At 38.2% G+C, this 144,179-nt stretch overlaps 1 pseudogene across 1 annotated transcript; it reads right to left on the minus strand.

Moving 5' to 3' along the window:
• Window positions 1-6,389: 6,389 nt before the first annotated feature.
• LOC308550957 (vascular endothelial growth factor receptor kdr-like) lies at window positions 6,390-111,326 on the minus strand (annotated as a pseudogene). Its single transcript has 7 exons — window positions 111,267-111,326; window positions 57,628-57,785; window positions 56,725-56,861; window positions 56,186-56,363; window positions 53,072-53,189; window positions 44,183-44,362; window positions 6,390-6,522 (listed from the first exon to the last, which is right to left on the minus strand). The product of its transcript is annotated as a vascular endothelial growth factor receptor kdr-like (transcript).
• Between the last annotated feature and the right edge of the window lie 32,853 nt (window positions 111,327-144,179).

Raw genomic sequence — 144,179 nt, forward strand, 5'->3', positions numbered from 1 at the left:
ACATTCCCACCAGTAGTAAATGAGGGCTCCCTTTTTTCCATAACCTCTCCAACACTTGTTATTGCTTGTCTTGTTGATAATAGCCACTCTAATAGGTGTGAGGTGATATCTCATTGTAGTTTTGATTTGCATTTCCATAATTGCCAGTGAGGTTGAATATCTTTTCATTTATCTATTGGCTGTTTGCATGTCTTCTTGGGAGAGGTGTCTGTTCAGGTCCTCTGCCCAGGTTTTGATTGGGTTGTTTGTTTGTTTGGTGTTGAGTTTTTTTGTTGTTTTTTTTTTGTTTTTTCATGAGCTTCAGGTGAAGAGTTTCTTTTTTTTATTATTTTTTTTAAATAATTTTTATTTTTGTTTAAAGTATTACAGATGTCCCTTTTTCTCCCCAATGACCCTTTCCCCCCTGTTCCTTCCCCCTTCCCAGTCCCTTAAGAGTTCTTTATGTATTTTGGAAACTAAACCTTTGTCAGAGCTACTGTTTGCAAATATCATCTCCCATGTAGTTGGCTTCCTCTTTGTTTTGTTGTCAGTTTCTCTTGCTGTGCAGAAGCTTTTTAGTTTGACATAGTCCCATTCATTTATTTTTGCCTTTACTTCCCTTGCCTTTGGGGTCAAGTTCATAAAATGTTTTCTATGACCGAAGTCCATCAATTTGGTACCTATGTTTTCTTCTATGTAACTTATTGCTTCAGGTCTCACATTTAGGTCTTGGATCCATTTTGAGTTAATTTTTGCTCATGGGGACAAACTGTAATCCAGTTTCATTCTTTTACATGTGGCTTTCCAGTTTTCCCAGCACCATTTATTGAAGAGACTATCTTTACTCCATTGTGTGCTTCTGGCTCCTTTGAAAAAAGCTTCTTGGTCTTGATTCCATCAGAGAGCCCATTAGGTCGTAGTTTAGCTAACTAGTCAATTTAAGTCAATGACTAATTAGAACTGTTTTGCCAAAGGTCTGGTAAATAGGAATAAGTTCTCTTATCGTCAAGCTTTTAGGTTTTTATATCATAAGAATTCTACTCAGAAAGAAAAATACAGAGAAATTAATCTTTTAAACACTCCAAGTCCTCCTCCTAGAGGGTCTAAGCTGCAGAAGTGCCCTTAAGCAGGCTGCAGAAGAGACATGGGCCACTCCCCTCATTGTAAAGGAAAAAAATAGTACTTTTACACTAAAGCCGCTGGAGGACCGGGGGAAGGGGGTTGTTGCTGCAGTCCTGGGAAGAAGACACAGGACCTGACATCACTCCTCTCACTCTGCCTTTTCTCCAGGCCCCTAAGATTTGTCAAGGTTATGTTATCTTTGCTATGCCTCTTAAAAACACATTGAGAGATCTCAGAGGGAAGGAGGGAGGGAAGCTGGAGGAGATTAACCAAAGAATTTATATGCATATATGCATAACCTATGGACACAGACCATAGTATGGTGAAAGCCTGGGGGGCCAGATGTGGGGTAGACAAAAGGGGGACATCTGTAATCCTTTCGAGAATAAAGATAAATTTAAAAGAAAGGAAAAAATTTAAGTATATTTTCCAATGGCAAAAATCCTGTTTCTGGAAGTTATAAAATGTATTTGCTTATCTGAGGAATGTTAATTACTTACTTGTCACTAAAAAAACCAAAATCAAGCCTGGCCGAACGTGGCTCAGCGGTTGATCATTGACCTAGGATCCAGGAGATTGAGGTTCGATTCGCATTCAGGGCACAGCTGATCAATGACTCTCTCATCACTGATGTTTCTATCTCTTTCTCCCTCTCCCTTCCTCTCTCTGAAATCAATAAAGATATGTTTAAAAGAAAAATCAAAATCAAGGTTTCTGAGAGTTAAAAATTATAATTAAGTTGAAAAAAATTGTATGATTTTAGTAAGATAGAATTATATTAAAATGGATGTTCTAGAGATTAAATAAAAATCCCCTAGGGTTTATAAATTTTTATATACTTTCATTTATGACTCTTATTTTTATTCTAGAATGTTATTATGTCTTGCAGAAAGGACAAGGTTTCACGTCAATTGCATTGTAATCAGACTTATAACCATGTCATTTTAAAGTGTGTTTTTTTGTCATTCACAGACAGTCACTGTTTTTGTCTGATGCATTTGCAAAAAATTTCATCTTAAAGGTCCATGGAAAGGTCTGTGACTTATTCTAAAATAGAGTTTTCTGAGAATAAATTTTCAGATCATGCTTTCAAACTGGAATTATGGAAATACTGACAGATGAGTTTATTTTTATATATCGCATAAGAAAATGGTCCAATTTTATATTTTGCATGTATCTCTTCAGTTTTCCCTGCAACACTTATTGAAGAATCTGTCTTTACCTCACTGAATATCCTTGCCTCATTTGTAGATTAAATGACCACATAAATGAAGATTTATTTCTGGGCTCTCTATTCTATTTTGTTAATCTATATATCTCTATATATTTTTATGTAAGTACCATCTGTTTTGATTATTGTAACTTGTAATACAGCTTGAAATAGGGGAGTGTGATACCTACAACTTTTTTGTGTCAAGGATGCATTGGCTATTTGGGGTCTTTTGTAATTCTATATAAATTTTATGATTTGTTCTAATTCTGAAAAAAAATATCATTGATATTTTAATAGAGATTGCATTGAATCTGTATATTGCTTTAGGTAGCAGGGGCATTTTAATAATATTAATTCTTCCAATCCATGAGCATGGTCTATCCTGCCCTTTATTTGTATCCTCTTCAATTTCCTTCTTTAATGTGTTATAGTTTTCAGAATATAGGTCTTTCTACTCTTTTTAAATTTATTACTAGTTAATTTATGTTTTTTGCTGCTATTGTAAATGTGATTGTTATTTTAATTTCTCCTTGTGATCATTCTTTATTAGTGTATAGAAATACAAGTCTTTGAATATTTATTTGATATTCTGCAATTTTACTGAATTTATTTATTAGTCTATTAATTTATTAATACCTTTCTGGTAGAGTTTTTAAGTTTTTTTATATCATCTACAAATAGTAAGAGTTTTATTTCTTTTTCAGTCTGGATGCCTTTTTCTCCCTTGTTTGACATCTGTGGCTAGGACATCCAATGTTATGTTAAATATAAATGGTGAGAGTGAGCTTTCTTTTCTTTTTACTCATCTTAGAGGGAATGCTTTCAGGTTTTCACCATTTAGCATGATATTATCTGTGTGTTTGTCATGTACATGCTTTATCATGTTGAATAATGATCTTTCTCTAAACACTTTGTTGAAAATATTAATAAAAGGATGTTGAGTTTGTCAAATGCTTTTTCTGCATATATTGAGAAGATAGTTTGGTACTATCCTTTATTTTGTTAATGTGATACATCCCATTGTTTGATTTATAGATGCTGTACCTTCCCTTCCTCCCTGAATCATGGTACATAATAATTTTACTGTGCTGTTGAATCTGGTTTATTATGAATTTGTTGAGAAATTGTGCATGCATGTTCATGAAGGATATTGACCACTAATTTTTATTTTTTGGCTTTTTTCTCTAAAATTTTTTAAATGTTCAGATTTATTTCATACAAAATAGTAAGTACAATGAACACCCATATACCCCTCACTTTCTTTGTTTGTAATGTCTTTGTCTGGTTTTGGTATCAGGGTAATTCTGACCTTGTAGAATGAGATTAGAAGCATTCCTTCTTCTTCAGTTATTTGACATATTAAGAAATATGGGCATGAGGTCTTCTTTATATGCTAAAATTCACCTCTATAGATCAATGGTCTTTGACTTTTATTTGTTAGAATTTTTGAAAAATATTACTGCCACAATATCATTGGTAATAAATGAGATGTTTAGATTTTCTATTTCTTCCTGGTTCAGTCTTGGAAGGTTATATGCCTCTAGAATTTATCATTTCTTCTAGATTGCCAATGTTTTTGCCATATAACCTTTAATAGTAATCTTCAACAATTGTTTGCATTTTTATGGTGTTGGTTATAGCTTCTAATTTATTGATGATTTTATTTATTTTGGCTTTTTCTTTATGAGTTTGGTTAAAGGCTTGTCAATTTTATCTTTTCTTTTTTTGAAAATCAAGATCTTTCCTTGTATATTATTCATTTATTTTTATTTTTAATTTATTGTTGACACTATGAGAGATATCCCTATTTCCTCCCCCTTTGCCCCTTCCACTCAGCCCCTGTACCCTGCCACTTTCACCACAACATTGTCTGTGTCCATGAGCTATGCATATATGCATATAAGTTCTGTGGTTCATCTCTGCCAGTTCCCATTACCCTCTTCCCCTCTGAGATCTGTCAGTGTGCTCCATGTATCCATGCCTCTGTTCCTATTTTCTTCCTCAATTGATTTTCTTCATTAGATTCCACATGTGAGTGAGATCATATTATATTTGTCTTTCCCTGACTGGCTTATTTCACTTAGCATAATAATCTCCAGGTCCATCCATGCTGTCAAAAAGGGTAAGAGATCCTTATTTTTTACACCAATGTAGTATTCCATTGTGTAAATGCACCATATATTTCTTATCCACTCATCTATTGATGTGCACTTGGACTGTTTTCAGATCTTGTCTCTTTAAAATAACACTGCTATAAACATTAAGGGTGCATCTATTCTTTCTGATTGGTGTTTCGGAATTCTTAGGATATATTCCTAGAAGTATGATTACTGGGTAAAATGACAGTTCCACATTTAATTTTTTGAGAAAATTCCATACTGTTTTCGATAGTGGCTGCACCAGTCTGCATTCCCACCACCAGTGCACTAGGGTTCCCTTTTTTCCACATCCTCCCCAGCACTTGTTGTTTGTTGTTTTACTGATGGTAGCCATTCTGGTAGGTGTAAGGTGATATCTTATTGTAGTTTTAATTTGCATCTCTCTGATGATAAGTATGTGAATACCAGAGAGAAAAGGGGGGCAAGGGCTGGATGGAGGTAGGCAAATGGGGGTGGGGTGGGGAATGGGAGCATCTCTAATAGTGTAAACAATAAAAATAAAGTTAAAAAATAAAATAACAAGAGGAAGACAATTCAATCAAAAATGGGCAAAGAACCTGATTAGACACTTCTCCAAAGAGGACATACAGATGGCCAAGAGACATATGAAAAAGTTATCAATGTCCTTAATCATCAGAGAGATGAAAACTAAAACCACAATGAGATATCACTTCACACCTGTCAGAATGGCTGCCATCAACAAATCAACAATTGACATGTGCTGGAAAGGATGCAGAGAAAGGGGAACCCTGGTACACCGCTGGTGAGAATGCAGAATGGTACAGCCATCGTGGAAAACAGTATGCAGGTTCCTCAAAAAATTAAAAATAGAACTGCCTTTGACCCAGTGATCCCACTTCTAGGGATATATCTTAAGAATCCTGAAACACTAATCAGAAAGAATATATGCACCTCTATGTTCATAACAATTTACAATAGCTAAGATCTGGAAACAGCCCAAGTGCCCATCAGTAGATGAGTGGATAAAAAATCTGTGGGGCATTTATACTATGCATGCAGCTGTATACTATGCAGCTGTAAAGAAGAAAGATCTCCTGCTTTTTGGGACAGTATGGGTAGACCTGGAGAATATTATGCTAAGCTAAATAAGCCAGGCAGAGAAAGAGAAACATCACATGATCTCATTTATATGTGGAATCTAAAGAACTTAATAAACTCATGAACAAAATAGATTAAGTGACATGGAAGGATGGAACAAAATGATGAATCTCAGAGGGAAAGTGGGAGTGAGTGAGTGGGTGGGGAAAGATTAGCCAAAGAATTTATATGCATATATGTATAACCCAAGGACACAGGCAATAATGTGGTGAGGGACTGGGCAGGGGGGTGAGGAGGGCGTAGAAAGAGCCAATGGGAAGAAAAAGGGACATCTGTAATATTTTGAACAATAATAAATAAATTTATAAATTAATAATTAAATAAAACAGAAATAAATTCATAGATACAGAGAACAAACTGATGAGAGGGGTGTTGGATGGCTGGGTGAAAAATGTGAAGGGATTAAGAAGTATAAATTGGTAGTTACAAAATAGTCACAGTGATGTAAAGTGCAGCACAAAGATATAGTCAATAATATTCTAATAACTATGTACAGTTCCAAGTGGGTACTAAATTTATCGGGAGTATCACTTCATAAATTATATAAATGTCTAACCATTATGCTGCACACCTGAAACTAATATAAAATAATATTGAATGTCAACAGTAATTGAAAATTTTTTAAAATTATATTAAGAAAAGAAAACAACATCATGACTAAAGCTTGGTTTTTATAATCAATAGTCTTCAACCCTAGATCTCAAGGCATTCCTAAAATTTAACATCAAGTGTATGACTAGCAGCCCCACTCATATATAGCTTGTGAGGTTACCACACAACTCTTACCACAGCAACTCTCAGAGGTCTACCTTTGTATTTTCTCCATTTGTCACTGCCATCTCCTCAATGGACAGGATTCTACTGCTTATACGGAGATTATTTTTCAGAATCTCATTGGAAAGCTGGATCCGCTGGCCTTGTTCCATACACCTGGGAAAGAATGAGACTGCATTTACAGTATAGTCAATAGAAAGGATATAAAACATAACTAAGTACTATAGATAGTGTATCTTCTAGTCTAGGAAGATATGTCACCCAGAGAATTCTGGATAAGAAGTTACAAAATTTAGAAGGCAAAATGATCATGGAAGGCCTCTCTAAGGAGGTTACATTTGAACAGAATCCTAAAAGAAGTCAAATGTGAGCCAGAAAAATTTCTGGGGAAGACAATTACAGATGGAGGAAAGAGCAAATGCAAAGGTCCTGTGCAAGGAACATGCCTGACATATTAAATGAGCAAGGAGTCCTGTGTGGCTGGAAGTCCACAAGCATAAAAGTATTATTCGTATAGTCCATACCGATTTTTCTAGGCTGATACAGAATATGAAGTCTTATAAGATTCTCCTTCACTGGTATCTCTTCCTGAATGAGCTTTCTTACTCTGAACCTTAAGCAAAGAGAAGGGGCTCGTGAGAGTAATTCTAGGGAGCTGTTGATCAGCCACGATATACAGAAAAGCAGATTACTCAAGGGAATGAATGATAAGGTACTAGACTTGTACTCAACAAAACTGCAATTCAACCCAAGCATTGCTAGCTTGCATGGTTTTTGATAGCTCAGTTTCCCTTTTCTGAGACTCAGTTTCCCCAACTGTTATATGGAGCTAATATTAGTTATGTTGTGGGCTTACTTGGAGATCTTAATAAGTACTTGAAATGTTCTGTAAGTACAGACTGTACACAAAGTTTCAAAGGCAATATGAAAAAAGACTGAAAATATCTCATTAATATTTTATATTAATTGCTTATGAAGTGACAACATTGAGACATATCCTGTTAAATATATTATTTAGATTAATTTTACTTTTTTACTTTGTATAATGCGGCTCCTAGAAAATTCAAAATTACATATGTGGCTTAGACAGGTGTCTTGCATTATATTTCTGTTGCATAACTGTTTGCATGGCTGCCTCCTATTCTTTAAGTCTGACGTTAAATATTTATTCCTCATAAAGTTTTTATTTTCCAAAATATGTCTTTTTTTATCCAAAGTAAATCATACCCCCATTATACTCTTTTTTTGTTCTTTATGTACAATCAAGATTTGAATCTCTAAACAAGCTCATGATATGGCAAATATTTGATTCATTCAACTTTCAGATAAATGTGAGAGATATGGACTAGTATGGTTTCTAAAACAGAGTAGGTATTCAATAACTGTTTGCTTAATGAACTTTGCTATGAGAAGCACTTAGAAAAGGCATTTTTTTCAGAGAAAGCCTCCATTTTTCTTCCAAATAGAAAGGTGCAAAAAAATGTAACTGGTTTTACTGCATCTCAGCTGAGTGAGAACATTGGAAGTGACTTGGGAATTACAGAATGTCAGAGTAAGGAAAGGAGGCAGGGCAGAACCAAAGTAAGTAAGTGGATAGGACCACAGATATTCACTCCTTCCAAAAATCTATCCTGGTGCCTCCTGAGATGAAATAAGTATGCTTCTGAAGTACCTATGTGTAGGCAGGAAGCAATTGAGTGAAGCTGACTTATAAGAGCTGGCTGGGAAGTACCTGTGAGACATAGACTGCCAGCCCCTTCTATTTGAAGATCTAGATCTTGGTCTGATAACTATATCCTCTTCATTTTCCTCCAAACAAAGGCTATATCCTAAAGTTTTGGGTCTTCCAAATGAGATTTCTTAGACATTCCCATTCAGAGTTTAACTATCTCCTAGTGATACCCTCTCATTCATTACCATGTCCTTAAAACTCAACCTTCAGCACAGTGCAGCAGTGAGTTAATAAGATGAACTTATCTGGTCAGCTAACATGTCATCCTTCAGACAACAATGGAAACCTGACTGAACAGTCCTCTGCACACTTTAAGAGTTATGGCAAACCAGAGAGTTTGTCATATGTGTCAAGCCTGTAGGGAGGTTTTATAGTAGGAGACCGATGAGCATTGATGAAATATTCTTTTTATTATTATTATTATTGTTTAAAATATTACAAATGTCCCTTTTTCTCCCCAATGACCCATTCCACCCCATTCCTTCCCCCTCCCCAGTCCCTCTCCCCACCATTGTCCATGTCCTTGGGTTGTGTATATATGCACATAAATTCTTTGGTTACTCTCTCCCCCTCCACCCCCCAGCCCTCCTCCATCCCTCTGACATTCATCAATCTCATCTATGCTTCTATGTCATTGAATCTATTCTGTTCATCAGTTTATTAAGTTCTTTAGATTCCACGTATAAGTGAGATCATGTGATATTTGTCTCCTAAGAATCCTGAAACATTCATCAGAAAGGATATATGTACCCCGATGTTCATAGCAGCACAGTTTACAATAGCTAAGATCTGGAAACAGCCCAAGTGCCCATCAGTAGATGAGTGGATAAAAAAGCTGTGGGACATTTACACCATGGAATACTACGCAACTGCAAAGAAGAAGAATCCTCGTACCCTTTGGGACAGTATGGATGGACCTGGAGAATATTATGCTAAGTGAAATAAGCCAGGCAGTGAAAGACACATGCTTTTATTTTCTATTTTTTTCAACATGGTGCTCTTCTTGGTGCAGGTGGTGACGTCTGACAGATTCTAGGAAAGCGGTAAGGACTCTATAAGAGGGGCCATCCCTAGAGGGGTCCCTGCCCTCTGGGCCTGTGGGGAGCATAGCTCCACCCCTTCAGTGGCTGCTGGTGGCGGGCACGCTTCCAGCCCTTGGAAGGCTCAGGGCACTTTTCTTCTTCCTCACTCTTTCCAGAAACCCCCGTGTTTTCTTTGGCCACCTTTCCACCCTCCCGACTGAGGAAGAAGGCTCCCTAGAGTTCCTTTGGCCATGAATTTATTTTCTCCTAAGATCCTTAGAGCTCCGTCTTTCTGGGATTCTCTTTCCCTGCTCCTAAAGCATCGGCAGCTTTGTCATATTTATGTTGCCTTTGAAGCGAACCTTTCTCCTAATTAATTTTAATGTCTTTTCTCCTAGTTATTTATGGCAGAAACAATGCCTATCACAAGCTATTTCATTATAGTCAGAAGAGGAAATCTGCTTCCACTTATTTTTTTTTGCTACTTTCCTTAAATTGAAACAAATTTGTTTTAAAAATATTTCAGAGATATATTGACCTGCAATTTGTTTTTATTACAGTGGCAAGTAACTCTGTCTCCTGATGATTGTGCTAAAGTATATTTGCTAAAATGTTAAGTTCTATTCAATCTCAAAAAGATAATTTGCAGAATCAGAATGTGGTGATTTTTTTTTTTTTTTTAGGCAAACAACTGGACTGAATACAACAGGCAGTGTCTTTTTATAGTGCATAGTTTTTTGTTTTTTTTTTCCCCTTGGGTTGTTACTACTTCCACCCATGAGTAGAACTATTATGTGTTTTGAATAATTAAAAAAAAAAGAAGAAAAAAAAAAGATCTGTTGCTTGTTGATTTGGGATTTGTTTGCCTGAATTAAATATTCAGTTAGTGAATGACATATGGCATTGCTTCACTGAAACATGGCAAATATGGCTTTTTCTTGGAGCACAGACCTTGTTTTCTACCAATTTTATAGGCTGTGCAAGATAAGTGAATTCCAGGTAGATTGTTCAAGATTTATAAATCACATATATTCAATGATTGTCTTCTGCCACAAAGTAAATATATATTCGTGGATAATAAATATTTATGAAAATGAAAACCTTTTTCAAATTCTAAATTTAGAAGCCATATGGCGGCTGTCTCTTTGTAACTTTCTTCTATCTCTGTCAGTTTGGTATTGTTCAGTTTACAACGTTTTTCATGGCTCCTCACAACTTAATTTTAAATGGGTACCACTGTGATATTCAACAAAGTATTAACCAGTTCAATCCAATAAAGTACAGTGATATATGGTGACGAGAGAAGATACACCTGGGTGGTGGGCACACGGGGTGATACATGGACCTTGTAACAAAAAAACACACACCTGAAACTTATATGCTCATATTAACCATTGTCACCCCAATAAATTTAATAAAGTGTTAAAAAATACTACATCTACATGTTAAATAAATAAGATTTTGTGTTTTAGTCCTAGTCTTAGAGAATTTAGCTAGAAATTTTATCTTGTATCACTTGGGCATTTCCCCATATTTAAGCACCTCGATAATAAAAATTTAAAAAATAAAAATAAAAATAAGTAGAAGGAAAAAAACAATAGAAACATATTAAATGTCATTTTATGTAAATAGGTAGAAACTGGTTAAGAGTGGTAATAATTAACTTTGTTTTCTATTTTTTATATATTTCCACCGGGTAACCATGGGAAATCCTAGAACATAAGAATAGCCGTAACTGAGAGCCAGTAAAGATAAATGTGTTTTCAGTGCTCTTATGGGAAGTATTCTTAAATATTGCCTACTCTGTGATTTGGGGCAATTCACTTTGCCTCTCTAAATTTTCCTTTAATTTTTTCTAATGCTTTTTAAAATTATCTATTTATTGGTTTGTTTAGAGAGAGAGAGGAAGAGAGACAGACAGAGAGAAACCGATTTGTTGTTCCACTTAGTTGTACATTCATTGGTTGCTTATTGTATGTGCCCTGGCAAGATCAAACCCGCAACCTTGGCCTATCGGAACAACACTCTAACCAGCTGAGTTACCTCGGCCATGATATTTTTTTCTAATTCTTATAGGGGCCACATGTGACTCATTGTTCCAGAGGTGACTGAGCAGACACTTTGAAATAGAGCTTATTGCCACAGAGCAAAAATCAAAGTATCTAATATGTCCCAGGCATATAGTAGGGCTTCAATAGATGGAAGCTCTTAAGAGGCAAGAGTCAGGATGCCAGGCTCTCATTGTGATATCTCTATTGACTTCTGTGTTCTGTAAAGTGAGCCATTTATCTCCTATACCCTCCCTGTCCTACCTTCTACACTAGATTCACAGGAAGCTAAATAACTGTGCTGTAATCTAAAAATGCTATTTGTTGGGTTTTAAAGATGGCTGCAGTCTAACAATAGGCGGAGTCCCCTTGCTCCCAGCCATGGATCCAATTTAGTTAAAATACTGGGTAGCTGGCTCAGAAAAACAAAAGAAATATAGCTGATTGGACGTATTTTGAATAAGGAGCACTGAAGAAACATCGTAGAGACTGGTAAGAGAGGGAGAGGCATGGAAAGGGGGAATCCCCCCTGAAGCTTATTCTAGGCAGTGAGGCCCAAGGGTTGGAGGTTGCTAATCTTTCTCCCCTGGGAGTGCAGACTGACACTCAAAAGCAGGGATCTCAAACTCTGAGCAGTGAAGAAGGGAAGGAGAACCTGTGCATGTAGGACAGAGGGAGCCAGGGAAACAGTTTGTCTTTCCTAGAATAGAAAGGGGCCAGCAGTGACCTAAAAGGACTCTCTGTTTTCTTGTAGGGCACTGTACAGGAAATGAGAGCATTTGAACTGTGTAGAGCGGAGAAGAGGAAGGAACCCTTCCTTCTGCCAAAGAGAGACCAGAGCTGCCAGTATGGAAGATCGGGGACTCTCTCTGCCAGAGAGAGGGACTGGAGCTGCCAGTGAGATAATTCAGGGACTCCCTCCGAGAGAGAGAGAGATTAAAGCTGCTGTATGGGCAGAGAAGGTGTTTTTGACCTGCTCTAAAGAGAGCCAGGATAGAGACCCAAGGTGAGAATCATGACCCCAGCCCTGCTGAGTTCAGTTGTGCAGAAGATCTGCACAGGGCAGACTTTGTAACCCCTCCTGCTTCTACTGGAAACACAAGGATGCCAGATTTTCACAAAGCAGGTTTTCTTCCTGTGTTTTACTTTATAGGTTTTTGATTATTGGATGGCACCCCACAGCATCCACCTTCCGAGCTTACATTGGGGAGACAGACCAGCAAAAGCTGAGTATTGTGTCTGCATTGAGGAGAGTTTGAACCAAGCACCCTGTGAGATCAGATGACCGGACTAGGAAAAGAGGGGCAGAAAGTGCCTACCTCTCCTGCAGGCTAAGAGTACCACCTCTAACAGGAAAGTGGCTGGTTCAGCTCACTGAAGCCCCAGATATCCCCCGCTAGGCACAGTTTGGTGGGGGAAGAACAACTCATAGGAAGACATTACAAAAGTAAAACTCTCAGGGACTATTATTTGGGAACCAGAGGAAATGCTCAAAACAACTTCTGGAGGCTGGGCAGGCAAAGTGTGCATACCATAGTCTCTATTGATCAATCACACTGAACTCAGGCCAGCTGGAACTGCCCATACAGAAAAGGCAAGACTGAATTATATCTTCCCAGATGAACTTCACTTGGCTGGTTTTTAAAAAGAATTTTTTTTTAAATTTGTTTTGTTTTGCTTTGCTTCTTTTTCTTGTTGTTGTTTTTTGTTTTGTTTTGTCTTTGGTGTTTTTAATCAAGATTTTCTTGATATTCTCCACTTTATTGCTTGGGTATTATTATTTTTATCAAGTTTATTGCTTTTCTGTATTGTTTCTACCATATCATTTATTGGTTTCCTTCCTTACACTTGCTTTACGTCTCTCTCTCTCTTCTTGTTCCCTTGTCATAACTATTTTTCCCTTTCTTTCTTTGCCTTCCTGTCTTTTTTAACCATTTTCTTATTCCTACTCTCTACCCTTATTCCTACTCTCTACCCTTACTCTCCCTTCTTTTCTTTCAGAATCTTTACTCTGCCTCTATTACCTGCCAGTAGCTTCTTTAATTTTTACTATTTTACTACTAGCAATAATATCCTTTTCTCTCTTTCTTTTTGCCTTAGTAGTTGTGTCCTCTCTTTGTTTTCCTAGTTCTACTTTCTTTTTGGTTGTTTTCATTGTGATTGTTAAGATATTTTGTAAATTCCTTGTTTGTTTCCTGTTGGTTTCATTGTTTTGTTTTGCCCTGTCAGAAAACATACAACAGCTCACATAATGTTGTTGTGGCTGAGCCTCAGAGCTGGCCAACCTGAGAGGGAAGTCCTCCCATGAACAGAACAACAGGAATCTAGGCTCAGTAACAACAGGAGGGCCCAAATATCCCAAAAAAGGGACATGCCTAAAGCTTATAGCTCAGAAGTATAAGGAAAACACAACTCTGAGTCGAACAGGAAATCCACTACCAAAGCTAACCCCACAAGACTGGGAGACAGCAAATATATTGAATACACAGATACAAACACACAGAGAAAACTAATATAGGGAGACAAAGAACCTCCAAACTGAAGAAACAGAAAATCACCAGAAAAAAGACCTTGATGAGATGGAGGTAAGCAAGTTATCAGAAACAGACTTCAGAGTAATGATTATAAAGATGCTCAAGGAACAAGACACCTAATGGGAAGTTGCAGGAACTTAGTGAAAGCTACATCAGCATGAAAAAAAGATATAGATATTGTAAATAAGAACCAGGTAGAAAAGAAGAATACTATATCTGATATCAAGAATATGCTGGAAGGAGTTAAAAACAAAATCAATGAAGCAGAGGATAGAAAAAGTGACTTAAAAGGTAGAAAAAAAATCAAAGAAGCAAAAAGAAAAAACACTTAAAAAGCATGAGGACAGTTTAAGGGAATTTTGGGACATAAAGCGAAACAACATTCACATCATAGAGGTTCCAGAGAGGGAGAAAAGTGAGCAAGGAGTAGACAATCTGGTGGAAGAAATAATGACAGAAAACTTCCCTAAACTGGTAAAGGAGAAAGCCACACAAGTGCAGGAAACAGGGAAGGTACCAAACAAGAGGAACGAAAGAGACCCCTTCCAAGACACATCATAATTAAGATGGCAAATGTTAAGGACAAAGAAATAATATTAAGGGCCACAAGGGAGAGACAAGTAGTGACCTACAAGGGAACCCCATAAGCCTGCCATCAGATTTCTCAACAGAAACACTTTAGGCCAGAAGGGAGTGGCATGAAGTGCTCAAAGTAATGAAAAGCAAGAACCTGCATCCAATACCTCTTTACCCAGCAAGGCTATCTTTTAAAATTGAAGGTGAAATAAAGAGTTTCCCAGACAAATGAAGGCTAAAGGAGTTCAGTACCACCAAACCAGCATTGCAAGAAATGCTAGAAGGACTGCTTTAAGAAGAAGAAGAAATATGGAGAGAAAGATACATGGGCATAAAGGGAAATTATGGTGTTAAATAAATATATGTCAATAATAACCTTAAATGTAAAAATGCTCCAATCAAAAGACATAGGGAAGCTGAATGTATAAGAAAACATGACCCATATATATGCTGTCTGGAAGAGACCCGCCTCAGAGCAAAAGATTGACACAGACTGAAAGTGAAAGGATGGAAAAAAATATTCCATACAAATGGAAATTTAAAAAAAAAAAAAAAAGCTGGAATAGAAATACTTATTTCTGAGAAAACAGACTTCAAAATAAAGACCATAACAAGAGACAAAGAAGGTCACTACATAAAACTAAAGGGATACATCTAACAAGAGGAAATAACCCTTGTAAACATATATGCACCCAATATAAGAGCACACAAATGTATATAAAATTTCTTGGTGGATTTTAAGGGAGATATTGAGAGCAATACAATCATAGTGGGTGACTTTAACACTCCACTGTCATCATTGGACAGAACAAGATAAAAAATCAACATGAAAATAGAAAACTTGGATGACACAATAAATCTAATGGATTTAATTGACATATACAGAGCATTTCATCTCAGAGCAGCAGAATACACATTGTTTTCAAGGGCACGTGAAAAGTTCTCAAAAATAGACCACATGTTAGGGCAACAAACAAGTCTCTACAAGCTCAAGAAAATTGAAATCATATCAAGTATTTTCTAAGATCACAATGCCATGAAACTGAAAATCAACCACTCTAAAAAAATTCAAAAATATTCAAATACATGGAGGCTAAATAGCATGTTATTGTATAATGAACTGGTTTAAAACAAGATCAAGGAAGAAATAAAAAACTTCCTGAAAACAAATGACAACCCAAAATCTATAGGACACAGCAAAAGCAGTCCTGAGAGGAAAGTTCATAGCATTACACAAAAAGCCCTAATAAACTGTCTAAAACAACAACTAAAAGAATTAGAAAGAGAGCACCAAGAAAAGCCCAGCAGAAGTAGAGGGAGGGAAATAATAAAGATCATAGCAGAAATAAATGACATACAGATAAAAAAACAACAATACAAAAGAACACTGAAACAAAGAGTTGGTTCTTTGAAAAGATAAATAATATTGAAGCAACTTTAGCCAGACTCACCAAGAAACAGAGTGAGGACCCAAAAAATAAAATCAGAAATGAAAAAGGCAATATAACAACTGACAACATAGAAATAAAGAATCCTAAGAAAATACTAAAAGCAACTATAGGCCAAAAACTGGACAACCTGGCTGAAATGGACAAATTCCTAGAAACATACAATCTTACAAAACTCAATCAGGAAGAATCATAAAACTGAAATAGGCCAATAGACAAGTGATGAAATTGAAGGAGTGATAAAAAACAAACAAACAAACAAACAACCTCCCAGCAAACAAAAGTCTGGGACCAGATGGATTTGTAGGCGAGTTTTACCAAACAATCACAGAAGAACAAACCAATTCTCCTCAAACTTCTCCAGAAAATTCAAGAGGAAGGAAGACTCCCAAGCTCTTTTTATGAGGCGAGAATTATCCTAATTCCCCAAAACAGGTAAAGACACTACAAAGAAAGAAAATTACAAACCAATATCCCTGATGAACATAGATGCTAAAATCCTTAACAAAATATTAGCAAATCGGATCCAGCAATATATTGTAATCATCAGACACCATGACCAAGTGGGATTTATTCCAGGGATGCAAGGTTGGTTGAACATTCTTAAAACAATAAATGTGATACATCACATAAAAAAAAAGACAGGCAAAAATCATATGATTATATCAATAGACTCAGAAAAAGCATTTGAAAAAATCCATAACCCATTTTTGATAAAAACTCTCAGCTAAGTGGGAATAGAGGGATCATACCTCAACATAATAAATGCCATATATGACAAACCTAGAGCCAATATCATACTCAAAGTTCAAAAACTAAAACCATTTCCCTTAAAAACAAGAGCAAGACAGGGTTGTCCACTTTCACCACTATTACTCAACATAGTACCGGAAGTCCTTGCCACAGCAATCAGACAAACATTAAAAATAAAAGGCATCCAAATTTGGAAGGAAGAAGTAAACTTGTCATTGTTCACAGATAACAAGACATTGTGCATAGAAAACCCTAAAGACTCAATCAAAGTTCTACTAGATTTAATAAATGAATTAGGCAAGGTAGCAGGATGCAAAATTAACACCTGGAAATCGATGGCATTTTTATACACCAATAATGTACTCTCTGAAAGAGAATCTAAAAAAATTTCCACTCACCATTACAACTTAAAAATAAGATTCCTAGGAATAAACTTAACCGCAAATGTAAGAGGCCTGTACTTGGAAAACTACAGGACAATGAAAAAAGAAATAGAGGAAGATATAAACAAGTGGAAGAATATATCATGTCCATGGATTGGAAGAATTAATATCATTAAAATGTCCATACTACCCAAAGAAATCTGTAGATTCAATGAAACTCTTATAAAAGTACCAATAGCATATTTCACAGAACTAGGACAAATATTCCAAAAATTTATATGGAACCAAAAAAGACCCCAAATAGCTGCAGCCTTCTTGAGAAAGAAGAACAGAATTGGAGGGATCACAGTAACAGATATCAAACTATACTACAAGGCCACTGTAATCAAAGCAGCCTGGTCCTGGTACAAAAACAGGCATATAAATCAATGTAACAGAGTAGAGATCCCTGAAATTGATCCACACCGTTACAGTCAATTAATATTTGACAAAGTAGGCAAGAGCATACGATGGAGCAAAGATAGTCTCTTCAATAAATGGTGCTGGGAAAATTGCACAGGTACATGCAAAAAAATGAAACTAGACCACCAACTTGCTCCATAAACAAGTATAAATTCAAAATGTATAAAAGGCTTAAATGTAAGACATGAAACCATAAAAATCCTAGACGAAAACATAGGCAATAAAATCACAGACATCTCATGTAGCGGAATATTCATCAATATATATCCTAAGGCAGGAGAAACAAAGGCAAAAATAAACAAATGGGACTATATCAAACTAAAAATCTTCTCCACAGCAAAAGAAAACATCCTCCAAATACAAAGGGATCCCACCGCATGGGAGAATATATTGGCCAAGGGTACATCTGATAAGGGGTTAATTCCTGAAATATACAATGTACACATACAACTCAACAAGAGAAAGGCAAAAAATCCAATTGAAAATGGGCAAAAGACCTGAATAGACACTTCTCCAAAGAGGCCATATAGATGTTCAGGAGATATATGAAAAAATACTCAACATCACTAATCATCAGAAAGATGCAAATTAATACCACAGTGAGGTATCACTTCACACCTGTAAGGATGGCTACCATCAACAAATCAACAAATGACAAGTGCTGGTGAGGATGTTGAGAAAGGGAAGCCTAGTATACTGCTCATGAGAATGCAGAATGGTGCAGCCACTATGGAAAACAGTATGGAGATTCCTCAAAAAATTTAAAAAATGGAACTGCCTTTTGACTCAGTGGTCCCACTTTTAGGAATATATCCTAAAAATCCCAAAACACCAATAAGAAAGAATATATACACCCCTATGTTCATAGCAGGGCAATTTACAATAGCTAAGATCTGGAAACAGCCCAAGTGCCCATCGGTAAATGATTGGATAAAAAATCTGTGGGACATTTACACTATGGAATAGTATGCAGCTGTAAAAAAGAAGGATATCTTACCCTTTTGGACAGCATGGATGGGCCTGGAAAGTATAATGCTAAATGAAATAAGCCAGTCAGAGAAAGACAAGTGCCATATGATCTCACTCATATGTGAAATCTATGGAACAGAATAGATTGACAAACAAGATAGGGTCACAGACATGGAAGCATGGAACAGTCCGGCAGATCTCAGAGAGGAGGCAGGAAGGACGACAGGAAGAGATTAACCAAAGAACTTATAAGCATATATGTACAGCCCATGGATACAGTCAATGGACAGCCAGAGGCCTGGGGAGGGATGGGAGGTGCGTGGAGGGGGGTAAGGGGAGGAAATGGGGGACATGTGTAATACTCTCAATAAAAAAATTAAAGCATAAAAATAATAAAAATAATAATAAAAATGATATTTGCTGACAGATTTTCCCATTGTGGGGTTACTATTTCAGTCAGTCTTATGTAAATAGTTCTCAAACCAATGAAACATGCCCTCTTTCCAAGCCCAATACTGATTTTTTTCCCATGTAATGACAATATTTGGAAATACTTGCAAACCTGCCCTACTCTGTTTCTCTCCCACTTAAATCTTCAATCACAATCTAAATCTAAATTTCCCAGGCCTGTGAACCATAACAATTGCTTCTACCTTTAATTTGAAGCTGTAACTTTGAAGGAACTGGCCAAAACCTGGAGTTTGGCAGCTGTTGGAGTACTGCTTCTTCTTTTAGTTTCCCAGACCCCATTACAAGACCACTGACAGCACCTGTCATATCATACAGAGAGAAAATCTCCCAGTAAGATCTTTAGACTGCCAGTTTCTCGTGCCAGTAACAGTAAACCCGAGAGTCTAGACCATGGAGGGTCCTTTGGCATGCAAGTCACTTAAGCTCATCTTTCTGGCCACAGGGCTCCCAGGCCCACATGAAGGAGGGCACAGACAGGCCACTTGTTGTCCAACGAAGGATATTCTCACTGCCTAAGAGTATTGGCTGAATGAACTTCAAATCTGTATCTTTCTCATAGATCTTAGGTTTTCCTGGACAAGAGGAGAAAATGGCAGAGATTAAGGTCACATACCATGGCTGATATTTTAGCTGTACTATCAGTACAGGAATCCAAATGGTTAGAATATTTAAATATTTCTACATCAGTTTATAAATACCTGCTGCCCCCAGCTTTCTAAGTGCCTTCTCCTCACTATCACCATCCTGGTCCCTCCTCATGAATAAGTCCTTCCATGTCATCCCCATGACCCAGCAACTCAAGGGTTAATATCTGACCCAAGAGAGACATCTAATGCTCCATGCTTGCACTAAAGCATGACCAGATTGATAAATATCTGTGCCCTACTTGTGAATATTTTAAATATTTCACCACTAATAAGCACAATAGAGCTCTGTCGAAGAGAAGTAAATCCAAGGCCCTGAATGGCAGAAGGTGTTTATTTCAAAATAATCTTTTGGATTGGAATCTTACTAAAGGCAGGACTGACATCAGGTTCACCTATGAACCCTGGGCACAAAGTCAGTGCCTAAGAATTATATGTTGAACTTAATTACAAAAGTTACCAGTAGGTGTTGTGTGTTTTTTCAGTAACATTTATTGTTTGTATTTGGATTTAAGCAAACCAAATAACAATAATAGGCTTCTACACGACTTGCAGGAATCTCATTTCTGAGTTCCCTACTTATATATCCAACTGCTTGCTCTACTTCTCTCATTGAATGATAATACTAATAACATCAATGCTACTAATACTAATAAATAGTTAATTGATCTAGGTGCAAAATACTGTTCTAAGCACTTTGTGCACTTTGTACAAATGAACTCATTTAATCCTCACCCTGTGAGGATGATATTGTGTTTATCCCTATTTACAGATAGAGATTGAAATGTTAAGTAGCTTTCAGAAAGTCACACAGCTAGTAAGTGGAAGAGCTTGGTTATGAACTTTGGTAGTCTAGCTCTAAAGCACTCTCTGTCTCATAAACATCACAAACTCAACATTTCCAATAATAATAATAATATCAAACATATATACACTTACCAAGTCTCTGGAACTGTTTTTAACTGCTTTTTATAGATAGTACCTCATTTAACTTCATAACATCCCACTAGGAATGCACTTCCTTTAGCTCTGTTTTACAGATGAATAAACTGAGATGCAGAGAGATGAAGTAACTGGCCCAAAGTTGATAAAGTGGTAAAGTGAGGAATTAAACCTAAACATGACTCAAGCACTCAGGTTTATAACCAATGCACTGTGCCTCCATTCAAAAATAAAGCCCCTTATTCCCCCTCCTCCCCTATTCATCTTCACTTCAGTAATCTGTTCAGTCACCTTAGCCAGAAACTCATGGATCATACTGAAACTCTCATTCTCCCTTACTTCCACATTCCACCAATTGCTACAAGAACAGAAGCTCAGTAACGGATGAAACTCCTATCAGTGTTGTTCCTTACTGTACCTCCAGAGCTTAGTACAGTCAATGCCAGGTGCACTGTAAGTGCTCAATAAATTCATGTTTGAAAATGTTAGTCCAGTGTCCTGTCATGTAACAGAGCAGAATTCCACTCTGCTTTCCAATGTTGCTGTCTCTAATGCTGCTGCAAGATCCTCAGATCTTATAAAAAGTAGGGATGTGGTTTGGTAGTTTGAGCATTCTTATTTAAAACTAACCTGAGTTGTATTTCTTCACAGAAAATGTAAGAGTTAACTGACAGGCCTTTACTAAATTCACAACAAAATTTTCTTAATATGATGGGTTGGAGGGCAGACTAACCAGGCTTCTTTCATCCTTGACTAATGCTTTTTTTCTGGGGATTATAAACACAAACTGTTGCCCACTGATTCTCCCTTGGCAATCTGCCTTCAATTTCTTTCCCGCTCTCTCCTACTTTTCCCCTCCCAGGCCAGACCAACTTTAGCTTCTAGCCCAAGATCAACAATATTTTTCTTTTCCTGCTTCTTATGGCTGTCATACCAAATTCTAAAAGGGTTCTCACCTTCTCTAGGGTCAACACATATCTCTAGATGAGAGTGGAAGTGTTGGGGGCAGAGATGCTGATCATGTTCTGTTAACCATGATTGTGAAAGGGGAGAAGGCACCTAACAGGAATAAAACCATAGTTGTTTAATGATTATTCACCTTAATAACTATAGATATGAAGTTTTTTTTACAGACCTTGGGAAACTGGAGGATGTGCTGCAAGAAGAAAAACAGAACTGTAAAAAGATGAGACACCTCGGGGCCTGGATGGGTTCATTGCTCAAAAAACAAAATGCATTTTGAGAACAGACAAAGCACAGGATGCACTTTGATTTGGTTGCTGTGCCTGGAGCCAGACCCCGCTTCAGGAGTTTACTTCAGGAATGCTGACTATTCTCAGGTCCTAGGAACGGAGGGAACTGGGTTTTAACACCACTGAAAATTAACTACCTTGTTATCGGACTTCCAAGATCCTGGGAGGAGACACACGGACCACAGATCCTGCAGCTATCCTCACCATCCCCCCCTTCTCCCTTTCATGCAGCCCTGTATAACCAGCCAGGTAATAAAGGAAGGGCAGAGCAGATTTTATGTGGACAAATCCCACTGCTCTCCCATTTGCTGGCAAAAATGGAATAAATGTTCATATTTGATTCAACCTTGTCTCTGCTTAATTAGCTGAAGTAGCGACAGGCAACCCGGACCCACTGTGTCCAGTTTCAGAAGGACTGGAAAGTTGGCTCTTTCAGCCTGTAAAACACCAAATTATAGGAAAAGAATAGCTAATATAAATGTGTGTCTCTGTCTGAGAGCAGTACTGCCCTTGAAACTGTGGTCCTCACAATGACTACCTCTAGCAATAAAATGTCTATTCCTGGCTCCATCTGGAGTCAAGTGTCACCTCCTCTTCACACAATTTCCTTGCCTTACTCCCTTTCCTTTGTCTGAAGCAAGTAAAATAAGGACAGTCACTGGATTACCTCTGGTAAATGAATTTTAAGATCAACATGTATTGTCCCCATTTTCCATAATCTCAGATATTTTTTTTTTCTTCATTGGGAGCAATCTTCACTCCAGTATTAAAGACTTGGGAATGAAGGGACATATGACTCACCTGTCAAAAACAGAGTTAGAGTCTTTGTCTTTCAATGCTGGATGGGATAATGGACCTGTTCCCTTTCAAAAGGATTGTAGGAATAATTAAGAATATTTACTTTTGCTTGGTTTTTCATTAAGAATAAATACACATGAGAATGAGCGGATGAGTGGATAGATGAAATAAAAAATCAAGCTGGGCCCAAAGAGTGCAGGTGGAGAATTAAGTCTAGCAGAGCTAGTGTCACCCTTTAAGGCTCTGGAACATTTAGATTCATATAAGCACTGACTGAAAAATCTTAAGGCAAGGGATATCTTCTCCCAATCATATTTCTATGTCCCTTTACTATTAACACATCTGGAGTTGCAGGCATACATGTCTTGGAACAGGACAGGTATGTTTAGGTCACTGTGACCTTGAGTCAGTCTCTTCCCCTCTTGGACCTCAGTTACCCAATCTGCCTGACTGGGAATAGATTTTGTTTAAATAATTATTGTTATTCCTTTGGCACTGATTTTTGTGGCTGTTTGAGTCTACAGGATTCTTAATACATTCAAAAAGTATTTCTTTAGTGCCTCTTGGGTGCTATTTACCATGCCAGGTAATGAATAAGGCACTGCTTGTATAAGAATATTGGTACAAAGGTCTCTTTATTCCTGGGAGTTCTTGGATTTCCTGAGAATGTCTTCTAGAGCTCCAGGCAGACAGTGGAAGCTCAGGACCATATACGTACTCTTTTCAGAGCCATAGGATCCATTGTTTTAAACGCACTCACAGCCACATGAGAGTGACAACTGTCCCATTTCCCATCATTGTTTTTTGATTCCCCTGAATCACAAACATTTCAAGAAGGCCCCAAATCAATCAAAAGGCTAGTTCATACATAATTATTCCAAATAGACATCATATTTAATTTTTTCCTTCATATTTGGTTGGGTAAACTAATCATCAACATGGTAGGCACTTGGTAGCCCAGAAAGCCATCACTGATTACTTAAGCTAATTCTGGCTACAGTTTCTTTTGGAATTAAACATAACTGAGTTGGAGCAAGTTTTCTCAAGGTTCCACATATCTGAGAACTTGAAGAAAGCCCATCCATTTTCTTTAGTCATTTTCAAATAGTGACATAACCAAGTGAGCCTAGAATGGCAATAAATATGATTTGAGTGTAAAAAGAACCATGGAAAAGACTCCAACAGCAATTCTTTATGCAAGCCTGAACACCATGATTCCAATAAAGAAGTCAGCTAGTTGTGTGTTATTATGTGTATTGCAGGGCTAAGTGAAAAGAGTTGTTAAAAAAGTGTATTTGAAAAGCTTTCTCTTTAGATCTGAAAAAAAATTAAGATAGAGCAGGAGTCGAATGGCAGACAAGCTGAACTATCTGACTGGCCAGAATTGCCTTCTTCTGAAGAGAGAAGCTACATTTACTGGATGCCAGCCTGTAATGTACTAAACATTTTGTTCATAGTAAAAGAGGTTGCTGCTTATTTAGGGCTTACTCTATGCCGAGTATTTTTACTTTTTAATTTGTATTGCGTTCAGAGAGAGGAATGGAGAGGGAGAGAGAGATAAAGACAATGATGAGAGTCACTGATCAGTTGCTTCCTGCATGCCCCCCACTAGGGATTGAGCCCACAACCCTGACTGGGAATCAAACCATGATCTTCTGGTTCCTAGGTCGATGCTCAACCACTGAGCCATGCCTATACCAAGTATTTTTATTTCAGTAACTCATTCAATCCTCATAGCAACCCTTAGAAATAAGTATTGTTTTCTTTATTTCAAAGAAAAGGAAACCTGGCACAGTTAAAAGACATGCCCAAAGTGACACGGCTATGAACCAGTGAAGCAGAATTCTGTCAGGCTTTAAAATTGCATGAAGCTCCATGTATTGTGCCATGCTTTCATTCTCAGAGACCAGAGAGATTTCTGGTGCAATTACTATGTGCCAGGGCCCTGTGATAAAGTTTTAACATTTGTCATCTTGTTTAATCCTTATAATTCCATTCAGCAGTTAGTTGTATGAACATTTAAGACAAGCTCAGAGATATCATTGGATTGACAAGGCCATATGGCTAGTGATGGAGCTAGGATTTGGACTCAGAGTTGTGTAACTCCAAGGCCAGGACCCTGTCCTATGGTAACTGTGGTTTAATTCCCCCACATTCTCTTAGCTATGGCAGGAGCTTCTCCACTTAAATTATCTTTTCTTCTGGAGCCTGTGGCAGGTCTTCTGACACACTCCAAGTTTATATAAAATTCATCAGAAAGGCTTGGAAAGTGGACTGAGATGCCCTAGAATGGGCTCACCAAATAAATCAAGTCTCCCCAGATCTAAGACAGTGTTGGAAAGTGTTTCTTTTCTAAACTCATCAAGGCACTTCTGGGGCCCAGTGGAAAGACAGGGGTTTCCAGAAAAGCCACTGGAAAGAGCCTCATAGGTCAAGCTACCCACTGGAGTTTTCCATGTTTGAAAAACTCCCCATTGGAGTTCCATGTTTAAGAAAATTCCCATTGGAGCTTTCCATGTTTGAGAACATGGCCTTTGGAAACTTTGCATAAGTTAAAATCTTAGCTCTGCCACTTGCCTGCTGTGAGACCTTGTGCCAGTGCCTTTACCTCTCTGTGCCTCAATCTCCACATCTTTAAAGCAAGATAACAATAGTTCCTATATCACAGGTTTTTTATGAAGAACAGGGATAAAAATCATATTTCATAATAGTCATGAGGATGAAATGAAACTGCATGCCCAAAAGTGCTTTACAGGTTGGTCTGGAAGCTGGGGATGGGGGTGATACCTTTCACCTTGTGTAGTGAAGAGACACTGCTAAGATTCATGATGCTACTCAGGTTCAGATCCCTAAGAAGAGAGACTGTGTTGCTCTTGCTTCACATGTCTAGGGAGGCAATTATTGAAACCAATTTTAGAACTTCAAGCTGATAGGAGTAGCTGGGATTTTCTTAAAATTACAGGGGCCCCAACAAAAGGGTTCAGGGTTAATCATCTCAAATAGTGTGTAATTGAGAAAAAAGAAATGACCTTTCTCTTAATTGAAAATAAAACACCCTCTCTGCCACTAGTAATCTGTGTTCTGCATCTAACCATTTTAAGCAGTCATCTGCCTCAAGTACATAGATGAATGTGAAATTACAACACTCCTAAAATCCTTGTAATTTCCTAAGTGATAAAAGAACCAGGAACATCTTTTGCTTTAATATTTGGTCTTTGGGCCTGGTTCCTGATATGAAGCTGAATCTCCTAAATCCCTTGGAAATTTCTAGGTGAGAGAAGTGTTTTGTTTTAATTCAGAAACTCTGGGTGGGCTCCTGGATTGCTCATGGATAGGGACTGATCAACAGAAAGATCAACCCATAATTAGAAACTTGGAATTTTCAGCCTCAATCTCCATCCTCCAGAGAGGGGTGAGGGGCTGAAAATGGAGATAATTGATCATGCCTACATAAAAGTCTCAATAGTATTGGGTTCAAAGAACTTCTAAGATTCAACATCCACATGCAGGGAGGGTGATGCATCCCAACTTCACAGGTACCCTCTCACACCTCTCCCTATGTATCTTTTAATCTTGCCATTTATTTGAATCCTTTATCATATCCTTTAATAAACTGGCAAATGCAAGTAAGGGTTTTCCTGACTTCTGTGAGCCATTCTAGAAAATTAATGAAATCCAAGGAAGGGTTCATGTGAAACTCCAATTTGTAGCCCAGTCAGACAGAACTTGTGGGTAATTTGGAGACTTGTGATTGACACTTGGTGGGGGCTGCTTTATGAGACTGAGCTCTTAACCTGTGGGATCTGATGTTATTTCTAGGTGGATAGTGTCAGATGGTGGGAAACTGTAGGACATTCAGCTGGTGTCACACAGAATTTCTTCCTGGGGGAAAAATACCAACACATCTGGTGTCAGAAGTGTTGTGAAACTATCAGTAGTGTGAGAGTCAAGGAGACACACAGGAGGGGAAACTGAGTTTTCCCAATTCAACCAACTAGGTTGGTTTGGGCTTATAAGACATGGACTATAAGAAACATATTTCTAAATTGGTGAGGCAGCTATTCATAACTGGAACACATGAGTCTTGGCTCTGTCTGGGTTCTTCCATTAGCTAACTGAGTAACTTGGCCAGTTTCTTCATCATTCCCAACTTTAACATAAGGCCGTTGGAAACAGAAACAGAGTCATAGATACAGAGAACAAACTGATGCTTGCCATAAAGGTGGAGGATGATGGTATGGGTAAAAAAAAAAAGTGAAAGGGAATAAGAGGTACAAATTCTAGTGATAAAATAAATAAGTCACAGGAATGTAATGTACATTACAGGGAATACAGTCAATAATATTATAATTTGCACAGTGACAAATGGTTACTAGACTTATCATGGTGATCACATCATCAGGTGTATAAATGTGAAATCACTATGTTGTACACCTGAAACTAATATAATACTCCATATTAACTTAAGTAAATAAATAAATAAATAATAAAAATAAGGCTGTTGGGTCAGGTGACCTCAGAGGAAAGACTGTCCTGGTTTACTGGTAACAGTTTAAAGCTTTATATTTTATGGTGAAGGAGTGAAAAATTAATAAGGGAAATACCCAAAGACTAACTATATAATTATACCTCTCCCACATGGTGCCATTAACTTTTTTTTCTTCAACTGATGTCTGTCTTTCTGCCTACTTGTCTCTGTAAGAACATTAATTTAAACTGATTTACCTACTTAAGGAGTAGACCAATAAAAAGATTCAGAAGTAAATAGGTATATAAAAGGACACCCCTTTCCATTGCTTTCTATTTATCCATAATACTTTTAAGTGCTATACAACCTGACATATTGCATAATTATTGGTTTTATTTTCCTATATACACCTTTTTATAATATAAGTTTCATGAGGGCCAGAAATTTTACCTATTTCCTACAACAACCCTGGTGTCTAGGATAGTACCTGGAAAATGGTAGGTAGATCTATAATCCTTTGATTAATTGATTTTTAAAAATTTAAATTACAGTTGAAATTAAATATTATTTATATTAGTTTCAGGTGTACAAGATAGTGGTTAGACAATTTTATAATTTATAACATGATCTCCCTGAAAATTCTAGTACTCACCTGGCACCATACATAGATATTACAATATTATCAACTGTATTCTCTTTGCTGTAATTTACATCCCCATAACTATTTTGTAACTACCAATTTGTACTTCTTAATTCTTTCGCCTTTTATACTCAAGCCCCCGGCACCCCTATCATCAGGCAACATTCAGTTTATTCTCTGTATCTATGAATTTGTTTCTATTTTGTTTGTTCATTTATTTTGTTCTTTAGATTCCACATATAAATAAAATCATATGTTATTTGTCTTTCTCTGTCTGACTTATTTCACTTACCATAATACATTCTAGGTCCATCCATGTCACAAATGGTAAGATTTCATTCTTTTTTATTACTGAGTAATATTCTATTATATATATATATATATATGTAACACATCTTAGTAATATTATTTTCTGATATAGATCCTCAAGCAAGAGAGACAAAAGAAAAAATAAACAAACGGGACTACAAGAGAGACAAAAGAAAAAATAAACAAATGGGACTACATCAAACTAAAATGTTTTTGCACAGCAATGAAAACAATCAAAGTAAATAGACAAGTTACTTAAGGGGAGAAGATATTCACCAATGCTACATCCAAAACGGGATTAATATCCAAAATTTATAAAGAACTTATACAACTCAACACCAAAACAACAAACAATCCAATTTAAAAATGGGCAGAAGACCTGAGTAGACACTTCTCTAGAGAGAGCATACAGATGGTTAATAGACATATGAAAAGGTGCTCAATGTCACAAATCATCAGAGAAATGCAAATTAAAATCACAATGAGATATCACTTCACACTTGTCAGAATGGCTATCTACAATAACTCAAAAGAAAAAAGTATTAGCGAGGATGTGGAGAAAAGGGAACCCTCATGCACTGTTGATGGGACAGCAAATTGGTGCAGCCATAATGGAAAACAGTATGGAGGTTCCACAAAAAACTTAAAAATAGAGGATCCTGAAGATGGCGGCACTGTGAGAAGCAGCAGAGTGCCCCCGCTCCCAGCTACGGACTCGATTTACTCCTAAAATCCTACATAACCAGCTTGAAAAAACCAGAGAAACACACCTGAGTGGACGGACTGCAAGTGGGGAGCACTGAAGACACATCAGGGAGTCCGGTAAGAGAGGGGGGGCATAGGAAGGGGGAGACCCCCCTAAAGCCTGGTCTGGGCTCTGAGCCCAGAGGCTTGGAGGCTACAAAGCTCCCTCCCCTCAAGAGTGTGGACGGCATCCAAAAGCGGGGATCCCACACCCAGAGTGACTAGAGGGGAAGGAGGGCCCGCGCACAGGGCAGAGGGTCCCAGGGGAGCAGTGAGTCCCAAAGGGAACAGCTCCTTCCCAGGAAACAAAGCCTCTAGTGGTGCTTGCGACCAGCGTCTGGAGCTCGGGGTGCCAACCATAGGAAAGGCTGTCCCAAGGTCTGTGGCACCCAAGTGGTAACGGACCAGAGGACTGCTCTGAGCAGCCGCACACGGGCACCCTCTGCCTCCCTGTGGGGCATTGTGTTGAGCCCCAGAAAGCACTGAATCTGTGTGGCTTGGGGGAGGGGAGGAGCCCTCCCTGCCTTGAGCTCCGGGTGCAGAGAGGCTAGAATAAGTGACCCGCCCTGAGGGGCGCTGTGGTGGCCCATGAAGCCACTCAGGCTTTGCTAAGACCAGCGGTGCGGGGAGCTGTGAGGAGCTGACTTTGGGTCCCCTCCCTCTAGGTGCCTTGGAGCGAGGGTGGCAGGACCTTGCAGGGCGAACTTTCTACCTGTGTGTTGCTTTGTAAGATTGCAAGTTTGGTCCCAGACTTGGTTTTCACCTTCCTGGCGGGCACGGGGTGATAGACCAGCGGAGCCTGGGATTGGGGTCTGCACAGTAGACGGCCTGAGGGGCAGGCCTGGTGCAACCAGGAAACCAGAGCTGAGCAGGGAGAAGCGGAGCCTGCCGGCCTCTCCTGCAGCCCAGAGCACCACCCCCAACAGCAAAAGGGAGGGTCCTGCTCACTGAAGCCCCAGACACACCCACAGGGCACAGTCCTGAGGGGGAAGGGAGAGCAGCTCACAGGAGGATATTACAAGAATAAGACTCTTAGGGACTGTTGTTTGGGAACTGGAGGCAACACTGAAACCCCCTGCTGGGGGTGCCAGGCAGGCAAATGGCTCACCAGAATGTGTTCTTAATCAAACCCACTGAGCCCAGGCTGCCAAAACAGCCCGTACAGAAAAGGCAACAGGCTGAAATCAATCTGAAGCTGCAGCAGGACAGAGCATGGGGAACTAGAATCAGAGGACAGGGTAGGGACTGAGGAGCTGGCTGTGGAGCCGCAACTAACCCCCCACAGAGTGAGCGCCTGACAGCGACACCTCTAAGGGGAGTGATACCCTAAGCTACACTAACCACCCTGCACCCTAAAGACTCTACAGAAAGACTGGAGTAAAACCAGGCAACTACAAGGTTGCAAAATAGCTGACAAGAGGAGGTGGTCCACGGAGAACCTCAGATCAACCATCTACCTAAGAACACCAGAGCCAAACCTAGACGGCCCCTCACATTGGGTGATAAACAAGCACCTCGCAGGAGAGCTGAAATCAACACATAAAACAGTGACCCAGAAAAAACTCACCTGATTGACTACCTTTTTTTCCTGCTGTTTTTTTGTTTTGTTTTGTTTTGTTGTTCTTTTGGTTTTTGGGTTTATTTGTTTGTTTTTTGTTTGTGGGCTTGTTTATTTTTTCTCTTTATTCCTTAAGAAGAAGAGAAAAGGGAGAAAATTTGTTTTTTGTAATTTTTTAAATTTTATAATAAATTTTTTAACATTTTTTTAACTAATTTTTTCTTTCTTTCTCCTTTTTATAAAAGAATTTTGTCTTGCTTTGCTTGTTTTCAGTTTTGTTTTTGATATTCAATTTGTTTTGTTTTATCTTTGCTTCTAGTATCAAGACTTTCTTGATATCCCTGCTCAACAACTGGGACTTTATCATTATAACCAAGTTTACTGCTTTCCTCTATACTTTCCCCCAAATCTCTTACTGGACTCCCTCCCTGCCTGGGCTTTATCTCTCTCTCTCCTCTCAATCCATTGGCATAACATTTTTCTTCTTTTTCTCTTTTCTTTTTCTACTTTTCTTTCATTCTTTCATTATGCTCCCTTCTGTGTTCCTGTCCGATTGGTAGTTTCTCTTATTCTCTTTATTGTATTTTTGTTTTCTCATTTTCAACTCTTATCTTATTCCTATTATCTTCCTTAATTTTTTGTGGTCCCTTCTTTCAGAAACTTTTCTCTGCTTCTGTTATCTCCCAGTAGCTTCTCCATTTTTTACATTTTAGTTTATTATTAGTTTTTAACTTTTCACCAGTATTAACAACAATATACATCTCTCTCTCTCTAAGCGTTAATTTTCTTTCTCTCATTTTTTTAAGCATTTTTTTTTTTTTTTTTTTGGTGTGTGTGTCTGTATGTGTGTGTTCTCCCTTCACTCTCCCAGTTCTATCTTCACGTGGGTTGTTTTCATTGTTACTGTCAAAATATTTTGTAAAATACCTCTTGTTTCCCGGAATTTTAGTTGTGTATTGTCCTGCCTTGCCAGCACCCGTACAACACCTTACACGTTGAGGTTGAGGCTGAGACATAGTTAGGCAACCTGACAGAAGGGTCCTCCCAAGGACCGATCAACAACAATCCAGACCCAACCACAACAGGAGAACATAAAGAAACCACAAAAGGGGCACCCACAAGAGGGACATGACTAGAGCAAAAACCTCAGATGTATAAGGAAAACACACCTCTGGGCTCTACTGGACCCACAAGACAAAATCCCATTCCACAAGGCTGGGGGTCGCAGATATATCTAATGTACAGATACAAACACTAACACATACCAAAATGGGGAGACAAAGAAACAACCCCCAAATTAAAGAATAGGAAACATCGCCAGAAAAAGACTTTGATGAGATGGAGTTAAGCAAGATATCAGAAATGGAGTTCAGAGTATGGATGATGAAGATGTTCAAGAAACTTAAGACACTAGATGATAAGATCGAGGACCTTAGCGAAAATATGAAAAAAAAAGATACATACCATAAATAAAACTCAGACAGAGGTAAAGAATGCTGTATCTAGTATCAAGAATGCACTGGAAGAAATTAAAAGGAGGCTCAATGAAGCAGAGGATAGAATAAGTGACTTAGAAGACAAGGTAGAAAAAACTCACACAATCAGAAAAGCAAAAAGAAAATACACTTAAAAAGCATGAGGACAGTCTAAGGGAGATTTGGGACAACATGAGGCGAAACAACATTCGCATTATAGGAGCACCAGAGGGGGAGGAAAGAGAGCAAGATATAGAGAACTTGGTGGAGGAAATAATGATAGAAAACTTCCCTAGGCTGGTGAAGAAGAAAGCCACACGAGTTCAGGAAGCACAGAGGGTTCCAAACAAGAGGGATCCAAAGAGACCCACTCCAAGACACATCATAATTAAAATGGCAAATGTCAAGGACAAAGAGAAAATATTAAGGGCTGCAAGAGAGAGACAAACAGTGACCAACAAGGGAACCCCCCCATAAGGCTGACAGCTGATTTCTCAACAGAGACTCTTCAGGCCAAAAGGGAGTAACATGAAGTTCTGCAAGTAATGAAAAGCAAGAACATGCAACCAAGATTGCTTGATCCAGCCAGACTATCATTTAAATATGGTGGTGAAATAAAAAGCTTCCCAGACAAAAAAAGGCTAGAGGAGTTTAATTCCAATAAGCCAGCATTGCAGGAAATGCTAAAAGGACTTCTTTAAGAAGAAGAAAGAATAATGAGAGAAAGGTACATCAGCATAAAGGGGGAAAATGGCATTAAATAAGTTGATATCAATAGTAAACTTAAATGTAAATGGAATAAATGGTCCGATCAAAATACAAAGGGTATTTGAATGGATAAGAAAACAGAACCCAAATATATGCTGTCTACAAGAGACCCACCTGAGAGCAAAAGACTCACACAGGCTAAAAGTGAAGGAATGGAATAAAATATTCCATGCAAATGGAAAGAAAAGAAAAGCTGGAGTAACAATTCTTATTTATGACAAAACAGACTTAAAAATAAAGACCATAAAAAGAGACAAGGATGGTCACTACATATTACTAAAGGGATCAATCCAACAGGAGGAAATAACCAGTATAAACATTTATGGGGGCCTTTAAAGGGGAGATTGACAACAACACAATCGTAGTGGGAGACATTAACACCCCACTGTGAGCATTGGACAGATCATTAAGACAAAAAATCAACAGGGAAACGCAGACCTTAAATGAATCATTAGACCTAATGGATTAAATTGACATTTACAGAACATTTCACCCCAAAGCAGCAGAATACACATTCTTCTCAAGTGCACATGGAACATTCTCAAAAATAGACCACATGTTAGGGCACAAGGCAAGTCTCTACAAATATAAGAAGAATGAAATAATATCAAGCATCTTCTTGGATCACAATGCCATGAAACTAGAAATCAACCACTATAAAAAAAATTAAAAATATTCAAACACATGGAGGCTAAATAGCATGTTATTAAACAATGAATGTATCACCAAGGAGATCAAGGAAGAAATCAAACACTTCATGGAAAGCAACGAAAATGAACAGACAACAACCCAAAACCTATGGGACACAGTGAAAGCAGTCCCAAGAGTAAAATTCATAGCATTACAGGTCTATCTCAAGAAACAAGAAAAAGATCTAATGAACCATCTAACACAACAACTAAAAGAACTAGAATGAGAACAGCAAGAAAAGCCCCGAGGAAGTAGAAGGAAGGAAATAATAAAAATCAGAGCAGAGATTAATGACATAGAGACTAAAAAAACAATACAAAAAATCAATGAAACCAAGAGTTGATTCTTTTAAAAGGTAAATAAGATTGATGCACCTTTAGCCAGACTCATTAAGAAACAAAGAGAGAGGCCCAAATAAATAAAATCAGAAATGAAAGAGGCGATATAACAACAGATCCAACAGAAATACAAAGGATTGTAAGAAAATATTATAAGCAACTATATGCCAACAAATTGGACAACATGGGGGAAGTGGACAAATTCCTAGAAGCACACAATCTTCCAAAGCTGAATCAAGAAGAGGTAGAAAACCTGATTAGGCCAATAACAACTAATGAAATTGAAGCAGTAATCAAAAAACTCCCAGCAAACAAAAGTCCTGGGCCAGATGGATTTACAGGTGAGTTTTACCAAACATTCAAAGAAGAATTAACACCTATTCTATTCAAACTATTCCAGAAAACTCAAGAGGAAGGAAAACTCCCAAACTCTTTTTATGAGGCCAGCATCACCCTAATCCCAAAACCGGATAAAGATACTACAAAGAAAGAAAATAACAGGCCAATATCCCTGATGAACATAGATACTAAAATCCTCACTAAAATACTAGCAAACTGGATCCAGCAATACATTAAAAAGATAATACATCATGACCAAGTGGGATTTATTCCAGGGATGCAAGGCTGGTACAACAACCACAAATCAATAAATGTGGTACATCACATAAAAAAAATGAAGGATAAAAATCATATGATCATATCAATAGACACAGAAAAAGCATTTGACAAAATCCAGCACCCATTTCTGATAAAAACTCTCAGCAAAGTGGGAATAGAGGGACCATACCTCAACCTAATAAAGGCCATATATGACAGACCTGCAGCCAACATCATACTCAATGGGCAAAAACTAAAACCATTTCCATTAAAAAAAGGAACAAGACAGGGATGTCCACTTTCACCACTCTTATTCAACAGAGTACTGGAAGTCCTTGCCATAGGCATCAGACAGGAAGAAAACATAAAAGATATCCAAACTGAAACGGAGGAAGTAAAACTGCCATTATTTGCAGATGACATGATATTGTACATAGAAATCCCTAAAGACTCCATCAAAGTACTATTAGATTTGATAAAAGAATTTGGCAAGGTAGCTGGATACAAAATCAACATCCGGAAATCAATGGCATTATTATACAGCAACAATGAACTTTCAGAGAGAGAAACTAAAAAAGCAATACCATTTACCATCACAACTAAGAAAAATAAGGTACCTAGGAATAAACTTAACCAAAGATGTAAAAGACCTGTACTCGGAAAAATACATGACACTGAAAAAAGAAATAGAGGAAGATTTAAACAAGTGGAAGAAGATACCATGCTCATGGATTGGAAAAATTAATATCATTAAAATGTCCATACTACCCAAAGCAATTTATAAATTTAATGCAATTCCTATGAAAATACCAACAGCATATTTCACAGACCTAGAACAAACATTTTGAAAATCTATATGGAACCACAAAAGACCCCGAATAGCTGCAGCCATCTTGAGAAAAAAGAACAGAGTGAGAGGGATCACATTACCAGACTTCAAACTATATTACAAAGCCACTGTAACAAAACAGCCGGGTATTGGTACAACAGGCATATAGATCAATGGAACAGAACAGAGACCCCAGAAATAGACCCACGCCATTATGGTCAGTTAATATTTGACAAAGGAGGCAAGAGTATCCAATGGAGTAAAGACAGTCTCTTCAATAAGTGATGCTGGGAAAATTGGACAGATACATGCAAAAAAAATGAAACTAGAGCACCAACTTTCACCCTACACAAAAATAAACTCAAAATGGATTAAAGACTTAAATGTAAGTCATGAAACCATAAAAATCCTGGAAGAAAACATAGGCAGTAAAGTCACAGACATCCCACGTAGTGGACTTTTCACTGATACATCTCCTAGGGCAAGAGAAACAAAGGAAAAAATAAACATATGGGACTACATCAAACTAAAAAGCTTCTGCAAAGCAAAAGAAAACAGCCTCAAAATACAAAGGAACCCCAAGGTCTGGGAAAACATATTTGCCAAGGATGAATCTGATAAGGGGCTAATTTCCAAAGTGTACAAATAACTCATAGCACTCAGCAAGAGGAAGACAAACAACCCAATTAAGAAATGGTCAAAGGACTTAAATAGACACTTCTCCAAAGAGGACATACAGATGGCCAAGGGACACATGAGAAAATGATCGAAGTCACTAAACATCAGAGATATGCCAATTAAAACCACAATGAGGTATCACTTCACACCTGTCAGAATGGCTGCCATCAACAAATCAACAAACGACATGTGCTGGTGAGGATGTGGAGAAAGGGGAACCCTAGTACACTGTTGGTGGGAATGCAGACTGGTGAAATCACTATGGAAAACAGTATGGAGGTTCCTCAAAAAATTAAAAATGGAGCTGCCATTTGACCAGTGATTCCACTCCTAGGAATGTATCCTAAGAATCCTGAAACATTCATCAGAAAGAATATATGTACCCCGATGTTCATAGTAGCACAGTTTAGAATAGCTAATATCTGGAAACAGCCCAATTGCCCATCAGTAGATGAGTGGATAAAAAAGCTGTGGGACATTTACACCATGGAATACTATGCAGCTGTAAAGAAGAATCTCGTTCCCTTTGGGACAGTATGATGGACCTGGAGAATATTATGCTAAGTGAAAGAAGCCAGGCACCGAAAGACAAATATCACATGATCTCGCTTACATGTGGAATCTAAAGAACTTAATAAACTGATGAACAGAATAGATTCAATGACATGGAAGCATAGATGAGACTGATGATTGTCACAGGGATGGAGGAGGGTGGATGGGTGGAGGGGGAGAGATTAACCAAAGAACTTATATGCATATATGCACAACCCAAGGACATGGACAATGGTGGAGAGGGGGACTGGGGAGGGGGAAGGGACGGGGTGGAACAGGTCATTGGGGAGAAAAACGGACATCTGTAATACTTTAAACAAAAATAAAATAAATAAAAAAAGAAAACTTAAAAATAGAACTACCTTATGACACAGTAATTCCACTTCTGGATATATTCTCAAAGAAATCTAAAACACTAATTTGTAAAGATATATACACCCCTATTTTCATTGCAGCATTATTCACAATAGCCAAGATATGGAAGCAATCCAGTGCACATCAGTAAACAAGTGGAAATATCAGGGAGTCACTTTGTAAAGAATACAAGTGTCTAACCATTATGCTACACATTGTTAACTAATACAAAATAATAGTGAATGTAACATGTAATTGACAAATAAATTTTAAAATAAAACATGCATTTGAAGTGTAGTAAGAAAATATAATGTTGCATAATTTCCTCAGCATTAAAAATATTTTTGCTAAAGCAGTATGTTTCTAGAAAAATATCATTATTCTAGAGAAACAACATTATTTATTTGAAAAAATATATATGAAACTGTTTTAAAATTTTTAAAAATAGACTAGTGGATAAAGACAATATGGTAAATATATGCAATGCAATATTGCTCAGCCAAAAAAGGAATTAATTTTTTTGAGTGATGGAAAGAAGAGTCCTATTATTTCTGCTTCCTCTCTGTCTCTTAAGTTATGGGAGGTAATAAAGAGAGAGAGAGGGGAGAGAGAGAGAGGGGGAGAGAGAGAGAGAGAGAGAGAGAGAGAGATAGAGAGAGAGAGAGAATTTTAAAAAGTAACCATGACACAGTTAGGATTTTTTACAAAATCCCTATGTCCTTATTCCTCTGGCCCCTCATCTTGTTTACCTACTCCCAGGGTGATAGAAATAGCCTTTGTGAATTTTTTAGCATGCAATACCTAGCAGGGGATTCCTAAGGTCTGCCTGAGAGGTTGTGAGTCACAAGTACACATGGATTTTGAGTAATGATGAAGGAGGAAATAGATGCACACTTGTTCAGGATAAGCCCCCTTGACTGAGACCTTCCCACAAAGTTCCTCTGGGCACTGATCAACGTGGCTGCCTGGCTCCCTTGGCTCCATTTGAACTCAAAAAATTCATCCCAGCAGGGTGTGAATGACAGCTGCTTGCAACTCTCTAGCTAAAGAAGGATGCTGAAAGGAACAGGAACAACTTTGAAAAGCTAAACTGCTAATTCCAAAGGCCTTCTTGGCCCTACCCTTCTTTTCAGACTTCTCAATGACCCACAAAACATTCTGACACTAATTAGGAGAAGAGAGCAAAGAATTGAGAGATGGGAAGAGACGGTGGAACTGCTAGGCTGCCTGAACTTGACTTAGATGTCAATGTGTCCTAAATAACTCATTTGGAGAAGGAGGGGGAAAGAGGACTAACACAGTGATGGGTTTTGTTTAGTTTTTTTTAATATTTATTTTGTTTTAAATTGATGTAGAATATTTTATTAGTTTTATTTTTTCTTGTTTTTTATATTCCACATATAACTTATTTCATTTAGTACAATTTCCTCAAGGTTCATTCATGTTGTCACAAGGAGTAATATTTCATCTTTTTTATGGCTGAGTAGTATTCATTGTGTGTGTATATACATAGATACACACTATATATAATATATATTATAATAAATATTATATATTGTGTACATACGCTATATATATATTTATATCATATTTTATATATATTATTATATATATCACATCTTTTTAATTTATTCATCCATTGAGAACACTTAGGTTGTTTTCATATCTTGGCTATTGTAAATAATGCTGCAATATACATAGGGGTGCATATATTTTTTTGAATTAATGTTTTTGTTTTCTTCAGATAAATACCCAGTAGTGGAGTTGTTGGATCATATGGTGGTTCTATTCTTAATTTTTTGAGGGGCCTCCATATTGTTTTCCAAAGTGACATCACCAATTTACATTTCAGTGGCAACACATAAAGGTTCCATATTCCCCACATCCTCATTAACATTTATTATCTTGTCGTTATGATAATAACCATTCTGACGATTGTGAGATAATATCTCATTGTGGTTTTATTTGCATTTCTCTGACAATTAGTGATGTTGAACATCGTTTTATGTATGTGTTGGCCATCTGTGTGTCTTTGGTAAAATGTCTATTCAAATCCTCTTCCCATTTTTATTTTCCTTTTTTATCTTTTTTAATATATCTTTATTGACTTCAAAGAGAGGGAGAGAGATAGAAACATCAATGATGAAAGAGTTTTCATTATCCATTGCCTCCTGCATGCCCCCAACTGAGGATCAAGCCTGTAACCTGGGCATGTGTCTTGACCAGATTTCCTGGATCCTAGGTTGATGCTCAACTGCTGAGCCACACCTGGCCAGGCCTCTTCCCATTTTTCAATTGGATTGTTTGTTTTGTTGTTGTTATTGAGTTACATGATCCTTATGTATTTTTTATATTTACCTTTTATCAGATATATGATTTTCAAATGTCTTCTCCCGTTGTCTTTATTTATTTTTTATTGATTTTTGAGAGAGAAGAAGAGAGAGGGAGAAAGATAGAAACATCACTTGGCTGCCTCCTGCATGCCCCCGACTAAGGATCGAGCCTGAAACCCAGCATGTGCCCTGACCAGGAATCAAACCAGCAACCTCCAGGTGCATGGGACAATGTTCAACCAACTGAGCCACACTAACAGGGCCAGGAGATTGTCTTTTCACTTTGTTGATCATTTGCTTCATTGTGCAGAAGCTTTTTTGTTTGATGTTGTCATATTTATTTTCTTAAATTTATCTTTATTGTTGAAAGTATTACAGATGTCCCCTTTTTTCCCTCATTGGTCCCCTCCATCCCACCCTTGCCCCCTCAGGCCTTCACCACACTATTGTCTCTGTCCATGGGTTATGCATATATGTATATAAGTTCTTTGGTTAATCTCTCTCCAACCACTGCCACCTTCCCTCTGAGATTTATCAGTCTGTTCCATGCTTCTATGTCTCTGAATTTATTTTGTTCATCAGTTTATTTTGTTCATTAGATTCCACATATGACTGAGATCATGTGATACTTGTCTTTCCTGGAGAGTATTATGCTAAGTGAAAAAAAACTCATCAGAGAAAGACATGTCATATTTATTTGTTGTTGTTTTTTGCTTTTGGAGTCAGGTCCAAAAAAATCATTGCCAAGATTTATGTCAAGGAGCTTATCTCCTATGTTGTCTTCTAGGAGTTTTATGGTTTCAGGTCTTACATTCAAGTTTTTAATCCATTTTGAGTTAATTTTTTAATATGATGTAAGATAAGTGGTCCAGTTTCTGTCTTTAGCATGTAGCTATCCAGTTTTCCCAGCACCATTTATTGAAGAGACAGTTCTTTCCCCATTGTTTATTCTTGCCTCCATTGTCATAAATTAATTGACCATATATGTGTGGGTTTATTTATGGGCTCTGCATTCTCTTCCACTGATTTATGTGTCTTTATTCATACCAGTATTATACTGTTTTGATTACTATAGCTTTGTAATATAGTTTAAAATTTTTTTATCACTTCAAAGATACAATTCTTCCTTATATTTAGCCAGAAACTGACTCCCTTCTATTTTTAGTTTCTGCCTTTCAGAGTCACACAAGATAGGTAGAGCTTATTTTTTTTTAGTATAGAAATACCCTAGAGAGAAAAGTGCCTAAGGTTATATACTGTTATCACACTTATTCTACAGACACAGAAATTGTGACAGTGAGAGGTAGAATTTCAAACACTTTGATTTGGATGAAGGCTACTATGTCTCTTGGGATGCTTTTTCCCATCCTGCCACATTTCAATTAATACTGTAATTGGATATTGGTTCTACATTGTCCTGGCTATTGATGGAGATCTTGTGAAGAGTGATATGCCCTCTGGTGAGGCTGGTGGACTATGGTTAAGTTCATGTAAAATGAGCCAATCTAAAAATGTTCTGGATATTGTGTTAAGAAGTTTTCCCAGAGGAGCCTAAGTGGCTGGGTAGAGCAAAAGCAGATGTTAAGGATGTGGGGGGAGCATCTTTATAGACCCCTCAACAGGAATTTCCATAGTTTCCTAACTGGAAGTGGAGTGAATCCTGTCCCTCCTTTTCTCTCCCCCTCTACTTTTCCCTTCAGCAAGGCCACATATCCCAGTCATACCTCCCAAAATACTAAGAGCTATTATGCAGAGGAAGCTTAGAAACCATGGGGCAATCTATGGTCTCATGGTTACCATAATACTTTTGGATTGAGCTGTTAAACTTGCAATCATTTCATCTCCCTCAAATATGGGTGTGGGGCCAGTTAGCAGTGGAGGTTGCAGCTACTGAGGATAACACCAGGGCCCTCCAGCCGTGCTAACTCTGTTCCCAAAGACTGCAGGTCTTTAGGGTCACACTAATGAGCATATCTAATCAAATATAGTACCACCTATTCTTTGTTACCGTGACATGAAACAGTGAAGTTAAGAATATGAACACAGTCCTGCCCAGGTCTGAGGTTGATATAAGTTTTAATCAAAAGAATCACAGCAAAGGACAAACACATAAAGGCAAAGTTCAGGGCTTTGTCTCTGAACTATACTTGTGCAACAGTATATATGGCAGACACCTCTTGTTTTTCCCTTATTTCTTTTCCCTTTCATCCATAATAATAGATTTTAAAACAGAATGTGGTTGTTTATTTAAAAATTATGTTTCCTATCTTCCTTAGCAGCTAGGGTGGCCATGTGACCAAGTTCTGGTATGTGTGCAAATTCTCTGTCATGCCCTTAAATGGTGGAGCATGAGTTCTCTTTCCCCACTTGGTGGTAGAGAGCTATCTCAGATCATATGAATTGCATAACAAACAACATCCTGGATCACTGACCAGGGTGTTTATGTATTATCTTGTTCAAGTCATTGTTGTTTTTTAAATTTTATGGATCTTCATATATTTAAACATATTTAAGAAATTATATTTACTTTGTTATATTAATATTGTTAATTTTTATTGAGATATAATTGACATACAACATTATACAAGTTTCAGATGTACAACATAGTAATTTGATATTTGTATACACTGTAAAATGATCAACACGTTGTATAGTCAGTGTTATTTTGAGTCTCTAAAACAGCTAAGCCTGTAACTTTACTACCATGGAAAATTTACATTCAAGTCCTGGCTGCTTTCTAACATACCATACGATACCTTGGATAAGTCACTTTCTCACTCTAAACCTTAGTTTGCCCCTCTCCTCAACTTTAAAATGAAGAGAATAATGGGGTGGGACTAGATGATCCTATACTTTGAACTAGCTGGGCTACCCTAAGTGGGTTGTTTCCTCTTGACTCCTATTTCCTAGATTTTTATTTGGAGTTATTTTTTTCCCTTTTGGAATGGTGGGCTACTTCTGGTAGGCTGTGCTGCTAGGCTGCTTTTCTATTTATTCTACTAGAGTATGTGCAGGTTAAAAGGAGAAACCACAGCTATTCCTTAATCGTGTATCTCATAGCCCTAATGCAGGGCTATGCGTCCCTGTCTGTGTGGGCGCTTAAATCAGACTCATTATCTGATTCTTTTAGAATCAAAAAGCAGTGCCCATATTTCTTTTCAAGTTGTCAGGGGATAGTGTAGGGAGCCAACGCAGAGACTGCGGGCTTATACCCCCATCTCCCACTCCCACCCCCTGCAGATCAACCATTTATTTGGACATAAATGGACTATGAGAGGCAAGTGTGTGCTGCAATAAGAGGAGAAAAAGCTTCATCAGGCCATTTTGTAAGGACATGGGGAAAGAGATGACAGCTGATGGCTAACCCCTTACCTTACTTAGTTCCTTATCTGCCATGGGCAGATACATATATATATTTTTTATCCTGAAAAACTCTGAGTTGAGTTTATCTAACAAAGTGGTATCACTAAAGCAGTAGTTGGAAGCATAAGAGAGAAAAAACAAGCATTTAAAAAGCAGGCAACATGATCTTGAGAAAGCACAAACTACACAGCTTTTTACCAAAGACCTCCTAGGACAGATGGAATATGTTACCAGGTTTTTGTTGCCATCTTTCCTTCCTCTTCAGATATCTTACTGGTGAAATTCTGAGCCAAGGAGTATGTTTAACATAGAGGAAATATAAAGAAAGTGATAGTGGTGGGTAGGGATGTGGAATTTTGCTCTTTGTTTTGGCTTTGACATTTATTTGACTAGTTGGAATAGATGATGGTCTGTGTCCTGACACTTTACTTGATATAGAAACTATTTCTTGGGAAATAGGGTGCCTAAGACATGCTGCTTAAGTAGTAATGTTCAATAATTTTGGCAAAAGACTCTGATAAAAGATAAGGCAAATGAGATAGCAAAGTATGAGACTTTATTCACCTCGTGATTTTTTAGAAAATATGTCTTCATTGATTTCAGAGAGAGAAAGGGAGAGGGAGAGAGACAGAGATAGAAACATCAATGAGAGAGTCATTGATCAGCTGCCTCCTACGTGCCCCATCCTGGGAACTGAGTCCACAACGCAGACATGTGCCCTGACTGGGAATCAAACTGCGATGTCTTAGATCATAGGTTGATGCTCAACCCCTGAGCTGCACTGGCTGGGCACCTCATGTAATTTTTATGGCAGCTTTGTGAGGCAGGTATCATGATATTTATTTTAAAGATGATTAAACAGGATCATAAGGGCTAAATGAATTGCACATGGCCAGTAAGAGCTTGAGTCAGAGAATCTGGGTTTGAGATAGGTTCTAAGGCTAAACTTTCCTTCATTATGTACCCACTTGACCGCAAACGAGACAAGTGATAAGCCTTAATTGAGAGACTATCAGAGGTGGCAAAAAGGCAACAAGTGCTTACCCCAGTGTCCAGACTGGAAATTATCTAACCATGGCAATTATGGTAGTGATGAGGATAGTGGTAGTAGCTATTTTTAGTTTTTCAAATTAGCCTACTATTTTTGATATTCAAAGGCCCAGAGAAATCTAGGAAGCATTCATAGTAGGCAAGGATGGACAAATAACAGATAGCCTATGGTCTGTATAAAACATAGATGCTGAATAAGAATCTAGCAAACTTCCCTCCCTCTTTCAACCTCTGCTCCTTTGAAAAGCTTAGGTGGTGAGAAAGAAAAGATGGGGAGGCATAGTCCTAGAGCCACGTAAGGACCTATCTGGCTTCTTTTCATTCTGCTATGTGATTAAATAAGACTAAAAATACAAAGGACCATTCTATCTAAGAATGGTTCTTATTTCTCATGGACTTCACTTCTCCATACCAGAAACCCAATATTTAGGTGAAAGGTAAACTAGGCTACTCATAATAGCAGGAAGGTTTTCTGCTGAAAGACAATACAGAGACAGAGAGACTAAAACAGAGAAATGGTTTGGGGGAAGAGATAAACTAGCTAAGTCACATTGGCTTTCAAGCCACTATATAAAATTGAAGGACATTATCAGGCAAACAGTGGTGGCTGTGCTCAGAATGACTGATTTTATCATTTTGTTCTCTTTTCAAGGGAAATCAGCCGGGGTTGATCTAGGATAAGCCATTGAAGACAATGTAATCCTCTATTTCCAGTGCATTTCATGTACAGAAACAGTTATCAAGATGGAGTTTGGGCTCTCGCCACCTAAAATTACATTTTCTCAATAAGAATAGACCAATTTTAAGGGTCTTTGGTAACAGAAAATGACAGAAAATGAATTCACCAGAGCTCTTAAAATTCTGTCAGCATAGAGGGCTAATCAGCAAACACCTTGTGACCAAAAGCACCTTAAAAACCCCTGTCCCTTTATAGCTGAGGTAGTCCGTATTGTATTCCTGCTTTGAATTTTTTTCTAACACAATAGAGACAGGAATCTGGAATTGTTTCATGGACTCCAGATCTCAACAACTCACCATTGACAATCAGTTTTTGTCAAAACCATGAGATATTTGTAGAGTTCACGTTTGCTGCTGCTCAAAGCAAAAGTGTAGTTCCCAGGATGCTTCACATTCACTTCCAGAACTGTGAGTTTGTACATAAGAGGATCAAGATGAAAGGCATTGTTTACTGGGAGTGGTTTTCCATCCTTGAATCTGCTAGGCATGGAGAAGGAATAGTTAGTACAGTGCCACCTTCTAGAACATTCAGATTTTTACACCAGGGGCATTTGGGTTATGCTTCATCATGATCAGCAAGAAGAGGTAAAACAATAGAATCCTCACCATAAAATTCCCAGGCTGGAGCACCTTTGCACAGCCACACTGGTATTAAAAATTAAATCTGGAAGGAAGGAAGATGGCAGCACTGTGAGAATCAGCAGAATGCCCCTGCTCTCAGCCATGGACTCTATTTACTTCTAAAATCCTACATAGCCAGCTTGGAAAAACCAAAGAAACTTACCTAAGTGGACATAATGCGAGTAGGGAACACTGGAGTCACATCACAGAGTCTGGTAAGAGAGGGGGGCATAGGAGAGGGGAGTCCCCCCTGAGGCCTGTGCTGGGCTCTGATCCTGGAGGCTTGGAGGTTGCAAAGCTCCCTCCCCTCAGGAGTGCAGACAGGCATCCAAAAGCGGGGATCTCACACCCAGAGTGGACAAGAGGGGAAGTAGTGCCCTGCGCACAGGGCAGAGGGACCCAGGGAAGTGGTAAGTCTGTGAGGAGGGAACGGCTTCTTCCTAGGAAACAGCCTCTAATGGCGGCTGTGACCAGTACCTAATGCTTGGGGTGCCAACCATAGGAAAGGCTTTCCCAAAGTTTGTGACACCTGAGTAGTGAGGAACCAGAAGACTGTGCTGAGCAGCCGTACACAGGGACCCTCTGCTTCACTGTAAGGCATTGTGTCCAGCCCCAGAAAGCACTGAATCTGTGTGGCACAGGTGGGAAGGGGAAGGAAGGGAGGAGACTTCCCACCCTGAGCTCCTGGTGTCGAGAGGCTGGGATTGGTGATCAGTCCCGAGGGGTACCGTGCTGGCCTGTGAAGCTGTCCCAGCTTTGCTGAGATCAGCGGTGAGGAGAGCTGTGTGGAGTTGACTTTGGGTCCCCTCCTGCTGAGGGACCTTAGAACGAGGGTGGCTGGACCCTGCAGGGTGGGCTCTCGGCCTGTGTCTTTCTTTGCTTGTTTTTGAGTCTGATTGCTGAACTGGTTCCCATCTTCCCTGCGTGCACTGGGTGGACAGAACAGCGGAGGATGGGATTGTTGTCTGCACATTAGACTGTTTGAGGGGCGGGCTTGGTGGAACCAGCCAATCAGAGTTGGGAAGGGAGGGGCAGAGCCCACCTGCCTCTCCTGCAGCCTGGGAGCACCCCCCCCCAAAGGGAAAGGGGCTGGTCTGGCTTACTGCTGCCCCAGACACCCCTGTAGGGCACAGTCCTGAGGAGGAAGGGAGAGCAGCTCAGAAGAGGACATTACTGGAACAAGACTCTCTGGGATTGTTGTGTGGGAACTGGAGTAAATGCTGAAAACCCCTGCTGGGGGCTGGGCAGACAAAGGGCTCACAAGAATGTTTTTTTAATCAAATGCACTGAAGCAAGGCTGCTGAAATGGCCCATACAGAAAAGGCAACAGGCTGAAATCAATCTGAAGCTGCAGTAGGCCAGTGCATGGGGAACTAGAATCAGAGGACAAGGTAGGAACTGAGAAGCTGGCTGTGGAGCAGAGACTAACTCTCGCACAGTGAGTGCCTGGCAGCAAAACCTCTAAGTAAGGGGAGTGACGCCCTGAGCTACACTAGCCATCCTGCACTCTAAAGACTCTACAGAAGACTCTGGAGCAAGACCAGGCAATTACAATGTTGCAAAATAGTTGACAAGAGTAGGTGGTCCACAAAGAGCCTTAGATCAACCATCTACCTAAGGACACCAGAGACAAACCTAGATGGCTCCTCACATTTTGTGATACACAAGTACATCCCAGGAGAACTGATATCAGCATAAAAAACAGTGAGCCTCAGACAGCCAAGTGACCCAGAAGAAACTACCCTGATTGAATATCTTTTTGTCCTTCTGTTTTTATGTTTGTGTGTGTGCATCTTTGTCTTTTCTCTTTTTTCCTTAGGAAGAAGAGAAAGGGGGGAGATTTTTTTTGTTTTATTTCTGTTTTAAATTTTATAATAATTAAAAAAAAATTAAAAACCATTTTTAACTAAATTTTTTTAATAAAAGAATTTTGTGTTGCTTAGCTTGATTTTAGTTTTGTTTTGTTTATTTGCTTTGTTTTGTTTTATCCTTGCTTCTACTCTCAAGACTTTCTTGATAGCCCTGCTTAATGACTGGGACTTTATCATTACAACCAAGTTCACTGCTTTCCTCTATAGTTTCCACGAAATCTCTGACAAGAATCCCTCCCTGCCTGGGCTATATCTCTCTCCTCTCAATCCATTGGCATAACTTGTCTTTTCTTTTTTCTTTTTCTACTTTTCTTTCATTCTTTTGTTATCCTCCCTTCTGTATTCCTGTCTTTTTGTTCGATTGTTAGTTTCTCTTATTCTCTTTATTGTATTTTTGTTTTCTGATTTTCAACTATTATCTTACTCTTATTCTCTCCCTTAATTTTTTCCTGGCACTTCTTTCAGAATCTTTTCTCTGCTTCTGTTATCTCCCAGCAGCTTCTCTAATTTTTACATTTTAGTTTATTATTATTTTCTAAATTTTCACCACTATTAACAACAATATACATATCTCTCTCTAAGCATTACTTTTCTTTCTTTTTTTTAAGCTTTTTTTTTCATGTGTGTTCTCAACAGAAACTCTTCAGGCCAGAATTGAGTGGCATGAAGTTCTCAAATTAATGAAAAGCAAGAACATGCAACCAAGACTGCTTTATCCAGCAAGGCTATCATTTTAAATTGAAGGTGAAATAAAGAGCTTCCCAGACAAAAAAAAAGACAAAAAAAACACAAACAAACTAAAGGAGTTCAGTACCACCAAACCAGCACTGGAAGAAATGGTAAATGGACTGCTCTAAGAAAAAGAAGGAATAATGAGAGAAAGGTACATCAGCATAAAGGGGGAAAATGGCATTAAATAAGCTGATATCAATAGTAACCTTAAATGTAAGTGGGATAAATGGTCCAATCAAAAGACATAGGGTAGCTGAGTGGATAAGAAAACAGGACCCAAATATATGCTGTCTACAAGAGACCCACCTGAGAGCAAAAAACTCACACAGGCCAAAAGTGAAGGGATGGAGTAAAATATTCCATGCAAACGGAAAGGACAAGAAAGCTGGAGTAGCAATAAGTATTTCTGACAAAACAGACTTCAAAATAAAGACCATAACAAGGGACAAAGATGCTCACTACATAATACTAAAGGGATCAATCAACTGGAAGAAATAACCCTTATAAACATTTATGTACTCAATATAGGTGCACCTAAATGTATAAAAATTTCTTGGGGGACTTTAAGGGTTAGATTGAGAGCAACACAATCATAGTGGGGGACTTTAACACCCCACTGTCAGCATTGGACAGATCATCAAAACAAAAAAATCAAAAGGGAAACACAGACCTTAAATGACTCACTAGACCTAATGGATTAAATTGACATTTACAGAACATTTCACCCCAAAGCAGCAGAATACACATTCTTCTCAAGTGCACATGGAACATTCTCAGAAATAGACCACATGTTAGTGCACAAGGCAAGTCTCTACAAATATAAGAAGACTGAAATCATATCAAGCATCTTCTCAGATCACAATGCCGTGAAACTAAAAATCAACCACTATAAAAAAACTGAAAAATATTCAAACACATGGAGGCTAAATAGCAAGTTATTAAATAATAATGGGTTACCAATGATATCAAGAAAGAAATCAAACACTTCATGGAAAGTAAGAAAAATGAACAGACAACAACCCAAAATTTATGGGACACAATGAAAACAGCCCTGAGAAGAAAATTCATAGTATTACAGGCCCATCTCAAAAAACAAGAAAAACATCTAATGGACCATCTGACACAATAACTAAAAAAAAACTAGAACAAGAACAGTAAGAAAAGCCCTGAGGAAGTAGAAGGAAGGAAATAATAAAGATCAGAGCAGAAATTAATGACATAGAGACTAAAAAAAAAAAAAAAAATACAAAAAAATCAATGAAACCAAGAGCTGGTTCTTTTAAAAGATAAATAAGATTGATGCACCTTTAGCCAGATTCATTAAGAAACAAAGAGAGAGGGCCAAAATAAATAAAATCAGAAATGAAAGAGGCGATATAACAACTGACCCAACAGAAATACAAAGGATTGTCAGAAAATACTATGAGCAACTCTATGCCAACAAATTGGACAACATGGGGGAAATGAACAAATTCCTAGAAGCATACAACCTTCCAAAGCTGAATCAAGAAGAGGCAGAAAACCTGAATAGGCTGATAAGAACTGATGAAATTGAAGCAGTTATCAAAAAATTCCCAGCAAGCAAAAGTCCTGGTCCAGATGGATTTACAAGCAAGTTTTACCAAACATTCAAAGAAGAATTAACACCTATTCTGTTCAAACTATTTAAGAAAATTCAAGAGGAGGGAAAATTCCCAAACTCTTTTTATGAGGCCAGCATCATCCTAATCCCAAAACCAGATAAAAATACTACAAAGAAAGAAAATAACAGGCTAATATCCCCAATGAACATAGATGCTAAAATCCTCACTAAAATACTAGCAAACCGGATCCAGCAATACATTAAAAAGATCATACATCATGATCAAACGGGATTTATTTCGGGGATTCAAGGCTGGTACAATATGTGCAAATCAATAAATGTGATACATCACATAAACAAAATGAAGGACAAAAATCATATGATCATATCAATAGATGCAGAAAAAGCATTCGACAAAATCCAGCACCCATTTCTGATAAAAACTCTCAGCAAAGTGGGAATAGGAGGATCATACCTCAACATAATAAAGGCCACATATGACAGACCTACAGCCAACATCATACTCAATGGGCAAAAACTAAAACCATTTCCATTAAAAACTGGAACAAGACAGGGATGTCCACTTTCACCACTCTTATTCAACATATACTGGAAGTCCTCGCCATTGCCATCAAACAGGAAGAAAACATAAAAGGTATCCAAAGTGGAAAGGAGGAAGTAAAGCTGTTATTATTTGCAGATGACATAATATTGTACATAGAAAACCCTAAAGACGCCATCAAACTACTACTAGATTTGAAAAAAGAATTTGGCAAGTAGCTGGATACAAAATCAACATCCGGAAATCAATGGCATTCTTATACACCAAAAATGAACTTTCAGAGAGAGAAACTAAAAAAAATACCATTTACCATTGCAACTAAAAATATAAGATACCTAGGAATGAACTTATCTGAGGATGTAAAAGATCTGTACTCGGAAAACTATGTGACACTGAAAAACGAAATAGAGGAAGATTTAAACAAGTGGAAGAAGATACCATGCTCATGGATTGGAAGAATTAATATCATTAAAATGTCCATACTACCCAAAGCAGTTTATTAATTTCAATGCAATTCCTATTAAAATGCCAACAGCATATTTCACAGACCTAGAACAAACATTTCGAAAATTTATATGGAACCAAAAAAGACCTTGCATGGCTGCAGCCATCTTCAGAAAAAAGAACAAAGTGGGAGGGATCACATTACCAGACTTCAAACTATATTACAAAGCCATTGTAATCAAAACGGCCTGGTATTGGTACAACAACAGGCATATAGATCAATGGAACAGAACAGAGACCCCAGAAATAGACCCACACCATTACATTCAGTTAATATTTAACAAAGGAGGCAAGAGTATCCAATGGAGTAAAGACAGTCTCTTCAATAAGTGTTGCTTGGAAAATTGGACAGATACATGCAAAAAAAATGAAACTAGACCACCAACTTTCACCATACACGAAAATAAACTCAAAATGGATAAAAGACTTAAATGTAAGTCACGAAACCATAAAAATCCTGGAAGAAAACATAGGCAGTAAAATCACAGACATCCCACGTAGTGGACTTTTCACTGATGCATTTCTTAGGGAGAGAGAAACAAAAGACAAAATAAACATATGGGACTACATCAAATTAAAAAGCTTCTGAACAGCAAAAGAAAACAGCCTCAAAATACAAAGGATCCCCATGGTCTGGGAAAACATTTGCCAAGGATGTATCTGATAAGGGGCCAATTTCTAAAGTGTACAAAGAACTCATCCTACTCAGCAGGATGTAGGCAAACAACCCAATTAAGAAATGGGCAATGGACCTGAATAGACACTTCTCCAAAGAGGACATACAGATGGCCAAGAGACACACGAGAAAATGCTCAATGTTACTAATCATCAGAGAGATGCAAATTAAAACCACAATGAGGTATCACTTCACACCTGTCAGAATGGCTGCCATCAACAAATCAACAAAGGACTCCTGCTGGTGAGGATGTGGAGAAAGGGGAAACCTAGTACACTGCTGGTGGGAATGCAGACTGATGCAACCACTATGGAAAACAGTATGTAGGTTCCTCAAAAAATTAAAAATGGAGCTGCCTTTTGGCCCAGTGTTTCCACTCATAGGCATGAATCCTAAGAATCCTGAAGCACTAATCAGAAAGAATATATGCACCCCTGTGTTATGTTCATAGCAGCACAGTTTACAATAGCTAAGATCTAGAAACAGCTCAAGTACCCATCAGTAGATGAGTGGATAAACATGTTTTGGGACATATACACCATGGAATACTACACAGCTGTAAAAAAAATCTCTTACCCTTTGAGACAGTATGGATGGACCTGTAGAAAATTATGCTAAGTGAAATAAGCCAGGCAGAGAAAGAAAAACATCACATGATCTCGCTTATATGTGAAATCTAAAGAACTTAATAAACAGATGAACAGAGTAGACTTAATGACATGGAAGCATAGATCATACTGATGAATGTCAGAGGGATGGAGAAGGGCGGGTGGGTGGAGGGTGAGAGAGTAACCAAAGAATTTATATGCATATATTCTCAACCCAAGGACATGGACAATGGTGGGGAGAGGGACTGGGGAGGGGAAGGGTCAGTGTGGAATGGGTCATTGGGGAGAAAAAGGGACATCTGTAATATTTTAAACAAAAACAATAATAATAAAATAAAATAATTAATCAATTAATTAAATCTGTCTCTTCCTTTTCCCTTAATATTCATAACTTTTGGAATGTGGCCTCACCCATCCATCCACTTCCTCACTTTCTATCCATTCCTTAACACTTGAGACTCAGATTTTCTTCTCTTACTTTCAAAAACATATTCTCCAAGTTTACCAGCAATGCCCTAATAATCAAAGCCAGTGGCCATCTCTCAGCATTCATGACCCTCAGATATTCGGGAATTTTGACTTCATGGATCAAGTCTTCCTCTTTAGTCTCTGGGACACTGTTCTAATCATTGTTTCTCTTCTTCACTGACTTTTCTTCCATTTCCTTCCCCCTTAATTATGTGTTTCCTACAGAGCAAGCACTTAAAATACTTCAACAGACAGCTGAAATAAGGAGAGAGAGGGCTTTGGATAAGAGATTTAGGAGTTTCTAATGAGCTAAATATATATAGCATGTTGTATAAATATCAGCAATAGCATAAGAATAGCTTAAATCTCCAATATAAATGTTCCCCTGGATTTTGCCTTTGGGTTCTTTTCTCTCTACACACTCAGCCTGTGTGCATTATTCACTCATCCCAGTTGATGATTCCCCAGTTGACAGCTTCAACATTAGCTCCAGACCCATATTTCAAAATATTAATTGACTACCTCTTAATAAGCTGATCCAGGTGTTCCTTTCCTGCTCCTTTCACTCAACCTTTTTATCCTGATGAAGCCCTGACTGTTAATGGTACTACCAGTCTCACGTTCCACCAAACTTGAAAACCGAAGCATTTCCAATTCTTGGGCTTTGATTCATACATTTAATTGAATACTGAATACAGAACTTTCTACCTCTGCAATTTTCCCAAATCTATTTCTGCTTATATTCTCACTGTCTCCAGATTATGCAGGACCATACAATGTCTCACATCAACTATTGCTATAAGCCCATAAACTGGTAGCTATTTTGTTAGTCTTTCTCCATTCCAAACCCTTTGACACACATAAGGCCACATTAATCTTCCTAAAGTTTAGCTTCAAATTTCTCACTCCTGACTCCAGAGTCTTTGATGGTTCTCTACTGTCTACTTTAATAAGCAATAGATATTTTAAAAACCAAGAATTTATCATTTAATCCTCAGAACAATTCTATAACATAGGATATTACCACCCAGCTTTTACAGATAAAGAAACTGAAACTTAGAGAGTTTAAGTAACTTGCTTGGTAACTTGATGAACTGGAACTGGAACATAGATCATCTGGCTCAAAAGCCCATATTTCTTCTATTGTATTACCCCATATCCTTCAAGGACCTCTGTTATGCTGGGAAGATCACCTTCAAGACTCCATCCAAATCTAAGATTGTGGAATTCTACAATGGCCTTGGTACCTTCACCAAACTAATCTCCTCCTCTCTTTTCAGAGTAGAAAATTCTTTTTTGCCCAAATACATGAGAGATCAATAAAAGAATGTGAAACAAGCAAAGAAACCTGTGGAGGAGGAGATAAAGCACTAGTTCCTGAGGCTGTCAGTGCCTTGAAAGTAGGATTGGGATTAAAGTATATTTCTGAGTCTTCACTACCTAGCCCAGGGTCTGTTGCATGATTGACCCTCAGTAAGGATGTACTGAAGGGGTAAATCTTAAGGGTGGAGATTAAGAGACTATGGGAAACAGAAACACCCAGGATAAAAGGCCCTACTTACGAGGTCACATTAGGGCTAGGGAAAACATCCACCCTTACTCCCATTTTGAGCATACTTTGTCCAGCTGTCACCTCATAAATCCGGCTTCTCTTGTAGCTCACATTGATTAATGATTTCTCTGGAAGTAGAACAGGGATGGAATCAAAGGAAGAAGGTTTAGCTGAATCCCAATTTTGTTCACCCTTCCCACTAGCAATCACATCCTTCCCAGCCCCAGAGGGGTTAATCTTGATTGTCATAAGTAGGTGTTTCCCAATGTGGACTGCAGGGAGGCATTGTTAGCATTTTTAAAGGGATAATTCTTTTTAAAATTTTTCCTTTTTTTAAATCCTCACCCAAGGATATGTTTATTGATTTTTTAATTCTTTTTTTATTGTTGCCAGTATTACAGATGTCTCCCATTTTCTCCCTTTTTGTGGCCCTTTTCTAACCCCTACCCCAGGCCTTCACCATACTATTGTCTATGTTCATGGGTTATGCATATATGTTATTTGGTTAGTCTCTTCCTATCTCCCCTCCCTACATTGAGATTTGCTATTCTGTTCCATGCATCCATACCTCTGGACCTATTTTGTTCATTAGATTCCACATATAAGTGAGATCATGTAGTATTTGTTTTTCTCTAACTGGCTTATTTCACTTAACATAGTAGTCTCCAAGTCCATCCATGTCATCTCAAAGGGTAAGAGATCTTTTTTACAGTTGCATAGTATTCCACTGTGTAAACATACCACATCTTTCTTACACACTCATCTACTGATGAGCATTTGGAAGGCAGCTATGCTCACCACTATACCACCAATGCCTACTGATGAGCACTTGGGCTGTTTCCAGATCTTAGTTACTGTAAATAATGCTTCTATGAACATAGAGGTGCATACATTCTTTATGATTGGTCTTTTTGGTTTCTTAGGATATATTTCCAGAAGTGGGATTGCTGGGTCAAATAGCAGTTCAATTTTTAATTTTTTGAGGAACTTCCATACTGTTTTCCATAGTGGCTGCACCAGTCTGCATTCCCACCAGCAGTGTACTAGGGTTCCCTTTTCTCCACATCCTTGCCAGCACTTGTTTGATTTATTGATGGTAGCCATTCTGACAGGTGTGAGGTGATATTTCATTGTTGTTTTAATTTTCATCTCTCTAATGATTAGTGACTGAGTATTTTTTCATATGTCTATTGGCCATCTGTATGTTCTTTTTAGAGAAGTGTCTCTATTCAGGTCCTTTGCCCATTTTTTAATTGGATTGTTTCTCTTCCTGGTGTTGAGTTGTATGAGTTCTTTGTATGTTCTGGAAATTAACCCTTTATTAGATGTTTCATTGACAAATATGTTCTCCCATGCAGTGAGCTCCCTTTTCATTTTGTTGATGCTTTCTTTTCTTGGTAGAAGTTTTTTAGTTTGATGTAGTCCCATTTGTTTATTTTTCCTTTGTTTCCCTTGCTCTAGGCAATGTATCAGTGAAAATACTGCTATGAGAGATGTCTGAGATTTTATTACTTATGTTTTCTTCTAGGATTTTTATGGTTTTGTTACTTATAATTAAGTCTTTTATCCATTTTGAGTTTATTCTTGTGTATGATGTAATTTAGTGGTCTAGTTTGATTGTTTTGCATGTACCTATCCAATTTTAAAGGGATAATTCTTTTTTGTCCAATACTGTTCTGAACATTGATGAATATTTATAATACTTGCTCTGTCCAATCATTGTCAGTAGTATCCCCCAGCCATTCTGACAAAGACATATTGCCCTCATGCATTTCCAATACCCCCAAGAGGCAGTACTGCCCATGAATTGAGAACCACCTAAGTAGGCCAATCATGTTGATCTTATTCCTTACTTGGTAATTATTTAGACATGGCAGGTAATATATTTATGAACAATAGAACAAAAGGAGAATTTAGCTAGGGGACCTCTGGGAAAGATTTTTAAAAGTCAAAAATATACATAAGTTGTGTGATTTTTACTTTTTCCTGCCTCTAAGACACTATCATTGGCATATGAGGTCTGGGACTGTAGAAGCATGAGGGGCATTTTGAAGATAATGATGGTGTTAGAGTAAAACAAGGAAAAGAACCTGGCCTGTAGAGGACATTGATCATCTACTAAGTCAGTCAGCACTTGAACTATAAACCTCAGGACTCCTTGTTGTATGAGATAATTGTCCTTATTATTTCAGCTATTTTTAGTCAGGTTTCCTCTTGCTTGAAGTTGAAGGCAACCCAACTGATGTCAGTGGCTATATGGAGCCCAGAAGCTTAGAGAACTAAAGTAGGTTACCTTATAAACTAGGATGTAGAAGGTTGAATTGAGCTTAAGTGGTTAAATTTTTTACTACAGAATAAACTCAAACTGTGTGTGTTTGTATTTTTAAGCATTTGTGTGTGGATAGATATTAGTATTTCTGGCTTAGGGTTTTTATGTATGCATGCAAATATTAGGTATGTTTATATAACTGTGCTAGGATGAATATGGGTATTAATGTGTTTGTGTGAGCATGTGTTAGTATATGTATGTGTGTATATGTACATATGTATATGTGTGTTTGTAAAAAATGAACACTAGGTAATCAAGTTAAGCTTAATTCTTTTTGCTAGGAAATCTATGGTCACATTGATTTCAGAGAAACAAGCTAGAAGCACCCTCCAACATTATATTATGATGAAGCAAAAAATGATGATGATAATAGATGAGAAAAATGAAGCTCAAGGAGGTGCAGCAAGTTATTCAAGATCACACAGAAAACTGGCAAAGAAGATAGAAGATTCAAGAATCTAGTTTTTATATGGTCCAGAATACTGATGAGCTACTTCACCCTAAGTTCCTAAAACATACATCTGTAACTAGCCAACAGAATGTAAAATCATGTAAGTTAAATCACCAGGCTCCCCAGTGTACAATCCCCATGCCAGAGTGAAAGAACAGAAAAGGACTGCATTACATTTGCTAGCCTTTCTGATTTAAGCACCAGAGCATTGGGACTGTAAGCCTTAGAGACCATAATACTGGAGAAAAAAATGAAGATATGTCTGAGCGATTCCTTATATATAATGGGAAGGAAGTAGGCAGGCCAGTCCTCAGGGAAGAGTCAAGAATAAAAGTATTATGTACAGTACATTACAATGGTGATGTTGGCTTGCAGGCCAGTATTGTTGTCTTCCCTGCAAATGTACAAACCCTTGTCTTCCATAGTTGCATTCCAAATGGCCAAGTTACTATAGCTCTTGTACACGGGGGATTCTTGGTATAATTTTCTTTTAATTTCATAACACCTGACTGTTGTCTTTGACTGTGAGGTGAGAAAGAAAATAGAGAATAATTTTAGTTGAGATTATTGAGCAATCTTCGGTACATAACTTGTCACAGCTCAACAGGAAGCAAAAGAAAATCACTATGAAGAGCTTACACTTTTCCTGCACTTCTATTACATTACATATGTAACTACTGAACCATGATATGGTCCAAAATGAAATGCAAGTCCCCCACAAGAATGGCTTCCTTTAAATGTGGAAGCTGCTTATTATTCAACTTTGTTGATGTGCTTAGCACTTTGTTTGGTTCTTGACCAGAAGCAGGAACTGAGTGGGAATGGCAGGAAGAGAGGATGTGGGCAGATTTGTGAAAATTTAGAGCAGGGACACTGTCCTTACATCTTGCCAATTGAATACCCAGTTCAGTTTGATTCATCCATTGAATGTGGTCTCGACAACACATTGCAGGAAAAGGGTGTCTCCTATTAGAAGTCTCTGGTAGTTGTATCTGATGGAGATATTTTCTCTCTTGGTTTCTGAAAAATATAACAGGTGGCATGATAATACTGACAAAGAAGGCAAGAGACAAAAATCTGGATTATGGACTACTTCTTAGAATTCTAAGTTTCTCATTCCCTTTCTTAGATGGAAATGTAGACTCAAAACCAAACCAGAAGGTTCCAGGAGTCAGAAACCACAAGATTTTATATAAACTCTATCAAGAGGCTTGGTGGTGGTGGCAAGGCTTATCTTTCTAGTTTTTGAGGTTTTTCTGTAAAAAGGATTCTGCAGTCCTGTTTAGGAAATCATATACCCAGTTTAATAAATTCTCCATCAGGAAGCTTTTCCTCCTACTAATCTAAAGCCATTAAGCCCTTCTGTGGCTAATTTTGCTACATTTCTGAATTCTCTGAGTAAAGGGTCTTCCCTGAGTTAGAAGCCCATCTTCACTTTTATACAAGGGCAGCAGTGATTTAACTTCCAAGACGTCTATTATTTAGCCACAATATGCACCATCATTTCAAAAGCTTTCCATGGATAAACTTAGACACTCACAAACCATTGATTTTTATGGATCAGTTGATCAGGCAACTGAAAATAGTCAAAGAGAATAAAGTAGCAGAAGTTAGTCTGGGCTTTTTCTACTGAGATATATCCAGTTCTTAAAATAAAAGCTTAGAATCACTAGTTATTAAATAATATGGAAGAGATTGTAGCTGAAGTAAGGTTTATACAAATAGGAAGTGATTACCAGGAGCAGCAGGCTCTCATTTTCTAATCTAAAAATACAAGATCACATACCCAGAGGCTGTGGGAGATAGAATGACCTGTGTGTTTTCCCATTAACTTCGGCAATGCACTGGAGCATGCTGCTGTAGAAGTGATAAGAGTTGGGTCACAATGAAGCCTTTCCTAGGATTCCAGTTTTTGCTTACATAGGTAAATGTGGCAGGGTGTAACTATGGGAAGGAAAGGAGGACATAGGAAGACATAAATGTAAAGTTCTGGCCTGTCATCAGTATCATGACCAAACAATCTGCTTTGAAGCTACAGAGAAGAGTAGCTTGCCCTCCCCCTCTCCCATCCCAACTTCCTTGGAACTGAGTGCACTGGATAACTTTGTTTTCTTCTCAGAGATTAGCACAGTGCTGGGCTCAGAGTAGATACTCAACAAACAATAATTTTAATAATAAATACTTACGCAGCACTTACTATATGCCAAGCACTGTATTTAGCTTGTTTAATGTTTACAACAACCCTATGAGGTAGGTATTAATATTACTCTCATTTTATAAATGAAGTTCATAGGCGACACCTTGCTCAACTGATTGCTTATTATTGGATTGAATATCAAGGCTTAGATCTCTTCTATTGGAGATACTTAGAGCCAAAAAGGCTATGCTAAGATTCTTCGGGTGTTCTTTTTAAGATATGTGAGAGAACCGCAGCTGTCAGGTTCCCAGGTTCCACATGTGCTCATCAGGGTCCCTGATATTTACTAATACTCTGTCACTGTAGGTGGCTCTTTCTGCCTCAGGTAAGGACATATGAAAAAGACTTTAAGGAACTTAGTGATCCACATGAAGTCCATTTGTAGCTAGTGCTTTCATTCATTTAATCAAACATTTAATATTTAATAGTATCTATTCTGTGCTAGACACTAGGGGTCCAGCTGCAAACAGCACAGACTGAGGGCTTACTCTCAGTTAGTGTGTTTCTGAATAGATCTGGATTACTAAATCTTCTCTTGATTGATATAAAAGTAATACCAATTGTGAACATTTTTCAAAAATATTGGAGAAAATGAAGAAAAAATAATAATAATGACCTATAACCCAGAAATAGCCACTAGGAAGAATAAAACATATTAATTTACAGTACTTTTTCTATGTATGTATACATTGTTACATAGCTGTACTTACAAAATATATACAATTTATCCTGTTTTTGTTCTACTTTACTTTTTATCATTAGCATGTTCTCACATTATTAAAAACTTCATAAAAAATTTTAATAGCAGTATTATATTGGTTATTCTATTATTTATTTAACCATTCTTTTATTGTTAAATAGTTACATTATAATAATTTTTGTTTTGTTATTGAAACAATGTGGCAATGAATATCTTTATGTTTAAATCTTTGCTTATTCACTGGACAAGATCCTTAGATGCATAATTACTGGATCAAAGTGTGCCAACATTTTCCAGACACTTAATATATTTTGCCAAAGTCCATCACAGCAATAATATACTAATTTATATCCACTGGTGTATGAGAATGGACCCTATGTTTTAAGGAGGATCTTTATAAATTGAAGCATGGTCAGAGGAAGATGATAAGAACTATGAAGGTTCTGGAAGCCTTGTAATATAAGAAATAGTTTAAAAAACAGGACATTTTTACCCTAACAAAAGAGAACACTTGAAGATAGAAAGTGATAGGTGGAGTTAATGATTGGTTGGGGGTGGGGTGGCTCTTTTCCTTGTATTTGCTGATCTCTTACTTGGGAACTTTTGTGTATAACAGAGGGTAAAATGGGGATCAAAAAGTGGAAATGACAGTGATGCATATTTTAGCTCAATCAGATGGCGACTTCTCTGTTACTGAAAGTATTGAAACAAGAGCTGAATGACTATTTGTCCAAGATGCTATAAAATAATTTTTGTATGAGGTGGGAAATTAGACTCCAAGGTCTCTTCTAACACTGAGGTTTTATCTCCTTTTGACTCATAGTTCAGTTATCTTATTCTTATCAAACAAAATCTACTCAGAGCCTTCTTATTTTTTTCTTTAACTTTTAAATTTATTGTTATTGACACTATTACAGATGTCCCCATTTCCTCCTCCCCCTTGCTCGCCTCCACCCAGCCTCTGCCCCCCTTCCCTCTGGCCATCATCATACTGTTGTCTGTGTCTATGGGTTATGCATATATGTTCTTTGGCTAATCCCTTCATCTTCTTTAATCCAGTCCCCCCCTCCCCAATGCCTCCCCTCTGAAAACTGTCAGTCTGTTCCACGTATCTATGCCTCTGTTTCTATTTTGTTCATCAGTTTATTTTGTTCATTAGATTCTACATATAAGTGAGATCATATGGTATTTGTCTTTCTCTGACTGGCTTATTTCACTTAGCGTAATAAACTCCAGGTTTTAAAAAATATATCTTTATTGATTTCAGAGAGAGAAGAAGGGGGAGGAAGAAAGAGATAGAAACATCAATGATGATAGAGTCATTGATCAGCTGCCTCCTGGAAACCCTACCTGGGCATCTGCCTTTACCAGGAATCGAACTTCGGTCTCCTGGATCCTAGGTTGATGCTCAACTGCTAAGCCAAGCCCTGCCAGGCAAACTCCAGGTTTTTAACCTCAGGATGAGGTCATCATCTTTTGTCTAATAACACAAAATCTAAGGTTGAGGCCTGGGGGAGAATGCAGGGTTGAAGGGATCAAAGAGGAAAATAAGGGTACACCTGTAATATTTTCAACAATGAAGATACTTTTTTAAAAAACAAACAAACAAAAAAACTTGCGGTTGAAAGTTTATCAGATTTCTTTTTAGTTTCATGTTTTTCAGCTTCTTAAGTAATAACTATTGAATTAAGGCATTTAAAATCATTTTTCAAAAATCACTTCACCAGAATCTTTGTTGGGTCCTTTTGAGAAGCGCTTACATCATTAGTAGTTTCACCATAGCGTAAATGTACTTAACTACCAAACACTAAAGTCCCCAGAGAATCTTATTATTAAAAAACAATAGCATAAAATAAAGAACACAAATGACATATGGGATAAATTACAAAAGGCTGAGAAAGTAACAGTACCCAATAATCAGGAGAATCAAAACACCTTGAGTTTATTGCATGCTTATGCAGAAATTCAGTGTCACAGAAATTCATAGTAACAGTGGCATACTAAAATATTCCACAATCTGATTGCAGAGTTGAAATAAATACTCTCTGTTTTAATCATTTTTCCATTTTACCAACTAAAGCCTCAGTCCCAAGAAAGCAACTCATTCATTTAATTAATCCTATAGATTAACGGTTCTTAATAAAGGGCAGGAGGGGGATTTGGATCCCCAGGGGACATTTTGCAATGTTTGGAAACATTTTTGGTTGTCACAACTTGGGGGTGGGGGTTGCCACTGGCATCTAGTGGGTAGAGGCCAGGGATGCTGTTAAGCATCTCCCAATGCACAGGATAGCCCCCACCCTACAACAAAGAAGCATCTGACACCACATGTCAATAGTACCAAGTTAAAAAAACTCTGCTATTAGATTCCTCCTCCAAAATCTCTGTTATGCCCTTCTTCTTCCCATCCATTCTAAATTAGATTTTCTTTATATTAGACACTTCATTATCCATATTACACAATTGCTCAGAATAAGAACCTTCCCTTATTTTTGTCTCTACCCTTTCTTACTAACCAGCCCTGACATCCCTCTCACCATAAACATGTCCTTTAACTATGTAGTTTGTATGAGAGCTGCAATTTTCATACAAATCCTTCCTCTTTAGCCACAGTGATTGGTCTAGAAGTGGGCATCAGATTTTAGGTAGGGCAATCAAAACTCTTCCCTGTGATTATTTTTTAATTTTGGGTCAGAAAGGGAATGCCTCTCGGTTCTTCTCTGGCAATAAAGACTTAATGCACTGTAAATAACCACATCTTCCTTGTGAAAGAAGCAGGTATGTGGTAATCAATAGAAGAGCTGTTAATGAACACATGGCCCTGGGGTTTAGCTATACTCTTCCTTTTGAAATACACTTTCCATTTTACCTAAGCCAATTCTAATGTGTTAGGTTTGAATGGATTTCTGTCACTTTCAACCAATATTCCTGGCTATTCCTTCATGTTTTCATGCCTCTGTTTGTGTTCTTTGCCCAATTATCCACCTAAGGTGTTTCTAGTTATTTATCAGGACTCAGCTTGTCACCAGTTTAGCTCCTTAGAAAAGACTGACTCAGGAAAGTAGTCTCTCCTCTGCATTCCCACTGTGTCCAGTACATACAGATACCTAACAGAGCATTTAGACAAACCAACAAATTATTAATAATAGTATGAAGTCTTCTTCCAACACACACACACACACACACACACACACACACACACACACGGATACCATACTACTTGGAAGTCAGGAATTGAACCCTGAGAACATCAATTGTGGATATTAAATGAGATAATGCAAGTAAAGCTCTCAGCAGAGTACATGGCACTGGTAATGGCCTGTAGTGGGCTGAAGTGTGACCACCCCCCCAAAAAAGCCATATCTACCCAGACTTGTGAGTGAGATGTTACTTATAAAAGGAACATTTGCAGATATAATTAGCTTAAGGATCTTGAGATGAGATCATCCTGGATTAGTCTAGACCTTAAGTCCAATGATATGTGTCCTTATAAAAGACAGAACAAGAGAAGACATATATAGAGACAGAAGGGAGAAAGCCATGTAAAGACAGAGGCAGAGACCAGTGTTATGAAGCATCAAGCCACAGAATGCATGGAGCCACCAGACACTGGAAGAGGCAACGAAGGATTCTCTTATAGAGCCTTCAGCAGGAACATGTTCCTGCCAACACTTTGATTTCAGACTTCTGGTTTCCAGACCTATGAGAGAATATATAACTATAGTTTTAAGCCACTCACTTTGTGGTAATTTTATGGTAACTTGTTATTACTATATTTGGGAAGTGCTTGGCGCAGAGAAGACTTGGTAAATGTGTTGGACTGAAGCAAATTATATTGAATTTGATCTCAGAATGAGTTTCGTTTTCCATCTTCATGAAGTTGGTTTTAGTTACTGTTACCTTTGGGTAAGCTCCCTTGAATATATTGTTGGCTTGCTTTTAACTAAAGTTCACTTCTACTGAAGCTACACTTTAGGAAAAGGGGCACACTTCTCTCTCCTCCATCTGTTGAGTGTCACTGAAATCCAGTGATGAGACTTAAACACAAGAAAGGGAATACAAACACATATGTGGGTCTTGTCAGGGCAGTACAGGAAGTAGGATATACACAGACTAGAAGTCCAATGCCAGTCCTAATGATCGTGATTATATAGTACTTTCACCTATACAACTTAACTGCATTTTACAAGGCATAATCCACATTCAGGTTCCTAACTGGTTAAGGATCATTATCCAACCTGAACTCTAGGTTTCCTCCTTCTTAGTCCAAAACTGTTCTTTTTCTGTGGGTTTAAGGAAACTGGCCTGATTCTAGACACCAGCTCAAGAGCTATTTACAGTGTGATAAAAACCCTCTTATATCCTCTTCAGGGGCACCCTTTTAATCCACTTCTCAGATCACAGTTTCCAAGCTTCAGGATGAAAATGGTGTCTAAGTGTTGAGGTAAGGTCTTCAGCTAATAGCTCTTTCAAGGGCATAAGTAAGTTAAATTTTTTTTCAGAATACAATGAGATAATAAAGAAGCTAACCTGAACTGTGGAAAATGTTGGCAATTAGAAAAGGAAATGGGATATTATGGGTTGGTGTCTTTGAATCCCCTTTTAGTGAAAGGGTTAGATTTCTGGATACCATGAGATTGCCTACTCTAATTAAAGCAGCTAAGGCCTTAGGAAAAAGTAAATCCCTATTATGCATCTACTCTCATACCCTGACATGTCCTTTAGAGGTAAACTGGTGCCTAGTGGGGTTCAATTTTAGAAAAAAGATGTTTGAAATCAGACAGCTCAGTCCCTTCCCCACCTAGTGCTTCATTTTAACAAAAGAAAGAGACACAATGATTCCATGCCCCACCAGAGGGTAGCCTGTGAAAGAGAAAAAAAAGGTCTGGTGGTGGGTAGGCCAGGACACCTTCCCTGCTACTAGGCAGAGGAAGGATAAGGCGGCCAGCCAAGCACATAAATTATATAGCAGACTGCATCCTCTCTGCTCCACGCATCCCTGCACACCATTGCTTCTTTCTGGACCAAATTCCAAAGACAAGGAGCTACTTTCTTTTTCCTTTAGAAAGAGCCAGTAGAATGTCTTAAGGAAGAGTAAGAGCTGGTGACTCAGTGGAGAGAGAATGACAGCATGGCCCTGAGGACTGCTCCTCTGAGCATATAATGAGCTTTCAAACAACCTCAGAGGTAGCTAAGTCTGGAAAAAGAAGAGTTTACCAATCAGGATAATGTGGTCTTCAAGGAGAGTCCAATGGACTCCAAGGTCTTGTGGAATTTGTTAGAGGTTAAATTCTGTTCATGGCTTTTGCACATTCCTATGCCACATCAGTTGTTGCTACTAGACACAATTCCCTGGCTGACCCATCTCTCAGCTTTCATAACTGCAATGACAGAAGACACTGGGAAAATGCTAACACTCTCTCTGTGGAGAGAAAGTGAAATGACCTTTGCCTGCTGCTATAGGAGGTTCGTAGCTTTTCCCTAACAAGAAAATGAGAAAGGGCTTGAGTGCAGAGGAACAGTGCATTCAGGAGAGGAGCAGAAGTAGCCTTCCACCTTGAAGAAGGCCACAAGGATAATAGCTGGAACACTTGACAGGGAATCTGAACACCTGATTTTTACTTTTGACTATGACACTTAATGAAATATAGATCATAAGCAAGTTCTTCCTTTTATCTAAGCCTAAGATCTCGCATATATAAAATGGAAATAATAAATAAGCTCTATCCACTTTACAGAGTAGTTTGTGCGCAGCTTAAAAGAGGTGATATACATGAACCATTTTAAAATTTGTAGTAATGTTATGGATGCTGAAGGCTTTGGTAGATGTGAAGGTGATTTACAAGGGACATATGTTACTCCATTCATCACCAAGATTGATTTAACTAATCAAGATAGATGGGTGGGTTTACCCTCCCTCTCTTCTCCTTGTTTATTTCTCTGAAAACTATCCACCATTTTCTCTCTATTTATGAAAATCAATCACTCTGGCCTCAGAGCTCTAGACATGGTCAACATTTAGATAGTCCAAATGAGTTCTTATAAAACAGTTAAGCATCAGTTGTCTTTGCCCCTAGTTTTTAAAAACTTCTTGTGGTGACACTGGTCCAAGGTAAAATGGTACTATGTCTGCTTCTATATGCTGCTCCAAAGAGGCAGGCACGACACAGCTGGAGCAAGTACCAGAAATGAGACTGAAATACTCTCCCTTACTCTCTTAATATTTCATAATCTAGATAACAGCAAGTCCTCTATTGCACAATACATTAAAAAGATTATACACTGTGACCAAGTAAGATATATTCTGAGGATGCAAGTTTGGTACCATATTCACAAATCAATAAATGTGATCTATTGCATAAACAAAATGAAGGATAAAAATCACATGATCATATCAATAGATGCAGAAAAAGCATTTTGCAATATCCAGCACCCATTTATGATAAAAAACTCTCAGCAAGTGGGAGTAGAGGGCTCATACTTAAACATAATAAAGGCCATATACGAAAAACCTACAGCCAACATCATATTCAATGGGGAAAATTAAAATCGTTTCCCTTAAGATCAGCTACATGACAGGGATGTCCACTTTCATCACTAGTACTGGATGTCTTAGCCACAGTGATCTGACAAAAACAAGAAATAAAAGGCATCCAAATGAAGTATAGCACTCCCATTTCAGCCTTTACAACTGCTACTTTGAAGATAAGCAAGAGCAACAAAATTTGGTAAACAATGACCTCTTCCCCTCCCCTGGCTCTTTGTAAACTTTGTCAAAGGCTTTTGCCTATAAAAATTCCAGGGAGTAAATTCCAGGGAATAGTTAATCAAGAAAGTTAATTAATGCTTATCTTAGCTTCTGTCTGCCACTTCACTAGTCCCTCACCTGCCCCCCTTAGCCAAACAGAATGTGGTTTTTGCCTTTATATTCTCTCTGTGAAGACTGTTCAGGACTGCGAGTCTGTTTAAGGCATGAGCCCCCTCGTAGCCACTGGCTGAATAAATTCCAAAAGCTCAACTGGGTCTCTGTGTGAATTAATCTTGTGAAAACTGGGTATAACACAAATTAGGAAGGTAGAAGTAAAACTGTCATTAGTCTCAGATGACATGATATTGTAAGTAAGAAACCTTAAAGACTACACCAAAAAACTCTTAGTTTTAATAAATAAATTCTGCAAATTGGGAAGATACAAAATTAATATCCAGAAATCAGTCCCAGTTTTATACACAAATAATTAAATCTCAGAAAGAGAAACTAAAAATACAATCCCATTTACCATTGCAACAACAACAACAAAATAAGGCACCTAGGAATAAACTTAAACAACGAAGTAAAGAACCTGTAATCAGAAAACTATAGGACATTGAAAAAATACATAGAGGAAGGCAGAGAGAAGATGAAGCATATACTATATTCATGGATGGGAAGAATTAACATCATTAATAAGTCTATACTGCCCAAAGCAATGTACAGATTCAACACAATTCCAACTAAGATACTAATGGCATATTTCACAGATCTAAAAGAAATATTCCAAAAATGTATATGGATCCAAAAAAGACCCTGAATAGCTGCAGCACACTTGAGAAAGAAGAAAAAAGTTGAAGCCCAGCCAAGAGTGGCTCAGGGGTTAAGCGTAGGCTTAGGATCCAAGCGATTGGGGTTTGATTCCCCATCAGGGCCCATGCCCGGGTTGTGGGCTCAATCCCCAGTCAGGGGCGTGCAAGAGGCAGCCGATCAATGACTCTCTCATCATTGATGTTTCTCTTTCTCTCTCTCTCTCTCTCTCTCTCTCCTTTCCTCTCTCTTAAATCAATAAAGATATATTTTTTAAAAATGAGAATTTAAAAAAAAAAAGAACAAAGTTGGAAGGATCACAGTACTGGATATCAAACTATACTATAAAGCCATTGTAATCAAAACAGCCTGGTACTGGCACAAGAACAGGCATACAGATGAATAAAACAGAATAGAGAGCCCATAAATCAAGCCAAGCCTTTATGGTCAATTAATATTTGACAAAGGAGGAAAGACAGTCAAGGGAGTAAAGACAGTCTCTTCAATAAATAATATTGGGAAAATTGCACAGGTACATGCAAATAAATGCAACTAGACCACCAACTTACACCATACAAAAGAATAAATGACTTAAATGTAAGTCTCAAAACCATAAAAATCCTAGAAGACAACATAGGCAGTACAGTCTCAGACATCTCGCATAGAATTATAGCTGATACATTTCACAGGAAAAGGAAAACAAAGGAAAAAATAAACAAATGGGACTACATCAAACTAAAAAGCTCCCTCACAGCAAAAGAAACTATCAACAAAATGAAAAAAGAACTCACTTTATGGAAGAACATAATTGCCAGTTATACTTCCAACAAGGGGTTAATTTCCAAAATATATAAAGAACTCACACAACTCAACACCAGGAAGAGACACAATCCCATTAAAAAATAGGCAAAGGACCTGAACAAACACTTCTCCAAAAGGATCTATAGGTGGCCAAGGGCCATATGAAAAAATGCTCAACTTCACTAGACATCAAAGAGATGCAAATTAAAACTACAATGAGGTATCACCTCACACCTGCCTGAATGGCTACCATCAATAAAGCAACAAACAGCAAATGCTTTCAAGGATGTGGAGGAAATGAAACCTTAGTACACTGCTGATGGGTATGCAAAGTGGTGCAGCCACTCTGGTAAACAATATGGAGTTTCCTCAAAACATTAAAAATGTAACTACCTTTTGACCCAGTGATTCCAATTATGGGAATATATCCTAAGAATTCTGAAACAAAACAATAAAGAATATATGCACCCTTATATTGATAGCAGCATTATTTACAATAGCCAAGATTTGGAAACAGCCCAAGTGTCCATCAGTAGATGAGTGGATAAAAAAGCCCTAGTACATTTATACCATGGAATATTACGTGGCTATAAGAAAAAAGGAACTGTTACCCTTTGAGACAGCATAGATGGACTTGGAGATTATTATGCTAAGTGAAATAAGCCAGTCAGAGAATAACAAATATCACATGATCTCGCTCATATGTGGAATCTAATGAACAAAATAAACTGACGAACAAAATAGAACCAGAGGATGATACATGGAACAGACTGACAGGCCTGAGAGGGGAGTCAGGTGGGAGAGGACTGGAAGAGATGAACCAAAGAACATATATGTATATACGTATAGCCCATGGACATAGACAATAATATGTCCAAGGCCTGTGATGGGGGCTGAGTGGAGGAGGGCGACCAGATGGAAAACAGGGAACATCTGTGACAGTGTCAACAATAAAAAAAAAGAATATGGCATGCTTAGAAAAAGTAAGCCTTCAGTTGTGTATCTGGGAAATAATCCTAGTTGGCATATAATTCTACTACATCAGTTTTCTATCTTCTGTATCTGATATTAGTCCATTTCTAATTTTGTACTTGGTCATTACTCAAGATGTTCTTGCAAATACTTCCTAAATACAAAATACAGCACAAGACAGCTTACAAATTCCTCTATCATCTTCAATTTTTGTTGTTCTCTAATGTACCTTCATTCCTCAACTCTCCGTCTTTCTCTCTACAAGCTTTATTCTTCAGTAATTGTGGCTCTTTTAACTAGAGATCATACTTATAACTTTATTTATACTCCTGCAATTCCCTTCAGCATCCAGCCACTTTGCTATCTGCAGTCAAGAGATATTCCTGGCCTAAACTATAACTATTGGACTTTCCATGATATAATCTAAAACATATTATGTTCCATACCAAAACCTCTTCTCTTTCCCATGCCTTTTAATTACATCAGAAGACTCTCACTTACATAGGCTGCAAGTCTGCAACAGTTTTTGCTCCTTCTCTATAAGGTAGCAAAGAACATATAATAGTAACTTTTAAGTTTGCTTTTATCTGTTTCTCAGATTATGCTGCTACATCTATGTACAAATCAATTTGTCAATATTTGAATCCAGGAAATTCCAAGACAGCAGCGGCTTGAGTGGAAGCTCCACTGACACTCTCCCAGGACCAAACTGGAATTACAACTAAAATACAGAAAAACCATTTTAAATAATCAATTTCAACTGAAGACTATCAGGAGAGCGCCCTCATAGCCAAGAACGTAAAGAGGAGACCACATAGAGACTGGTAAGAAATGCGGAGTAGCGAGAGGGCTGGGGGGGGGGGGGGGTTTACCACAGGCAGCTGAAGATCCAGAGGGATATCTCAGCTGTGGAGGGTTCCCACTGAGAACTTTGGAGTCTACACCCCAAGCTGGGCTCCCCATCCCAGAGCACCAGAACTGAAAAAGATGTTCACATAATATCTGGCTGTGAAAAGCATTGGGGTTTCTGTTTACCGTGGAGGGACAGCTGGAAATACAGGCACCCTCTTGAAGGGCGAGCGTACAAACTTCTGTGTGCAGCCACTCACCTTGGGCTCCAGCAAAGAGAAAGCAGAGTGGACTAAAGCTATGTGAAGAGAATTCAGGGGTACAGGCTTGGGGGAGTAGAGCTCAGGGGGCAGCCATCTGGATTCCTGTGCTGAGTCACTCCCCCATACGGCAGAGAACATCTTTCTCAGGCTGACATTTACCTTCCAAGCAGCTTTTGCCTTGGGGGGAAGCAAATGCCTCACCCTGCTAGAAAACCTCTCCCCCCAATCTGTGGAGTGTCTATAACCAGAGAGAGGCTCCTTAAGAGACTGATAATAATCAGTCGACCCACAATGTGGACTTTCTACAGCCTGAGGCTAATTAAGAGTCTGAATAACAGTATCTGGGTACTTTGAGTCTTTGCCTGATCTGCTTCTGAACCCAGGTCTGGGTAAAGCAAACCTTGGTGCACATCTTGGTCCTATCCAAGCACACCCAGCCCCAGCAGAGGAAACCACATACTGTAGAATGCAGAAACAAACTGGGTACTCAAGGCCAGTCACAAACAGCGTCTGACATTGGCCTGCACCAGAGACCATCCAAAAGACTGGGAGTCCTAGCAGATATAATTAATACATAGAAACAAATCAAAACAGGCAGCCAAAATGGGGAGACAAAAAAACAAGACCCAAATAAAAGAACAAAAGAATTCTCCAGAAGAAGAGCTAAATGAAATGGAGATAAGCAATAGCAATCTATCAGATATAGACTTCAGAATACTGATCATAAGGATGCTCAACAGCATGAGAAAAGAAATGGAAACTATGAAGGAAATTAAGAATGACATAGAAATAAAAAATACATTGGAAGGAATAAGCAACAGATTAGAGGAGGCTGAGGATCGGATCAGCGAATTAGAAGACAGGATAAAAAAAAAAAATCAATCAGAGCACCAAGAAGAAAAAGAAAAGAAAAAATGAAAAAAACAAGACAGCAGTTTAAGGGAGCTGTGGAACAACATGAAACCTAAAAATATTCGCATCATAAGAGTGCCAGAACAGGTAGAAAGTAAGCAAGAGTTAAAGAACCTGTTTGAAGAAATAATGGCTGAAAATTTCCCTAACCTGGTGAAGGAAAATGTCACACAAATGCAGGAAGCACAGAGAGTCCCAAGTAAGAAGAACCCAAAGAGGCTCATGCCCAGACACATCATAATTAAAATACCCAAAATTAAAGACAAAGAGACAATCTTAAAGGCAGCAAGACAAAAGTGATTTGTTACCTACAAAGTATCTCCCATAAGGCTGTCAGATGATTTCTCATCAGAAACTCTACAGGCCAGAAGGCAATGGCATGAAGTATTCAAGGTAATGCAAAGCAAGGATCTGAAACAAAGACTACTCTATCCAGAAAGGCTATCATTCAAAATAGATGGTGAAATAAAGAGCTTCCCAGACAAAACAAGGCTAAAGGAATTTATCATCACCAAACCAGAATTGCAAAAAATGTTAAAGGGGCAGTTTTAATAAGAAGTTAAAACAGAGAGAATGAGAAATATAAGCATAAAAAAATAAAATGGCAATAGATAAGTACCTATGAATAACAACCTTAAATATAAATGGATTAAATGATCCCATCAAAGGACATAGAGTAGCTGAATGGATAAGAAAACAAGACCCAAATATATGCTGCCTGCAAGAGACCCTCAGCAAAACAAAAGACTCACATAGGCTGAAGAAAATAAAACACCTTCTGGAAGATGTTAAAGGAGAAATTGACAGCAATACAGTCACAGAAGGGACACTAACACCCCACTGACTTCACTGGATAGATTTTCCAGATAAAAATTAAGGAAACAGTGACCCTAAATGACACACTAGATCAGATGGATTTGACTGATATTAACAGAATATTTTACCCCAAAGCTGCAGAATATACATTCTTCTCAAGTGCACATGGGACATTCTCAGAGATAAATCACATGTTAAGACACATAACAAGTCTCTAAAATTTCAAGAAGATTGAAATCATATCAAGCATCTTCTCGGACATTTACATCATGGAATACTATCAGCAGTAAAAAAGAAGGATCCTTTACCTTATGAGACAGCATGATGTGGTGTGGAGAGTATTATGCTAAGCAAAGTGAGCCAGTCAGAGAGGGACAGGTATCACATGATCATACTCATATGTGGAATCTAATGAACAAAATAAACCAATGAACAAAATAGATCCAGTGACATAGAAGCATGGAACAGACTGATGAATCTCAGAGGGAAGGTGAGGGTGGGTGGGGAGAGATTGACCTAAAACTTATATGCATATTTGCATAACCCATGGACACAGAGAAGGGTGTAGTGAAGGCCTGGGGTGAAGGGTGCAGGGTGGAGAGGATCAATGGTGGCGGAAAGGGAACATTTATAATACTTTCAACAATAAAGATAAAATTTTAAAACAATTGATACCAAAGAAAATAGATGGGGTGTAATGAGTGGGAAGAAATTATGTGCTATCTAATGAAGGAGAAATGAGAAAGAACATGGTCGATAATGAAGGGCACAGTAGATAGTGCAAAAAGGAGCAGGTGATGACTACTGGAGTAGGATAGAATTTAAAAAAAATAACACAAACCATGTTCCAGAGAATTCAGTTTAAGTAATAATAATAACAATGGCTACTCTAAAACAAAGTTGCTATTATGTTACAGTGTTAGACAAGCTACATCCATCATCTTCATTAACTATCATAACAATTCAGAATGATAGGTAATATCCTCAATTTAAAGGTGAGAAAACTGAGGTTCAGTAATTTTACATAGATAACAGAGAGAGAGCCAAGACTTGTGTTTGCTAACAACCTCCACCCATCTCTAGGAACTTCTTGAAGGTCCTAGCATTTACAAAGACATATCAAAAAATCAAGAGGGTTTTAGGAAGCATCTGATGACACAGATTACTCAAGTATACTCTAGTCCTCCTTCTGAGCATATTGGCTACAGACATTCCAGCAACACAAGGAGATAATGCTTGTTTATACAGAGAACAGGGGAAAAAATATTTGCGTAACGCATCCCTACAGTGGTACACATGGGCTAATTATAAACATGTATCTAGTCTTAGCAATATTTTCCTGATATATCTCCTCAGGCAAGGGAAAAAAAAAATAAAATGAGACTACATCAAACTAAAAAGCTTTTGCACAGTGAAGGAAATAATCAACTAAACAAAAATATAACCCACTGAATGGGAGAAGATATTTGCAAATTTTATATACAATAAGGAGTTAATACCCAAAATATAAAAATAACTCATACAACTCATCATAAAAAACCCCACACAAACCAATTAAAGAATGGGCAGAGGACCTGAACAGGCATTTCTCCAAAGACATACAGATGGCCAACAAACCTATGAATAGATGCTTACAATTACTAGTCATTAGAGAAATGCAAATCAAAATCTCAGTGACATATTACCTCACACCTGTCAAAACAGTTATTTTCAAAAGCTCAACAAAAAGTGTTGGCGAGAATGTGGAGAAAAGGGAACCCTGTGCTCTTTTGGTGGGATTGTAAATTCTTGCAGCCACTATGATGGCTCCTAAAAAAAAAATTAAAAATACAGGGTAGGGCAAAAGTAGGTCAACAGATTTTTGTATGGAAAATAATACAATAATTAATAAATAATAATAAAAGAATAAATTCTGCATTTCATGTACTCACAACTGTAAACATACTTTTGCCCCACCCTGTAGAACTACCATATGACCTAACAATTCCATTTCAGAATACTTATCTGAAGAAAACAAAAACACTAATTCTAAAAGACATATGCACTCTTATGTTTATTGCAGCATTTTTTACAATAGCTAAGACATGAAATCAACCTAGGTGTCCATCAGTAGATGAATGGGTAAACTATATATACAATGGAATATTACTCATCCATAAAAAAAAGAAATCTTGCCATCTGCAACAACACGTATGGACCTAGATGGTATTATGCTAAGTGAAATAACTCATACAGAGAAAGACAAATATCATATAATTTCCCTTATTTGTGGAATTCAAGAAAAAAACACACAAATGAACAAATAAAACAAAATGGAAACAGATTCATAGATACAGAGAACAAACTGAAAGTTGTCAGGGTAAAGGAGGGTGGAGGGATAGGTGAAAAAGGTGAAGTAGAATAAGAGATACAAAACTCCAGTTACATTTAAAATAATAGTCACAGGGATATAATATATAGCATAGGAAAATAATATTATCATAACTTTTTATGGTGACAGATGGTTGCTAGACTTATTGTGGTGATTATATCATAAGGAATATAAATGTTGAATTACTGTGTTTTATAACTTTAAATAATATAATATTTTATGTCAACTATAATTTAATTTTTAAAAATCACAGAAGCACCTGCTTTTGTCTAAATTGATCTTACTGTTCTTGGAGCCCAATCTGCAATGGCCAAAAACAAAACAAATAGATACTTGGACCCTCTCCAAAACCCTCAGAAGATGACTTGGGAGACTCACAGCAGGATAGTAAATAAGTCTGGACCTAGAGTCAAATAAAATTGACTTTCTATCTTGGCTGGTGTTACTCAGTGGTTAGAGCATCGGCTCACAAACAGAAGGCTTGCAGGTTTGATTCCTAGTCAAGGGCACATACCTGGGTGGCAGATCTGATAACCAGCCCCTATTAGGGCACGTGTGGGAGGCAACCAATCAATGTGTCTTTCTCACATCACTGTTTCTCTCTCCCTTCTCTCCCTCCCTTCCACTCTCTAAAAATCAACGGAAAAAAATGTCCTTGGGTGAAAATTAACCAAAAAAAGATTTTCTTTGACTTTCTGTGGCGATCCTAACCTCTCCACCTCTGACTTCAGTTTCAATACCCAGGGACTGGGAACCACATCTCATATCACTTCTACAACTGTCCTAATGGAGAGGGACCTTGGTTAACCAAAGGAAAGCTGGAAGCTTGGACAAGATCTCTAAAACCCCTCAGCTCTAATATTTTCTTTTTTCTATGAGTCTACTGTGAGAAATTTTTAATAGATCATTGTTGAATTAAATGGTAGAGCCAGCTTCCCCAGTTGATCAGCTTCTATGAGAGCAACTTCTATGGAATTGTAGGATGCTGCCTAGAAACAGGGTGGAAGCCCTAAAAAAACTCTGCATTTGTTAACTCCAACTAACAGGTCCCACATGAAGTAGAGACAGTTTTCCCTGACAGCTCATGGGTTCAAGAACAGGAAAACCTAAGGTGGGAGACAAAAGGACAGGAAAATCAATAGTTGCATCCAGCATAAGGAACAGTTGCTGGAGTTTAAGACATGCTCAACCACTGCTGCAATTACTATCAGCACCTATTACACACAGTTTATGGCACATGGCAGACAATAAATATTTGTTGACTAAGTGAAAATTACTATTGGTAGAAGGTGTTAGGAAGTATTACAACCAGCAATGGTAGTAATAGAGATATTTCCAAATAAGGAAACTGAGGTGCTTAGAGGGTATGTCATGTGCTTTTGATACAGGAAGAAGGCATAAAAAATGTATTCAAATTGAGGTCTCAAAGTGGTAGATTGGAGGCCGAGTTACATGTCATACAGTACCATCAAGGAGTTTTGGTAACCACAATACTCACTCCAGCTCCATTTCCTTATTTATTGGAGTTGGGGAATAGAGTGTTAAGGCCTTCACTTGCAAAATTCGACTTCACATTTTATAATTTAATTTTCCCATCTCTCTTCAGGCTCCCAATTCTAGTCTCTTGTCTCTTTTGTTATTCATTGTTCTTGTGCTTTAAGCCCTTGTTCAAGTTCCTTTGCTATTCATTGTTCCTGGGGAAATTAATATCTACTCATAGATTCACAGTGAGAATTAAATAGGATAACATATGTGTAGGGACTTTGCAATAGTGGGTGCTCAATAAATTAATTTCCTTCCTTCCAATTTTTCATAGCAATGCCGTGCAAAGGAGAAAAACACAGATATGAATAACACATACAAGTGTTCACGTTAAATATTGAAAGATTCTCATTTGCTTTCTCCTATAATGAATATTTCAAGACCTGTTTCTGAGGGATAGGAATGTTCTGCTCTTAAAACCTGTCTTCTCCCTCATACTTCATCCCATTCCTTTCTACTTCATTCCAGTTCTGTTCTCTTGACTTGTTTATTTGGACTCCAAAGCCTGTTTTATCTCATCACAAATCATAAAACTGTTCATAACCTGAGACTGCTGAATGAATTCATATCTGTATCATGAGTTAGGATTGATATAAAAGACAAGAGTGATGAAAGGCACCAAAAAAAACCTTATCAGTGATTTTTTTCCAGAAAATTTTCAAATTGTATGGGAAACATCCAGAGTGGTTTTGAAGTAATGGTAGAGACCAAAAGGTTTAGGATGATCACCCTCACCATTATCATACCCTCAACATAAGAGAGGAATCTCTTTATCTGATGTTTTTTTCCAGAACTGGGTATCAAGATCACTTATTCTCTTTCAATAAGCCTTTCCAAGGTAGTGAGTCATTAAAAAATATGGTAAATGAACACAGGTGGTGGAAGGAGAGGGGAAGGGAACCAAGGCTATGAGGGTTCCATAACATTTATCAAATTAGATGGTGATCCTGGCACCAGAGGAAGAGAGCTCACTTCACAGGCTGTCACAAAGCTTGCTGTTCTCTTAACTCCAACAAGCTAAGGGGAACAGAATAAAGCTAAATACAGCATGGCAAAGGCCTTAAGAGGCAGGCCTGGCATCTTTCAAGAGGCAATGTGAATATAGGGGAAGAGAAAGATAATTACAAGCTTTAGAGAGGAAACCTTCTACCACTTTCTACTTGTGTTCCCTTGGGTAGGTGACTACACATATCCATGCCTCAGTTTACCTATCAGTAAAAAAAAGCATACTTACTTATTAATTACAAGGGGGAAAATAGTAATTTACAGTGGATAAGGCTGGCAAAAAAAAACACCACCTTAATCAAGCGATCAAATTTAATGTCATCAGTAATAGAATAGACACCGTAAGACTCTTCCTTTATTTTTTAAAAAAATTATCTTTATTTTTAAAAGTATTACAGATGTCCCCTTCCCCCCCCTTCCACCCTGTATCCACCCCACCCCTAGACCTTCCCCAAACTACTGTCTGTGTCCAGGGGTTATGCATTTATGCATATCATAAGACTCTTAACAAGACAACATCACTTCTTACCATCCTTGACAACAAATGCATCAACTGAGTTTAATCATGAAGTAACATCAGAAAAACCAAAATTAAGGAACAGTCTATGAAATAACTGGCCTATACTCTTCAAAAATGTCAAGGTCATAAAAAACTAGGAAAGATTGAGAAACTGTCACAGATTGGAAGAGAATAAGGAGACCTGACAACCAAATCCGATGTGGGATCCTGGACCAAATAAAGGACATTAATAGGACAATTGGTGAAATTTGAATATGTATACAAAGGTCATTAAACCTATGTTAATTTATTGATTTTTATAACTTTAATCTGATTTTAGAAAATGCTAACATATTGAGAAGCTAATAAAGAGTATATAGAGATTATTTGTACTTAGGTTGCAGTTTTTCAGTAAGCATGAAATTATTTCAAAATTAAAATTAAAGAAAAAAAGAATCATCTCAAGATCTCATATCAGAAAGAGATAACAAACACTCCAAAGAACATACATAGTACTAAACAAATTATGCTGGATGTGTTAGCTTTCATAACTCTGAGATTTGGAGCAAGTTATGGTCCTCCACTTTTTTTTCTTTTCTTTTTTAAAAATTTTTCTTGAATGCTTTCCCTGACTTCCCAATGAGGTTGCTGAAAGGAATAAATGAGGTGAAAAACAACCTTATATTTTAAGGAATCATATACTTTTAAGTTATGAGTATTCAAAGATACAAGAAATGTTTAATCCTGCCATCCTACTTCTCTCCCTGGTCTATTTCACCATCATCTCATACCTGGATTATTGGAATTCCCTCCTAATTGTCTTCTTAATTCCACTCTTTTCTCCTCAAACTCTATTTTCCACACAGCAACCAAAATGATCACGTCATTCACGTTCTGAAACCTTCCAACGGTATCTACTGCATGCAGAATAAAATTCAAAGGCCTTACCATAGTCTTAAAGGCCTTTAATTCTCTTATCCCCCCCTCACCTCTTTGATCTTATTTCCTATCATTTCTCACACAAGCTTCTCGAGGTATATTGGCCTCCTTGATGATTCCCTTGCCCACTCTCACTTCAGGATCTTTACAACTTTCTATTTCCCCTATTTTGAATTCTTTTCTCCCATATACCCATATGGTGCTTATCACTTCATTCGGGCCTTTAACCAATGATCTCCTTAAATAGAAGCCTTCCTTGACTCTTTATAGCACATCATTACCTGATATCATAGAGAATATTTCCTTGTTTATTATACTAATCTGTAAACTCCATTACATCAGGGATCTCGTGTCATCTTCACTGCTTTATACTCAGCACTTGTGAAATCTCTGAAATTATATGCATAGTCTTGTGTGAATGGGTATATTTTTTGAAGGGGGGGGATTGTTCAGAATTTTATCAGCCTCCCAAAGTGTTCTGCGACCTTATGGTAGAAACTTTATCCTTTTACCCCAATATCTATTCTCCCCTTCTTTCTTATTCATAAAATAATGATTTTGTGTTAGTTATAGGCCACCCAGAATAAAAATTTATTTTCTCTTACTCTCTTGCAGCTAGATGTGACCTTATTTCTAAGTACTAATTTAATTTCCAATTGAGTATAATTAGAAGCCTCTTTGAAGGGCAAGGACCTTCCTCCCCTCCCTTCTCTCTTCCTGAATGGTAGAATACAGATATGAGAGTTGGTACTCGAGCAGCCATCTTAGACTCTGAGGTAGTACATCAGATCCCTGTTGGTCACAGAGCTGCTTTTACAGCTCAGGACTGTGCCTACATCTTTGCCTTAAGTCACTATTATTTAAGGTTTTAAGTCACAAATGAACCTAATTCTGATGTTGACTCCAAAGTGGTTAAGAATATAGCTAGATTAAAAATACCATATATCATTTTGCTTCCTATTACATAAGGGCAGAGGGCACACCTTAATCATGTGTGTGTGCTAACATCTGTCATAGTAGCTGGCATATTGTAAGAAGTAAACAAAAATCAAATAAATGAAAGACTGTGATGGTCCCTTCATTTCCAGCTTTCAGGAATTCTAGATGATAGAGGTAAAATTTAAGATGGTTTTTTGAAAGATGGATATGATTTTTCAGGCAGAGATGAGGGAGAGTGCCTGGAGGCTTTCCAGCATGGGAGCACCACATGAGCAAAGGTATGGAGGTGGCAGAACCATAACGTGCTATCAGCCATGAAATAGACTTGCTTTTAAGACTTAGGAAATGTAACATGTATATGTATGCAAACAGATCAACACAAAAGACCTAAAACACTGGAAAACATATTCTGAAATTTCCCTCACCAAGTCACACAGCCTTATCTCTAAGACTTCAATAAAAAAGTAAAAGAACTTAAACTCTTTTCCAAGCTTTCAGCAGGGCTAGAATTAGATGACTGAAGATTCACGTGTAGATAAATTTTCCTAGGCTGATTTATGTCACTAATAATTGTTCAGACATAGGCAAATGGGGAGTGGTGGAGGATGCTGTGAAAGACAGAAAGGTTCAGATTAAAAGCCACAAAGGCTCTTGGTCTCCAGGGCTTTTTTGATGTCCCACTGAGGCTTGACTCCTTAAAAGGAAACCCAATTGAACCCAAATGGCCCCAAGAATGCTGACAGCAGTAGAAACAGTGGCATCCCAACACCAATGTATAACTTAAGCAAGGAAAAAGAGAAGGAGCAATGTAGCCCAGGGAGACAAACATGACCCAAGCTCTACTTGTTTATAGCCATGAATGCAATGTGAACATGTCTTGGAGGTCTTGAGCCCTTCAGACAGATAAGTGTTCTTCCCTCCAAGTTGCCAGAAAAGACTCTAGTCTTTCAAAAAACAAGGACATTTTTTATGTTCCTGAACTGAAAATCTTGTGGTTAAAAGGGTTTAGAGACCACATAAGAGAACTTACACTGAAAAGTGTCAGAACATGGGTTTCACAAAGAGTTTCAGATAGAGGCCTTTGAAGCTGGAATATCCCATAAAAACCAACTAGTACAGCTAGTTCAACCCTCTTTTTTTTTTTTTTTTTTAATATATCTTTATTGATTTCAGAGAGAGGAAAAGAGAGAGAGAGAGAGAAACATCAATGATGAGAGAGTCACTGCCTCCTGCATGCCCCCGACTTGGGATCAAGCCCACAACCCAGGCATGTGCCCTGACAGGGAATAGAACCATGATCTACTGGATCCTAGGCCGATGCTCAACCACTGAGCCACATCCAGCCAGGCAACCCTCTTCTTTAGAGGTGGGAAAAGTGACACTAAGAAAGGGTAAAAGACTTGCCTAGGTTCACACAATTAGATTAGTAGAAATCTGTTTGCCAATCTGTTTCTCCATAGTCTTCATCCAATGACCTGATCCACACTGCCCAAACTTGACACCATGCAGGTACAAGCTACAGATGGCTTTGGGATGCTTGCAGAGAACTGTAAACAGCTGGGATATTGGCAGGGAATGTCAGAGAGAAAAGAACTGGGTTCAAAGCAGTGGTTTTCACACTTTTATTCTAAAGCAGTGAAATCCTTCTTAAATATATCTTTATTGATTTCAGAGAGAGGAAAGGAGAGGGAGAGACAGAGATAGAAACATCAATGATGAGAGTCACTGATCGGATAGCCAGCAACCCAGGCATGTGCCCTGACCAGGAATCGAACCCCGATCGCCTGGATCCTAGGTCGACGCTCAACCGTTGAGCCAAGCCCGGCCGGGCTGAAATCTTTCTTATACATGATATAGTTGTATATCATGATATATCATTGAGCACTTATTATGTGCCCATCTCTGTGAATGTATTAATTTGTTCAATCCTTACAAGAGCCCTTTGAAGTTGATTACTATTCTCATTTTATAAATAGGGAAACTGAAGCACAAAGAGGTTAGGTAACTTGTGAGAAACCACATAGCTAGTAAGTCACCATTTGAACCCAGGACATCAGGCTTTAAAGTCCATACTCTTAAGAGACAACATAAACTGAAATCTTATATGCATCCCACACATACATAAACACACAAATAAAACAGATAAGAGCATATATGCTCTCTGGTTCAGGACATTGAGTTCAGTCTTCTTAAAACCCCCAAACCCCTCCCCAACAAGTGGCATGTGAGACCCCATGTATACCACACTGGCTCTAAGCAGAACAATATAAATTCAACTACTACAAAAAGATAGGGACTTGACTCTAGGAGTCATGAACTCTGGGTCTTAGCCCCTGCTCTGCCATTAACTACATATGTAACCTTGAACAAGTCTTCATTATCTCTGGTTTTTGAGGTACGGAAGATGAATCAACCTTTATGGGCCCTAACAGACCTTGATATCTGGTATTCTTGAAGTCATTGGCTCCACATTTGGGCCCTAAGCCAAGCTGTCTTTGGATAAAACCATCCTGAAGAGTTCCTGTTAGCATCCCCACCCCCATTCCTAACATGCTCCAGCACTGAGAAGCTGCAAGGGAGTAAAGTTATGAAGCTAGCCCTTAAAAGCCTCTTTTCCTCTTGTATCCTAGAGATTCTTGGATTGATCCAGGGTTAGACCAGAGATAGTCCAGAGCTGGACTGGGGCTGGTGAGGAAAGGAGACTCCCATCCTGGGTAAACATGGACCTGTCCTATCATTATTGCCCCAGCTATTGTACTGTTGAAGAGACTAGTTTACTAATGGAAAAGAGGGTGTGGACCAGAGGTTTACAATGCCTTGGGGCTCAGGGCCAACAGCTGAATCTAGAGAGAAGAGGAAAAGGTGTGGAAAAAAAGCATGCACATGTGACTTCTCTCCAAGATCTTTATCAGAATACAAAGGAAAAGCTAAGAAACATTCAAAGTAAAGAAACATTCAAAGTACAGAAAAGGTGTTGCTGGGGATGAAAGTTATTTTCATCCTTGTAATTTGAATTCTTCAGGTTTCCTTGCTCTACAAAGGAAAAGGGGAGATCAGGGGGCTTATAGAAAGTAAGGGAGAACTAACTATACACCATGAGCTGAAGGAAGAGCAGATGCAGCCAAAACTGAGGGCTAATGTCACTGACTCCTCATGACCTGAGGATCTAGATTCAAGTAAGCAGCACCTTTCTCCAGTACCATCCCTCCATTTGGCTTCTTCCATGAGAAGAGCAGACAGAGCAATACCATCCTCATCTTCTTTCAGGGAAAGAGTAAAGTGCATCTTGGGGCCAAAGAAGAGTTTCTCCCAGAAGATAACTGGACCAAATATGTATTCACTTATACCTTTTGCTTAATTCTTAAAACTGAGAGAGCAGCTTTGGCTTGAGATCCTAAAAGTGCTCCATCTAAAATGGTAGTAATCAGCTGCATGTGATTATTGAGCACTTGAAACTTGGTTAGTGTGAATGGAGATGTGCTATAAATGTACAATACACACAGGATTTCCAAGGTTTAGTATAACAAAAAATATAGAATTTTTCATTAATATTTTATGCTGATTACATGTTGAAATGATATTTTGCATATCTCATTTTAAATATATAATTTAAATTAATTTCACCTATTTATTTTTTTCTTTTTAAAATATAGCTACAAGAAAATTTAAAATAACACATGTGACTTGCATCATCTGTTTTAGTCAGTGCTGCCCTATACATTATGATTCATAGCCCAGCCTCCCATGAATGGGTACAGTCACTTCAGGGGAAAGTGTGTGTTATCTCCTTTTCTCTCTCCATATTCCTCCTGTGCTCACACAATATATACACTTAAATAGATACTAATTCAGCACTTCCAAATATGCCATAGCCCAGAGTAGGTGTTTCTCAAGACTTAGGCCCTAAGCATTAATTCATTCAATAAACACTTATGCAACAACTTTGTGTATTTTTTATAGATGCTAAAATAGAGCATTGAATAAGAGAGGCACAATCATATCTTTCTTTATGGATCTTACAGACAGACAAAAACTAAGTAACATATATAGAATGTTAGATGGTGGGATATGTCAATAAATAATGCAGGGGAAGTGCGTAGGGAGTGTTGTGTTTCAATTCTAAATAAGAATGGTGTCTTCTTAGTCCATTCAGGCTGTTATATCACAATACCATAGACTGGGTGGTTTATAAACAACATAAATTTATTTCTAACAATCCAGGAAGCTGTGAAGTACAAAATAAAGGCACCAGCATATTGGTGTCTGGTTAGAACCTGCTTCCTGGTTTCTTGATATTTCTTCACATGATGGAAGGGACAAGGGAGCTCTGTAGGGGTGCTTTTACTAGGATACTAATCCCATTAATGAGGGTCTGCATTATTTCCAGCCTCAGGTCCCCAAGCTGTTGTCTGTGAGTTTTTTTATTGGTTACTTCCTTCACCTTATTTATCCAACTCCCCAACCCCCTCCTCACTGACAGCTGTTAGTCTTTTTTCTATATGAATGAGTCTGCTTCTATTTTGTTTGTATATTTTGTTCATTAGATTCCACATATGAGTGAAATCATATGCTATTTGCCTTTCTCTGACTGGCTTGTTTCACTTAGCATAATTGTCTCCAAGTCTATCCATGCTGTTGCAAAAGGTAAAATATCCTTTTGTTTTAGAGCCAAGTAGTAATCCACTGTGTAAATGTACCACCACTTTTTTATCCACTCATCTACTGATGGACACTTGGGCTGCTTCCAAATATTAGCTACTGTAAATAACACTGTAATAAACATAGGGGTGCATATATTCTTTTGAATTAGTGTTTTGAATTTCTTTGGATATATTCCCAGAAGTGGAATCGCTGGGACATAAGGTAATTCTTATTTTAATTTTTTGAGGAAACTCCTTACTGTTTTCCATAGTGGTTGCATCAATCTTCATTCCCATGAATAATTCATGAGGGTTCCCTTTTCTCCACATCTTCACCAACACATATTGCTTGTTGATTAATTGGTAATGGTCATTCTGACAGGTGTGAGGTGATATCTCATTGTGGTTTTAATTTGCATTTCTCGGATGATTAGTGATGTTGAGCATTTTTTCATATTTCTATTGGCCATCTGTCTGTCCTCTCTGGAAAAACATCTATTCAGATCCCTTGCCCATTTTTAAATTGAATTTTTTGTTATTTTGGTGTTGAATTGTATACCTTCTGTATAAATATTGGATATTAACCCCTTATCAAATGTATCATTGGCAAATATGTTCTTCCATTCAGTGGATTCTCTTGTCATTTTGTTGATGGTTTCCTTTGCAATGAAAAAAAAAAAAATGGTTTGATGTATCCCCATTTATTTTTTCTTTTGTTTCCCTTGCCAGAGGAGATATATCAGAAAAAAATATTGCTACAAGAAATGTCCAAGGTTTCACTGCCTATGTTTTTTTAATATAATTTTTATTGTTTCAACTCTAACATTTATTTATTTTTATTTTTCTCTTTTTTTATTTTTTAAAATTTATCTTTATTGTTCCAAGTATTACAGATGTCCTCTTTATTTCCCATTGACCCTTCTACCTTACACCCACCTCCAGCCCCAGACCTTCACCATATTATAGTCTGTGCCCATGGGTTATGCATATTCATATAAATTTTTTGGTTACTCTTCCCACACATCCAACCACTTACCCCCACATCTAACATTTAATTCCTTAGCACTTTTTTAGTTTATTTTTGTGTGTGGCCTAAGAAGGCTGTCCAGTTTTGTATTTTGTATGTATCTTTCCAGTTTTCCCAGCACTTATTGAAGAGACTGTCTTTACTCCATTGTATGTTCTTGCCTCCTTTGTCAAATATGAATTGACCATAAAGATGTGAGTTTATTTCTGGGTTTTCTATTCTGTTCCACTGATCTATATATCAGTTTTTATGCCAGTGCCATGTTATTTTGATCACTATGAACTTGGAATATATTTTCATAACAGGTAGCATGAATATAAACAGTTTTGTTTTTTTAAAATATATCTTTATTGATTTCAGAGAGAGGACAAGAGAGGGAGAGACAGAGATAGAAACATCAATGATGAGAGAGTCATTGATCGAGCCCACAACCTGGGCATGTGCCTTGACCGGGAATCGAACACTGATTGCCTGGACCCTAGGTCGATGCTCAACCGCTGAGCCACGCCCGGCCGGGCAGGTAGCATGAATATAGATGTTAAAATTCTCAATAAAATATTAGCAAACCTAATCTATCACTACATTAAAATGTTTATATACCACAACCAAGTGGGATTTATTCCGGAGATGCAAGGTTGGTACAATAACCACAAATCAATAAATGTGATAAACCACATAAACAAAATGATCATATTTTAGGAACATATCCTAAGAATCCCAAAACACCAATTGGAAAGAATATATGCACCCCTATGTTCATAACAGCACTATTTACAATAGTTAAGATCTGGAAACAGCCCAAGTGCCCATCAGTAGATGAGTGGATAAAAAAGATGTGGAACATTTACACAATGGACTACTATGTAGCTGTAAAAATACAAGGACCTCTTATTCTTTCAGACAGCATGGAGGAACCTGAGAGTATTATTCTAAGCAAAATAAGCCAGTCAGAGAAAGACAAGTATCATATGATCTCACTTATATGTGGAATCTAATGAACAAAATAAACTGACGAACAAAATAGATCCAGAGACATTGAAGCAAGCAACAGACTGACAAAATTTCAGAAGGAAGTGGGGAGGGCTTGAGAAGAGATTAACCAAAGTATTCATATGCATATATACATAAACCAAGGACAGACAATAGTGCAGTGAAGGCCTGGGGAGGGGGTGGGAGCAAGTGGGGGGGGCAATGGGGAAAAAGGGGTACATCTGTAATACTTTCAACAATAAAGATAAACAAAAAAACACACACACATATCCTCAGGTGAGGATTAAAAGTAAAAGTGGAAAAAAAAAAATACAGAGGAATAAATTTAGTCAAGAAGGTGATAGACCTGTACTAAGAAAACTATAAGACATTAAAGAAAAAAAAGTGAAAGAGAGTTCATTTTGGGTGGTGAACACACAATGCAGTATACAGGTGGTGTATTATAGAAATGTACACCAGAGACCCATATAATTTTGTTAACCAATGTCATCTTAATAAATTCAGTAAACATTTTTCAAATGAAAGAAATTGAAAAGAACACAAATAAATGAAAGAATATACCATGCTCATGGATTGGAAGGATTAATATTGTTAAAATGATTATACTACCAAAAGCAATTTACCGATTCAATGCAATTCTTATCAAAATAACAATGTTGTTCTTCTCAGAACTAGAACAAATAATCCTAAACTTTTAATTTTTTTTTATTTTTTCAATTATATAGAACCACAAAAAAACCCAGATAGCCAAAGCAATATTTATAAATGAGGACAAATTTGGAGGTATCATGAGCTCTGATCTCAAACTATACTGCAAAGCAATATTAATCAAAACAGACTGATACTGGCACAAAACAGACACATAGATCAATAGAACAGAATAAAGATCCCAGAAATAAACCCTTGCTTATATGGTCAACCAATCTATGACTAAGGAGGTTAAAATATATAATGGAGTAACAACAGTCTCCTCAACAAGTGGTGTTAGGCAAACTGGACAGATACATGCAAAAAATAAAATTGGACCACTCTCTTACACCACATACAAAAGTAAAATAAAAATGGTTAGAGAAGTAAATGTAAGGCCTGAAAGTATAAAACTGCTAGAAGAAAACATAGGAAGTAAACAATTTGACACCAGTTTGAGTAATATCATTTGGATATGTCACCTTGAGCAAAGGGAACAAAAGCAAAAATAAACAAATGGGACATTATCAAACTAAAAAGCTTCTGCACAGTGAAGGAAACCTTCAACAAAAGAAAGAGAACTCATGGACATGGACAACAGTGTGGTGATTGCTGGGTGGGGGGAGGGGAGATGGAGGAGGAAGAGGGTATAAGGGGAATAAATGGTGATGGGAAAAAATAAAAACAAAGGAAAACTACAACCAGTTGAACAGGAGAATATATTTGCAAATAATATATTCAATAAGAGGTTGATATATAAAATATATAAGAAACTTGTACAGCTCAATAACAAAAATTATTAGCAATGTGAATTAAAAAAATACAGCCTGGCCGGGCATGGCTCAGTGGTTGAGCATCGACCTAGGATCCAGGCAATCAGGGTTCGGTTTCCGGTCAGGGCACATGCCCTGGTTGCGGGCTGCAGCGGATCAGTTACTCTCTAATCATTGATGTTTCTATCTCTCTCTCCTTCTCCTTTCCTCTCTCTGAAATCAATAAAGATATATTTTTTTAAAAAATACAGAGGAAATGAAAAGATATTTCTCCAAAGAAAACACAGAGATGGCCAACATATATAATGGAAAGACGCTTAATATCGCTAATCATCAGGGCAATGCAAATCAAAACCACAATGAAATACCACATCACACCAGTCAGAATAAGTATTATCAAAAACTCAATAAATAACATGTGTTGAAGAGAATGTGGAGAAAATGGAACCCTTGTGCACTGTTTGTAGGACTGCACACTGGTGCAGCCCCTACAGAAAACAGCATGGAAACTCCTATAAAAACTAAAAGTAGATATGCCACTAAATCCAGCAATTCTACATTTCTTTGGTATATATCCAAAGAAAACGAGAACACTAATTTGAAAAGTTATATACACCCCTATGTTCATTGCAGCATTATTTACAATAACCAAGATATGGAAACAACCTTGGTGTCAATCAATAGATGAATGGATAAAGAAGATGTGATATACAATGGAACATTACACAGCAATAAAAGAATGAAATCTTGCCATTTATAACAACATGGATGAACCTAGAAGGTATTATGCTAAATGAAATAAGTCAGGCAGAGAAAGAAAAATACTGTATGGTTTTGCTTACATGCAAAATCTAAAACCAAACCAAACCAAAACAGATTTAAAGAAACAGACCAAAGGGGCTGAGGAATGGAAAAAAGGAGGAAGTGGATATAGTCAATAATACCGTGATAATTTTGCACACGAGAGATGATTACTGGAATTAGTGGGGTAATCATTGTAAGGTATAAACATGTAGAATCAATATATTGTACATTTGAAACTAATGTAACCCATACTATATTGTATACCAATTATACTTAAATTTTAAAAACATTTAAGCCTCACTACTAGTAATTATTTATTTTAAGACTCCAGCTCTCAGAATGCAAGCCAGGCCTGGAAGGGTCTTGCATATACGAAGGCTTATTATCCTCACAGTGTCTCCTATTGGGTCAGCAGTATGATGTTTAGGGGGTGAGGGTTGGGAGCATGAGGATGTAAACTTTTCTTCTGAAAGTCCCACCAAAGGGAAGTTCAGGGAGAACAACATCTCTAAGAAGAGTTTTCATCTTTATGATCTGAATCAAATCTCGGGAGCTTCATACTCAATTCCAAATCTGAGTAAGCAGCTCAGGTCAACAACAAGACTGCAATCTTCATCCCAGTATGAAGTGAGGATTAAGAGTTGACGAGCACAGAATGAAGTCGAAACTCCTTACTCTAGCATTCTAGGGCCTCCAGAATTTTATACCATCATTTATGTCTCAACCTATCTCCTTGTCAACATCTTGGTCTTATGGCAGGCTGGTACATGCCCTGAGCTTTAAAATTCCCTGGACAAAGATATCTACTTATTGTACCATTGCCTTTTCACCACTTTTATCCCCCTCCTCCCCTGGAAAGCACAGAAGGTTGTTCATTTCTTTTGCATGACTACAAAGATTTTACAAAATGTTTTCATATATTTTATGCAATGCCTACCAACTGCAAGGAATGGTATTAAAAGGTGTCTTGTTTTTTTCTGTTGTTTTTTTTGTGGGGGGTCTTTTTTGGTTCATGGCAGCATTATTTATAACAGCTAAGATCAAGATTTTATACATATCATCCCTAATCCTTATGAAAAGCCTTTATTTTACAGATGAGGAGACTGAGAATCAGAGAGATTAGTGACTTTTGCTAAAAAACAGTGGAGTCAGGACTAGAATCCACATCTCCTAGCCTAGAGCTGTTTCCACCTCATCCTAATCCTTCATACTGTGGTCCCTTAGACTTACTTAACCTGTGTCTGTGGAAGCCCAGGAGGACTGCGGGTGGTATTTAGGTCTTCTTCAGGGCCAAGCTTGCCACTTTATGGAGATTGGTTGCCAGTTAATGTATAAGAAAGTGAAAACATTGCTCTGAGAGAGAATGGGTATGTAAGAGGAGCAAAGAAAAAAACAGGTTTCTGAAAGGCACCCACTGTGCTCTCAAAGAGGAAATTATAATCCAAAAGGAGCAATCAGCCCTAGCCGGTTTGGCTCAGTGGTTAGAGCATTGGTGCCAAGTTTGAAGGGTCTCGGGTTCTATTTCCAGTCAAGGGCATGTACCTCGGTTGCAGACTCAATCCCTAACCCCAGTAGAGGGGCATGTGGGAGTCAATCAATCGATTTCTCTCTGTCTCTCCCCATCCCTTCCACTCTTTCTAAAAATATCAATGGAAAAAATATCCTCGGGTGAGAATTAACAAACAACAACAACAAAAAGGAGCAATCATCCAGGCTCCAGCACCATAGCCCCAAGACACAGAAGTTCTGGAAGTTCAAATGATAAGAGCCTTCCTGGTCATCTGGAGGTAGAGAGAGATCAAGCCAAGCTTGCTTGTAGCTTGTCAGGGGCATCTGCCTCTCCACAACCACTTTCTTTCACATACCTCTGGTAACTACTCAGATTGAGAACTGATCATATTATTTTTCTTGTCTCAGATGGTCAGAGATCAAGAACTTCACCTGTGTAAAGCATGTGGGTATAATGATACAATTGGATGTCATTAACAAATTTTAAAAGCAGGTGTGTTCTTGCTCTACTGTCCTCCTCAGAAAAGTACTCCAACTTATTCCAAGCTTACCTAGGGTTTTATATATCTAGAAATCCACAAAAGAATGTAAAATCCTTTAATCTCAAAGCAGGAGGCACTCACTCATTCACCTTTGACATACAAGTACACACTGGCCTTGCCATTAGGATCCTTGATGTCAGTGACATCTTTGTAGCTATATGTGAAGTAGCCAGTGTCACCACCTTCTGTGTGGAGGATGGTGAACTGGTTGCAAGTAACAAGGGAGTTATCAAAGCAGGGATGTTGCAACGTACGAGCCCAACTCCCTGTAGACCCAGTGCCTCAAGTCCAGGGAATGGGAGCCAATCCCCTGAAAACACAATACAAAAAATTGCTAAGTCAGGCATGGAAGTGGCAGTGAAGAAGTAATGTTGCTCCAGCTCCCAACCTGGGTTCTGAAAGAAGAGTTATAAAAGATAGTTTAGTTCCCATTAAAAAACTGGCACAGAGAATTGGAAACCCTAACTTTGGGCATGAGGAGCATCTGAAACCATGAGTTCTTTTTTTGTCCTTATCCCTGTATCCTCCTATAACTCCTCTTCTATCCCCAGCTTAGCTCTCTCGATCAATGCATGGGCTTTGGAGTATCTGACATTAAACATCTAAAGGCAGAGGGAAAGACTGAGTTAAGTGATTTCTGAGGTATTTTCTGAATTTATTGTTTGTACTGGAAAAATGAGATCACCAAGACTCAGGGAGGTAAAGGGCTTCGCCCAGAATGTTGTTGGCAGGACCCAAACTCAAAGTCATATGTAACAGGTCCTAGTCTAAGTTTTTACTTTTATTTTTGAGTTATACCTTCTTGCCTAATGGAATTTATAAGACTTTTTTGGCAAATGAGTTCTAAAAAGACATGTGGCTGGATTAACTTTCCCTGCACTTTGTGAGAGGGAACCAGGGACAAAGTTAAATTTAAATTTATTGTATATCTTCCATGTGCAGACAAAATGACAATACTCTATATCTTCATCTCAACAACAATTATTCTCTCCTCTTCCCACTTCCTCATAACAAGAAGAATATGTGGCACAATAATTGAAAAAATTCAGGGTGGGCGAAAGAACCTATATATTAAGTCTTAGCATTTACCATTTTTTAGTTATGTGACCTTGGACAGTTAATTTTGCTTTCTACATCTCAGGGTTCTCATCTGCAAAACAGGTAGTGTAATCCTTCTCTTACAGGTGCTGTGAAGATTCATTGAGAGACCTTAAGTGAAAAAGTTTTGAATGCAAGCCCTCAGCATATGTGGAAGGCAATGGAAATTGGGAGCAGGATGGAGCCAGATTTTACTCTTGTTCTCATGTCAAACAGATACCCTCCCCAATATCATATATCATCTGCAGCATTCACACATTTGCCAGACCACTGTTTATCGTGACCCATAAATTCACTGAAGTGAAGGTAAACTATGAAGTGGTATGGGAAGCCATTGCTCACCTTGAATACATTCTTCAAAAGCAATGTATTTCAAACCATTTTGAAAGGATAATATGTTACCATGATTGTAGTTAAGACTGTTAAAAAGCTAGGAATATATCCTAAGAACCCAAAACACCAATTAGAAAGAACTTATGCATCTCTATGATCATAGCAGTGCAATTTACAATAACTAAGATCTGGAAACAACCTAAGTGTCTATCAGTAGGTGAGTGTATATTTATACCATGAAATACTATACAGCTGTGAAAAAGAAGGATCTCTTATCCTTTGGGACAACATGGAAAGAACTGGAGAGTATTATGCTAAGTGAAATAAGCCAGTCAAAGAAAGGCAAGTACCACATGATCTCACTTATATGTGGAATATAATAAACAAAATAAGCTGATGAACAGAGTGGATCCAGAGATATAGAAGCATGGAACAGACTGAGGGATCTCAGGGGGAAGATGGAGGTGGGGAGGGTGGGGAGAGATTAATCAAGGAACTTGTATGTTTGTGGGCATAACTCATTGACACAGACATTGGTATGGGGAAGGCCTAGGGGTGGGATGGATGCAGGGTTGAGGAGATCAATGGGGGTAAAAAGGGGACATCTGTAATATTTTCAACAATAAAGATAAAAAGTAAATAAGTAAATAAATAAATAAATAAAAAGAATGTGCAAAAAAAATTGAAACATTAATTGTATTAAACAGCCTGGAACTTGATAAAAAAATAATAAATTAAAAAATTAAAAAAATAAAAGGGGGTTTATAGATAGCAAAACCAGGAATAAGATAGAGAACAATAGTACATGTTCTGTCCACATCCCAACCCCTCACTCCCTGGCTCTTGCATCCTGAGATCAGAACCAGATTTTTTCTCTGTAAGTGGGAAGGAAATGAATCCAAGCCACATATCCTAAGCCTGACTCCAGAGTCCTCCATTTACTGTCCACTACCAACCACTGGAGTCTCTGTTTCTATTTGAATTCTTATCTCTTTAGTGTATGTCCAGCCTCATTTTGGGGTCTTCAAATAAACTATGTGGCCTCAAAACCAGACAGCCTAAGAGAAGGTGTGTCATGTATAAACTGAATTGTGTCCCCCACAAATTCATATGTTGAAGCACTAACCCCCAGTACTTCAGAATGTGACTATATTTGGATATAGAAATAGATAACTAAGTTAAAATGAGGCCATTAAAGTGAGCCCCAATCCAGCATAATTGGTGTCCTTATAAGAAGAGGAGATTAGTACATACAAAGAGATACCAGGGCTGTGCACACACAGAGAAAAGATCATCAGAAGACATAGTGAGAAGGAAGCCATCTGCAAGCCAAAGAAACAGGCCCCATGAGAAACAAAATCTATTGACAGCTTTATCTTGGAATTCTAGTCTCTGGAATTGTGAAAAAATTAATGTCTGATGTTCAAGCCACCTAGTTTTGGTATTTTGTTGTGGCAACCCTATCTGAAATAATATTGTTTTTGTTGGGCTTTGGATCCCATGGGAAACTGTTCCTAGAGTTTTCATGTCCTGACCCTTGCTTGCCTCACTTGACTGGAGTCTCATACCTGCTCCTTAGAGCCAACAACAGATACTGATCTTCTGATTTTCACCCTATGTATGTAGTAACTCCAATGGCTCTGGGCAATGTCCCAGTCCACCCTAACCTAGACTGTGAAGTTTTCAGTATTATCCTACACCAGACAAAAAGAAGTAGACAGACCGTATCTTGGGTTCAGGGGTAGTCAAAATGGTTTCTTTTTTAGATTGTAGTTGACATACAACCTTATATTACATAGTGATTCAACATTTATATTCCTTATAATGTGATCACCACAATAAATCTAGTAATCATCTGTCACCATACAAAGTTATCACAATAATATTGACTATTTTCCTTATGCTGTACATTACATCCCTATTAATTATTTTTTAAGCATATCCCTTTTATTTCTTTTTCTTTTTTAAAAAAATTTTATTATTGTTTAAAATAATACAGATGTCCCTTTTTCTCCCCCATGACCTGTTCCATTTCTTCCCCTCCCCAGTCCCTCTCCCCACCATTGGCCGTGTCCTTGGGTTGTGCATACATGCACATAAATTCTTTGGTTACTCTCTCCCCCTCCACCCACCCGCCCTCCTCCATCCCTCTGACATTCATCAGTCTCATCTATGCTTCCATGTCATTGAATCTATTCTGTTCATCAGTTTATTAAGTTCTTTAGATTCCACGTATAAGCGAGATCATGTGATATTTGTCTTTTGCTGTCTGGCTTATTTCACTTAGCATAATATTCTCCAGGTCCATCCATACTGTCCCAAAGGGTACGAGATTCTTCTTCTTTACAGCTGCATAGTATTCCATGGTGTAAATGTCCCACAGCTTTTTTATCCACTCATCTACTGATGTGCCTTGGGCTGTTTCCAGATCTTAGCTATTGTAAACTGTGCTGCTATGAACATCGGGGTACATATATTCTTTCTGATGAATGTTTCAGGATTCTTAGGATACATTCCTAGGAGTGGAATCACTGGGTCAAACAGCAGCTCCATTTTTGCCAAGGATGAATCTGATAAAGGGCTAATTTCCTATTAATTATTTTTATAACTGGAGGTTTGTACCCCTTATTCTCCTTCACTTTTTTCACCCATGCCTCCAACCGCTCTGGAGACCATAAGTTTTTTCTCTGTATCTATGGGTTTGTTTCTGTTTTATTTTATTTGTCTTCTTAGGTTCCACAAATAAGTGAAATCATACAGTATTTTTCTTTCTCTGTCTGACTTATTTCACTTAGCATAATACCCTCTAGTTTTATCCATGTTGTTGTAAAATGCAAGATTTAATTTTCTATAGCTGAGCACTATTCCATTATATATATGACACCTTCTATATCCATTCATCTATCAATGGACAACAAGGTTGCTTCCATATCTTGACTGTTGTAAATAATACTGCAATGAGCACACATATATCTATTTAAATTACTGTTTTTGTTTTCTTTGGATAAGTACCCAGAAGTGAGAATACTACATCATATGGTAGTTTTATTTGTAATTTATATGTTGGGAAAATTGGACAAGTACGTGCAAAAAAAAAAGTGAAACTAAGCCACCAACTTACACCACACATAGAAATAAACTTAAAATTAATAAAAAACTTAAATATAAGTCATGAAACCATAAACTTCCTACAAGAAAGCATAAGTAGTAAAATCTCAGACATCTCTCGTAGCAATATTTTTGCAGATATATCTCCTAGGGCAAGGGACTCAAAGGAAAAAAATAAACAAATGGGACAACATCAAACTAAAAAGCTTCTGCAAAAAAACGAAGAGGGAACTCACTGTATGGGAGAACATATTTGCCAGTGATACATCTGATTAAGGGTTAATTTCCAAAATATATAAAGAAATTATATAACTCAACACCAGGAAGAGAAACAATCCAATTAAAAAATGGACAAAAACCTGAATAAATGCTTCTCCAAAAGGATCTATAGATGGCCAATAGGCATATGATAAAATGTTCACCCTTACTAGACATCAGAGAGATACAAATTAAAACTATAATGACCTCACTCACACCTGCCAGAATGGCTACCATTCATAAATTAACAAACAAATGTGTGTGAGGACATGTTGAAATGGGAGCCACAGTACACTGTTAGTGGGAATGCAGACTGGTGAAGCCACTGTGGAAAACAGTATGGAGTCTCCTCAAAAAATTAAAAATGGAACTGCCTTTTGACCCAGAGATCCCAATTCTGGGAATATATTCTAAAAATCCTGAAGCACCAATCAGAGAGAGTATATGCAACCCTATGCTTATAGCAGCATTTTTTACGATAGCCAATATCTGGAAACAGCCCAAGTGCCCATCAATAAATGAGTGGATAAAAAATTGGTAGTATATTTAAACAATGTAATACTGCTTCGCAGTGGAGGGAAAAAAAGGAAATCTTATCTTTTTCAACACCATGGATGGACCTGGAAAGTTTTATATTAAGTAAGTGAAATAAGCCAGTCAGAGAACGACAAATACCATGTGATTTCACTTATATGTGAAATTTTTAAAATTCCCTTTTCTTTTTTCTTTTCCAATTGGGTGGTTTCCATTACCTTGTTTTCCAAATGGATGGTTCTTTTTTCTGCATCATTAATCTTCTGTATTTTTCTTTTTAGTTTTTGTATTCTTCAGTTGTAATTGGTTCTTTTATATATTTTTGTCTCTTTATTCAAGTTCTCACTGATTTCATCCATTCTTCTCCCAAGTTCATTGAGCATCTTTGTAACCATTTCTTTGACTGCTTTATTTAGTAGATTGCTTGTCTCCATTTCACTTAAATATTTTTCTGAAGTTTTCTCCTGTTCTTTCATTTGGAAGATATTTCTCTGTTTCCTTATTTTTGCTGTTTCTGTCTTTGCTTCTATGTGTTAGGTAGATACACTAGGTTTCCCATTCGGGAAACTGTGGTCTTTTGTCCTGTGGGGCCCAGTGGTTACTAGAGCCAGGTGCTTCAAGGGTTTCCCCTTTGTGGAATGTGTATATCCTCCTACTGTAGTTGGGTCATAATTGCTGCAGGTGAACCAGTGGATGGGGTTAACCCTGAGGCCAACTGGCTGCAAGGAATGGCCCTGGCTACTGCAGAAATTCTGATGTGTGGGGGTTGGTAGCATGAGAGCTACTTTGGAGGTGCTCCTATGCCAGCTAAGGCTGCCCATCAGTGTGTTACTTGTAGAACCATTTGGGTGGGGCTCTGGTGCAGGCTAGGGCCAGCCACCAGTTTTGTTGGGTATGGAGCCTCTTGGGAGAAACTTTGGTACAGCCCAGTGCCAGCCATTTGTACCAAGCTTGGGGCCACTTAATAGTCGCTATAATGTGAAGCAAGGCCAGTCACTGTTAGTGCCAGGTTTGAGGCCACTTGGGAAATATTACATTGTTAGTTTAGGCCAGCTGCCATATGTGGCAGGTCTGGAACTTCTCAGAATAGATTATGAGGTGACCCAAAGCTGGCTGCTGTGTGTGGTGGGTCTAGAGCTGCTTAGAAAAGGCTCTAGCTAGGGCAATGCAAACAGTGTTAGCCAGGTTAATTGAGATGACAAATTTGGTGTCTACCTGCACCATGCCAGCCAAGTGGAAAGTGAGCACAAAACAAACAAGCAAACAAACAAACAAACAAACAAAAAACAACAATGGCACCCACCAGTGCTTCTACCTTCAGAGAGACTTTCCAATGATCCCTGCACCTCTCACAGTCACCCTAGAGTTGGTCTGTTCAATTTATCTCCATATGACCTATGTGCTTCTCAAACTGCTGCTCTGCACTGGACCTTAGAGCTAGTGACTTTGTTCTTGGGGTCTTTAGAGCAGCAACAAAAGTCTCCCCGAGACCTTTGTTTCTTTCAGATGTAATCCCTGTTGGTTTTCAAAGCCAGATATTATGGGGACTTCTCTTTTCACCATAGATTTTTTTGGGCTGGAGAGTCAGGTGTGGGGCTTGGACCTTCAGTCCTCAGGGAAGACCACTTCAGCTGTGATTTCCTTACTGTTTGTGAATTGCCACACCTTGATTTGAGACCTGATTATACCACACCTCTGCCCCTCTTACCCATCTCAACATGGCTTTTCCTTTAAATCCTTAGTTATAGGAATTCTGTCCAGCTAGTCTTCATATGGTTCTCAGCAATGCTTGTTCTATATTTAATTATAATTTTGGTGTGTTTGTGGGAAAAGGTGAGCTCAGGCTGTATTTACTCCACTGTCTTTACCAAACCTCTGCAAAATGGTTTCTGTGAAGAGCTACATAAATATTTTAGACTTTGTGAGTCTGTATCAAATTCTTATTTTTATATACACAACCTTTAAACAGACAAATAAACAAACAAACAAAAATAATTGCTGCGTGGGCTGTAATTTACTGAGTTCAGAATTCATGCCTCTACCTACTGCCTGTATTCCTACAACAGAATCCCAACCTGCTGATCCTCAGTTTCAGTACCTCTGGTGGTAGACAAATCCTTATCACCCTCTTTTACCTAAAGTAGCCTATCCTATCACTAAAAAAAAAAAAAAAAAATCTCTGAAAATTGTTGCTTCTTAATTAGGAACACCATTCTTTCACACTAGAGTTTACTTACATTGCCTTTAGAAGAAATCTGTGGAAATATGCCTTACCAAAATAATTCACTATCAGCTGGACATGCATTAGATTAGCACATATGATGAAGGTGGAGTACAGGACTTATTATTTAGGATGGTGAGCAGGAGGTGACTAGGGTTTGAGGATCTTTAGAGAGAGAAGGCTTGGATAGAAGATCAAAGGGAAGGAATGGATGAGTAGAGAGAGGTGGGGGTAAAGGAGGAGAAGCTGTTTAAGTTTATTCACACAGCAAACTCCCAACTTAGACCCATTTTTAGCTCCCATCCTTGGAATTTGGTTGCACCTGAGAGGATACTTTTGAAAATATTCCAGGAATATGAACTGAGTTCCAGAGATTCCAACAGCAGTTTCTCATGCATGCTTGGGTCTGAGCAGTTGAATACTTGGAATGACTAGTTCTCCTATTCCTGATAACATCCTGCGGGAGAATCACAGGCCAAAGTTTGGGGCTTTCTCACAGGCTTATTCATTTTCCCCATACACCTTCCACAAGATGCTGGAATTGCCTGCCAGAGCACCAAAGGCCTACATCTTCAGGCTTGGGAATTTGGGTAACTTGCACCAGGAATCATTACAAAGGCCCAGCTGAACACAAGGAAGTATAGTCAGTCCCTGTTGGAGCTAAGCAAGAAAGCATGAGCTCAGCCTGCTTCACAGACTTGTCAAGACTTGGAAATACAGAGATTTGCATGCATGTTTACACAATAAAAGACCCACTGGCTTGGGCATCAGGAGGACTTGGTTCTTGTACTGGAAACTTGACAAGTTCCTTCTCCTCTTCAGGCCTTGGTATCCTCATCTGTAAAGTGGGGGTGATAGAACCTACCTCACAGATTTATTGAGAAGATTTACTGAATCAATCCATATAAAATACTTAGAACAAAGCCTGACACAGAGTAAGTAACCAACAAATGGTAGATTTATGGTTGTCAGCTTTATCTGCCATGAAAATAATTTTTGAATAATATCATTCTTTTACACCCCACTTCCAATCCATCAGACTATCCTTTAGCCTCTACCTTCAAAATGTATTCAGAACCTGACCACTTCTCACTCCCTCCACTGTTGGCACTCTGGTCAAAGCCCCTATCATCTCTCACCTGGAACGCTGCAGTATCCTCTGACTCTTGCCTCCTTTAATCCATATCCCTCACAGAACCCAGAGAGAGACTTTTAAATGTATATGTAAGGCCACATCATTCCCCAGCTTAAATTCTTACAGTGGCTTCCCATGACATTCAGAATAAATTCAAAATCCTCAATAGTGTCTATAAAATCCTGCTGCCTCTGCATCCTAATCTCCTATTTTCTCTCCATTGCTTACTTTGTTACAGCCACACCAACTTCTTGATGTTTATTTACCATGTCAAATTTACCCTTACCTCAAAGATTTTACATTTGTTATTTCTCCTGTCTGGACCATTCTTCCTCCACATACCTGCACGGCTCTTTCCTATGTCTCTGTTCAAATGACACTCCTATCCTGACCAACCTTTCAGAAGAAACACTTTCCATTTACTCTATGTCCCCTTACCCTGATACTTTATCCACAGCACTTGTCATCTTTTTATATACCATATAATTTTCTTATTTATCTTGTTATCTCTCTCTCCCACTAGAGTATCATATCTATGATGGCAAGGATCTTTGCCCATTTTCTTCACTATCATAACTTCTGCACCTAGTACAGTGCCTGGTATGTAGTAGGTGCTAAATAAATATTTGTTGAATATATGAGGGAAACATTCCCTTTTTCTACCTACTCTGTGGGGTTGATGTGGAGCTAAAATATATTAGTCTCTTGAAAATGCTTTGAAAGACATATAGTCTAACTTTTAAGCCTTTGTTGAGGCTATTTTCTTTTCCTAAATGTACTTCATTTCATATCCATTTTGAAATTTCCAATCAAGAGACCTGAGTACTTTCAACTTCCCTTTTGAGGATGCCTATCTTTTTCATTCAATTGTGAAGTGAGCCCTTAGAAATCATGGACTATGATTTGTCCAGTTGTGTATATATGGCAATGCCCACCACCAGTCAGAGTATTGTGCCTAGTACAGCAAACACACAATAAATAATTCTTTTTTATTATAAGCTTATTTTTTGATATTCAGTAATTTTATTTGTCTGCATCAACAAAATGTTTTCTATACATTGAATAAATGAAGTGTGTGTGAGTGTGTATATGTATGTGTGTATGTGTGTGTGTGTGTGTGTGTGTGTGTGTGTGTGTGTATCAACCAGTAAGGAGGAAAAGACATCTACGATAATTTAAGTGCAAGGGAAGAAATATTCACCCCATGGAGGGTGAGTACAGGAATCTACAAGACCTAGAATAGAAGGACCCCCACCCTCCAGTTGTGCTATGGAAATAGAAATTAAATATCACCACTATCACTACACTTTATCTAGTGTAATTCCTGTTTTCCCCTTCTTTCTTAGTAATAAAATATTCACTTTTTTAGTTGAACATATGGCCTCCTGGAGAAAACAATGCATTTCCAGCCTCTCTTGCAGCAAAGAGTGGTCATGTGACTAAGTTTTGGTCAAAGGGATATAAATACAAGTAGCGCACACAGCTTTTGGGGAAATGTTCTTAGAGACAGAAAGCATTCCTTTTTTTATCTTTTTTTTCTTCTTCTAACTAGCTGGAATACAGACATGATGAATGGAGCTTCACAATTTTGGACTACATGGTGAAAGCCATTAGTTAATGAACATGGATCCACAATACAGAAGGAGAATGAGTTTCTAATGATTTCAAGGGACTGGCATGCAATCCCCAGATATGTACCCATTGGACTTTTTTCCATAAAATAATTAAACTTTATTTCCAAAACCCACTGTTAACTTAGATTTCCTATTGCATATATTACAACATAACCTTTACTGACACACTGGGGCATTGGCTATCTTAAAGAGGGAGGGAGCACTGTATTCTGCTTTCAGTTCAATTAAATTCAGTACACACTTATTGAGTAACTACACCTATATCTGCCACAAAATTTGACCACTCCTTCTTTCTTGAAACCCTTGTTTTCCCTTGTATCTTCCTCTTACCTATTCTTCATACACTTTCCAAAGTCCCTTTCTACCCACATAGTCTTAAATCACAGGGGCCTCCCCAGATTATGACCAACACCCTTTTATCTCCTCACTCAATGCACCCTCCCTATTATCGTCATCTATTCATATAGCTTCAACTCTCATCCAGTTTCTGTGAATACTTCTCACATCTCCATCTCTAATCTGCTTTCTCTTCCAAACTCTCATAGTTATTTTTCTTATAATGTAAAATTATTGTTGGGTCTTTCAAACTAAACTTCTCTTTCTGCTAGAATTGCCATCTTCCAGTAATTCACCAAAATGAAGAACACAAAGAAAAAGAGAAGTACCTACTTCCATTTCTCTAGATATTTTTGAAAACATGAACTTGTTCCTTTGGCCACATACATGTGAGTTTACAAGAAATGTGACACTGTAGAAATCAAGGAAATAGGTACCATTTAAGAGTTCCAAAAAAAATGTAACTATGACAAAGGAGAGTCTACAGGGTCACATACTGTGTGCTCTTGGCATTGCTCTAAACAGACAAGTTAAGAACAGATCCTTGTCAAGAGAATTAAGGTACATTTTGGCATATTAAGTACTTTAAAGGTAAAATTAATTTTCTGAAATGTGTAAAAAAAGTAATTATATAAATAAGGGAGCCAAAGACAAAGCTATCCTGCTCCACCCAGGGAAGTACACTTTGCGAAAACCAGTAGCAAGGAACCTGGCCTTCCAGAACTTATCTTCTATTGTTGTAAAAGAAATAAAAAAAAAATTGGAGTGTGATAAAAAACTCAACTTTTCTGAACTCCCTACCATGGGTCTTTTAATCAGGAAAAAAGTTCAAGGGCCTTGATATTGTTACCTGCAGGTTATGTAAAATGTTCCACCAGCCTGGATCACCACTTGCTCTCCAAGAATGCTCAGCTCTGGTTTCATCACTGTCTCTTTATTGGCAAGATAAAATTTATGGCTATTAGAATTTTTCAATTAGTCATCAGATGTATTTAAATATCATTCCACATTCCACATGAGTAAATTGATGTATATGTAAAGCCAACTGCTGCATTTTCTGTAATAGCAAACTATTAGAAATAGCCAAATGCTTATTGATAAGGAACTGATTAAATTAAGGCATATACATATGATGGCATGCACAGCAGTAAAACAGTAAAAATTAAAGCTCTTTATATAATGATATAGAGCAGTCTCCAAAATAAATCAAATAGAAAGCAAAATACAAAATAGTATGTATAGTATATAACCATTGGTGTAAAAGAAGAAAATATATATATTTATGTATGCATAAAACTGAAAGACACACACAGGTGTAGGCTGTTGTCCCTTGGAAGGAAAAATGGAGGGTAGAGAACAGTGGATGTAATGGGGCTTCCTACTATATACACCTGTGATATACTGAATCATTGTTTACAACTACTTTTCAGTACTACCCAATAGAGTGCAAAAAGTCTATTTATCCACCCCATTGATTTTGGGCTTAGTCATGTGATTCGATTTTAGCAAATGGAATTTGGGTTGAAATTATAAAGCACCCATTTCAGTCTGAAGTTTTAATAAACATTGCATGTTCTTATCCAGTCTCTTCCTTTTTCTGCCATCACTGTAACAAAACTGAACCTAGGTAGGCTACTGGTCCAACTGGCATGAGAGACAGCTGGAGCAGACATAGATGCCATAGGCTCAAGCAAAACCCAGCAGGACCAGCCTAGTTCAGCAGAACACCATGCAACACACTGTTGCATGAGCAAGTAATAAATATTTAACATGGTATGATAATTAAATATAATTTAATTAAGTATAATTAAAATGAAAAATTGCACAAATTTAAATTTTATCAGTTTTAACATATGTATACACACATGAAAATATTACTTCAATAAAAATAATTAATACATCCATCACCCTAAAACTTTCTTTGTGCCCCTTTGTAATCCATCTGTCTCTCCACCCCTGCCCCAAGCAACCAATGATCTAATTTCTTTCACTATAGATCAGTTTAAATTTTCTACAGTTTTAAAATAAATTGAATTACATAGTATATACTCTTTCATGCCTGGCTTTGTTCACATAGAGTAATGATTTTGAGAAACATTCCTGTCATAGCATATATCAATAGTTCATTCCTTTACATTTCCAAAGAGTATTACATTGTTTGGATATAATCACATTTTGTTTAGCTAATAATGGACATTTGGGTTGCTTCAAATTTCTCGTTATTATAAATAAGAGCTGCTATGAACATTCATGTAAGTCTTTGTGTGAATATATATTGCCATTTATCTTTTTTTTAATTTTTAAATTTAATTTTTGTTTAAAATATTAGAGATGTCCCTTTTTCTCCCCAATGACCTGTTCCACCAGTCCCATTCCCCTCCCCAGTCCCTCTCCACACCGTTTGCCGTGTCCTTGGGTTGTGCATATATGCATATAAATTATTTGGTTACTCTCTCCCCCTCCACCCACCCGCCCTCCTCCATCCCTCTGACTTTCGTCACTATATCATCTACACTTCCATGTCACTGAATCTATTCTGTTCATCAGTTTATCAAGTTCTTTAGATTCCACGTATAAGCGACATCATGTGATGTTTGTCTTTCTCTCCCTGGCTTATTTCACTTAGCATATTTTTCTCCAGCTCCATCCAAACTGTCCCAAAGGGTATGAGATTCTTCTTTAGAGCGGGGTAATATTCCATGGTGTAAATGTCCCACAGCTTTTTTATCCACACATCTACTGATGGGCACTTGGGCTGTTTCCAGATCTTAGCTATTGTAAACTGTGCTGCTATGAACATCGGGGTACATATATTCTATCTGATTAGTGCTTCAGAATTCTTAGGAGACATTTCTAGGAGTGGAATCATTGGGTCAAAAAGCAGCTCGATTTTTAATTTTTTGAGGAACCTCCATACAGTATTCCATAGTGGCTGCACCAGTCTGCATTCCCAACAGCAGTGAACTAGGGTTCCCCTTTCTCCACATCCTCGCTCGCAATGCCATTTGTTGATTTCTTGAAGGTAGCCATTCTGACAGGTGTGAAATGATACCTCATTGTGGATTTAATTTGCATCTCTCTGATGATTAGCGATGTTGAGCATTTTCTCATATGTCTCTTGGCCATCTGTATGTCCTCTTTGGAGAAGTGTCTATTCAAGTCCTTTGACCATTTCTTAATTGGGTTGTTTGTCTTCCTCTTGCTGCGTAGCATGAGCTGTTTGTACACTTTGGAAATTAGTCCCTTATCAGATATATCCTTAGCAAATATGTTTTTCCCAGACCGTGGGGATCCTTTGTATTTTGAGGCTGTTTTCTTTTGCTGTGCAGAAGCTTTTTACTTTGATGTAGTCCCATATGTTTATTTTTTCCTTTGTTTCTCTTGCCCTAGGAGTTGTATCAGTGAAAAGTCCACCACATGGGATGTCTGTGACCTTACTGCCTATGTTTTCTTCCAGGATTTTTATGTTTTGGTGACTTACATTTAAGTCTTTTATCCATTTTGAGTTTATTTTTGTGTATAGTGAAAGTTGGTGGTCTAGTTTTATTCTTTTGCATGTATCTGTCCAATTTTCCGAGCACCACTTATTGAAGAGACTGTCTTTACTCCACTGGATACTCTTGCCTCTATGTCAAATATTAAATTACCACAATGGCGTGAGTCTATTTCTGGGGTCTCTGTTCTGTTCCATTGATCTATATGCCTGTTGTTGTACCAATACCAGGCCGTTCTGATTACAATGGCTTTGTAATAGAGTTTGAAGTCTGGTAATGTGATCCCTCCCACTCTGTTCTTTTTTCTTAAGATGGCTGCAGCTATTCAGGGTCTTTTTTGGTTCCATATAAATTTTCGAAATGTTTGTTCTAGGTCTGTGAAATATGCTGTTGGTATTTTCATAGGAATTACATTGAGTTTATAAATTGCTTTGGTTAGTATGGACATTTAAATGATATTAGTTCTTCCAATCCATGAGCATGGTATATTCTTCCACTTGTTTAAATCTTCCTCTATTTCTTTTTTCAGCATCATGTAGTTTTCCCAGTACAGGTGTTTTACATCCTTGCTTAAGTTTATTCCTAGGTATCTTATGTTTTCAGTTACAAAGGTAAATGGTATTGCTTTTTTAGTTTCTCTCTCTGAGAGCTCATTGTTGGTGTATAAGAATGCCATTGATTTCCGGACATTGATTTTGTATCCAACTACTTTGCCAAATTCGTTTATCAAATCTAGTACTACTTTGATGGAGTCTTTAGGGTTTTCTGTGTACAATATCATGTCATCTGCAAATAATGACAGTTTTACTTCCTCCTTTCCACTTTGGATACCTTTTATGTTTTCTTCCTGTCTGATGGCTATGGTGAGGACTTCCAGTACTATGTTGAATAAGAGTGGTGAAAGTGGACATCCCTGTCTTGTTCCGGTTTTTAATGGAAATGGTTTTAGTTTTTGCCCATGGAGTATGATGTTGGCTGTAGGTCTGTCATATGTGGCCTTTATTATGTTGAGGTATGATCCCTCTATTCCCACTTTGCTGAGAGTTTTTATCAGAAATGGGTGCTGGATTTTGTCGAATGCTTTTTCTGCATCTATTGATATGATGATATGATTTTTGTCCTTCATTTGTTTATGTGATGTACCACATTTATTGACTTGTGGATGTTGTACCATCCTTGCATCCCCGGAATAAATCCCAGTTGGTCATGATAAATAATCTTTTTAATGTATTGCTGGATCTGGTTTGCTAGTATTTTAGTGAGGATTTTAGCATCTATGTTCATCAGGGATATTGGCCTGTAATTTTTCTTTGTAGTACCTTTACCTGGTTTTGGGATTAGGTTGATGCTGGCCTCATAAAAAGAGTTTGATAGTTTTCCCTCCTCTTGAATTTTCTGGAATAGTTTGAATAGAATAGGTGTTAATTCTTCTTTGAATGTTTGGTAAAACTCTCCTGTAAATCCATCTGGTCCATTACTTTTTTTGCTGGTGGTTTTTTTATTACTGCTTCAATTTCATTTGTTGTTATCGGCCTATTCAGGTTTTCTGCCTCTTCTTGATTCAGCTTTGGACGGTTGTATGCTTCTAGGAATTTATCCATTTCCCCCATGTTGTCCAATTTGTTGGCATATAGTTGCTCATAATATTTTCTTACAATCCTTTGTATTTCTGTTGGGTCAGTTGTTATATCGCCTCTTTGATTTCTGATTTTATTTCTTTTGGTCCTCACTCTTTGTTTCCTAGTGAGTGTGGCTAAAGGTGCATCAATCTTATTTACCCTTTCAAAGAACCAGCTCTTGCTTTCATTGATTTTTTAATTGATATTTTAGTCTCTATGTCATTAATTTCTGCTCTGATTATTATTATTTCCTACCATCTACTTCCTCTGGCCTTTTTTTGCTGTTATAGTTCTATTTCTTTCAGTTGTTGTGTTAGGTGGTTCATTAGACCTTTTTCTTGTTTCTTGAGATAGGCCTATAATGCTATGAATTTTCCTCTCAGGACTGCTTTTGCCATGTCCCATAGGTTTTGGGTTGTTGTCTGTTCATTTTTGTTACTTTCCATGAAGTGTTTGATTTCTTCCCTGATCTCCTTGGTAACACATTTATTGTTTAATAACATGCTATTTAGCCTCCATGTGTTTGAATATTTTTGAGTCTTTTTATAGTGGTTGATTTCTAGTTTCATGGCATTGTGATCCGAGAAGATGCTTGATATGATTTCAGTCTTCTTATATTTGTAGAGACTTGCCTTGTGCCCTAACATGTGGTCTATTTTTGAGAATGTTCCATGTGCACTTGAGAAGAATGTGTATTCTGCTGCTTTGGGGTGAAATGTTCTGTAAATGTCAACTTAATCCATTAGGTCTAGTGATTCATTTAATATCTGCGTTTCCCTGATGATTTTTTGTCTTGATGATCTGTCCAATGCTGACAGTGGGGTGTTAAAGCCCCCCACTATGATTGTGTTGCTGTCAATCTCCCCTTCAAAGTCCCCCAGGAAATTTTTAATATATTTTGGTGCTCCTGTATTGGGTGAATAAATGCTTATAAGAGTTATTTCCTCCTGTTGGATTGAGCCCTTGAGTAATATGTAGTGACTATCTTTGTCTCTTGTTATCATCTTTATTTTGAAGTCTGTTTTGTCAGAAATAAGAATTGCTACTCCAGTTTTCTTTTCCTTTCCATTTGCATGGAATATTTTACTCCATCCCTTCACTTTTAGCCTGGGTGATTTTTTTGCTCTCAGATAAGTCTGTTGTTTTCTTACCCATTCAGCTACCCTTTGTCTTTTGATTTTACCATTTATTCCGTTTACATTTAAGGTTACTATTGATATCAACTTATTTAATGCCATTTTTCCCCTTTATGCTGATGTACCTTTCTCTCACTATTCCTTCTTTTTCTTAAAGTAGTCCTTTCAGCATTTCTTGCAATGCTGGTTTGGTTGTACTGAACTCCTTTAGTGTTTTTTTTGTCTGGGAAGCTTTTTATTTCACCTTCAATTTTAAATTATAGCCTGGCTGGATAAAGCAATCTTGGTTGCATGTTCTTGCTTTTCATTACTTGGAGAACTTCTTGCCACTCCTTTCTGGCATGAAGAGTCTCTGTTGAGAAATCAGCTGTCAGCCTTATGGGGGTTCCCTTGTAGGTCACTACTTGTGTCTCTCTTGCGGCCCTTAATAGTTTCTCTTTGTCCTTGACATTTGCCATTTTAATTATGATGTGTCTTGGAGTGGGTCTCTTTGGGTCCCTCTTGTTTGGAACCCTCTGTGCTTCCTGAACTTGTGTGGCTTTCTCCTTCACCAGCTTGGGAAGTTTTCTATCATTATTTCCTCCACCATGTTCTCTGTCCCTTGCTTTCTTTCCTCCCCTCTGGCACTCCTATAATGTGAATGTTGTTTCCCTTCATGTTGTCCCAAATCTCCCTTAGATTGTCCTCATGCTTTTTGTTTTTTCTTTTTGCTGCTCTGATTGAGTGATTTTTTTTCTACCTTGTCTTCTAAGTCACTTATTCTATCCTCTGCTTCATTGAGCCTGCTTTTAATTCCTTCCAGTGCATTCTTGATATCAGATACAGCATTCTTTATCTCTGTCTGAGTTTTGTTTATGGTATTTATCTCTTTTTTCATGTTTTCACTAAGGTCCTCGATCTTATCATCTAGTGTCTTCTTAAGTTCCTTGAACATCTTCATCATCCATACTCTGAACTCCGTTTCTGATAATTTGCTTAACTCCATCTCATCAAAGTCTTTTTCTGGCGATGTTTTCTTTACTTTGGGGGTTGTTTCTTTGTCTCCCTATTTTGGTAGGTCTTAGTGTTTATATTTATATATTAGATATATTTGCTGTCCCCCAGTCTTCTGGGATGGCATTTTGTCTTGTGGATCCAGTGGAGTCCAGAAGTATGTTTTCCTTACTCTTCTGAGCTCTTTGCACTAGGCGTCTCCCTCTTGTGGGTGTCCCTTTTGTGGTTTCTGTATGTTCTTCTGTTGTGGTTGTGTCTAGGTTGCCGTTGATCAGTCCTTGGGAGGATCGCCCTCTCAGGTTGGCTAACTGTGTTTCAGCCCCAACCTTGTTGTGTAAGCTGTTGTACGGGTGCTGGCAAGGCAGGACAATAGACAACTAAACTTCTAAGAAACAAGAGGTATCTTACAAAATATCTTGACAATCACAATGAAAACAACCTACGTGGAAATAGAACTGGGAGAATGAAGGGAGAACACACACACACAAAATTGCTTAAAAAAATAGAAAGAGAGAAAGAAAAGTAAAGCTTAGAGAGAGAGAAATGTATATTGTTAATACTGGTGAAAATTTAGAAAATAGTAATTAACTAAAATGTAAAAAATAGAGAAGCTACTGGGAGATAACAGAAGCAGAGAAAAGATTCTGAAAGAAGGGCCAGCCAAAAATTAAGGGAGGGAATAGGAATAGGATAATAGTTTAAAATGAGAAAACAAAAATACAATAAAGAGAATAAGAGAAACTAACAATCAAACAAAAAGACAGGAAGACAGAAAGGGAGGATAACGAAAGAATGAAAGAAAAGTAGAAAAAGAAAAAAGAAAAAGAAAAAAAAAAGTGATGCCAATGGATTGAGAGAAGAGAGAGAGATAAAGCCCAGGCAAGGAGTGAGTCCGGTAAGAAATTTTGGAAAACTATAGAGGAAAGCAGTAAACTTGGTTATAATGATAAAGTCCCTTTCGTTAAGCAGGGGTATCAAGAAAGTCTTGATAGTAGAAGCAAGGATAAAACAAAGCAAAGCAAATAACCAAAACCAAACTAAAAACAAGCTAAGCAAGACAAATTTCTTTTATAAAAAAGAGGCGAAATAATTTAGTTAAAAACATATTTAAAAATTTTTTTTGAAATAATTATTATAAAATTTTAAAAAGAAGAAAAAACAAATTTTCTCCCCTTTCTCTTCTTCCTAAAGAAAAAGAAAAAGAAAAAATAAACAAACTCACAAACAAAAAACAAACAAAATAAACCAAAACCCAAAACAAAACAAAACAAAATAAAAAAAATAAAAAAACAGAAGAAAAAAAAGCAGTCAATCAGGTGAGTTTCTTTTGGGCAACTTATGTTGTCTGAGGGTCACTGTTTTGTATGCTGATTACAGTTCTCCTGGGAGGTACTTGTGTATCACCCAATATGAGGAGCCATCTAGGTTTGGCTCTGATGTCCTTAGGTAGATGGTTTGTCTGAGGCTCTCTGTGGTGCACCTCCTCTTGTCAACTATTTTGCAACCTTATAGTTGTCTGGTCTTACTCCAGAGTCTTCTGTAGAGTCTTTAGGGTGCAGGGTGGCTACTGTAGCCCAGGGTATCACTCCCCTTAGAGGTTTCACTGTCAGGCGCTCAATCTGCTGGAGTTAGTCTCTGCTCCACAGCCAGTTCCTCAGTCCTTACCTTGTCCTCTGATTCTAGTTCCCCACACTCTGGCCTGCTGCAGCTTCAGATTGACTTCATTTTGTTCCCTTTTCTGTATGGGCCATTTCGGCAGCCTGGGCTCAGTGGGTTTGATTTAAAAAAATTATTGTGAGCCTTCTGTCTGCCCTGCCACCAGCAGGGGTTTTCAGCATTTCCTCCAGTTCCCAAACAACAGTCCCTGAGAGTCTTATTCTTGTAAAATCCTCCTGTGAGCTGCTCTCCCTTCCCCTTCAGGACTGTGCCCTGTAGGGGTGTCTGGGGCTTCAGTGAGGGGAACCTGCCCCTTTCCTGTTGGGGGCGGTGTTCTTGGCGGCCAGAGAGGCAGCCGGGCTCCTCCCCTCCCTGCTCAGCTCTGGTTGGCTGGTCACACGAGGCCCACCCCTCAGACCATCTACCCTGCAGATCCCAGTCCCAGCCTCCGCTGGTCTGTCCCGGCAGTGCACGCCGGGAAGGTGGGAGCCTATTCAGGGATCAGACTCAAAAACGCACAAAGCTACATGCAGGCATAGAGTCCGCCCTGCAAGGTCCTGCTGCCCACGCGCCAAGGCCCCCAGCGGGAGGGGACCCAAAGTCAGCTCCCCGCAGCTCTTTGCACTGCTGGTCTCAGCAAAGCTGGGAAGGCTTCACAGGCCACCACAGTGCCTCTCAGGCCTGGTCACAGATCCCAGCCTCTCAGCCCCAGGAGCTCAGAGAGGGGAAGGCTCCTCCCCTCCCCCACGCCATGCAGATTCAGTGCTTTCTGGGGCTCAACATAGTGGCCCACAGGGAGGCAGAGGGTCTCCGTGTTCTGCAGGGACCCGCGACAGACGACCAGCAGAGTTTGTGTTTGAATTTTGAAGCCTTTATTAGCTCACCAGAGGCTACAGTTGCGGTGTCTCACCCATGTAAGAGCCGAACTGCAGCCCTGACCCTCAGTTCTTCTCTCACTTTATGCTCAGTAACCACAAAGGCACTGCAGTAAAGGGGTTTCCAATAATTTGTCAGGCTGTCAGCTTTTGGTACAGGAAACAAGGGGGGACCTTTAGCAACACAAAAGGAACAATTTAAACACAATGTCTTAAAATGAGTAATGGGGTTATGCTTCGCCGGAGCATGACTGGTTTGTTTTTTCTATGGGCACTCAGGAGGGGCAATGATTATTGGGCTAGGTTGTAGGGCCTTGTCCTGTACGGTAGGGATCTTGTTCTACATTTACTGTTAGTTCCTTCGGTATATTCTTCTGGCCATGGTGGCCAGAATATTCCCCACTGGTCTTTCTGGGGGATCAAATCCTTGATTCCTCTTCTTCTGAACCTACAGTGTGCTGGTACTGGGTATGGAGAACTATGAGTTTTACTGCCTGAATCCTTTCCTGCACAAAATTGAGTAGGCATCTAGTGAAACATGGCCTAAAAATCAAGAATAATATAAGGAGTACTAATGGACCAGTGACTGCTGAAAGGAGAGTAGTTAACCATGGGGACCAGTTGAACAAATTTTCAAACTAGTTTTCTCTATCCCTATGCCTTTCCTCCTGATCTAGGAGTCGTTTCCTTAGCTGGCTTAAACTCTTCTTTATGACACCAGAGTGATTGGTGTAGAAACAGCAGGTCTCACCTAGTGCTAGACAGAGGCTCCCTCTCTAGAGTAATAATACACCTGAGGTAAAATATGGGTTAGGATGCATATGCCAGGATGGTATATAGACTGTAGGGCAGGAGGGAAAATGCAGGGGGTCAAACCATTATTATCCAAGTACCTTCCTGGGCAACTAGGTAAACAAGGGTCCCGTCATCATCAGTATAGTTAACAAGGAAAGTAATGGCCTGGGCACAGGACTGGGTAAAGGGCAGAGAATGAAGGGAGAAATTCTCTGGATATATATAAGTCTCTGCTCCTTGGAGGTCCTCTAAGGTAAGTTGAGGCTTATGTCCCCAGGTACACAACCCTGGGGGTAGAGTGCTCGTTACAGAGTAGTTACGAATTTGTGAGCTCTCCTGTCCTATGTGAATATTAGCCCTAATGCTAATATAGTGGGGAGGTTCAGGGTTTAGGCATAACCAACAATCTTGTGTTATATTTGGGGAAGTCTTATTCAAAAACATAAACATAGCCTTTAGAGTTCTCATGAGTCACGGTGTGGCAGCTCCAGGGGGGGTGGTGAGATGTCCTCAGGAGTTCTCGGTGACGCATCCCCTCCAGCGCCGGGGGTCGCTATGCACTTCCTTAGTCCTGGTGTGGAGGCATTTCCCAGACCAGGTCTCCAGGGGAACAGGCGGATACGGGGCCTGTGTCTGAAGGGTGGCCCTCTTGGTATATGTCCTGAATGATGCACCTCACGGCGGCAGAGCTAGTCTGGGGTGCCTGTAAGGATCTCAGGAGATGGTTAGAGGACTTTGCCATTTCCTCTTCCCTCAACCGGGGAAGGAGTAGCGGCGGCCGGCCGAACATAATCTCAAAAGGAGTTAGCCCCTTAACATATGGAGTACACTCAGCCCTGAGGAGGGCGAAGGAGAGGAGACTTACCCAGTTTTCGTGGGTCTCTAATTTTAGTTTAGCCAGTGTTTTCTTTAGAGTCCGATTCATCCTTTCTATCTGCCCTGAGTTTTGTGGTCTGTAAACACAATGTAATTTTTACTTAATCCCAAGAGCCTTTGTTAATAATTGGGTAATCTTGGCGATGAATGCCAGGCCATTGTAGGACCCCATGTACAATGGTAGGCCAAACTGGGGGAGAATTTCTGAGAGGAGTTTCCTAGTTACTATTTGTGCCGTTTCAGTTTTGGTTGGATATGCTTCTGGCCAGCCCGAGAAGGTGTCTATAAATACTAGGAGGTAACAGTAGGCCCCTACCACTCCGGGGATCTCCATGAAATCTACTTCCTAGTGTTCTCCTGGTTCGGTGCCCCAAAACCGGATCCCAGGAGGGGCCAACACTGGGGGCCCTGGATTTACTCATGCACAAGTCTGGCAGCATCTTGTGCAGTCTCATAATGTAGTATTCTCTCCCTAAGAGCTCTACTATCTTCATTCCTCCTCGCATCAAGCTGGGTGGCTACTTTCTGCTCCTCCGGGGAATATGTGGGGACTGACTCTAAAGTTCGTGCCGGCACAGTCACCAAAATTTCTAGAGGCCCCACTGGTATTTTTGCCACCTCCCGGGCCATCTGGTTCACAAAGCCATTACCCCTCCCAGTGGGGGAGTCGTCTTTCTGGTGTCCTCTGCAGTGCATTACAGCTACTTCTGTGGGGCCCCAAATGGCTGACAAGAGGCTTAGGATTTCTGGGCCACTCTTTATATTCTTCCCCGCTGAGGTTAAAAGTCCTGTTTCCTTATAGAGAGCTCCATGTATGTGAACAGTGGCAAAAGCATACCTGCTGTCTGTGTAAATGTTAGCCCTCTTATTTCTTCCCCACCTCAGGGCTTGGGTGAGGGCTATAAGTTCAGCCTTCTGTGCTGGCGTCCCCCGGCCGAGTGCCTGATCCCAGAGTACCTTCTTCTGGGTGACCACTGCTGCCCCTGTATACCGGACACCTTGTTCAATGAAACTGCTGCCATCCATGAACAGAGTTTCATCCAGGCTGGCAAGGGGCTGGTCAGTCAGATCTGCCCGCAGCGAAGTCAGGGCTGTCAAGGTTTCCTCACAATCATGCAACGGCTCCGTTCCCCTGGTCCTTCCTCGGGAAGGAGAGTGGCAGGGTCTAGGGCTACCGTCCTCAGGAAAGTCACCCTAGGAGGGTCTAGTAGTTGAACTTGGTACTGGGTAATGTGCGCATTGGACATCCAGCACTCCGGGGGACTGTGTAGCAGGCTCTCAATGTTATGGGGAGCTACTACTTGGAGGTTTTGTCTGAAAGTCAACTTGGAAGCCTCTTTGACTAAGATAGCGGTGGCGGCAATGGCCTTCAGGCAGCTGGGCCACCCTGCCACTACTGGGTCTAGCCTTTTGGACAAATAGGCTATTGGCCTCCTCCAGGGTCCCAAAGTTTGAGTTAAGACCCCTTTTGCTACTCCTTTGGTTTCTGCCACATGTAGTTGGAATGGTTTACCTAGATGGCGCAGAGCCAGGGCAGGGACACTTGTCGGAGCATGCTTGGCCATCTGGAAAGCTCTTCCTCAACCTCTGTCTAAATTAAGTTGGACCCTGGGCCTCCTGGCCGCAGCTTGGAGGCCCCTCAAGAGAGTCTGGTGAAACCTGTTGAGAGCCTCCCTTCTCTGATCCGAATTTGGATCCCAAGTGGGCCGGCCATGAAACACAGCCTCTAGTTCAGCCGGGTCAGTGGTCAGCTGGCCATCTGGCCCTAGGACTAATTCCCGGCCCTCTGCCCTTATCCTCTCTCTCTCCTCTGAAGTAAAATGGGTTTGCAAGAGTTGTTGGCAATCATCCCAAGTCAGCTGGTGTGTAAAAAAGACTGACTCAAGGAAGGAGATAAGGCCCTGGGGGTCCTGAGAAAAAGACAGATTCTGCTGTTTCCAGTTATAGAGGTCGCTGGTGGAAAAAGAGACATAAACCATAAAGGTACTCCCAGCAGGGCCGCCTACCCCTGTAGGCCCAGCCTGTCGTAGGGGGAGAATCGGGGCCACCTGATCTAAATTATCTCCCTCTGTTACTGGGACTCCAGGTCCATAGGAAGAACCCTGCCTAGTGTGGGGAGGGCTCAAGGGGTCTCTAGGTGTCGGGGCTGAGGGTCCTGTGGAGTCTGGAGAGGGAAGCCGCTGCCGGCCAATGGCCGGTAGGGGAGGAACATAGGGAAGTAGCCAGAAAAGGGGAAAGTCGTCTCCTCCCTCGTCCTGCAGAATGGGAGGTTTCTTTTCTTTTTCTCTACCTTTTGGTCCTGCTAATAGGACCATCTGTCTCTGTCCCATTTTCTCTTTGGAATTCTGGCACTTTTTTAGCCAATGGGGTCTATCAATGAGAATATCAACCCATAACTGAATGTAGGGGATTTGGCCGGGATGGCCAGGATTCCCATAAACCTTACTGTGTACTTTATAGGCAATAACCAGATCAAAGGTTCCAGTCGGTGGTCACCCCACCCCAAATGTTGGCCATTCACAGTCACAGAATTTTTCGAGATCAAAGGCATTTACTTCAAATCCATAGCAGGCTGCCCACTGTTGGAAATCTTTAAAATTATTGAGAAAACATTGTAACAGTGCATGGAGAAGACTGTCCCTGACCCATTTTGACAAACACAATCACAACAAAAAACAGACAGACAAGACAGGTACCCCCTAAGGTGGCACACACCAGAGACCCTGGCTGCCGTAGTGGCTGAGTGTCTGGACCTGGAGGTTCCACTGCGACCAGCCCCCCGACGGTCCTACCGAGGAATGTTCCCAACAGAAGACAGATAGCATGTGCTTACTTCCCCGTGGGGCGTCCAGACGGCTCTCATGGTCAGATCACAAGTGTAGGAGGAGATACTCTGTCTCTCTGGAACCCGTGACAGAAACTGAAGTATCCTCACCTGGGGCGTCCACTGGCCCATGGCCAAAGTGATCTCGATGGGGCCTCCAAATGTTCTGGGGGGGACCCACGACGGATGACCACCAGAGTTTGTGTTTCAATTTTGGAGCCTTTATTAGCTGGCCAGAGGCTACAGTTGCAGAATCTCACCCATGTGAGAGCTGAACTGCAGCTCTGGCCCTCAGTTCTTCTCTCACTTTATGCTCAGTAACCGCAAAGGCACTGCAGTAAAGGGGTTTCCAATAATTTGTCAGGCTGTCAGCTTTTGGTACAGGAAACAAGGGGGGACCTTTAGCAACACAAAAGGAACAATTTAAACACAATGTCTTACAATGAGTAATGGGGTTATGCTTGGCCGGAGCCTGACTGGTTTGTTCTTTCTATGGAAACTCAGGGGTTGGCGGTAATTATTGGGCTAGCTTGTCGGATCTTGTCTTGTACAGTAGGGATCTTGTTCTACCTTTACTGTTAGTTCCTTCGGTATATTCTTCTGGCCATGGTGGCCAGAACACCCATGTGTGGCTGTTCAGTGCAGTCTTCTGGTCCCTTACCACTTGGGTGCCACAGACCTTGGGACAGCCTTCTCTATGGTCAGCACCATGAGCACTAGATGCTGGTCGCAGCCGCCACTAGCAGGTTTGTTTCGCTAGGATGGCACAATCCTCCATTAGAGGCTTTGTTTCTTAGGAAGGCGCCTATCCCTCCGGGACTCACTGCTCCCCTGTGTCCTTCTGCACTCAGCGTGGGGCACTCCTTCCCCTCTCGTTGCTCTGGGTGTGGGATCCCCATTTTTGGAGGCTGGTCCACACTCCCAAGGGGAGGGATGTTTGCAGCCTCCAAGCCTCCAGGCTCAGAGCCCAGCACAGGCTTCAGGAAGGACTCCCCCTTCCTACAGCCCCCCTTCTTACCAGATTCTATGATGCTTCTTCAGTGCTCCCCACTCACACTCCGTCCACTCAGGTATGTTTCTCTGGTTTTTCCAAGCTGGCTACGTAGGATTTTAAGAGTAAATCAAGTCTGTGGCTAGGAGCAGGGGTGCTCTTCTGCTTCTCACAGTGCCACCACCTTCCGACCTCTGCCATTTATCTGAGGTAAATACTTAGATGTGTAATAACTGGGTCATGTAATAGGCATATATTTAACCTTCTTAACAATCTGAGATATTGTTTTCCAAAGTGTTTGTAGCATTTTGCAATCTCAATAGTAATGAATGTTAGGCCCAGTTACCCCACATTCTTGCAAGGATTTCATATGGTCAATCTTTTAAAGTATAGCAAATCTAATGGGTGTGTATGAGTATCTTGTTGTTTTAATTTGCATTTCCCTGATGATTAATAATGTAGTGAATACTCTCATGTGCTTATTGACCATCCATAAAACTTATTTTAAGAAGTGTCTATTCAGTCTGGCTGGCATGGATCAGTGGTTCAGCTTCAACCCATGAACAAGGAGATCACCACGGTTAGATTCCCAGTCAGAGCATATGCCTGGGTTGCCAGTTCGATCCCCAGTATGGGGTGTGAAGGAGGCAGTTGATCAATGACTCTCTCAACACTGATGTTTCTCTCTCTCTCTCTCTCCATTCTTCTCTCTGAAATCAATAAAAACATATTTAAAAAAAGAAAAGTGTTTATTCAAATTTTTGTAACTTTTTGGGGGTGATATTTGTGTTCTTCTTTTTGAGTTGTGTTATTTGCACATTCTGTATAGAAGTCCTATGTTTGATATATGTGATGCTGGTGCTGGGTTTGGAGCTAGATTGTTAGGCAACATTTTTGAGGCTGCAGCTGACTCAATTATATACCATAGTTATAAATTGCCTGTTCAAAATAAGTAAGTAAAACTAAGTAAATAAGCCAAAAATATATATATATATTTATGGTCAGTTGTTTAAAGTGAAAAGAAACTACTATTTATTGAGTACCTACTAAATATTCTAACAGTTTCACTTGTTTTAATTCACTGGATCATCACAACTCTGCCAGGTAAGTACTATTATTATACCTCTTTCAGCAATTCAGGAAACTGAGGCAACGAAAAGGTAAACTTAGGTTCAGAGTCAGATAGTTTATAACTTGTAGGGCTGGTGTTCAACCTTGGGTCTGCCTCACCCAATGTCTGTGCTATTTCCACTAAACTGTGCTGTTTGCACCTATGAAGTATAGCTTGTCTTTCTTCCAAGTCCAGTGCTAATGCCCAAATGCCAAAATGTCCAAGCAAGTAGCTAAAAAAGCACTACAGCTAAGTTGTATTGAGTGGTGGTGTTATTTTACATTACATTTCATAGCAATATTACCCAAAACCTTTCATTCCTGGTTAAATGAGAATTGATTGATCCTTTCTCTGACATTCCAGCAACATACTGTGAGACCTTAATTATAAATCTAATTTTACTCTGCCTCATGGTGAATGGCCATTTTTCCTATATCTGGCCATCTCAGAGATTTAAAGGTCCCTGATGTTGGGAATTGTGTTTATTCACCTGTGTACCTCCACTCCAGAGCACATAGCAGAAGGTTGCCCCATGGCCATTTCTTAGGTTTAGTGATGCCATGAGTGAAACAAGGACTTCAGACATGGTCTTTGCCCTCAAAGAATTCACAGTCTAGTAAGAGAAGCAGACATCAACAAATGATTACATTGAATATGTTAAGTGTTACAAAAATATGAAAGAGTTGTGGGAGCCCAGACAAGCCAGTAATCAATGCCATAAATGTTTGTTGACTGAAAAAGTTACCTGATTTGAAAGATTTCAATTCATTATATCTAGTGCAGAGGTTAAGAACACAGAATGTGGAGGCAGACTACCTGAATTTGTGACTCAGTTCTACTATTTATTACCTATATAACCATGTGAATTTACTTAACTGTCAGAATTGTCTCATATGTATAATGTGGATAATTACAGAACTTATCACACAGGTTTGAGGTGACAAATAATTTAATACTTTGAAAACATATTACTTACCCATTTATTATTATTATTATTACACTGCAGTATTTCCCTTAATTGTCTGCCTCAGTGCCTAAAATTTCCAACATTCACATCTTTACTGAAGGTTAATAAACTGTCTTCTGAACCTGGGTTTGACCTGAGATTAGAATATTGTGTGTGGAGACAGAGAGGAGTTTCTATGAGCTCCCAGAACACTTGTGTTCAGTATAGATTGGTAGCCCAGTACAACAACCAGGTGTTGGCTTTGGTTTTGTCTTCTGAAAATGCTTTTGCAGAAGCCAGAATTCTTCAATAAAACTATAGTAAACCCTGTATTTTGTGAACCTTGATTTAACAGACTTTGGATTTAATGGACAAAATTTCCGGTACGTATGTCATATGTGAAAATTAACATCCTGTTAATTTTAAAATGCTTTTAACCCAGATTTGCTTATAATTAGATAAACAGATTATTTTTTGTTATTAATTCACTGTTATTTTTAACAAATTTTAGCAAATATGCCATAGTTGGAAAAAATACTATAGTAATTTTACCAACATAAATAAATATTACCTATCTACAACTATAGTTTACATAATTAAATCCAAGAGTCACCACTCATAAACAATGTTTGCCAAATGATTAGCATGTGATCACAGCATATCACATTTGGTAATTAGTTCTGCTGTTCTGTGTGTGACTTTCTGCAGCAGTTTTAAGGTGTAACAGCCTATGTTCCAATGTGAGCTAAGCCATGCCCTAGCAGTGTGCATTTGTTTACTCACAGTGACTGGTGGATGCACACATTCACTAGACCTATTCAGTAGAAATTTAAAATTACAGTAATGCATAGAGAAAACTTTTCTGTGAAATTAAACTTTTTATACATGCTTAATTTTAATTACACAAACGTGTCTACATCAGTAAAAACAGGTAAACTAACAAATTTGTCAATTTTTTAACATACACACTGGGGAAATCTTTATTATATAATGGACTTTTGGATTAATGGACACCCCCTCACCCAAATTAGTCTGTTATATTGAGGTTTTACTGTATTTATATCCCCCAACTCAAATGGGGCAATTTGCCTGTTCTGGTTGAAGAAGTTGACTCAAATGATGAGCCAGGTAAACCTGGAACACAGTTTTTTTATACAGGAAGGATTTTACCACACAGGTGCATGTGAACACACACATATATACATGTACAACATTCTCACAACTGTTGTCTCTGGGCTCCAAGGAATGGGTTAAGGAGTCCCTCTTACATTAGACTTAGTGATTTCCATTCTTCCAAGCATGTTATATAAACATACTCATAAATTATTTCTAACATATCCATGAAGGCTATGCTAGTAGGTTCATTTTGTTTATGAGAAAGACCAATATCTAGAAGTTGCCTTGTCTAAAAGCCACAAAAGTTACAGGAAACACCTGGGACAAACTGGATTCAAAAGTAAAATACCTACCTCTGGTCAGGTTCACTTTCTGCTAGATCATAATCACACTCTTGAGTCACCCCATATACCAACTGCAGACAAAGGGGAAAAAAAGAAAGAAGCAGCATGCATGTCTCTCTAATGTTAAAGATGATGACACCTTACCCCACACCCCTTTAACTTCACATATCCATTTCTTCTGGTCTTGTTACTTCTCCACTCATCTTGAGCTTGCTCAGATTTTCTGGACTGTTGTCCTGTTGGTTAAGAGTTTGTTTTCTTTGGAATTGATGGAGGGGCGGTCCTCAGGATCAGAGATAAAAAGAGCTTGGAGTTTAACAAAATATTTCCAAATTCAATATGAATGCCAAGTGAAGAGAAATACAATGTACAGAGAAAGACAGAAAGAGTACAGGTGCATTTGAGATCTGTGTGATCACTCTCCCTTCATATTCCATAGTTGTTAACAAGTACAACAGTTTAGTTTGGATAGAGACAAAATAACCAAAATGTACCTGAAGTTTTGGTGTACTAATGGCTGAACTGAGAAGACTTCAAGCTGGAAACATGTACACCTTGTTGATCCTTTAAAGCAAGAGGTGAAGGAACTTGGGTTTGTAGAGAAACTTTGCTTTAGAAGAAAAACAAATTAAAAATAAAATGGGAAAGGGGATTAAATAAGAAAAAATCAAAGAAGCTCTTTTGTATATCATTTCTGGATTAATGGGAGAAACCAGCTTTAGAAAAAGTCAGTAGCTAGAATCATTTAGAATTGAAGGACAGATAGCTTCCCAGACAAGAAAAAGCTAATGGAGTTCATTACTACAAAGATATATGAAAGGATATCCTTTAAGAAGAAGAAAAAATAGATAAAAATATCAATATTAGAATGGCCATAAATACATATGTATCAATAATTAATTTAAGTACAAGTGGAATAAATACCCCAATAAAAAGATATATGGTGGCTGAGTGGATAAGAAAACAAGACCTTACACATGCTGTCTATAAGAGAATCACTTCAGATTGAAAGACCCACACAAACTGAAAGTAAGGAGGTAGAAAAAGATAGTTCATGAAAATGGAAATGAAAAACTAAAGCTGGGGTAGAAATATTCATGCAAGATAAAATGGACTTTAAAACAAAGGCAATAAAAAGGATTCCATGATGGTGGCAGATTGCGTGGACGCTACACTGACACTCTCCCAGAACCAGACTGGAATTACAACTAAATATAGAAAAAAAAGATCCTGAATAATCAACTGAAACTAAAGACTAGCTGGAAAGCACCCTCATAACAAAAGACCTAAACTGGAGACCACGTGAAGATTGGTAGGAAGTGTGGAGGAGTGAGAGGGTTGGCTGGGCTCTCACAGGCAGCAGGTTTGGGGGGGTTCCCACTGAGAACTCTGGGTTCTAAACTCCAAATTGGGCTTCCCAGTCCAGGACACCAGAACTAAAATAGGTGCCCACATAACATCCGGTTGTGAAAAGCAGCAGGGTTTCTGTCTGCCAGGGAGAGAAAGCTGGAAAAACAGGCATCCTCTTAAAGGGAAATGCACAAAGTTTTGTGTGTGGCTGCTAATGTTGGGCTCCAGCAGAGGGAGGGCAGAGTGAACCAGAGTAGTGTGAGAAGAATCCAGAGTTTCGGGCTCTGGAGATAGAGCTCAGAGGGCAGTCATCTGGATTCCTGTGGTGAGTCATTCTTCCACACTACAGAGGACGTCTTTCTCAGGAAGACTCTGCCAGCCATTCAGCTTTTGCCTGGAGCAAGGAAGCAATTTACCTACACTGGAAGACCTCTCGGCCCACCTTGTGGAGTTTACCCCTAGCTGTGCTCTATAGCCTAAGGCTCATTAAGAGACTAAGATCAATCAGCCGACAGGCATAGGTGGACCTCTGGGAGCTTTGGGTCTTTGCCTGATCTTTTTCTAGATCCAGGCCTTGGAAAAGCAGAATTTGATATGCACCTTGGACCTATCCAAATGCACCCAGCCTCAGAAGAGGGAAAAACAAGCCAGCTCAGCAGAGGGAACAACAGCCATGGGTTGTTGATAGCTCCAAACATGGTACTCAAGGATAGTCACAAACAGCATCTGACATTGGCCTGCACAAGAGACCCTCCAAAAAGACTGCAAGCCCTAGCAGATCTACCTAATACATAGAAACAAACACAAATAAAAAGCTAAATTGGGGAGACAAAAAAACAAGTCCCAAATAAAAGAACAAGAGAAGTCTCCAGAAAAAGAACTAAATGGAATGGAGATAACCAATCTATCAAATATAGAGTTCAGAATACTCATTGTAGGTATGCTCAACAGCATGAGAAAATATATGGAAAATATGAAAGATGACATAGCAGAACTAAAAAATACAGTGGAAGGAATAAACAGCAGATTAGAGGAAGCTGAGCATCAGATCAGCGAATTAGGGGACAAGGTAGAAAAATAAATACTCAATTAGAGATCCAGAAAGAAAGAACAATTAAAAAACAGAAAGACAGTTTAAGGGAGCTGTGGAACAACATGAAACCTAACAATATTTGCATTATAGGAGACACATAAGGGGAAGAGAATAAGCAAAGCATAGAAAATTTGTTTGAAGAAATAATAGCAGAAAATTTCCCTAACCTAGTGAAGAAAAAAGTCACACAAGTTCACGAGGCACAAGGATCCCAAGCAAGAAGAACCCAAAGAGGCCCATGCCCAAACACATAATAAACTGCCAAAAATTCAAGACACAGAGAGAATATTAAAGGTAACATGAGAAAAGCTATGTGTTACCTACCAAGGAGCTCCCATAAGGTTGTCACCTGATTTCTCATCACAAACTCTGCAGGCCAGAAGGGAATGACACGAAGTACTCAAAGTAATGCAAAACAAAGATCTGAAACTAAGACTACTCTTTCCAGCAAAGCTAATATTCAAAATAGATGGTGAAATAAAGAGCTTCCAAGACAAAAAAAGACTAAAGTAGTTTATCACCACCAAAACAGCATTGCAAGAAATATTAAAGGGGTTGCTGTAATAGGAAGTAGAAATAGAGATTCCAACATGGCAGCAGATTGAATGGAAGCTACACTGACTCTGTCCCAGGACCAAACTAGAATTACAACTAAAATATAGAAAAACCATCCTGAATAATCAACTGAAACTGAAGACTAGCTGGAGAGCACCCTCTTAACCAAGGACCTAAAGTGGAGACCACATAAAGACTGGTAGGAAATGCAGAGGCATGAGAGTGCTGGCCAGGCTCCCACAGGGCTACCTCAGCAGTGGGTAGTTCCCACTGAAAATACTGCATTCTAAATCTCAAACTGGGCTTCCCAGACCAGAGCACCAAAACAAAGAAATGTGCCTACGTAACATCTGGCTATGAAAAGCAGTAGAGTTTCTGTCTACCAGGAAGAGATGGCTGGAAATGCAGGCACTCTCTTCTGGGAACGGCACAGTGGACTAGGGCTGTGTGAGGAAAGGCTGGGATTGCTGCCTGGGGCGGGGGGTGTAGAGTTCAGAAGGCAGCCATCAGGATTCCTGTGCTGAGTCATTCCCCCACACAGCAAAGGACATCTTTCTCAAGCAAATGTTTACCCACCAAGAAGCCTTTCCCCGGTAGAGGGAAGCAATTACCCTACCTTGCTGGAAAACCTGTAGCCCAACTCTGTGGAGTTTCTGCAGCCTGAGGCTCATTAAGAGGCTGAATCATAGCCTCTGGGTGCTTTGAGTCTTTGCCTGATTTGCTTCTAGAACCTGGGGTGAGAAAAGCAGACAGTGGTGCATATCTGTGTCCTGTGAAAACATACTCAGCCTCAGCAGAGAAAACCACAAGCTATGGAGTGGGGAAAACTACAAACAGGGTACTCAAGGCCAGTCATAAATAGCGTCTGACATTGGCCTGCACCAGAGACCAACCAAAATACTAGGAATCCTAGCATATCTAACTAGTACATAGAAACAAATCCAAATGGGCAGCCAAAATGGGGAGATAAAAACAAGCCCCAAATAAAAAAAACAAAAGTATTCTCCAGAAGAAAAGCTAAATGAAATGGAGATAAGCAACCTATGAGATATAGAGTTCAGAATACTGCTCACAAGGGTGCTCAACAGCATGAGAAAAGAAATGGAAACTATGAAGGAAATTAAGAATGCTGTATTAGACATAAAGAAAAACACTGGAAGGAATAAATAGCAGATTAAGGGAAGCTGAAGATAAGATCAGCAATTTAGAAGGCAGGGTAGAAAAAAATCATTCAGAGATCCGAAGAGAAAAACAATAACAAAAATAGGAAGACAGTTTTAGAAAGCTGTGGGACAACATGAAACCTAACAATATTCACATCACAGGAGTCACAGCAAATACAGAAAGTAATCAAGGGATAGAGAGCCTGTTTGAAGAAATAATGGCAGAAAACTTCCCTAACCTGATCAAGGAAAAAGTCACACAAGTTCAAGAGGCACAGAGAGTCCCAAACAAGAAGAACCCAAAGAGGCCCATGCTCAGACACATCATAATTAAAATGCCAAAAATTCAAGACAAAGAGACATTCTTAAAGGCAGCAACACAAAAGTGATTTGTTACCTACAAAGTAGCTCCCATATGGCTGTCAGCTGATTTCTCATCAGAAACTCTTAAGGCCAGAAGGCAATGCATGAAGTATTCTAGGTAGTGAAAAGCAAGTACAGCGGTACCTCGGTTTTCAAATGTAATCCATTCCAGAAGACTCTTCGAGTCCTGAAACCTTCAAAAACTGAAGGATCACCAGCCGAAAGTTAAGCCTCAGAATCTTGCATTCAGTGGAAGCCCTGTGGCATGTTCAACTTCTGAAGCGTGTTTGAAAACTGAAGCATTTACTTTTGGGTTTATGGCGTTCATAAACCGGAATATTCGTCAATGGAGAGGTTCGTAAACTGAGGGACCACTGTATCTCAAACCAAGACTACTCTATCCAGCAAAGCTATCATTCAAAATAAATGGTGAAATAAACAGCTTCCTAGACAAAACAAGGTTAAAGGAGTTTATCACCACCAAACCAGCATTGCAAGAAATGTGGAACTGATTGCTGTAATAATAAGAAGAAATGAGAAACATAGGCATAAAGAAATAAAATGGCAATAGATATGCACCCATCAGTAATAACCTTAAATATAAATGGATTGAATGCTCCAATAAAAAGACATAATGTAGATGAATTGATAAGAAACCATGACCCAAATATACACTGTGTACAAGATATGCACCTCAGAACAAAAGACTCGCACAGGCTGAAAACAACAACAACAACAAAAGAACTTCTGAAGGACTTTAAAGGAGAGGTCAACAACAATATAGTCATAGTAGAAGACTTTAACATCCCACTGATTTCACAGGATAGATCTTCCAGACATAAAATCAAAAAGGAAACGGTGATTCTAAATGACACACTAGATCAGATAGATTTAAATGACATTTACAGAACATTTCACCACAAAGCTTCAGAATACGGATTCTCCTAAAGTGCACATGGGACATTCTCAAAAATAGACCACATTATAGGACACAAAAAAAAGTCTCTACAAGTTCAAGAAGATTGAAATCATATCAAGCATTTTCATATATATTTACACAAAGGAACACTATGTGGCTGTAAAAAGGAAGAATCCCTTACACTTTGAGACAGTATGGTGAGACCTGGAGAGTATTATGCTATGTGAAATAAGCCAGTCAGAGAAAGACAAGTATCACATCATCTTATTCATATGTGGAATCTAATAAACAAAATAAACCAATGAACAAGATAGATCCAGAAACATAGAAGGATGGAACAGACTGATGAATCTCAAAAGGAAGGCAGGGGTGGGTGAGTGGGTGGGGAGAGGTTAACCTAAGAACTTATATTCATATATGCATAACCCATGGACTCAAACAATAGTGTGGTGAAGGCCTGGGGGGAGATGTGAAGGCTGGAGGTGATCAATGAGGAAGGGAACAATTGTAATACTTTCAACAATAAAGATAAATTATTTTTTAAAAACTGTAGAAATAGAAAAGGAGAAACATACCCATAAGGAATTAAAATGGCAATTGATAAGTACCTATCAATAACTTTAAATGTAAATGGATTAAATGTTCCCATAAAAAGCCATAGGAATCTGAGTGGATTAGAAAAAATGACCCAAACATATGCTGTCTACAAGAGACTCTCAGAACAAAAGACTCGCACAGGATAAGAGTGAAAGGATGGGAAACAATTTACTGTGCAAATGGAAATTTTAAAAAAAACTAGGCACAACTCATATCTGACAAAACAGACTTCAAAATGAAGACCATAACAAGGGACAAGAAAGAACACTATATAATAATAAAGGGATTGATACAAAAGAGGATATAACCCTGATAAACATATATACTCCCAATATAGGGGTACCTAAATGTAAAAAATATCTTCTGGTGGAATTTAAGGGAGAGATCAAAACAACACAGTCATAAAAGGGAGCTTTAACACCCTACTGACTTTACTGGATAAGTCTTCCAGACAAAAAAATCAACAAGGAAACAGTCATTCTAAATGACACACTAAATCAGAAGGATTTAATAGATATTTACAGAGCATTCCACCCCAAAGCTGCAGAATATACAATTGTCTCAAGTGCATATGGGGCATTCTGAAAGGTAGACCACATGTTAGGGCACAACAAGTCTCTATAAGTTGAAGAAGACTGAAAATATATCAAGCATCTTCTCAGATCACAATGGCATGAAATTAGAAATCACTTACAATAAAAACAGTCTAAAACATTCAAACACATGAAGACTAAATAGCATGTAGTTAAATAATAAATGGGTTACCAAAGAGTTCAAGGAATAAAACAAAAACTTCCTCAAAACAAATGAAAATGAACACACAACAACCCAAGATCTATGGGAAACAATGAAAGCAGTCCTGAGGTGGAAGTTCATAGAACTACAGGCATACCTCAAAAAACAATAAAAACTTCTAATAAACTATATAAGCTTACCAATTAAGGACTTATAAAGTGAACATTAAATAAAGTCCAGAGTAAGTAGAGGGAAGGAAATAATAAAGATCAGAGAAGAAATGAATGACATAGAGATTAAAAAACAATACAAATGATCAATAAAACCAAGTGCTGGTTGTTTGAAAAGATAAATAAGACTAATGAAATTTTAGCCAGTTTCTTCATGAATGTGAAGCAGTAATCAAAAAAACTCCCAGTACACAAAAGCCCTGGTCATCAAGGCTTCACAGGAAAGTTTTATCAAACATTCGAAGAACTAACACCTATCCTCTTCAAACTATTCCAAAAAATCCAAGAGGAAGGAAAACTTCCAAGCTTCTTTTTATGAGGCCAGCAATACCTGAATTCCAAAACCAGATAAATTCACAACAAAGAAAGAGAATTACCGGCCAATATTCCTGATGAATATAGAGGCTAAAATCCTCAACAAAATATTAGTAAAAAAGATCCAGCAATATATTAAAAAGATTATACATCACGACCAAGTGGAATTCATTCCAGAGATGCAAGGCTGGTACAATAGTCACAAATCAAAAATGTGATACATCACATAAGCAAATTGAAAAGACAAAAATGGCATGATCATATCAATAGATACTGAAAAAGCATTTGACAAAACCCAACACCCATTTTTGAAAAAACTCTCAACAAAGTGGGAATAGAGGGATCATATCTCAACATAATAAAGGCCATATATGACAAACTTACAGTCAACATCATACTTAAAAACTAATATCATTTCGTCTAAGAACAAGAACAAGACAGGGGTGTCCATTGTCACCATTATTATGCAACATAATACTGGAAGTCCTAGCCACAACAGTCAGACACGAAGAAAGCATAAAAGGCATCCAAATTGGAAAGGAGGAAGTAAAACTTTTATTTGCAGATGACATGATATTGTACATACAAAACCCTAAAGACCACCAAAAAACTACTATATTTAATAAATGAATTCAGCAAGGTAGAGGGATAGAAAATTAACACCTAGAAACCAATAGCATTTTAATACACCAATAATGAACTCTCATAAAGAGAAACTAAAGGTAATCCCCATTTACCATTGCAATAAAAAAAATCAAGATACTTAGGAATAAATTTAATGAAGGTGGTAAAAGACCTATACTCAGAGAACTAAAAGATGTTGCAAAAAGAGATGGAGGAAGATATAAAGTGGAAAAACATACCATGTTCATGGATTGGAAGAATCAACATCATTAAAATGTCTATATTACCCAAAGCTATCTATAAATTCAATGCAATTCCTATTAAAATTCCAACAGCATATTTCACAGGCCCACAACAAACATTTCAAAAATTTATATGGAACAAAAAAAGACCCCAAATAGCTATGGGAATCTTGAGAAGGGAGAACAAATTTGGTGGCATCACAATACCAGATATCCAAGGATTGAAGAGAAAAAAGAGCTATACAAAGACTGGTAAGAAAGGATGGTCCCTGAACCCAGGGCAGCAACTGTGAAGCCTGAGAAATATTGTGGTTGCCAAAGCTCCTCCTGAGGGAAAAGGAGTTTCAATCCCATGATGAGACTCCTAACTCAAAGCAACAGAGCTGGGAAGAAGAGCCTCCATGGCATTTGGAAGCAAAACTAAGTGGGGCCTTTGTCCACTGGAAAGAGGAGGGAGTCTACTTGAATCTTGGATGATCTCCTTAAGGGCTAACACACAGGAAAGCAGTCCTAAGAGGAAAGGTCATAGCATTACAGGCCTACCTCAAGAAAAAAGAAAAAGTTCTAATAAACTAAACGAATTAGAAAAAGAATAGCAAGAAAAGCACAGAAAATATAGAAGAAAGGAAATAATGAAGATCAGAGCAGAAATATATGACATAGAGACCAAAAAAATAAATAAAATAAAACCAAGAGCTGGTTCTTTGAAAAAATAAAAAAGATTGATGAACCTTTAGCCAGACTCATCAAAAAACAGAGAGGACCCACCAGGCCAGTGTGGCTCAGCAGTTGAGCATCAATCTATGATCCAGGAGATTCGGGTTTGATTCCTGGTAAGGGCACATGACCCGGTTGCAGGTTTGATCCCCAGTGAGAGGCGCGCAGGAGGCATCCGATCAATGACTCTCTCATTATTGACATTTTTATCTCTGTCTCTTTCCCTCTCCAATCCTCTCTCTGAAATCAATAAAGATGTATTTTAAATACAAATATTGAGGAAGCAAATAAATAAAATCAGAAATGAAAGAGGCGATATAACATCTGACACCACAGAAATGTAAAAAATTGTGAAAAATTACTATGAACAACTTTATGCCAACAAACTGACAAGGTGGACAAATTGGACACATTCCTAGCAATGTAAAATCTTCTAAAACTTTATCAGGAAGAATCAGAACACCTGAATAGACCAATAACAACTAATGAAATTTAAACAATAATAAAAAATAAAATAAAATAAACTACCAGCAAGCAAGAATCCTGCACAGGACAGATGTAGTCAGGTTTTACCAAATATTCAAAAAAGAATTAACACCTATTCTCCTCAAACTATTCCAAAAAAATTCAAGAAAAAGAAAGACTCTCAAGGTTGTTGTTTTTTCCATGCCAGCATTATCCTAAACCACAAAACCAGATAAAGACACTACAAAGAAAGAAAATTACAGCCTGGCCTGGTGTGGCTCAGCGGTTGAGCATCGACTTAAGATCCAGGTGATCAGGGTTCGATTCCCGGTCAGGGCACATGCCTGGGTTGTGGGCTCAATCAATGACTCTCTCATCATTGATGTTTCTGTCTCTCTCTCTCCCTCTCCTTTCCTCTCTCTGAAATCAATAAAGATATATTAAAAAAAAAAAAAAAAAAGAAAATTACAGGCCAATATCCTTGATCAACATAGATGCAAAAATCTTCAACAAAATATTAGCAAACCAGATCCAGCAACACATTAAAAAGATGATTCATCATGACCAAGTGGTATTTATTCCAGGGACACAAAGCTGGTATAATTTTCACAAATCAATAATTGTGATACATCACATAAACAAAATGAAGGATAGAAATCACATGATCATATGGATAGATGCAGAAAAGCCTTTGATAAAATCTGGCACTCATTTATGAAAAACTCTCAGCAAAGAGGGAATAGAGGGAATATATCTTAACATAATAAACACCATATATGACAAACCTACAACCAACATCATACTCAATGCACAAATATTAAAAGTGTTTCCTTTAGGAACAAGAACAGGACAGGGTTGTCCACTTTCACCACTCTTACTCAATATAGTATTGGAAGTCCTAGCCACAGCAATCAGACAAGAAGGAAAAAAAAATCCAAATTGGAAAGGAGGAAGTAAAACTGTCATTATTCACACACAACATCACGACATCACAACATCATATTGTACAGAAAAAACCCTAAAGATTCCACCAAGAAACCACTAGATTTAATAAATGAATTTGGCAATGTAACAGAATAAAAATTAACACCCTGAAATTGATGGCATTTTTATATACCAATAATGAATTCTTAGAAAGAGAAACTAAAAAATCATTTCCATTTACCACTGCAACAACAACAAAAAATAAGATACCTAGGAATAAACTTAACCAAGGAGGTAAAATACATGTAATTGGAAAACTATAGGACACTGAAAAAAAAAAATAGAGGAAGAAATAGAGAAGTGGAAGCATATACCATGTTCATGAATTGGAAGAATTAATGTCATTAAAATGTCCATACTACCAAAAGCAATCTAGAGATTCAATGCAATTCCTTTAAAACACCATTGGCATATTTCACAGATCTAGAACAAATATCCCAAACATTTTTATGGAACTGAAAAAAGATCCTGAATATCCACTGCAATCTTGAGAAAGAAGAAAAATATCCTGTATCCTATTAAAATACAGGATATTAAACTACACTACAAAGCCAGTATAATCAAAACAGCCTGGCACTGGCACAAGAACAGGGATATAAATTACTGGAACAGAACAGAGAGCTCAGAAATCCACCCACACCATTATGGTGAATTAATATTTGACAAAGGAGGCAAGAGCATATAGGGGAAGAAAGACAGTCTCTGCAATAAGTGGTGTTGGATACCTTGGACAGGAACATGCAAATAAATGCAACTAGACCACCAACTTACACCATACAGAAGAATAAACTCAAAACAGATAAAAAACTTAAGTGTAAGTCACAAAACCATAAAAACCCTAGAAAAAAGCATAGGCAGTAAAAATCTCATACATCTTATGTAGCAGAATTTTCACCTATACATCTCCTAAAGCAAGAGAAACAAAGGTAAAAATAAACAAATGGGACTACATAAAAATAAAAAGCTCTGCACAGTAATGGAAACCATCCTCAAAATGCAAAGGGGATCTATGGGATGAGAGAATACATTAGCCAATGATACATCTGATAAGTGGTCAATCTCCAAAATATATAAAGAATGCATTCAACTCAACAAGAAGACAAACAATCCAATTTAAAGATGGGCAAAGGACCTGAATAGACACTTCTCCAAAAAGGACATACAAATGACCAAGAGACATATGAAAAAATGCACAACTTCAGTAATTATCAGAGAGATGCAAATTAAAACCACAATGAGATATCACCTCACACCTGTCAAAATGGCCACCATCAATAAATCAACAAACAAGTGCTGGGGAGGATGTAGGGAATACCGAACCCTAATACACTACTTGTGGGAATGCAGACTGATGCAGCCACTATGGAAAACAGTATAGAGTCACCTAAAATATTTAAAAATGGAACCGTCATTTGACCCAGCCATCCCAGTTCTGGGAATATAAGTATTCCAAAACATCAATTAAAAAGAATATATGCACCCCTATGTTCATAGCAGCATTGTTTACAAGAGCTAAGAACTGGAAACAGCCCAAGTGCCCATCAGTAGACTAGTGGATTAAAAAGCTGTGGTACATTTACATAATAAAACACTATGCAGCTATAAATGAGAAGGATCTCTTACCTTTTTCAATGGCATGGATGGACCTGGAGACTATTATGCTAAACAAAATAAGCCAGTCACAGAAATATAAAATATATAATCTCACTTATATGTGCAATCTAAGGAACAAAATAAACTGAAGAAACAAAATAGGAGACATGGAAGCATGGAACAGACTGACATCTCAGAGGGAAAGGGGAAGGTGGGTTAGGAGGAGGTTAACCACAGAACTTATATGCAATAAATGGTGACACAGGCAATACTGATATGAAGGACTTGGATTGGATGTGGGCTGGGTGAAAGGGGGAGAAGTGGACCAATGGGGGACATCTGTAATACTCTCAACAATAAAAATAAGTAAATAAATAAACAAACAATCAGACTAGGAATCTACTCAAAGATACAGAGAACATTTTGATGGTTGCCTGATGGGAGTGGGGCTGGGTGGATGGGTTAAAAATGGAAGTGACTAAGAAGTACCAATTTATAGTAACAGAATAGTCATGGGGATGTAAAATATAGCATAAGGAATACAGGCAATATGATAGCTATGAATAGTGTCTACATTTATGGGTATGATCAATTTATAAATTATATAAATGTCTAATCACTGGGTTGTACACCTGAAACATAATATTTGTATGTCGACCATAATTGAAAAATTCAAAACTATATTTTAAAAAAAAGAAAAGAAAAAGTCAGAAGCTATGGTCCAATAGCTTGGAAGAGAAGAATTTTGACATAAATTTGAAACGTTCACATGAGGCACAGACAGAATCTTTGTCCTTTGCTGGCCAGAACACTAACAAGAGTAAAAACATTCAAGCATGGCTAACTGTCATCATGGGATATTACAGGTATCAATAAGTACTACTATTATCCTCATTTTAAACAAAGATAAAACAGACAAAAAGTGATTAAGTCACTTAAGAATACACACTTAGTAAATGGTAGCACTATGATTTAACCCAGGTAGTTGTTTCCAAAGCCTGTGCTCCTAACCACAAGAGTATATTGTCCTAACTAGTGGCCAACTGAAAGGGCTGAACCAGTGCATTGTGGTTAAATGTCAGCACTGTCTCTAACAATATTTAACCTGCTTTGATGCTTTGAAAAGAATATATCTGGAAAAAGAGTATTTATATCTCCCCCAGATACATGTGGCTTCGAGCTGAAAAAAATGAGGCAACAAATAAACCTCAAACCAAGTTGTTTTCCTGAACCATATATAGTCACGTCTCCTTAAAGTCATTTTCACTTGGATCTCACACCGAGGCACACGCCTTTCAAGGCTCTGCCAAATCATATCTCAAGCTCTAGAGCTACTGGTGTTGAGGCAAACTCATTTCTACACATTTACACAAACATTTGCCAAGAGAAAAAGCCAGGCCTGGATTGTCAATACCTCAGCAACAGAAAACTACATCTTTCTGAAGGAGCCACTTGGATGTTCTCCCTTGTAAATCACAGTCTAAGATCAGGCAGATTCTTTCCTAACCTTTTGTAAAGGCTGAAAAGGCTTTCTGGAAGTGCCAATTGCTGATGGAGAGGAAACATCATGCAGGAAACTAGAGAGTGGAGGGGGACACTTCTTAACAATGGCTCTTCGGAGGTCTACAAAAGTTATCTCCTGCCCAGCTGGCATGGCTCAGTGGTTAAGCGTAGATCTATGGTCCAGGAGATCGCGGTTCCATTTTCAGTCAGGACACATACTCAGGTTACCGGTGCAATCCCCAGTAGGGGGTGTGCAGGAGGCAGCCAATCAATGACTCTCTCATCATTGATGTTTCTATTTCTCTCTCCCTGTCTCTTCCTCTCTCTAAAATCAATAAAGGTATATTTTAAAAAGAGTAATCTCCTTATCCTTCCCTTTCCCCCTCTGCAGGCTGTCTCTGTTCTTCAAGTTTTCTGCTTTGCTTTCTTTCCCTGTATTCTAAAGAAGCTTGTGTCATCTATGATTTATGCATTTATGCAATTTCTGAAGAGTGTAGATAACTGGAAGTGTCTCTTCCATTTTATTAAAACCATGCTTCCAAAGGACAGTATAAGCTAAAACTGTCACAGCCTAGAGGTGAAGACCTCTGCCCACCTCAAGGAGAGCAGTTAGTACTGCAAATGCCACCAAGCAAAGGACAAAGCAGGCAGGAAGATTCGAATCAGCAGCAGCCATCTTAGAGTATCCAATTCAGTAATGTTCCATAACACAGAAACTGTAGCTGCTCCTCCACAGATGAGCTGTGGTTAAGAACTTGACTGGAACCAGCAGGACCCAATTGTTGTCATTTCCAGAGAAATCCTGCCTTTTTCTGTATCTGCTGGGCCACTCGAGATGGTTGGTAGATAAGACAGTTTGGGAGGGAGAACTAGCCTACAAGGGCCTGTCTGCCCCTTCAAATCTCCCTTTACTAATTCTGGTTATAGATCTTGCTCCAAGCTCCCTTTGGAGGAGGAAATCAATCAGCTCTAAAGTATTGACAGTCAAAAAACCCTCTCTGATTACAAAGAAACAAGAATGATACTGAGGCAAGAGTACTGGGTTTGGTGTTACCTCCAATGTATGATCACAGGCTGGCTGAGGAAAAGAATCATCTGTCAGTCAGGGGCAGGGTTAAATAATTTTCCAGGTCCTTCTAGACTCTGAGTGGCAGGAAAGCAGAGTGCTTAAGGTTATGGGGTTTGTATATTATGCCCAAAATTTGAATTCTGACTCTTCCACTTATGTGTTCTGTGACTGGGGACAAATTACTTAACCAATCTAGCCCTCAGTTTTCTTATCTGTAAAATGGAGATGGTAATAAATAGCATCCACCTGATAGGGCTATTATGTGGATTATGTGGGTTAATATGTATTAAGTGCTTAGAAAAGTGTCTGATACATAGCAACACTCAATCCACATTAACCTTTATATGTCAAGAGGCCAGCCTTCTAAGCCAGACCCTGCTCAAGACTGGCTGTATGATCTTGGACATATCATGTTACTTGTCCTTTGGGCCACAGTTTCCTTATCTTTAAAAGAAGGAGAACTAGCCCAGCTTTGTGATTTCTAAAAAGTACTTTGGTGTTAAAAGCTCATGAAATGGAGAATATAAATATACCCATCCTCCTTGGATTTCTAGTGACAGTCATGCCCTGGAGGAAGCCTGCTACCCAGAGAAGCTAGAACTATGGAGCAAGAACAGTTGCCCTGGTGGTCTGAAGAATCCAAGGCCATTTCTCCAGTGTTCTGGCCTTTTCCAACAGCATTTTGTTATTCAACCCCATTGTTTTCATTACCAAGGAGCACTCCATTTCCCAGAGCAGTTACCAGAGGAAGATGGAACAAGAAACACAAAGACAGCCTTATCAAGGCCTTGAGTCTTGGCTGGACAAGCTTGATTAATGAATGTGGTAAATGGGGAAGGGCAGGGGGAGAAAGAATGATTAAAGAGAAGGGAAGACACATGATTTGTATGGTGTGATTTCCAGGAGGGATTTGAAATTAAAAATAGCTTTAGAGCTGGGAACATTTGTAATCAACTATAAGTCAAGACAAACCCAAACAAGATTTGTAGGTTGTACAATGGGACAAATGACACAAAAGTTGAAATTTAAGTATCCAGAGCATAAGGAATGCCCATGTTTGCTTGTCTGGTGGATTTCTGCTGGCTTGAGTAAGTGGGTCCTAGTGGTAAGGGTAAGGCAAAGAGGCAGACATAGACTGCTCAGCTGAAACTCTGCTACAGAATACTTTTTTTTCACTCTGACTGAACTGATAAGTCAAAAGGGAATACTCAAGTTTCTCTGGTGAGTGCCAGGAACAAAACTCTCATAGATACATGCTTAGGAGCTCACAATCAGTAACTTGACATATAGTAGCCTTATATGGCAGGGTAAGCAAATCATCCTGTGATAAAAATTCTCTAGCACAGTAACAAAAGTTTATAGCTGAATACATGGCTGCCCAGAATAAACACTATACATCCCCACTTCCCTTACAGCTAAGAGTAGGTATATGACCAAGTTCTGACTAATCGGATGTCAAAATCTTCAACAAAATATTAGCAAACAGGATCCAGCAATACATTACAAAAGATCATACTCCATGATCAAGTGAGATTTATTTCAGGGATGCAAGGTCAGTACAATATTTGCAAATCAACAAGTGTGATACATCACATAAACAGAATGAAGGATATAAATCACATGATCATATAAATACATGAAAAAAATTTTCATAAAATCTAGCATCCATTTATGATAAAAACTCTCAGCAGGAATCATACCTCAACATAACAAAAGCTATATATGAAAAACTATGGCCAACATCATACTCAAATGGCATAAATTAAAAGTGTTTCCCTTAAATCAGGAACAAGACAGGGATGTCCACTTTCACCACTCTTATTCAACCTAGTACTGGAAGTCTTAGCCATAGCAATCAGAGAAGAAGAAGAAATAAAAGACATCCAAATAGGAAAATTGTCATTATTTGCAGATGACATGATATTGTACATAGGAAACCCTAAAGACTCCACCAAAATAAATAAATTAATTAATAATTTATTAGATCTAATAAATGAATTCTCCAAAGTAGCAAGATACAAAATTAATATCCAGAAAGGGCTTTATTTTTATATACCAATTATGAATTATTGGGAATAAGAAAGGGAACTAAGAAAACAATCAGATGCACTCAAAAGAAAAACATACTGTATATATGCAATTTTATTTTTTATAAACCTTACGGTGACCATATACAAAAATCCCAAAACTAAGACATATAGCCTTAAAAAAGAGAAAACAGAGGAAAGAAGTATGTAATACAACCAAACAAAACCAACAGACAGAAATACAAAGGGAAAGAAAGGAGTATGATTCTCCAAGCAAGTAACATCCACCAAAAAGCAGGTGTAGCCATACTTATATCTGACAAAATAGATTTCATGACAATAAAGATGACAAGAGACAGAGATGGACACTTTATAATGAAAGCTAGGATTTAAGTCTGTATTGTGGAGAGTTTGAAATTAGCATGCCTCGTGCAATCAACCAACCAGATCTGGGAAAGGAGGAGTGGAGCATACCTACCTCTCCTGCAGGCTAGGAACACCACCCCCAACATGAAAGGGGCTGGTTCAGCTCACTGAAGCACCAGATATACCCCACAGAGCACAGTCATGAGGGGAAAGGGAGAACAACTCACAGGAGGACATAAGAATAAGACTCCCAGAGACTACTGTTTGGGAACTGGAGGAAAAGCTTAAAACCCCTTCTGGGGGATTGTCAGGCAAAGTGCTCACTGGAATTTATTTTTTTAATCGAACCCATTGAGCCCAGGTTGCTGAAACTGCCCATACAGAAAAAGCAACAGACTGAAGTCAACCTGGAACTGCAGCAAGACATTGTATAGGGAACGAGAATTGGAGGATATTGTAAAGGCTGAGGAGATGGCCTTGAAGCAGAGACTAACTTCCTCACAGTGAGTGCCTCGCAGTAAGACCTCTAAGTAAAGGGAGTGATATCCAGAGCTACACTAGCTTGCCTGCTCCCTAAAGACTCTTCAGAAGATTCTGGAGTTAGGCCAGGTGACCACAAAGAGGAGGCAAAATAGCTGACAAATGGAGGTGGTCCACAGAGAGCTTTAGATCAAGCAAATACCTAAGGACACCAGAGGCAGAAATAGACAGCTCCAGACGTTGGCTGATACACAAGTACTCGCCAGGAGAACAGAAATCAGCATACAAAATAGCGAGTCACAGACAACATGAGCTGCCCAGATGAAACTCATCTGACTTTTTTTTCCATAGAAAAAAGAAAAAAAAGATTTTTAAAAAATTTTTAAATTATTTAAATTTTTTAAAAATGTGTTTTGCTTTGCTTGTTTTTTATTTTTTTTAATTTGTTTTGTTTTGTATTTTGTTCTATTATCAAGATTTTCTTTCTTTTTTTTTTTTTTTTAAGTATGCCCTTATTGATTTCAGAAAGAGGAAAGGGGAAGGAGAGAGAGAGACAGAAACATCAATGATGAGAGAGTCATTGATCAAGCCCACAACCCCGGTATGTGCCCTGACTGGGAATCAAACCCCGATCTCCTGGATCTTAGGTCGATGCTCAACCGCTGAACCACGCCTGGCAGGGCAAGATTTTCTTGATATTCTCTGATTAATTGCTGAGACTTTATCATTATAACTAATAAGTTTACTGCTTTTCTCTATAGTTTCTTCCATATCTCTTATTGGACTCCTTACCTGCCCTTCCTTTATCTCTCTCTTCTTGTTCCATTGCCATAATTTTTTTCTCCGTTCTTTACTTTTTCTTTCTTCTGTATTCCTGTCTTTTTGTCTGATTGATTGTTTCTGTTTGTCTCTCTATTGTATTTTTATTTTTTCATTTTCAACTATTTTCCTATTCCTACACTCTACCCTTAACTTTTTCACTCACACTTCTTTGAGGATATTTTCTCTTACCCTTTGATCTCCCAGTAGCTTCTCTATTTTTTACTTTTTATTTTAGTTTATTATGATTTCTTATTTTTCATTACTATTACTAATAACATCTTTTTCTCTCTAGCTCTTTTTGTTCCTCTTTTTCTTTTTTTTTCCTTTTTTTGCTTTAATGTTTGTGATCTCACTTCACTGTCCTAATTCAACTTTCACTTGGGATGTTTTCATTGTGATTATCAAGATATTTTATAAGATACTGCTTGTTTCCTGGCAGTTTGGTTGTGTATTGTCTTGCCTTGCCAGCACCTGTACAACAACTCACACAACATGGTTGGGGCTGAGCCACACAGCCAACCTGAGAGGAGAGTCCACCCAATAATGGACCAACAACAATATAGACACAATCACAATGGGAGAGCCCAAAGAGCCCACAAAAGGGATACCCACAAAAAGGACACACCTAGAGAAAGTAGCTCAGAAGTAGAAGAAAAACACATGTCTGGGCTCCACTGGACATACATTACAAAATCCCACCCCACAAGACTGTGAGACAGAAAATATATCTAATGTACAGATACAAACTCTAAGAGGTACCAAAATGGGGAAACAAAGAAACAACCCCCAAACTAAAGAAAAGAAAAACCAGAAAAAGACCTTGATGAGATGGAGTTAAGCAAGTTATCAGAAAGAGAGTTTAGAGTAATGGATATAAAGATGCTCAAGGAAATTAATGAGAACAAGACACTTAATGGAAAGGTCGAGGAACTTAGTGAAAACATGAAAAAAGAGTGAAATTTTATACGTAAGAATCACCAGAAATGAATATTATATTTGATATCAAGAATATGCTGGAAGAAATTAAAAGCAAGCTCAATGAAGCAGAGGATAGAATAAGTGACTTAGAAGATAAGGTAAAAAAAAAACCACTCAATCAGAGCAGCAAAAAGAAAAACACTTAAAAAGCATAAGAACAGTCTAAGGGAGATTTGGGAAAACGTGAAGAAAAACATTTGGATCATAGTATTACCAGATGTGGAGGAAAGAAAGCAATGGATAAAGAGCTTGGTGTAGGAAATAATGACAGAAAACTTGCATATGCTGGCCAGGAAGAAAGACACACAAGTTCAGGAAGCACAGAGGGTTCCAAACAAGAAGGACCCAAAGAGACCCACTCCAATACACATCATAATTAAAATGGCAAATGTCAAGGAGAGAGAAAATTAAGGCCTGCAAAAGAGAGTCAAGCAGTGACCTACAAGGGAACCCCAGTAAGGCTGACAGCTGATTTCCCAACAGAAACTCTTCAGGCCAGAATGGAGTGGCATGGAATTCTCAAAGTAATGAAAAACAAGAACATGCAACCAAGACAGCTTTATCCAGCAAAACTATCATTTAAAATTGGTGGTAAAATAAAGAGCTTCCCAAACAAAAGAAGGCTAAAGGAGTTCAGTACCACCAAACCAGCATTGCAAGAAATGCTAAAAGGACTGCTCTAAGAAAAAGAAGAAATGTGGAGAGAAAGGTACATCAGCATAAGGGAAAAAATAGCATTAAATAAGTATAAATCAATAGTAACCTTCAATGTGAAAGCAATAAATGTTCCAATCAAAAGACATAGGGTACCTGAATGGATAAGAAAAAAGGACCCAAATATATGTTGTCTCCAAGTGACCCACCTGAGATCAAAAGATTCACACAGGCTAAAAGTGAAGAGATGGTAAAAAAAATATTCCAGGCAAATGGAAACAAAAATAAAAGCTGGAGTATTATTTCTGACAAAATAGACTTCAAAATAAAGACCATAAAAAGAGACAAAGATGGTAACTACATAATACTAAAGACATCAATCCAACAGGAGGAAATAACCCTTATAAATATATATGCACACAATATAGGAGCACCTAAATATATAAAAAAATTCTTGGTAGGCTTTAAGGATGAGATAGACAGCAACACAATTACAGTCGGTGACTTTAACACCCCAGTGTCAGCATTGGACAGATCATCAAGATAAAAATCAACAGGGGAACAGAGACCTTAAATGACAAACTAGATCTAATGGATTTAATTGACATATACAGAACATTTCATCCCAAAGCAGCAGAATACACATTCTTCTCAAGTGCACATGGAACATTCTCAAAAATAGACCACATGTTAGGGCACAAGACAAGTCTCTAACAAATTCAAATAGATTGAAATCATATCAAGCATCTTCTCGGATCACAATGCCATGAAACTAGAAATCAACCACTGTAAAAACTCAAAAATATTCAGACACATGGAGGCTAAATAGCATGCTATTAAACAATGAATGGTTTACCAATGAGATCAAGGAAGAAATCAAACACTTCCTGGAAAAAAAACAAAAATGAACAGGTAACAACCCAAAATCTATGGCACACAGCGAAAGCAGTCCTGAAGTGACAGTTTCTAGCAGTATAAGCATACTTTAAGAAACAAGGAAAAGCTTTGCTAAACCATCTAACACAACAACTAAAAAACTCTAACAAGAACAGCGAGAAAAGCTTGGAGGAAACATAAGGAATGAAATAATAAAGATTAGGGCAGAAATACATGATATAGAGACTGAAACATATATATATAAAGTCAATGAAACCAAGAACTGGTTCTTTGAAAAGTTAAAAAAGAAACAGAGAAGACTCAAATAAATAAAATCAGAAATGAAAGTGGCAATATAACAACTGACCCAACAGAAATACAGCGGACTGTAAGAAAATACTATGAGCAACTATATGACGACAAACTGGGCAACATGGGTGAAATGGGTAGTTTCCTAGAAGTATATAGCTTTCCAAATCTGAATCAGGAAAAGGCAGAAAACCTGAATAGGCTGATAACAACTAATGAAATGGAAGCACTAATCAAAAAACTCCCAGCAAACAAAAGTCCTGGTCCAAATGGATTTACAGGTAAGTTTTACTAAACATTGAAGGAAGAATTAACATCTATTGTCCTCAAACTATTGCAGAAAATTCAAGAGCAGGGAAAACACCGAAACTCTTTTTATGAGGCCAGCATCATCCTAATCCCAAAACCAGATAAAGATACTACAAAGAAAGAGAATTACAGGTCAATATCCCTGATGAACATAGATGCTAAACTAGTCAAAAAAATATTAGCAAATCTGATCTAGCAATATATTATAAAGATCATGCACCAGGACCAAATAGAATTTATTCCAGGGATCAAGGCTAGTATAATATTCAAAAGTCAATAAATGTGATACATCACATAAACAAATTGAAAGACAAAAATCACATGATCATATCAATAGATGCAGCAAAACATTCTATAAAATCCAACACCCATTCTTGATTAAAACTCTCAGCAAAGTACGAATAGAGGGATCATACCTTAACATAATAAAGGCCATATATTACAAACTTACAGCCAACATCATACTCAATGTATGATGGGCAAAAACTAAAACCATTTCTCCTAAGAACGGAAACAAGACAGGGGTGTCCACTTTCACCACTCTTATTCAAAACATTACTGGAATTCATAACCTCAGCAATCAGACAAGAAGAAAACATAAAAGGCATCCAAATTGGAAAGGAGGAAACAAAACTGTAATTATTTGCAGGTGACATAATATTGTACATAGAGAATCCTAAAGACTCCACCAAAAAACTACTAGATTTAATAAATGATTTCAGCAAGGTAGCAGGATAAAAAATTAACACCCAGAAATCTATGACTTTTTTATACACCAATAATGAAGTCTCAGAAAGAAACTAAAAAAAAAAAAAAAAAAAAATACCATTTACCACTGCAACTAAAAAAATAGGATAAGTAAGAATAAACTTAACCAAAGATGTAAGAGACCTTCACTCAAAAAACTATAGGAAATGGAAAAAAGAAATAGAGGAAGAGATAAACTAGTGGGAAAATATACTATGTTCATGGATTGGAAAAATTAATTTCATTGAAATCTCTGTACTACCCAAAACAATCTATAAATTCAATGCAATCCCTATTAAAATACCAACACCATATTTCACAGATCTAGAATAAACAGTTGAAAAATTTATATGGAACCAAAAAACACCCTGAATAGCCATGACAATCTTGAAAAAGAAGAACAAAGTCAGAGGGATCACAATACCAGATATTAAGTTATACTACAAAGCCACTGTAATCAAAATAGCCTGGTGCTGGCACAAGAACGGACATATTGAACAGTGGAACAGAACAGAGAACCCAGAAATTCACCCTTGCCATTATGGTCAATTAATATTTGACATAGGATGCAAGAACATACAATGGAGTAAAGACAGTCTTTTCAATAAATGGTAATGGGAGAATTGGACAGGAATATGCAAAAAAAAAAAAGAAAAGAAAAGAAACTAGACCACCAACTTACACAATACACAAAAGTAAATTCAAAATGTATAATAGACTTAAATGTAAGACATGAAACCATAAAAATCTTAGAGGAAAACATAGGCAGCAAAATCTCAGACATCTCTTGTAGCAATGTTTGCTGATACATCTCCTCGGGCAAGAGATACTAAGGAGAAAATAAATAAAAGGGACTGCATCAAAGTAAAAAGCTTCTGCACAGCAAAAGTAACCATCAACAAAACAAAAAGGGAGCTCACTGTATGGGAGAACATATTTGCCAACAACACATCAGACAAAGAGTTAATATCCAAAATATATAAGGAACTCATACAACTTAACAAAAGGAAGACAAACAATCCAATTACAAAATGGGCAAAGGACCTAAATAGACACTTATCTAAAGTGGAGATACAAATGGCTAAGAGACATATGAAAAAATTCTGAAAATCACCAATCATCAGAGAGATGCAAATTAAAACCACAATGAGGTATCACTTCACACCTGTCAGAATGGCTACCATCAACAAGTCAACAAACTATAAGTGCTGCCAAAGGTGTGGAGAAAAGGGCACCCTAGTACACTGATGGTGGGAATGCAGGCTGGTGCAGCCACTATGGAAAACAGTATGGAGTTTCCTCAAAAGGTTAAAAATTGACCTGCCATTTGACCCAGTGATCCTACTTCTAGGAATATATCCTAAGGAAACTGAAACACCAATCACAAAGAACTTATGCACCCCTATGTTCATAGCAGCACAATTTACAATAGCTAAGATCTGGAAACAGCCCAAGTGCCCATCAGTAGATGAGTGGATAAAAAATCTGTGGGGCATTTACACTAAGGAATACATACTATGCAGCTGTAAAAAAGAAGGATCTCTTAACCTTTGGGACAGCATGGCTGGACCTGGAGAATATTATGCTAAGCCAAATAAGCCAGTCAGAGAAAGACAAGTACTACATGATCTCCCTTATATGCGTAATATAATAAACAAATAAACTATGAACAAAGTGGATCCAAAGACATAGAAGCATGGAACAGACTTAGGGATCTCAGAGGGAAGGAGGGGAGTGGGGGAGTGGATAGGGAGAGGTTAATCTAAGAATTTATATGTTTATAAGCATAACCCATGGACACAGACATTGGTATGGGAAAAGCCTGGGGGTGGGATGGATGCATGGTGGAGGGGATCAATGGGGATTAAAAAAAAAAAACTAAAAAAAAAGGCCTTTTACAATTACAAAGAGTAAAATACATAGAAACAAACCTAACAAAGAACTTGAAAGACTCATGTACTGAAAAGTACAAAGGATTATTGAAAGAGATTGGAAAAGACACAACAAAGTGAAAAAAACATCCTGTGTTCATGGATTGGAAGAATTACCATAGTTAAAATGGCCATATTACCCAAAGCAATATATAGATTTAATGCAGTCCCCATCAAAATACCAGTCATTTTTTTAAGAAATATAACAAAAAATCATCAGATTTGTATGGAACAACAAAGTATCCTGAATAACCAAAGCAATCCTTAAAAAAAAGAACAAATTTGGAGTTATGAGACTACCTGACTTCAAATTATACTATAGAACAATGATAATCAAAACAGCATGGTATTGGCACAGAAACAGACACACAGATCACTGGAACAGAATAGAGAGCCCAGATATAAAACCACATGTGTATGGGCAGATAATTTTCAACAAAGGAGCAAGAAACACACAATGGAATAAAGATAGTCTCTTCAATAAATGGTGCTGGGAAAATTAGAAAGCCACATGCAAAAGAATGAAACTGAATTTCAGTTTGTCCTCATGTACAAAAACTGATGCAAAATGGGTCAAAGACCTCAATCTGAAAGAATAAATTATATTGAAGAAAACATAGATACCAAATTTATGGACTTTGGTCCTAGAGAAAGAACATATTCTGCATTTGACCCCAAAGGCAAGGGAAGTAAAGGCAAAAATAAATGACTGGGACTCTATCAAACTAAGAAGCTTCTGCATAGCAAAATAAACCAACAATAAACCAAAGAGTTAGCTGATCAAATGGGAGAAGATTTTTGCAAACAACTGCTCCAACTAAGGCTTAATATCCACAATATACAAAGAACTCATGAAACTCAACACCAAACAAACAACCCAATCAATAAATGGGGAGATGACCTGAACAGATACCTCTTCCAAGACATAAAAAGAGCTAATAGATATATGAAAAGATGTTCAACCTCACTAGCAATAGGGAGATGCAAATCAAAACTGCAATGAAGTACCACCTCACACCTGTCAGAATAGCTATCATCAAGACAAATAATGAAAAATGTTGGAGAGGTTGTGGAGAAAAGGAAACCCTCATTCACTACTAGTGGGAATGTAGACTGGTACAACCACTATGGAAAACAGTCTGGCAATTCCTCAAAAAATTTAAGAATAGAGCTACCACACAACCCAGAAATCCCTCTCCTGGACAAATACCCAAAAAACTCAAAAACATGTATTTGCAAAGATATATGCACCCCTATGTTCATTGCAGCATTATTCACAGTGGCCAAGACATGGAAACAACCAAAGTGTCCTGTGACAGAGGACTATATAAAGAAAATGTGGTTCATATACACAGTGGAATACTACTCAGCCCTAAGAAAAGAAGAAATATTGCCATTGCAACAACATGGATGGACCTTCAGAATATGATTCTAAGTGAATTAAGTCAGGCAGAAAAAGCTAAGAACACTCTATGTGGGATATAAAACTGAAACTCGTGAACACAAACAGCAGTATGGTTGTTACCAGAGGAAAGAGGAGGGAGTGTGAAGGTT

The sequence above is a fragment of the Miniopterus schreibersii genome (assembly GCF_964146895.1).
Source record: "Miniopterus schreibersii genome assembly, chromosome: X".
NCBI classification, from domain to species: Eukaryota; Metazoa; Chordata; class Mammalia; order Chiroptera; family Miniopteridae; genus Miniopterus; species Miniopterus schreibersii.